General features: G+C 37.5%; 5 protein-coding genes and 1 long non-coding RNA gene across 7 annotated transcripts; 3 read left to right on the top strand and 3 right to left on the bottom strand.

Annotated features, from left to right (window-relative positions):
• The first annotated feature begins 6,808 nt into the window (after positions 1-6,808).
• LOC111191351 (uncharacterized) lies at positions 6,809-8,848 on the top strand. Its single transcript, XR_002649448.2, has 3 exons — positions 6,809-7,068; positions 7,549-7,636; positions 8,324-8,848. It is a non-coding gene; the product is annotated as an uncharacterized LOC111191351 (long non-coding RNA).
• Positions 8,849-25,428: 16,580 nt separating this feature from the next.
• Positions 25,429-35,351, bottom strand: rgrb (retinal G protein coupled receptor b). The gene is made up of 7 exons (XM_022666080.2): positions 34,882-35,351; positions 33,443-33,599; positions 31,285-31,406; positions 29,879-30,038; positions 28,757-28,874; positions 26,602-26,715; positions 25,429-25,594 (listed from the first exon to the last, which is right to left on the bottom strand). Exons 1-7 carry the CDS (start codon positions 34,955-34,957, stop codon positions 25,466-25,468), a joined length of 876 nt encoding a protein of 291 aa, XP_022521801.2. The 5' UTR covers positions 34,958-35,351; the 3' UTR covers positions 25,429-25,465.
• Positions 35,352-49,943: 14,592 nt separating this feature from the next.
• Positions 49,944-57,814, top strand: lrit1b (leucine-rich repeat, immunoglobulin-like and transmembrane domains 1b). The gene is made up of 4 exons (XM_015608745.3): positions 49,944-50,262; positions 53,330-53,790; positions 54,492-54,797; positions 55,516-57,814. The coding sequence occupies exons 1-4, from the start codon at positions 50,120-50,122 to the stop codon at positions 56,592-56,594; spliced, it is 1,989 nt and encodes a 662-aa protein (XP_015464231.3). The 5' UTR covers positions 49,944-50,119; the 3' UTR covers positions 56,595-57,814.
• Positions 57,815-63,301: 5,487 nt separating this feature from the next.
• LOC103030533 (leucine-rich repeat, immunoglobulin-like domain and transmembrane domain-containing protein 2) lies at positions 63,302-68,196 on the top strand. The gene is made up of 3 exons (XM_022666082.2): positions 63,302-63,839; positions 65,012-65,790; positions 66,836-68,196. The coding sequence occupies exons 1-3, from the start codon at positions 63,730-63,732 to the stop codon at positions 67,612-67,614; spliced, it is 1,668 nt and encodes a 555-aa protein (XP_022521803.2). The 5' UTR covers positions 63,302-63,729; the 3' UTR covers positions 67,615-68,196.
• A 2,042-nt stretch (positions 68,197-70,238) lies between these two features.
• Positions 70,239-117,729, bottom strand: LOC103030844 (cadherin-related family member 1). 2 transcript variants are annotated; one of them, XM_007260924.4, is made up of 17 exons: positions 117,501-117,729; positions 114,151-114,246; positions 103,022-103,167; positions 102,859-102,909; positions 101,007-101,096; positions 100,678-100,764; positions 99,357-99,473; positions 97,101-97,244; positions 96,550-96,628; positions 95,421-95,521; positions 94,098-94,301; positions 92,915-93,067; positions 92,574-92,738; positions 90,937-91,004; positions 85,739-85,967; positions 82,804-83,058; positions 70,239-75,865 (listed from the first exon to the last, which is right to left on the bottom strand). In XM_007260924.4, the coding sequence occupies exons 1-17, from the start codon at positions 117,574-117,576 to the stop codon at positions 75,269-75,271; spliced, it is 2,658 nt and encodes an 885-aa protein (XP_007260986.3). In that variant the 5' UTR covers positions 117,577-117,729; the 3' UTR covers positions 70,239-75,268. The 2 variants fall into 2 exon arrangements, with proteins under 2 accessions (XP_007260986.3, XP_049320823.1); XM_049464866.1 differs by lacking the exon at positions 70,239-75,865 and adding an exon at positions 78,725-79,141.
• An 8,813-nt stretch (positions 117,730-126,542) lies between these two features.
• On the bottom strand, positions 126,543-135,244 carry ghitm (growth hormone inducible transmembrane protein). The gene is made up of 9 exons (XM_007260925.4): positions 135,150-135,244; positions 133,708-133,868; positions 133,444-133,546; positions 132,868-132,979; positions 131,855-131,996; positions 130,317-130,425; positions 128,672-128,860; positions 128,158-128,329; positions 126,543-127,165 (listed from the first exon to the last, which is right to left on the bottom strand). Exons 2-9 carry the CDS (start codon positions 133,837-133,839, stop codon positions 127,078-127,080), a joined length of 1,047 nt encoding a protein of 348 aa, XP_007260987.3. The 5' UTR covers positions 133,840-133,868; positions 135,150-135,244; the 3' UTR covers positions 126,543-127,077.
• Between the last annotated feature and the right edge of the window lie 5,443 nt (positions 135,245-140,687).

Raw genomic sequence — 140,687 nt, 5'->3', positions numbered from 1 at the left:
AAGTATCAATGACGCACAGTGCCCCAAGTCCACAACCGGACAAACACTGACCCGTGAACCGGGATGAAGGGAGGGGAGGATGTGATGTGAAAAATAGAAAAAAAAAAACATCTAAAACGTGTAAACATCATTAATCACTCCAGTCCTGCATCTGATCTAACAGTAGACTATATTACATTATCACAGTTGTATTACAATGGATTAGACTATATCATACTTTATCCCACATTATTAGGCTCAATTACACTGTATCAAACAGTATTATACTTTATCACACAGTATCACATGGCATCAGGCAGTATTATATTACTATATTATATCTCACAAAAGACAAAATGAAGCACACCCCTTACATTTCTGCACATATTTTATTAGATAGATGGATGTCACAGCACATGTATAAAGTCAGCTACCCAGTGCTGAAAGCGCTATTACAGCCCTACGCCATGATGCTACCACCACCATGCTTGACTGTACGCTGTAAAAAAAAAAAATATTAAATTGAACCATAAACTATGGCAAACCAGTTGCTTCAACTAACATTATTAAGTTTCTTATTAAATATTGACCTGACTAAATAATTTGTGTTGATAAAATTTACAAACTGTAGTTGAACCCTAGTTGAGGCCATGCCAACTACTCTGCACTACTGCACATGCTCAGTTTGACTCTTTAGTTAAAAGGGGTCCACTGAGCAATTAGGCAGGGGTTTTAACCTGATGTTGATCATGCTATTTGCATATTGGGCGTGTCCTCCCATCTCTTACTTACCATCAGTGTGTAGTCATTCTCCACAAAAATATTGTGCTGTGCTCATTATGTGAGTTTGATTTATGTAAAACCTTAACGGAGTCAACAGACTTTACAAAACACATTTCATAGAACATACTGTAAATGACGCCAACTAACAACACAAAGTGATTTTTTAAGTTGGTAAGACTTAATAATTAAAGTTTTATGCATATGTTTTTATCTGAACTAAAGATTTCTAGTTGGCACAACTGTCTGTCTTTTTTTCAAAACTTAAAAGTTTGAGTTGGCCTAAAAACTCAAAAACCTATTGCAGTAATCTGCCTTGAAATTTTGAGTTTCTCAACTTTTTCATTTTTACAGTGTAGGCAAGGGACAGGTTCCTTGGTACTTTTCACAAGGGCACTGCAACACATGCTGAACACCATCTGAGCCAAACGAGTTTATCTTGATCTCATCGGACCACAGGATATTCTTCCAGTAATCCACGCTCTTGGACTGCTTGTCTTCAGCAAAATATTTACAGGCTTTCTTGTGCATCAGCTTCAGACGAGGATTTATTCTGGGACAGTGCCATGCAGACAGAGTTGATGTAGTTTGTGGTGTATGGTCTGAGCACTGCAGGTTGGCTTCCAACTTCTGTATCATACTGTAACATCACACTGTAACATGTAACATGTTATATTGTATCACACTGTAACATACTGTATCATACTGTTTTACACCTTATCAGGTTGCATCTCAATGTATCAGGCTGTGTGTACTTACACATCTGTGTCACCAATGGGTGCAAACTAAAATGCCATCCTCTTGTGGCTTGTATTAAAATTCCTAGTTATTTTAAAAATATCCAGTCTGTCTGATTCCATCTGATTTAAGTCAATATTAGTATTATTGTACTGCTATATGTAACATTTGAATAAATCAAACCATTTTATACTAGTAAACCCAGAGGTGGAAAAAGTACTGAAAAAGTGTAATTGAGTAAAAGTACCTTTACTTTGCTAAAAATCTACTCGAGTAAAAGTAAAAAAGTACTCAATTTAAAATGTATTTTGAGTAAAAGTTACATAGTTACTTTTTTAAAATCTACTCAATTACAGTAACTTGAGTAAATGTAATTCATTATTTTCCTCCTCTGGTGAAACCTTAAGATCCATAACAACTATACAATATGTGCTGTGATTTATATGTACATATGTTATGGTCGCTGTCCACTTCAGCAGTGCTGAAACACAGGTCTATAAGTATGCATGTTTAAAAGTCAGTTAAAATAATTAAAAATCATTTTAGAGAGCAGGTAAATACATGTTTTTTATTGTATTCTGTACTTTATATGCAGGTGATTGAATCTTATGATCAGGTCTCTGGACTCATGCTTAGAAGAATATTGTGAATAGGTTCTCAGCAGACTTTTGCCCAGTCTTATCTTGTACCACACTGCCCCCTAGCGCGAGCCAGCAGTGAACAAGCTAACCAGCCCACCAATGATCAGAACTGTGACTGCTGACTGAAGACACTTTTTACGGTAAGCAATTAATAATATTTATTATTATCCAAAATGCGTCTTTTAAACATTTTGACAATAGGCATCGTAGGCATTGTAAACATTATGTTTTGTTTTAAGGTTCTGAATCATTCTTTTTTTTAGTTTTAAATGGTTAAATATGCCCACCTCACAAATAAAAATAATTATTAATATTACTATTATTATTTGAATGTCTCTTTATACACTGCAGAAACAAACAAACAACAAACACAGAACAAACTATAAGATAAAATTCGAACACAATGTAAGTAAGGTTTAATAAAAAGAATACATATAAAACCATAATGTTGAAACAATATTGAAACAATGTGAAAACAATTTAATCAGTTCTACAGGACACTAGAGGACACCACAGGACAGAAATCAGGACAAAAATATTTATTTCACTAAAGTGTGGCTTTTAGCTGATGCTACCAATTAAAATGAAATTAAAAATTAAATCAAACTGCGTCTTTTAAACAGAACAAGGCCACTATGAGCAATTTAACAAATTCTACAACTGTAGATTTTCATCAAATGCCACTTTTTAATAATTATAACAATGTGGATGCTTGCATGGCAGGAAGTAAAATGTGATTACGATTGTCATCTTAAGTCATCTTAAGCCAAAGCTACAATATTCTGATAATGACCTATAGGTGACCTACATCTGTTTATGAGTTTAGTACAGATTTGGGCATTGTACGGCATAACTGCAATCTATAGAACAGTGTTAAGTTTTATTCAGTGTTCTCAAGTCTCATGGTTTGAGCGTGTGACACACGCACCTCAGCGAGTTCACACGCGCACACGCCACACATGGTATTTCTGACGCTTTCCAATCCATCGGCTGTATATTATAATGTACTCTCGTTGAACCAATCAGAATATAGATCGCTCTGTTGTTAGGCAGACCCAGAGACTGTAAAAAAAAAAGATGGACACTGTGTCGCCGTTCCCATTCATTCAATGAAAATGAAGCCAAAATCTTCCACCATGTTGGCGATCCTGATACCCGAGTCTGCACAGTCAAGACCAGAGGAGGGAGAAAGACTGTGGAGAGCTCCTACTCATTTAAATAACCCCGCCCCTGAGGGCTGCCTCGAGGTCACAGGCTGTAGAGCGAGCTGACGGTCTGTTATTGGTCCCGCCCATAACCAGCCCTTTTACAATAACCACACCTTTTTGAATTGAGCTGAATAACGTTTTAAAAAGCGAATTCTGTGGGGATATAAAAATTTGACAATATAAGCAGAGGTTACACTAGCTGTTGCATTTAAATAAAGGAGGTAGAATTACAGTTTATTAGAAAAAAACGTGATTGAAAGTTGTCTGTTTTACCATTGAAACCTATGGTGATGGGTGGGGTTACACAGCTTTCTGCAGCCGAACAGCAGGGGGCGCCTGACCTGTGGTGGCTTCACTTTTGAGAGACGATGCTCTGTCCAGTTATACACAGTCTATGGGCAGACCTACTCAAATAGGATAGTGTTTCAGCCAGAGTGTCAGGCGCGAAGAACTGTCCGACTCAAAAGTTCTGAAACGCACGTCGGTTAACAGCTGAAGAAGAACTGCGCACCAACCACCCCAACTCCCCCCAATCTCTAACTCCCACCAAACCTCAAAACTTGAGAGCCCTGCGATATATATATATAACCTGTATAATAAGTAGATCAAATGATAATCAAATGATACCACAGAAGTCTTGAAGAACATTTTTAATTGTATTTATCATGTATGTATAACACTGAAAAATCAGACAAAAGTTTGAAGTTCTATAAAACATGAAAATCCAAGGGTTATTATATCACACCACTCAATTCTTTAAGGATCACTTTCTAATGTCTTCCAAAAATATTTTTCAAGTGATATTACTCTGATATCGTAATAGAATAATTTTATACCAAACTTAGGAAAGATCTATGTTCAGTTGTTCATAAAACAGATTTGATCCTTTGTGTGCTGTCCTTCTTATTTCCACATAATATTCATATTCAGCCTGACTTTAATGCACTTGTTCAAGCCCAAAACAGGCTACATTTCTCTCACTGAACACAAAAAACTGAGGCAAAACAAACATATAAATGCATTTATTGCATTTTTTTTATATAAAACTAAACGGATTTTTGAAAAACGTGTTTTTTTGCTAGTTTGTAAGTACTGTTAATGTTGCACATTTTAAAAACATTAATTCATGAATTGGTTGCGGTGCTCGTCAAAGCAATGCAAGATTTTTACAGTTTTCTAAATTGAAGCATCACATGATTATTAAATAATTATATAATCCACCACAGTTTATTTTTTATTGCATTATTGTAATGTTTCATTTACTGTTTGTTTTATTATGTACATATATAAAGGGCTATTATAAATGTGGTACAGGCCTATACAGGGATATATATATATATATATATATATATATATATATATATATATATATATATATATATATATATATATATGGCCCCTTGGGAAAGTGAATGATGTACAGGATGATGATGATGATGATGATGCGAATACATATAACACCATAATGTTGTTGAAACAATATTGAATTAACATTAAAATCAATGTGAAAACAGTTCTACAGGACACTAGAGGGCACCACAGGACAGAAATCTACACCTGCTCCTGACTATACTACACCACCCAGTCTCAGTTTCCTTCCACTGGACCCCCACTCAGCTAAGTGTGAACAGATACAGCGGGACACTGTAACACTATATTCCTATTGATTTATATAATATTGTATAGCAATAACTTACTGCATTGTAAATATTTAAAAAATAATGATGCTAAATGTTTAAATTTCTTGCTCTCAGTTCTGTTGTGAAGAGGTATATACACAGTTGATATACACTGAATGATGAGTAAAATTTACTTTAATTTACTTTCTGAACTAGCTTTTTTAGATCAATTTAAGTAACTTCAACTTGGTTTTAATATGTAAATGTTACATAGAGTAAATAAGTGAACTGAACTTCAGTCAATCCTTTCTTTTAGTAAACTTTACTTCATTTATTTTTTCTGAATCAATCCTTTCTTTTAGTAACCTTTACTCAATGTGTTTTTGCCGAATCAATCCTTTCTTTTAGTAAACTTTACTTCATTTCTGCGTACAATATTTCCTAATTACAATTGCTTAATTTATACAATATTACTCAAATAATTTATGATGCATAATATATTATAATTCCTGAAATGTAAATATTTTTAGTTAAAACACACATATTACACTGGATGGCACATGGATGGCACGTAACACATTATGTTTAGTATACCAAATGCCATCTATGTGTTGAGACAGTGAGACTTGGACTGTTTAAAAAAGAAATCTTTGAGATTATGTAAATATTTGAATGTATGTTTTAAATAAAATATTTTAATTTCAGGAAAAAAAATTATATATTATGTATCACAAATTATTTGAGTAATATTAAGTAAGCAGGAGTAAAGGCATAAAGTTATCCAAAAGCAGTGTGTAAGACTGGTGGAGGAGAACATCCCAAGATGCATGTTGAAACTGTGATTAAACGCCAGGGTTATTCTACTGAACTTGTAAAACTTTATGAATATGAACTTTCTTTGCATTATTTGAAGTCTAAAAGCTCTGCAGTCATTTCAAATTTTCTTCAAATAAAAGCTCTAATTTTCCATTTCTTTATGACCACAGTGTGCCATCTTCTGATGGCTACGTCCAGCAGGATCAGTGGGGTGCACAGACATTTTGAGGGGCAAGTGCTCAGCGGGGGAAAGGGCACTTTTTAGCGCACGTGGAACACTTCATTATAAAAAAAATGACACGCACATGTTGAATGAAATTTGACTTTTATTTGTAACATTCTCTAAACGTGAGTTTTCAATGGAAAAATGTCACACCACCAACTGATAAAATACATGTACAATATTAATTATATACAGTCATTGTTAAGTCCTTCAGTTAACTTCTGTTTACCTTCCACTGTCTTTAAAGCAGCATCCTCCTTGGTGCAACATGAATATCAACATGCCCACTTAATTTTACTGCCCCCCCAAGCAAATCAGTCCAGAACCGGGGCTGTATGTGGTCGTCCTCACGTTATCGATCATTGATTTGGGCTAGAGGGGCTAGTTTATCTGGTGACCAGTCGGCTAAATATGCTTAGTAGTTTGGTGCTGTATGAGACATTGTCCTGCACAACAAAATGATTTCACGTTGGGTTTAGAGGGCGAACGGTAGGATTTTACTTGATGTGTATGTTACCTGGCTGGTGGGACACGGGGGAGAAGAAGTCTATCTTTTGGCGTGAGGCTGTGCTTGAAGAACTGAGAGAGAGGTCGGGTGTGTGCGAGCTGATTTCAGGGCATTCTGTTTTCACTCGTTTTTAATCGCTCAGGTTTTCAAAAGATCATTTCAAACCGGCCTCAGTAAAATCTTAATAATAATAATAATATATATATATATATATATATATATATATATATATATATATATATATATATATATAAAAGTTTCAAAAGGGCACTTTGGTTGATAAAGGGCAGAGTTGGTGGTGCTTTAGTACTCGAATGCTCTCCACAGTTACCAGATCTCAATCCAATAGCGCACCTTTGGGATGTGGTGGAACGGGAGATTTACATCATGGATGTGCAGCCGACAAATCTGCAGCAACTGCGTGATGCTATCATGTCAATATGAACCAGACTCTCTGAGGAATGATTTTCCAGTACCTTGTTAAAGCTATGCTATGAAGGATTAATGCAGTTCTGGAGTCAAAAGGTGGTCCAACCCGGTACTGGGAAGATGGCCGGTGAGTGTGAATTAGCATCTATTAGAAGGGGCGTCCACAAACATTTGGCCGCACAGTGCGTGCCCATGCCTGGCTCTGCAGTGTGTGGTCAGGTCGATGGACGGTTGCTGTAATAAATTAGAGCAGTCTCTGGACAGCGCTGTGACGTTTAATCCAGATTATTCTGCTCTAATCTAATCCTCTAAAAATGAATTCTTTACTGGAGCATTGTGGAAGTGTGGGCTTTATAACACACTTCAACACAGAGCGTGTAGCAACACACACTCCAGCACTGACGACACACACTCCTTTCATTGTTCCTCTAGCATGTGTGAGTGTGTATGATGGTGAAAAAGATTAATATGTCTATAAAAAGTGATAATCTTCTGAAACCGTGTTTAATTTCTTATTATTTTATTAACAGTGTGTCTTTAGATCACATATTTACTTGCGGTTATAAACACTGTTTGGTGAAAATTGCTCAACATTTTTTTTAAACAGGCAATTGTTTAGAGACCTTCAGGGAGTGGGGGTCCTCCTTCTTTCAGGAGGAAGAACAACATCTCAGAAGGACACTGACAGTTACCGGGTAAATTATCGCTCTTTATGTTTTCAGAAAAATCAAGTATATTTAGCACTCCTGCTTCAGTCCCATTTTGCACTGTCATATGGTGTGACACATTTTACACAAAAAATGCCCAAATAAAAATACTGTTCAGTCAAAATTACCTTTAAAACTATATTGTTTTATTGTAGTTAGCATGGATTAATGATGCTAGCATAAAGCCACATTGCTTAAAGTCATGCTAAGAACATGAAACGTCATATGGTGTGACCAAATGACAATTTTGTCACACTATATGATATGAACTGCATTTTAATACATCAATATTTCCCCTTAGATACATATAGTACAGCTAATTTCAGTTAAGTTCATGAATTTTTTCATCCTTTTAACATATTTTGATAGTTGATTATTCAGAAATGTAGGATCAATACAGCAACTCAATTTACTTTCCTTCTATCCCATTTTCAAGCTAAATCCATGTTGAACTAAATGTTTAGTTTGAGGCAGATGTAGGTAAATAACAAGAGATGGTGAGAACAGAAAGAACAAGGAAATACAGGGAAAGATTAAATGCAGATTCTGTAAGGAGAGAGGAGGTCCTGAGGAAAAGACGTAACATTATACTTTTTAACAGTGTGGATGATGCAACAGGACAACGACCCAAAACAATAAATGTAAAGTAAATCAACAACCGAATGTCTTCAACAGAAGAAAATACGCCTTCTGAAGAGTCCTGACCTCAACCCAATTGAGATGCTGTGGCCTCAAGACCTCAAAAGAGCAATTCACGCCAGATATCCCAAAATTATTGCTGAACTGAAACAGTTTTATGAAGAGGAATGATCCAAAATTCCTCCTGACTGTTGTTCAGGTCAGATCTGCAACTACAGGAAATGTTTGGTTGAGGTTTTTGCTGCCAAAGGAGAATCAACCAGTTATTAAATCCAAAGATTCACATACTTTTTCCACCCCTCACTGTGGAGTTTAACATGTCGTGTTCAATTAAACCATGCAAATATATAATTGTTTGTGTCGTATTAGTTTAAGACAAAATGTGTTTGTCTATTATTGTGACTTAGATGAAGATCAGAACACATTTAATGACCCATTTATGCAGAAATCAAAGTAATCCCAAAGAGTTCACATACTTTTTTTCTTGATTTATTCTTGGTTTATTACCAATAAAGCATCTTTTCAGCTAACTTGTTTCAGTGTGTGTGTGTGTGTGTGCATGTGGTGTGTGTTTGTGTTATTGTTAGTGTGTGTATGCCCTCAGTTCACCTTGCACCGACTATGAAAATCTCCAGGTTGAGTGAATAAATGATTGACAGCAGATTGTGATCTTTGTCCTGATTTGACTGATCTGCACCTACTTTAGCAGCACACTCAGGGTTATAACTATAAGTGCACTGCCGCTCTGCTATACATGCTATATAATAGTTGCAGGTGTGTTTTAGTGTGTGTGTTTTTGTTTTTGTGGTGTGTGTTGCACTAAAGTGTGTTGGTGTGCGTTGGTGCACTCACGTACATTAGAAGCTGCTGATTTGACCAGATCCATTAGGATTACATAAGAGCGGATTTATGTAATCTACAGCGGTGTGTAGAGTGTTTACAGTCCAGTGCTTCATTACTGCAATCACAATCACAAACTCCACCCACCTACCGGACCAATAAATAGCACTGTGCTCCCATACTCACTCACCCTGTCTATCACTGACAGCCAGCCATGGGCTAGAAGTTGAATCTCAGAGCTAGCTAGCTAATGATGTCAAATCCACTTAGATGGTGTTCGACATAAACATTCAGATAATTTTACAATATTTCAAAACGATTTTTTTTTCAAACAACAGTCAGCTAAAAATTTTGTGGTTAACCACAACTGGTTTAAAATCCATTTACTGGTGTTTTATGGCAAATGCATCCAAATATTTGTAAGAAAGCGGCATGTACCACCAACTCCCAGCAGAGGACACTGCAGTGGAAGAGCTGGTGGATCTTGACCAAAAAAAACTCCAAGTCCCAGAATCCCCAGCGATAATCAGCACTGACCAGGCTCAGCCATGAGACAGAGCATAAAAAACCCAGTCAAACCTTAGTTCTCTGTTGCACCTTTGTAGAGACAAGACCGGTAACAGTGGCTAACATAGAAAAGAAAGAAAAAAAAGAAAAATGGACAGCTCCAAAGAAAGCAAAGTGTTCTTAAAAGAAAGCAACAGAAAAGATCAGAAAAGAAAAACAAGATCTCAAAAGAAAGACAATAAAGTGATTTTAAAGAAAGAGTTCCTAAAAGAAAGCCACACAAAAGAAAATATCTCAAAGGAAAGAAGAAATACTGCTTACAGAAACTTTTTAAAAAGTTCATTCGTTAAGTTTGTTTGAGAGAGAGCAAGAAAGAGAGACAGAAAGAGAGTGAGAGAGTGTGAGAAAGAGACAGAGAGGGAGAGACAGAAAGAGAGTGAGAGAGAGAGTGTGAGAAAGAGAGCGAGACAGAAAGAAAGAGCAAGACAGAAAATAGATAGCGAGAGAGAGACAAAAAGAGAAAGTAAGAGAGAGACAGAAATAGATAGCGAGAGAGAGAGACAGGAAAGGAGAGCAAAAGAGAGAGAGAGAACAAGATAGAGACAGAAATAGATAGCGAGAGACAGATAGAGAGAGAGCGAGAGAGACAGAAAAAAAGTGAAAAAAAGAATGACCGAGACAGAAGGAGAGCAAGAACAAAAGAGACAGTGAGAGAGACAGAAGGAGAGAGCAAGACAGAAGAAGACCGAAAGAGAGCGAGAAACAAACAAAAAGAGAGAGCGAGACAGAAAGAGAGAGCGAAAGAGAGACAAAAAGAGAAAGCGAGACAAAAAAAGAGAGCAAAAGCGAGAGAGACAAAAAAGAAAGCGAGACAAAAAAAGAGAGCAAAAGTGAGAGAAACTAAAAAAAGAGAGCGAGACAGAAAGAGAAAGACAGCAAGAGAGAGAGCGAGAGACTGCAAGAGAGAGAGAGCGAGAGACTGCAAGAGAGAGAGAGCGAGAGACTGCAAGAAAGAAAGAGACAGAGAGAGAAAGAGATAGAAAGGGAGTGAAAGAGAGATAGAAAGAGAGTAAGAGAGTGAGTAAAAAAGAGAGAGTGAGAGACAGCGAGGAAGAGCAAGAGAGAGACAGAGAGAGAGGCTGCAGTCCCATGCTGATTTGTAATCGCCTTTAATAAAAATCCATATGATTTACAAACTATAATACAGAGATTTCCTGCTTTTTATTTATTATTTTTAAGCATAAACGGTTTATATCAGGGGTTCCCAACCTTTTCCAGCTCACGACTCGTGACTTAACCCACCACGTCCTGCAGCGGTTCACATATAGTAACAGAGACAGTGCAGAAAAATAAGGTGTGTCCATGTGCGGTTTACATTTAATCAAATTCATGTACTGGGTGCAACACTATACTTTTTGTCAGTTTAAATTTAATTTAACTTGGAACTGGAAACTTATGACTGCTATATATCTGTCTTATTGTCAGTCATATAAGCTTGTGATAATGCAAATGTGACCAGCTGAACTCAGCTAGCCTGTAAACTCACACTCAGCAAAACTGAACACAGCAACTTGCTCCTATAGCCTTCAACACTGAGGCAGGCACTTAACTATTATTTAACAGAACACGTCCAAATAGCGTGACCAACAACAGGTAAAACCCCCTGCAGGACTGCTCAGTAGACCCCGTTCATTTTCTCCCCAATTTACACGACCAATTATTAACCAACACATGCATTAGGACTCCCCCTATCTCTAGTAATGCCCCAACACACCAGGAGGGTGAAGACTAACACATGCTTCCTCCGATACATGTGAAGTCAGCCACCGCTTCTTTTCGAGCTGCTGCTGATGCAGAATTGCAGAGCAGCATCACAGTGCGCTTGGAGGAAAGCGCAGCGGCTCGGTTCCGATACATCAGCTCACAGACGCCCTGTGCTACGGACATCACCCTAGGAGTGATGTGGGGAGAGAGCACCATCTACCCACCCGAAGGGGGAGCAGGGCCAGTTTTTCTCCTTCTGAGTGCCAACAGCTTGATGGCAAAGCTGCATGAGCTGGAATTCGAACCTGCGACCTCCCGCTCATAGTAGCATTGCTTTAGGTCGCTTGACCACTCAGTGCCCCGGCAGTTCGTTTTATATTTATACAGCAATATTGTTTGTTGAAGGGAAAAATTAAGGGGAATTTTTCTTTTTTTTTTTTATACAGTGTGTAAACCTGGGCTTATTTTTAACACAAAAAACACAATGAAAATGAAACTGTATAAGTTAAAGCACTTGCACTTGTATTATTTGTAAAAATAAGCAATGCAATAATTGAATATTCAATCTGCCCACACGTTCCAAAATAGTCCCAATGTTATATCATTTTGTAAACCCTATGAGTGGATCAGGATAAAGAAGTGTCCAACTGAAATTTGCTTCATGTGTGTTTGTGTGTGTGTGATCTGATGTTCCACATATGTACTGAGGTCCAGGCTTTAGGGAATATTGGTGGTGTGTGAGGCCACGTGGTGTTTCTGTTTGGATGCAGATTTGACAGATGGGTCTTTTGATCTGTGTGTGTGTGTGTGTGTGTCCTGTCTGGCTGGTATTTGGTGAGTGTGTTTGTGTTCTCATAAGCACACCTCTGAACCTGGGCCAGGGTCAACCAGGTTCAAAGTAAGTGATTAATAAATGTTTGGAATATAAAGCAGAATGATTGGCTTCTTTGGTAAAGACATTATAAAAGCCTACAGAATTTTTTGTTACATGGTGTTTTACCATTACATCTGTCGATTCAATAGTTATGACATTTTCCGCTTAATATTTTGAGATAAAAGCATTCAAACCTTCTACCGGATTGACTTTACTTCACAAGTAGTCAGATGTTTGTACATCATGCCTTGGTTCCCTTCCATACCAGAGTGCAGAGAGATAAATGAAGAACCCAAACCCAGTAGAAGTTACTCCAGGTACAGATCCCTCAGTCAGACGAAGTCTGCTGGCTAATCTGACAGTGCTGTGCACTGTCTGCAGTTCTCCATCTAAATGAACGGAATGCCGTTGCGTCAACTGATCTAGTAGTGGTTAGGAGTTGATGGATGAGGGGTGGAGTCAGGGTGCTTCTACAGTATACAGGTTTCCTTCCCATTGTGACATCCCAATAAGAGATCTATCCAAATGACTTACAGAAGCTTATGATTTCTGGTACCTTCACAACTCTTTCAAATGATTCATAGATAACATCGGATGTACATCAAGTAAAGTGGTCTATAACAATCTCATTTTTTCAACGTCAAAATTTTAAATTTTAGATTTTTTAAGAGCAGGTCTGGGCAACAGGGAATGGAATCCAAAAATTCAGACTTTGTGATTCCATGCTTGTAATGGCTTCTGTTCCTGCAACATACTTCAGTATTAATACATAATTAATACATATTAAACTAATTTATAGGCTTATATTGTTTTTATTCAAAATGCTTTGTAGTCTAAAACTAGGCTCAGCCCTAATCTGAGAAACTTTCTAATTGACTATGTTTGACATTACCCGTAAAATATTGCATCATGCTTTACACAACCACCTTTAACATCCACATCTTCCATATTCAGAGAACAGTCCTGCACTTCCTTCATTACAGGAAGTGTGTAGTGTTTAGAGTAAGGAGAGCAGAGTTCAGGGAACAGTTCCTGATCACCGTTAATCCAGAAGGTCAGCAGGGCGAGTGGCCGCCGTGTGTAAACTGTTGCTCTGTGCTGGTTGCTATTTAAAGGCGGGTTTCGGAGAAGAGAGAGAAAGATAACGCTGACGATCGGCTAGAGGCTCTTCAGCAGCTCCTGAGATAGAAGTGAGATAACCTGAAAACTGAACGAGCTACAACTAACGCTCATCAGAACTAAAGGAGATTAAAAACCAAGAGTGTTCAGTGAGGCAAGACCAAGAAGTAAAAAAAAAACTTATTATAGTCCAGAGTATGGATTTGAAACTCTTTCACAGTAGGGGTTTTAGATAAACTTATTCAGAGTGGGAGTTTGAGCATGGGGGTTTGAGATGAACTCCAATCATCAGCAGCTATGTGTATGTATCAGTTGTGGTCCAATGAGGGCGAAACCAGAATTTAGAATCGCCAGAACTGGTAACCAAGATACAAAATTAATACTTACAGAATGAATATACAAAGAAATTATTAGCCACATATTAATTTCTCAAATTAATTAATAATCCATACAGGAAGTGAGACCATTAGTGCACTTTAATATAGGAGCAGTGCTATTCTATAAAAGGTGGAGATATTTACTGTGTGAGTGATGCTCAGTTTCTCTCCATATAAACCAGTAGTAACCCCTTAACTGGGCGGCTGCACTGTCCACTCTAATTGAGTGATTTGGGAGCATGTGGCTGACAGAAATATATTTGAGATTAATTAAAGCTGTCCTCAGATTAAGATGGATTATAATTAATCTTCTGTGGCATGAACTCATCCCCACACATCCCTCATCCTGATTCAGTTCTGATTTCTGATTTAACATACGGAAAAACACTGCAGCCAAAGAATATTTATATACAATAATATCTATCTATCTATCTATCTATAATATTTAAATAAATTCTACTTACAACTCTATACATTAAAGTTTACAGTAGATTCTTTGCCTCGAGCCCTGTTGGGTTAAAACCAAAAAAATTCTATGTGCCAACATTCTATTTTATTTTTATTTGATATAAAGCTACGGCAAGAAAAATCGCTAGATAGAAATCTAATAGAAAACTAATCACACTGTGATCATAAAAAAGGGCACAAGTTAGAATGTTATAATCACGCACTACGTGATTGGCCTGTACAGTGCACACGCGAGCTTCTCCATTGGATTGCATTGCACTCTGGAGTTCCATTCTTAATAAACAGGTTTCTTAAATAAAAGGCCTATTTTTCTTCAGTGTTGCACTGTTCATTAACATCATTCTGAACAAATGTAGCTGATTCAAATAACTCAAAATTGTAGTTATACAGGTCATACAGGTAAAAAAAAATTGAGTTCGGGCTCATAATGCAAGTTTATGGGGTGGGTTGGGTCGGGCTTGATTATTTGGGAGCAATCAACTGTTCTACTGCAGATTCTAATTCTGATATATATTTTTTATGCTTCAGTGTTGACTATGGAAACGTGGAAAAGTCCTCTCTCATTGATCGTATTTGTATGCTCTGCATCAGACAGACTTGGGACCCTATTTTAACAGTCTATAGGTTAGCCGTCAACCACGCACTGCACAGTTCAATTTAGGGCTTTAGTGTCTGTGTGTCTTTGGCATCTTGAGGATGCAAAAAATATGCCTAGCTCAAAAGGTGCAAAAAGCATTTAATAATTATCTTAATTAATAATGGTTGTACTTTTAGCGTAACATTAAATAAACCAATCAGAATTTGCTTTAAGAGACAGGTGCGCTTTTGTGTTTCTCAGTAGAGGAAACATACCTGTGCGTAGCCAAGATTGGGAATAAACGTCTGACAGTTGACTGTCAGGGTTTTAATCAGTCAGTGGCGCATCTGTGTTTTCCGCTGCCAAGATAGCAATACACCAGAAATGTATCTCAACACACCTTATTTCCAACAGCCTCTACTTAAATGAAAAGACCTTATTCTAGAAGTTGAGACATTGTTGTTAAGGAGGGTTTGATTGCCCTCTACCCCTTTAGAGTGAAAGCATCAGTGAGGTCAGCGTCTGATGATGTTATAACCTGATATGAATAGATATTACACTTCAGTACTTCCCAAAGTTCACAGCCGAATGCTGAAGCCCCCAGGATCAGGCACAGTGAGTTTAGGGTCATGTGATCACAGCTTTTCAGAGTTACGGTTCTTTCGATCAGTGCTTATCTACAGATACAATGTTATTTTATTTCATTTTCTGTTTATTGTTGTAAAAGATGTAAACGTTGGGTTTGTGCTGTGGCATGTCCTTGTGTATGTTTAAACTGTGTAGCTAAGATAGGGAATGAATGTCTGACAGTTGACTGTTGTCAGGGTTTTAATCAGTCAGTGACGCATCTGTGTTTTCCGCTGTCAAGATAGCAATACACCAAAAATGTATCTGAACACTCCTCACTTTCAACAGCCTCTACTTAAATGAAAAGACCTTATTCTAGATGTTTCAACATTGCTGTTAAAGAGAGTTTGATTACCCTCAACCCCTTTAGAGTGAAAGCATCAGTGAGTTCAGTTTCTGATGTTGTTATAACCTGATATGAATAGATCTTACGTTCCAACACTTTCCAAAGTTAACAACCCAATGCTGGGGCCCTCAGGATCAGTCACAGTGACTTTCCAGAGTTACAGTTATTTAAGTAAATGCTTTTCTGCAGAATTTAGAGCTTGTGTCAGCAGTATACATGCCTCAAAGTAGTCAAGTTGAGTCAATGGGTGAATTTATAATGAGTGTCTTGATATTTTAAACCAAATAAGCTTTGCATAATCATTTCAGTGAAGCTGTAAATCAGAGCTTGACAGTAAAGAAGTTCTAGCACTGTTTTAGCACTGGCGGCTCATCCAGACATACGTATAGCAAGCTGACGCTGACGTTGTTAAACCAAGTGCTAAAAGCAGGTGGTATCTGGCCTCCTCTCGGCAGTTTGGGAGCAGAGTTCAGCTGGTCAGGGATAGCTGCTCTTTCGTGCGAGGGTAGAACACCTTTCTAAGGAGATTAATTCCGTTCTGTTTGTCTACCGCTTGTCAGGTTTCACTTATGTAAGGTCATTACTAAATATAGCTGCATCTAAACAAGGCCTCTCTGTATCGGGCTTTATTTCGCCTTAGCCCAGAATCAGCTGAAACCACAGACTGGCACCAAGAACACGACTGAAAAATGCTTTTTTTTTAGCAATTTTTTTGTAAATGTGGGACAAATGAATATCTCAGCAAGTTTCAAGTTAACGATTTGCGTTGAATTATTAGGAGGTGCATTAATCCAATCAAAATGATTATATGTAGTCATTTGAGCTGTCTTTTTTATTTTTCAATTATTAGTTTTAGTTAATGCTTAATAATACTTTTTTATGTTTAATTTTATGTTTCCACTGATTTATATATTTACTATTTGTGTTTTTGCCAGTTAGCATAACAAGCTATAACTTTAGAGTAATGACTTGTCTCACTGTGTCCTGCCTGGAGAGAAATGAGAACAGCACTTTATCTGAGGAGCTCCTGTTGCTGTTCCTTTGCAATATGACTGTGTCATTTAAGTAAAATAGAAAAACAACAGCAAACAGCAATTATTCACTAAGAAAGAATCAAGTCCAGAATCAGTCCTGGGTATGGGATTTATTCAGCGAAAGTGATCAGTTTCCCTAAAACACTGGATACAAGGTGCAAAAAAGCTTCAAGAGCAGTAACTGTAGCCCTTTTTAATATGTTAATACTGTAGTATAAAATATAATTTTAAAATACAGCTACTTACTAAGTACTTTAATGCCTCTAATGGCTTCAAGAACATATTTTAAATTGATAATAAACTTGTGTCTAACTTGTGCAATAGAAATTTGGAGAAATATCTATTTGATTAGTATTTTAGGCCAGTAATTAGTGTTTATGGAACTATTTAAAAAGGAAGCCATGTTAAAATTGTTGGCGTATATGTTTTAAGTTCTATTGTTTATATTCTTCAGCTTTTTTTCTGCTAACGCAGTCTGATTCCTTTATATATTGTGTAATTTTGTGGAACAAAGTAAACCCAATACTAATCAAAAGCCTTAATGTTTTATATTATATGTATGCCTAACAGTATAGTACATCACAAACCTATATTAAAAAAATATATAAAACCACTGTGATATACCATGAAACCATTAGAATCATGAAAAATACTGTGACATACTTTTTTGGTCATACCACCCAGCACTAATCCAACCCATACAGCATAACATATTATAAATCCCAAACACAGCAGACATGAATGTAGTAGTAATTGGGTTAGGAAATACAATCAAATAAATTGAAATACATTTTATAAAAAATATATATTGGCCATTACACTAAATAGGTGCTATTTCTGTCACCAGGAAATATGTAAAATAGTATTTGTAACCTGTCCTCGCTCTCTAACTATAAACATTACCATGAAATATAATTATTAAAATCCTTCAGAGATGTATTTCTTTTTTGCATTGCTGTTTCTCCATAATAAATCCATAATATTTAAGTTAAAATACACATTTTAGTTGTGTCCCTGGGTTTCACTCATTCCTGATACCGTAACCCCGTTACCCCATCTGAAACATCTGGAACATTATACAACAAGTCACATCTACAACAGGAAGTGACATCAGCTGGTTCTTCTGAAGAGTTTTTCTGTATATTTGTTCTTATTGTAACTATGGCTGAGGAGGTCAATCTCAACACTCTGTCCTGTTACCTAAATTAATTCTTAGATCTTATTTGTTTATGTTGAAAATAATTTTTTTGGGAAAATCACTAGAATGTGCTCAGTGTCCTCATGCTATTAGCATAGCCGCCATTTAGCTATTTTTTATGTTTTTGCTAATTCTATGCTAAAACCTCATTCCTGTTTCTTTGTTAATTAGTGTTACTCAAAACATAAAAAAGTAACAAGAGTAAGTGCCAGTAACAGGAAGAGTGATTTTTTTTTGTCATAAATATCAATTATTTGAACATGCAGTCAAACTTTCTTTAAAATAAAGACTTTCTTGAGAAAAAAAATCAAAGGAATTAGTGAAGTTGCTTTTAAACATGCTTTTTAAATGCCACATGAGTTTTGTAATCATTTTTAGTTTAGAAACCTTGCGAAAAAATAAGTAAAGCTGCCTGAGTTTGACCAGTACATGTTTTGAATAGTAAAATATATGTGTTATTAGATTCAGATTTAAAAATATATATATTTTAAAATGAGTTTAAATTGGAAGAGTTACAACAAGCAAATGGCACCCATTCAGTGCAATGGCTCATACAGAGTATGTAATTACTGCAGTAAATTGTATTGATCAGTGTAAAGTGAAACTGTGAGTGGACCTCAGACTGGGCAGCAGCGTGGTTGGGTTGGACTACGTTTTGCGTAACACTGTCTGAGTTGCGTGTGACACTCAGAACCTCAGAACGTTGGAGGAGCAGGAAGACTGAGCCTAAACAAAGCCTCTCTGTATTTGGCATTACTTAAGATTACACAAGCTGACCCAGCTCAGCCTGTATCACTGACTGACACTGACTGATTTACTGATCTCAGACCATCCCACACACTGATCTGCCAAACAACCATCTGATCCAACTACACTCTTAATACTAATGCAGCCAGTAGTTCATTGATGTGGAGAAACACTGAAGAAAATCTCTCAATAGGAGGTCCAATACACTATGTATAAGCACATCAGGGAAAAGCGGCTGCCTTAAAAATCTGATTATCACAGCAAATCTGATATTTCTAATATTTATTACTCATTTTACTACATTTTTAGTATGATCTATATCTAACATTAGTCTGAACAGTTTACACTTCAATACTGATGCCTAACAACAGAGGTCATGATAAAAAGGCATGCTATTGTGCCAAAGACAACCAGTACTTTCTATAAACATTTTTGTTATTATTATATTTTTTTTTCTTTGATGCTGCAGCTTTGTCCTGTCGCCAAGTTTGGCCATTTTATTAGAAACACTAATAAAATTGTCTCGATTGCGACATGAGCCTTCTAATGTCATTGGAACATGGAACAAAAAATGTCAGTCCAAATATTTAGAGTACCAGTCAAAAAACATTTGGAACATATAGAATTACAGCATTTAGTAAACAAAAAGTGTTCCATCAATCAATCAATCAATCAATCAATCAATTAACCTTTATTTTCCCTCAGTAATACTGTAAATACTCGGCTGTATTGTAAATGAGGGTCACCCTCAATGTCTAAAAGGGATTGAAAACATTAGATAAGTAATTATAAATAAAGTATAATATAAAATATTTAATCAATAAAAGAAATACAAATTTTAAACAATTTCATGTAGTATAGATAAATAAAAAAATATATGTATAAAAATAGGAAAATCTAAATAAAATGATTAAAATATAAAATAAAGACAAATAACAATTGTAAAAATAAATGATAAGAATGATAAGCAATGATAAAATGAATAATAATGAACTAAGATCATAAAAATCTAATAAAATAAATAAATAAACAAAGCAGAATATTTATTTCAGCAATAAAATACTTAAGGTTTGTGCTATAACGTGTAATATTGGCACTGCAGGCCATAGATCAGCACAGCAGTGCCAATATTACACGTTATAGCATGAACCTCAAGTGTATTATTGCAATTATTATACCACAGTTCCATTATCGCTGTTTATTGTAATATATTGAAAATATGATCTCAGCCAATCACATCGCAGGGTCGGAACTAACTGTGGTATAATTATGTATATTTTAGATTCTTCGAAGTAGCACCTGGAATACCTTTCAGTTAACGGCTGTGCTGAACTTGTCAAAAGTTCAATACTTGACATTTTTCCCCTTTTAACATGTTTGAGAGCATCAGCTGTAAAGTTGTGAAGTGGTAGAGTTGGTATACAGTGAATAAAGTAATTATTAGAGTAATGTTCTAATGCATATTATGGTAAGAACTACTCAACCAAGCAAACAAAACAAATCATGAAACATTATAATAAAACTGGCTCTCATCAGGACTGCCCGAAGAAGGAAAGATCAAGAGTCACCTCTGTTGCACAGGATAAGTTCATCAGAGTTACCAGCTTCAGAATCCGCAAGTTAACAGCACTGCAGATATGAACCCACCTGAATGCTTCACATTATTATAAATATTTTGACTGGTACCCTATGAGTTCCGCTTCCTCCTTTACGCAAATGAAACACTTATTTACAGCTATTAGGATAAAATTGGATAAATTACTTTGTTCTTTCTTTCCTACATGGTTTCTGATCATAATTAGCCCTCTGACCTCAGAGCCAGGGCGAGACGTGGGTGATTAGCACTTAGCAGTGTTAATGCAGAGCAGACCCAGTAACCCTGAACTGATACCCAGCCGGAACACAGTTAAAAAGAAAAACCTGCCTAGAGACAGCTAGAGACAGATGTGTAAAAGATGTGGCCCGCAAGCAAGAAACTTCTGGCCTGTGAGGTTGTTCGAAATATGATGGAAAAAATAAATAAAATGCTTCTGTGGCCAAATTTTGTGTACATCCCTCCCCTGTCTCTCTGTCGCACTCGGCGTGACTTTCCGCTCGTTCTCGGGCTCCCTCTCTCTTTATAACAGTGTTTTTTTATGGTTATGTCCCAATTCACTAAGGCAGCGGTAGTGTTTATTATTTTTATTTTATTTTCCTTCCCCAATCACCCCGTCCCCCATGTGGCCCACCACGTGATGACTTGGAAAATATTTGGCCCACAGCCAAACTTAATTGCTGACCCCTGTTTTACACTGATCAGTCATGTGGACAGCTGTTAAAATGTCATTTTCTCCTAAACGCAGTGTTTTCTAAGATGGAATTGCATATCAGTCATGTTCTCTACTGCCCCCCTTCTTTGAAGTTCATTCAGTGGTTAATTGTTGTAACTACAAGTGAACATCATTGGAATCCAAGATGGGTGACAAACAGACACACTTGTTGACCACTCCTGGAATATCCTGTCAATCCTTCTATTCCAGAAGAATAGGGGGTATAAATACAGAGGGGAACAGGTGAGGCTAATTACATTGATTACGTCCTAGTAGGGCCAGAGTCATGTGATCGGATGAGTCATTGTAGTCCAAGTGTGGTGCGTTCTGGGAATTGTAGTTTGGTGACTGAAGAGTGCAAGAAGAGCTGAGTGCGAGGGAGACAAGAGCGCTATCAGCACAAAATGTAAGACAACGACTTTGATGGAGACTTGCCACCTTTTCTAACATACAATGGAATATGTGCTCATGGATTTATAATAAAGCTCAGATTGATTAATTCTGCCATTAAGTTTATACTGTTTTAAGTCATTTTTGATATTCATATTTGTTCATGACATGCCCTAAGAAGAGTAAAGACACATTGAAAAAAAAATCTTGACTCAGGATTTCATAATTCATGCATCACAGGGTTGAAACTACCAACTAATATTGCATAGATCCTGTTTGTGATGCCAAAAGAGCTCTGACCAATTGAGGCATGTTATGTGTTCTGTATGTTACAGCGGGCATCACAAGACATGCCTAATGTTCTAGAGATATTCTGACCATTTCATCAGTGCTATTTACTGTATTTCAGCTGGCAGTGATTTTAATGTTCTGGCTGAAGTTATCTTACAGAATGCTTGGTGGGCTGGAAAGAGTTTAACTGAGCTATTTCAGAATTAACAGGCTGCACGCTGTATTTTAGCGGGTAGTTAAGATAAGCTGCTCTATACTGTTGGTGTCATAATCCGTAACTTCCTGCTCTGAGCTCCGCCTGATCCCGACCGTTTTCCCCAGCAGTGATTATGAAGAGGCCCAGTCCATTAATATTATATTTGATGTTGACTTCATTAAGCATACAGAGGTTGGACAATGAAACTGAAACACCTGGTTTTAGACCACAATAATTTATTGTCCCGACGGACAGTTCTGGTGGAAACAGGAGAGTTGAGGTGCACATTGAATTCTGCCGTAATTTGGATACAATCCAGGTTAGCACCTGAACATCCCTTTCATACAGCTTCCTCTTGCATCCACAGTTAATCCTGTTGGATGTGGTTCGTCCTTCTTGGTGGTATGCTGACATTACCCTGGATACCGTGGCTCTTGATACTGTTTTTTTTTTCATAATTCATATAAAAGATTCTCTCAACTGAGGAACAAACTATAGAAACCTGACATGGTTGCAAATCCAGTGGGAAAAAATGCACTTAAACTTTAGTTCTCTGACCTCAGTATTCTTCAGATTTATATTTTATTTTTATTTTATACATATATATATATATATATACTGCTAAAACTTTTTTGTACTTATAATACTTTAATTGCATAAAAATAGTACAAAAGGCTTACTTATTTTAATTGTGCTAAGTGTACTTAACTGTACTAAAATGGAACTATTTTACATATAATTAAGCTTAAGTAACATTTAAACATACTACTTCATGTGTGTAACCCCTTATTTTAAATATGACTTTAAATATATGTGATTTATTTACATTAACGTACAAATATGCTTCTTGTTCCTGTCTTTTGTAAGTAGCACACTTCTAGTAGTAGTAATTTAATTTATTTTCCAAAACGTTACATGATACATTGTACTTTATGTGAACTATGGTAACAGCTTTTTTTAATACACTTAAAATACGCTAAAAATGTACAAAAGTATATTTGGAAATAAGTATTTTATAAGTATATTGAATTACATAAAACTAAAAGTATACTTCATAGTAGTCTATTTTAAAAAAATACACTTTATTGTACTTTTTAAACAGTATGATCAAAATTTACTTTCAATCATTTGATGAAAGCATAATATTAATGTAATACTAATATATTTTAAGTACTTGAATCTGTTAGTATATTTACAGCATACTTAGACTGTTCTCAATATGTTTTAAGTACAATTAAGTATATATTTTTTTCACCAGGGTCAGTCTGATAATCCTAAAAAATTGGTAACTTAATAAAACATTCTTAATAAAACAGAAAATTATTAATTATTAATTTATTCAGAGTCAATAAATCAGATACCATATTAATCAGTACATATTTATTGCCTTTTTGCACAGAATTGTACAAAACACATTTTAAGGGTTTTGCTCTATTGTCATTATTATACTTTATGCACTACATGTCCATATATTTGTGGACACCCCTTATATCCTCCTAAGACCCGAACTCTTACATGGCATGCATCTTTTTTTATTTCTCTTTGCTATTTGGGCTAATTGGCACAGTAATTTTTGATAAAAATGATGTCCACATATGAGGACAGCAGGCCTTCATAGAGCAAAATTTATTGTTGTGGTCGAGAAGGCCCAAAATGTAATGTCCACACATGTGGACGCCAGGAGGATATAATGAATGCATTCAGCTACTTTAAAGTTGCGCATGTTGCTGACATAAGTGTGCAAATACACACACACAGCTTGTCTGGTCCCTGTAGAGAAGAACTGCCAATCAAATAGAATAACTTCCTGGAGTTGATAAACTAACCTGAACCTGTTGGAATCATGTTTAATACCCTGTGTGGGCTAAAGGAGTATAAAGCCCCCCAGTACTGAGCTGTGGGGCAGTGGAAGAACTGTGTTCTGTCCAATAGTTTTGTAATTTAATGCAATCAGATCCTCAGAGCAATGCTCCGAAATCTGGTACAAAGTCTTCTTTGGACAGTGAAGGCAGTTACTACAACAAAAGCAGGGTAAACTCTTTATTAATAACCTTAATTTCAAAAGAAACAATAAATGAGCAGATGTCTCAATACTTGAACAAACTCAACAAAAAAAACTGGCCAACAGAAATGGTCCAGAATGATTTAGACTCTGTAAATTGATTAACGTACAGTAAACAGTAATAAACACTATAGTTTGAGGTATGAGAAGGAGCTTAAAAAAAGTTTTACAACTTTCTGCATTCGCTTTTTTTAAGTAAATTTAATTTCAGATACATTTAAGTAACTTCAACTCGGTTTCAAGACTTAAATGTTACTGAACTTCAATCAATTCTTTCTTTTAGTAAACTTTACTTAATTTATTTTTGCTGAATCAATCCTTTCTTTTAGTAAACTTTACTTAATTTCTGCATATATATTACCTAATTACAATTACTTAATTTATACAATATTACTCAAATAATGTTTGATACATAATTTATTATAATTCCTGAAATTTAAATATTTTTAATATACTAACAAGAATGTACTACATGCCATCCATGTGTTGAGACTGGGTCTGTTTACAAAATAAATCTTTGAGATTATGTAAATATTTGAATGTGTGTTTTAACTAAAAATATTAAAGTTTAGGAATTATATTTTGTATATTATGTATCATAAATTATTTGAATAATATTGAATAAGTTGAGTAATTGTAATTAGGTAATATTGTATGCAGACATGGGCGTGGTAGTGGGGGGAAAATGGACCTGACTACCCAGCGCCCATGAAAATCCAGATTTAAAGCTCCACTAGGTAGGATTGAGATTTTATGCTCGTGGGCTCCCCCTACAGTTGCAGAGTTTGATAAATGTTTTAGGCTGATTCGTTTCTCTTTCTCATTTTCTGCCTTTCACAGACGTATTCGGTCTCTTTTCCAGCTTTGGAAAGAGAGTGTCTGTATGTTAGTTTGTAAAGAACGAACCAGTAGTCCTTGTAGAACTGTTAGAACTAAAGGTCGGAAAGCAGGTCGCAGTTCTCGTTAGCGTTGGTCGCGGCCGCCTCTGAAAACTTACAGAGTCTGGTTTGAGCTCAGAGGAGCTCCGGCACAGACACGAGAGCACCGCTGTTCCTCCTATTACACCTCAATGCAGCGCTGCAGTGAGTTTCAAGCTGTAATTTTACTTTTTAAAAAGATCAAAAATCAAGAAAATCCTACCTAGTGCTGCTTTAAGTCTTGAAACCGAGTTGAAGTAACTTAAATTTACCTAAAATTAAATTAACTTAAATTACTTTTTAAATTAATTAATTAAAAAGCAAATGCAGAAAGTTGCGAAACTTTTTTAAAGTAAATTTTACTCATCATTTTTCTTTTTTCAGTGCATGCCAACTGTGCTTCTAAACACAGGAATCAATAACAAATCTGATTGGATCTTTTCTGCCATCTAAACATCTAACCTCCCAGACCTTTCCAATGTAAAACTCTCAGACTGATTCAGATTAAAATGATTTATTCACTTTGATAGATCATTTATTTCCTCTTGTCTGTCTGGCTCTGGCCGGTGAGGAACTGCCAGATGCCCCCGTGGTAGAACTCGTTACCATATGAGTAAAGTAAAGCGTTAGCCAGTGGAGACAGTTTTGCAAGAACTGGAAGAACCTAGAAAACAATACAAAGACAGAGAGTTAGAATCTTCATTTAGAGCCTGTGTCTGACTACAGTAACCAGACACACAAAATCAGCTCTTTAGACTTGTTTATCTTAATGAAAAATTAATACAATATCTGCTAACATTTTACTACAACATGAGTGTAGATCACCAACCAACTGACCTACAATATTATGCAAAAGTTTTCTAGACAGTAAGCCTACATTCACACAGCAGATAAAAGTGGCTTAAAGGTGTCCTTCAGCTAAAATCCATTTTTTTAAACTCTTCCTCAAACTCCATTGTCGGCATTAGTTAGTAAAAGAAAATATTCAGAAAAACAAGTCGATCAATAAAAGCCCAGTGTCTATGTCAACTCGTGAATTAGTATTTATGGCCTCTCCCACAGGCAGAGCCGAAGCCACACAGTGACACCGTCTCATCAGATAGGTGAAAACAGCGCCAGTTCATTGCTGTGTTATTTGTGCAAATATCACATCAGTATTATATGCTTTGCCCAGTAATTCGGAGCTAAGAAACACATGGTTAGAATTTGTCTTTGGAACACCACCAGCGAAGTACAATTGATCTAGGTAGGTTTGATGTTTAAAACTAGTTCTGTTTACACTAGTTACTTAGCTAGCTATATTGTGTAAGTTACTTACACACAGAGGTGGGAAGTCCCGGTCCAGAATTACAAATCCAACTGCCTGGGCTCAGCCAACTCCAGGGTGGATTTTTACTTTCTGGACTTGGACTTCCCACATTTGGGAAGTAACTGTAGGTTTACATAGGATCTCCAGTGGATTTCACGTTTTACAGAGACTCTAATACTATGTCAGTGGCTGAACTGCAGTTAGCAGGGCATTACACATGTTGTAAAGTAATATATGACATAGCAAAGACTGTTATTAGTGTAAAAAAAATCTTTATTTTAAAGTGTTTCTAACTGTTGTCCATCTCGCTGCCTCCTGGTGCTGTTAGAGTGGAATGGCTAAAGTGTAAATGTTTCCCTTACCATTCGGATCTTTGGTGATACAAGCTTGGTGTTCTCGAAGCAAGCATAAATGCACATCACCACGTATGGACCCCATAACAACAGCAGGGTCTTCACAGGTAGACCGGTGTTAAACTGAAAAACACCAATGTAAAAAAAAGTTATTATTACAATATAGTGATTAGTTATGAATAGCAGTCTTTCTAACATGATTATGGCAAAGCACCAACAAAAACAGGCATAAACCCCACGTGTTACTCCACATTAAGATTCCAGCACTGTTGCAATCGCTCACAGAGAGTGTGCAGTCCTAAACCTGTGTATGAGCCAATACTCTAGTGTCCTGTGAAATCTGTAGAAGAAACAGTCCATTCAGCAGCAGCAGAGTCACAAGAGCAGCTTTCAGAGATTAGCAGAAATTCCTAAACAGAGAATTACAGTTCTACAGCGTTTCCTCAGACTGTTCAATTCAATCAAATTGGCTTTTATATCATTATATGAGTATATGATACTACTGTAAAATCAAACAGTAGTCTAAATAGATAAAGTACAAGATGAGGTGCATAGTAAAGCAGTACAACGAGTAGGAAATACAACACAATAACAAAAGTATACAGTTTAGTTCAACTTTGCATATCATGCTATATTAAGTAATACAGGGATTATCAACATTTAACATTTCAACAGTCAATATGCCACAATATTCTTCACTGCTCAACAAAAATAAAGGGAACACATAAACAACACACTCTAACTCCAAGTCAACCACGCTTCTGGGAAATCAACCTGTCCAATTAGAAAGCAACACTGATTGTGAATCTATTTCACCTGCTGTTGTGCAAATAGAACAGACAACAGGTAGAAATGAGAGGCAATTAGCAAGACCTTTTCTCTGTCCTCATCCTTTCTGGCTGATGTTTTAATCACTTTTGCTTTTTTTCAGTTCTCTCACCATAGAGGAAGCATGAGCCTGAGTCTACAACCCACAGAAGTAGCTCAGATAGTGCAGCTAATCCAGGATGGTACATCAGTGTGAGCTGTGGCAAGAAGGTCTGCTGTGTCTGTCAGCACAGTGTCCAGAGCATGGAGCAGATACCAGGAGACAGGCCAGTACACCAGGAGACATGGAGGAGGGCAACAACCCAGCAGCAGAGCTGCTACCTCCTCCTTTGTACAAGGAGGAACAGGGGGAGCACTGCCAGAGCCCTGAAAAATGACCTCCAGCAGAGGCCACCAATATTCATGTTTCTGCTCAAACTGTCAGAAACAGACTCTATGAGGGTGGTATGAGGGCCCGACGTCCACAAGTGGGGCTTGTGCTCACCGATTGTGCAGGCCGATTGGCATTTGCCAGAGAACACCAGGATTGGCAGATTCACCATTGGCGCCCTGTGCTCTTCACGGATGAGAGCAGGTTTACACTGAGTCTGGAGACACCGTGGAGAACATTCTGCTGCTGCAACATCTTCCAGCAAGTAATGGTGTGGGGAGGCATTTCATTGGAGGGCCACACAGACCTCCATGTGCACCATGAGGTAGCCTGACTGCCGTTAGGTACCGAGATGAGATCCTCAGACCCCTTGTGAGACCATATGCTAGTGCAGTGGGTCCTGGGTTTCTTCTGATGCAGGACACTGCTAGACCTCATGTGGCTGGAGTGTGTCAGCAGTTCCTGCATGATAAAATGATTGATGCTATGGACTGGCCCGCCTGTTCCCAAGTCCTGAATCCAATCCAGCACATCTGGAACATCATCTCTTGCTCCATCTACCAACACCACACTGCACCACAGACTGTCCAGAAGTTGACTGATGCTTTAATCCAGGTCTGGCAGGAGATTCCTCAGAAGAACATCCGCCGCCTCATCAGGAGCATGCCCAGGTGTTTTAGGGAGCATCATTTTAAATTGTCTTGAAGAATTCCATTGAAGTTGGATCAGCCTTTCATTTGATTTTACACTTTGATTTTGAGTTTGATTCCAAATCCAGACCTTCGTTGGATGATAATTTTGATTTACATTGATTATTTTTGTTATTTTGTTGTCAAAGTGTATTTTGTACACTTTGCGTATCCAGATTATTAGTTAATGGTGAACAAAATCATCTATACAACAAATCTAAACTCTAAACTATAAACTTATTTTTCTTTTGATCAACAAAGGAATAGATGGGTTTACCTTGAAGTTGTGAGTCTTCTTGAAGTAGGCGTAGATGGAGTTGTAGGAGGAGTACATGATGACCAGGGGGAAGATCAGGTACAGCAGAGTAATGGACAACATGTATGTGATGTAATCTCTGTGGATGACAGGAAATAGATCACTGATTCATCTGCACTTACCTCATTAATGCAATAATGCATTAGATCTCACATTTACCCCAATTGTGTGGTTCATTTGATACATTTACCTAATACACTGCACAAAAACTAAATCTTAGCAAGTAAAATTATCTCATTTTATAGCAGTAAATCTTTTTTCTTTCTCTGATAAAAATAGTTGCCTTATAAGCATTGTGTAAGTGTAAGATTGTTTCACTTATTGTATGAATAATGATCTTATTCGTTCTTACTTAGAATTTTCACCTTATTTAAAGTGTTTTGAATTAAAATAAGCACAAGAAGTCACCAGTGAAGTTTATCTGATTCTTGTGTACAAATTTAAGCCAGGAAATAAGGATTTTTTTTGTCTTAATTCACTCATTTTATCACATTGCGATTGCTTATTACAAGAAATCTTACTAAGCAAATAATTACGCAAATTACCAATTGGCATTTATTTGCTTAATTTAAGCATTTATGTTTCAATTTACATATATTTTGTCTAATTTTTGCCAAGGATTTTTTGCAATGTAGGTACCCATAACCTCATATGTGAGGGGGGAGGAAAGTACACAGAGAAAAGCGGGCAGAAAAAAAACTAATCCTAGGGCTGAGTTAGCTCAGCTAACATTACTATCCTTGCCCTGTACAGCTCGCATCTTTCAGCTGAAAACAGCCACTTAGTGGAGAGATAAAAAACACTAAATAAAATGATACTGAGTGAGATAATGTAATTTAATTTATATGATTAGAGGGTAAAAATGAACTTAAACCTGCAGTTTGCAGGCCTTTTCCCTGCTCCGATATGCAGTGTTCAGATAAATGAGTCAATGTTCAGTATAAATTATCTGTTTTTTTTACTTAGTTGGCAAAGCAACCAAAGGCTTTTTTGTCTAATGTTGAAGCATCTACTCATCTATGGTGGATGTGCATGAGCTGTAGTGCAGAGTATCTGATGTTCAGCAGTATTGGGAATGGTTACCTGTCTCCTCTGGTGTAGTCCAGAGTACAGCCCACCTTCATCGGCTCAAAGTCAAACACGCCCCAGCCAAACGAGGGTAAAGGCAACACGGACCAGAAGATAGCCAGACCCCACATGATGACACTGATGGTTAGAGACGTGCTCCAGAACATCTTCTGCTCTGAAAATACAGCACATCATCAGGGGGGTGGTTATTTGTATTGGTATATTCAATAACTCTACTTTCACAGAAATGGTCCAATGAGAATGTACCTACAATGAAAAACTGATTTGTCCTTTGAACAAAAAAATGTTTGTTTACCTAAAAATATAGTTGGAAGACTTGTCTTGGACTACACAGTATTTTGAATGGAGATTTCTACAGAAAGTAAAATATAGTTGTGAATAAGCTTAATTGCTCTCCAGGAAAACCACCCCCTATATGAACCATTATTTAATTGAATGTATTAAATTGCATTGTAGCTAATATATATATTTTTTAAGTAAAAATGCAAATTATGTTTTCCAGTGTATGACTAAGTATGTAAGTAGAAATGAAGTCAAAAAATGTGCTGCTCTTTCATTTATTTAATTTCCTAAAAATATATACATTTTCCATTTGAGATTTTTTTTTATTGAATTCCATGTGCTGTTTTCTTTTGTATTGTTGTATTGTTTTTGTTCATTTTATTGATTTGTTATATGCAAAAACTTCAATTGCGATGTTAGCTTTACAGCTAATTAAAATTATACAGTTGTAAATAATAAAACAAATAATTCAAGTCTTTAATTCTATAATAAAAATATATATATTTATTTAACCGAAAATAAAAACAAACAATAAACAACAAAAAAAATTTAAATGAAAACACACACAACCAGAACTTATGATAAAATGTACAAGAACCGACAAGGGCCACTGAAACAAAAATACTATATATACACGGAACAAACCGGAAACTGCAAACACCTGGGTGCAGGTAACAAGGGGCCGGAGCTACAAATGAAACAAATGGAAGCACAGAAGACAAAGGCAGAGTGAGAAGAACACAGAGAGAGTCACATGGCTGGGAAAACTCGGGAAAAGATAGAAACATAGAGAAAAAGACCAGGAAAGACACAGAACAGGATGAAAACATGACAACTGATTATTAGTTAATATTTGTTTTGCATTATTGTACACAAAGAAAAAACTATTTCAAGGTCCTTCCTGTTCCAGTTTAGTATAATTATTATTCACACATAAGCCCTTAATCTCAGTTCTTCTCTCTCAAAACTACAGAACATTAGCTTGTGGTACTAGATATTGAATTCTAACATGAATAACTAAAAAGCTACTAAAAATGAATGAGTTGTTAATTTGTTTATTGTATATTTAAAACAAAGCACTGTAATAAGCTGTATTAAGTCAGAGATTCATTACTTACTGGTGCAGTACATGTGATATCTGTCCCAAGCAACAGCGCCAAGAAAGCTGATTCCAGCCAGGATGGATGTCATTCCTTGAACGCCGTGGATCTGGCAGCCCTCCGGTCCAAAAGGCCAGTATCTACAAAACAGGAGAATAAAAGAGAAAAACATTTAGTGGCAGAAAAATAAATAACTGTTAAAATCTTTAATATAGAAGCATTAAGTTGGAATGTAATGATGATACTATATATGTAAGTGATAACAATATTAGAATAAAAAGATATAATTATAAGGGAACACTGTACAATTAAAAGGAGGGTCTAGTACCTTGTTGGGCCCCTGGATACAAGATGAGATACGGTGGGCATTTACCTACAGATGTTGCAGCTGGGTCTGCAGATCCTGCACACTGCACAATACTGTACGTTGCTGAATCTGGCAACCTATCGGGTCCCATAAAGGCATGATATTCTTTCTAGAAGTCAAGGATCTCCCACTAAGAGGAACACTACCCAAAAGTAGCCGCAAAAAATATTTTATAGGGCAGTGGGGGAAGAATTTTAAAGCCTTTTTGTGGTAAGACTTGTTAAATCAGTTTAATCAGACCTGTAATTATTTACGTATCTATTATACCTGAGGCATAACTGCAAGCAGTTTTACGCAGCAATCCGTCATTTCCATCTGTGTATGTTTTTATGTTTTTGCAGACAAAAATGTCAGGTCAGGTCAAGTTTTTTTAAGCGTTTTTAGGGACTGTAGAGAATTATTTCTGTGGTTTATCTGCAGTATTACTGTGCTTTGTTTTAAAGTATTAGTAATGTTTCGGGCTGATCTGGCCGGTCTTTGTTTTCAGTGTGGATGCTAAAGGTCAGTGTCCTCAGAAAAAAAGAAAAATAAACACATGAATTTAATGTGGAACACAGTCTTGGCGTCGGCCCAGTTTTGCAGATCAGCTGAATGTCTCGGTGAAAGTGTGTCGGGATGAGAGACGATGTCATGACCCATATTTTCTCTGTCTGACAATCAAAAAACCTGCCTTTTCATTCCACACTAATACTCCTCATGTCAGCGCTACAGTCAGCGCTGGATTCACTAGATAGTAGCTCAACAACAAGTGACGATGTTTTTCCTTGATTTTACCCAATTCAAAATCTCTGGAATATAATCAAGAGGAAGATTGATGATCAAAAGCCATCAAACCAAGCTGAACTTCTTGATTTTTTGCACCAGGATTGGCGTAAAGTTGTCCAAAAGCAGTGTGTAAGACTGGTGGAGGAGAACATGCCAAGATGCATGAAAACTGTGATTAAAAACCAGGGTTACTCCACCAAATACTGATTTCTTAACTCTTAAAACTTCATGAATATGAACTTGTTTTCTGTTGTTATTTTTGCCATTTCCTATTTTCTGCAAATAAATGCTCTAAATGACAATATTTTTATTTGTAATTTGGGAGAAATGTTGTCCGTTGCACCAGGAGTGGCGTAAAGTTATCCAAAAGCAGTGTGTAAGACTGGTGGAGGAGAACATGCCAAGATGCATGAAAACTGTAACTTAAAATCAGGGTTATTCCACCAAATATTGATTTCTGAACTCTTAAAACTTTGTGAATATGAACTTGTTTTCTGTTGTTATTTCGGCCATTTCTTATTTTCTGCAAATAAATGCTCTAAATGACAATTTTTTTTTTATTTGGAAGAATTGTTGTCTGTAGTTTATAAAATAAAACAACAATGTTAATTTTACTTAAACATATACCTATAAATAGCAAAATCAGAGAAACTTAATTCAGAAACTGAAGTGTTCTCTTCATTTTTCCAGAGCTGCATATCAGTACATAACTGGCATTTATTTTTAAATTCCAAATCCAATGTCTATACATTCTTATTAAGGCAAATTTTATTGATCTTTAAACATAATAGAGCCTCTTTTACACCCTGCACAAGGCATCTCACGATGCCCTTTGCTATCTTACACCCCACCAACAGTCTATTTTCAGGTTATATCACCACTCCATTAAAATACCCGTCATCCACACCAGTTTTAATGTTTTGGCTTATTATTCACCTTAAACTTCATATGTACTCCCACAGTCAGGCCCTGATAATTCTGCATGTCCAGATAATGTATTGAGAGTTAGTGGTCAGCAGCTTTTTTGGCGTGGGCAGCTCCTACCTGAGGTAGCTGGCGTAGGCTGATGCCAGGCCGTTGCAGTTGAGGCTGAGGTCGGCGAGGGCCAGGTTAAAGACGAAGAAGTTACTTGGGGTCCTCAGCTCCTTCACCCTTAGGTACGCCATTATCGAGATGAAGTTCAGGAAGAAGCCAAGGACCGCTAAACGAAGATATAGAGGGGTTTACAATAAGTTATATAAGTGCTATACTATAATATACTATTGATTTCTCCAAAACATCTGCTTCAAAAAAACACTGAGACCAGCTTGTGTTGACACAATATATGGACAAAAGTATTGGGACACCTGCTCTTTAATAGCTTGTTCTGGAATCAAGGGTATTAAAGAGCTTATCCTCCATCTTTTGTTGGAGGTCCAGGGAAAGGGAAAGCTTGACAAGCTATGTGTGTAATTTGTATTTGGACATCCTTTGGGTTTAGAGTTTGGTTCAACTTAAAGTGGCTGAATGCAGCATTCATTGGAAGAGGTGTCCACAAACCTCTGAACATATAGTGTACTTGGTTTCTGGTGGTCTAAACTGATGATCGACAAGTCAAGCCTGTACTGATGATGATGGTCAACCACCTTGGTTATGCCAGTAATTCTGGAAAATCTTGGATATGCTCATCAATTGAGTTTAATCTATAGTGAAACTGGTTTACCAAATAAACCAACAGATTCAAACACATCTCATGCAGGTCTAAGCTGGTCATACAGCTAAACTAACCCTACATCTAAGAAAAATAAAACTATGCTGGTGGTCAAAGAGTTTGTTTAAGTCCACGTCCAACTAAACAACCAAGTGAAACATGCTATTTGAAACCCTTTGCTGCCCAATCTGCTTGACCAGACTGGTCAACTGGCAATACTTGTAAGCTTGTTGGAAAACCAAATATGCCTGACTAAAAAAATCCAGCTCAAGGCCAGTTTCTGCTGGTGTAAACTGGTCTTTAATGGTCAAGGTGGTTAAAAATCTGGTCAACAAGGCAAGAACATACTCTATATTGTCTAAACCTGCTGGTTAATCATCTTTTGACCACCACAGTGTGAATTGCTTTGGATTTTTTTGGTCGTACTTTGGTCAAGCTGGTTCTGCTAAACAACTGGCTTGGTTGTGTTGGTTATACTGGTCATGTTGGTCGACCAGCTTGAATGTTAAACACATAAGTCCAGTTTGGTTATACTGGTTCTGAAGGATGGTTCTCCAAGCTGTTTATGCTTGTGGACCAGCTAAACCAACAAACACAGCTACTGGTCAAGAACTAAACTAGTGAACCTTTTTTATTTTTTTTTTTTTTTTACCAGCATTCTGGTTGGCAAAAAGTGTGTGTTTACTGCTCATACTGGTATTTTAGACTAGCTGAACCTTTAAACAGAACATACCCTACACTGGTCTACCAGTACAAGCTGACCAAACATCTGTGCTTCACCTCCTCTACTCACCCCCAACCAGAAGAACAGAACCGAAAGCAAACATGTCAAAGTCGTCGAACCCCTCTGGTAACGTATACGTGGCCATGTTTACTCTCCACACCAGTAGAACCAGTAAAAGCAGCAGTAATAATCCAGACCCCTCTGTCCTGCTGTACTCAGTCTGAAGCAGCAGCGGCGTTTAAAACAACACCCTCTTTTATAGGGTTTTTCACGTGAAAGGGTCAGGCAGGGTCTTAACTACAGCTTAATCCCTGCAGGAATGTCTTAATACGCTCTTCCACCCAGCCTCGAGACCCCAGTGTTCCTGCAGCAACCCCCACACTTCCCACAGAACCCGCAAGAACCCCCATAGAACCCACAGAACCCGCAAGAGGTTCTGTTCTAGCTGGAGTAGCAGAATAGAGGGTTCAGTTCTGAGCCCCTTGTTTCCGTTAGCTTCCACTATGTGCAAAGTCTGCGCAGCTTCTTTAAAAGGGGCCTGGCAGGAATTCAGTGTGTGTGTGTGTGTGTGTGTGTGTGTGTGAGCTGTAACCTAGAACTTTGGGTTCATCTCAGTTGAACTGATAAGGTAAACAATATAAACCTAATCAATCATTTACCAGCCCAGTCCAATCCAGCCCAAAGACTTTAGTTTGTTTATTTAACTAATGTATTTATTTGCTCTGTAATATATATTTGCTCTTCAATTATGGTCAGGAACTAGACTGGTCAACCCATTTAAGCTGGTTATCTGTTCCAGTTAGTTACTATGTTGTTACTAAGTGTTTTTTATATGGTTCTTATGGTGTTTCTAACAGGTTGCTATGCTATTTTGGGAGCCTGCTTTATTGTTTCTACGCTGTCGGTTGAAGAATATGAAAATATATAAGAAGAAATACATAAAGTTGCACATACACATACATAGAGTACCAGTCATAAGTTTGGACACACCTTAAATCCAGAGGTTTTTCATTATTTGAAAAAATAAATCTGCATTGTGGATCAATTCCAAACTATGAACTATGAAACATATTGAATTGTATTTTAGAATTTATTTTATTTTTAATGATTGATTTAATGACAGCTTTGCACTGTGTCTTGGCTGAATTTTCTCAGTCAGTTTTATAAGGTTGTCACCTGAAATGTTTTTCAGTTAACAGCTGTGCTAAACTTCAGGAGTCAGTGAATAGCCCTATACTACTCAACTAAGTAAAAAAAAAAATACTTTAACAAACGAAGGTCAGTCAACCTGAAAAAATTCAAAAACTTTGAAAATATCCTCAAATTTTTAGTTGGAAAAACCATCAAAAACGTTATGATGAAACTGGCTCTCATCAGGACTGCTCAGGAAAGGAAGACCAAGTGTTACCACTGTTGAACAGGATAAGTTAATCAGAGTTACCAGCCACAGAAAACACAAGTTAACAGCCCCCTAGATAGGAGCCACTTAAATGCTTCACAGAGTATTTTGGTTTGTCTAACACAGTGTTTTAATTTATACTGTAGTAAAAAATGCAAATGAAAAAACAATGAGAGAGAATGCGTGGCCAAACTTTTAACTGGTACTGTATATTAGGCCCAAAGAAACAAGGCAAATGTACGAGTATATTTCATTTCATTTGTGGTATAAAAAAGCCAGTTCAAATCCCAATCGTGCTGCATAGCATCAGCAGCTGGAGTCTGAGAGAGCACAGTTGGCCTTGTTTTTCTGGTTGGATAGGTGCTTCTTTCTCTGTGCATCATTGCCATTGTAATGTCGGTCGGCACAGGCTTCTGATGGCTGAGGTTTCAAAGCTGGGGAACAGGCGCTTTCCTCTAAGAATGGTGGCAGTTGAAAAAGAGGCGGAGTCTGACTTCACATGTATTAGAAGAGGCATTTGCTAGTCTTCTACCTCTTAGTGAGGCAAAATGCAATATTGTTGCTGTTGCGCAAAAACAAAAAAATATATAATTTTTCAATTAAAGTAAAGGTAAAAAGATTATACTGATATACTTTGCACCATTCTGTTGGTAATGGAATTCTGACATGATGTAGGCTACGGGTAAATAGTTTTTCAACTTATGCCAAAATGTAAATATGGGTGCAGGAATAATACTCTTTCAACGTTAGAGAGCTGTGTTCCAGCGTCACGTGCAGAGCTCCAGAAACCAACGCTGCAGTGAATCTGGCAATCAGATTTTCCTGAAATGAACTGGAGATCCTTTCAAACATGAACCTTTCTAAGCTCACGCTGTTCAAGTTTCTCAACCTGCCAATCCTTTAATCTCGCCAGCTACTCCTGAAAATCCCAGCACCATGAACCAGGACGTTTTACAGTAGATTTCATACGATAAATCAGTCCCAGTTAATACTGAGTTAATACATGCTGTATTATTGCTGTGTTGCAATTAAAATAAAGGAGATGCAAAAGGGTTATTTGAGCGAGTATTAGAGAAAAAAAACAAACAAAAAACTGCTAGTTATGTAAAGAACAGTCTTTATAATCGAGATGTTTGCATTTTAGAGGTTTTAAGTAGCTAAATCTGAAATTTGAAACATTAATATTCAGTAAGAAGATGCTTACCAAACTATTATGCAAATTTTATTTTTCCATGATTTTCCTAAATGGTTGATGCAAATGGCAGTCAGTATAATAAAAGTCATCACCCAGCAGAGTGTAAATCGAATTTTATTGAACAAAGCTCACGATGATAACAGTATATTCCTCAAAAAAAAAAAAATAATAAAAATGCACTGTTCCAAATTGTTAAGAACAGAAACAGAGTTTCAACACATTTTATAGGTTGTAAAGAACTGGTCATTCGTTGGTCAGTCAGAAACTGAGGTCATTTTCACACCTTCAGGGACCCTAAAGGGCCCACCAGCTCTCTCCCCATGATTCCCCAGCTTCTGATTGCTCACACCTGGTCTGTTTTTTATAAATACCCCTCAGTTTCATTAGACCATCGCTGAGTATTGAATCTGGTTAGCTAGCTCTTCTACGAATTGTTTTGTATTTTTGGCTACTCATTTGTCTCGCACTCTGTATCTTTTGTTTACCATCGTTGACCTATTTTTTCGTAATTTGTCTACTCTTTTTGCCTTGCTCTTTTTTTTTCAGCTGGATTTCCCATGTATATTTTGCCTGACCTCTTTCCTGGTATGTTGTTATTCTTGCTGCCTTCTTTATGTTAACCACGCCCATGTAAATCATGTAAGATTTAACCACATGGTTAATAAACTTTATGTTAAGTATCTGCATGTGTCTACATTTTGTCTGGCCCACATGACAACTACTGTATGTTTGGTTAACAGAACTGTTTCCACAAGATTTTGTCTAAAAAGGTGGAGTGCCAAACCTTTTAGTTGAGGACACAAATCAGTTCAGTTGTATTTTTGGAAACTTACTGTGCAAATTCTAACTTATCCACAAGCACACGATTACAGATAAGCTGGAATGGAGTTAATATCTTGAAAACTGTAGGAAAACAAGTGTTATAACAATAATTAAGAAGATAAAAATACCACCTGGAATACAACAGTACATAAGCCTACTGCTTTCACATCACACTAAAACTCTGCAGTAATTCATGTGAAATAAAAAAAGCCTTATAGTGAGAAATGCATAGCTTAGCATGGTGTGTCTTGAGCCACAGTTTAGCATGTTGGCAAACAGTTAATCGTAGTGTTTAGCCAGCCAAGACAACTAAACCTTTGTTCCAAGAATCTACTCTAATGAGATTGGGAAATGTGCCGACTATAACATACAGCACATACAGGATAGCACCTGCAGACTGAAGACTCATTCAGGAGAAGGAATTGCATAATGTGCACAATTAGGAGTATTAAACAATATTTAGAACAAATATGAAGTTTTTTTTTAATCTACTGATCATTAACGAATTTAAGTAAAATTGCTGTCTTATAAAAAGGAATCTTTAAGAGTCTCTTACAAGATCACTGTTCTATATAGAATTATCACAACCCAAAGAACTAAATGTTGAGTGATGTCTAAAGTCCACTTCATGGACAAAAGTATTAGAGCACCTTTTCATTCATTAAAATGATCAGTTTCCTATTAAAAGCAAAGGTATTCAAATGAGTTTATCCTGCTTTTGTTGGAGTAACTGTCTCTACTGTCCAGATAGAGACTTTCTACTGGATTATAGCGTTGCATAGCATTGCTGTAAGGATTTGATTGCATTCAGTAACAAGAATCACTGTTAGTGAGGTCAAGATCTTGGATGCTTACCACCCCAACCCCTACCTCATCCCCAACTCCCAACTCATTCCATCATAAAATATTATTGGACAGAGCTCCATCATTCCAAAGAACACAGTTCACACAGCAAAAAGGCAAGTGTTAAATTAACCCCCACAGAGTTGATTTTTACTCTTTTTTTATATATATTTCCACACTCTTTGGAGTTAAATCAACACTTTCAAAATAGTTCAACATTTAACACCTTGCTAAAGTTCATTTTTAACTCACATTTGTATTTCTTTAACTTCCTAAATTGTTACACTAACACTGAAAAGAGTTTAAAAATTATAAATGAGAAGAAGATTAGTCAATTAATATGACTTGTTATTTTTTTATTATTATTCAGAACAGGTTAGCTTGTAATTTTCCATTGTATTTCTTAGTGCATTACCAACACTTGATCACAATGTACTGTACAAAGGATGGTACCTTGCTCTTATAGCCTACAATATACTAGCTAGACAAACAACCATAAAACAAAATATAACACAATACCCAATGAAAGGTAGACCTGGTGGGCAAGATTTCACACTAATGGTAAGTTAGGATCTGGGGGGCACACCCTTTATGCAAAAAAAAAACTTGTTTAACTGGGCGGAGTTTAATTAAATCTCTGTGGAGTTGGCCAGTGTTTATTGGGTTTTGTGGGACTAACACTGAAATATTCAACTCTGTCAAATAACCAACACGGAACACCATTTAAATCTGAAAGACTTAAAATTACACTTTGAGAGTGAAAATCAACTCTCAGCTGTTCTAGTCTCCTGTTTTTGCTGTGCATGAAGGCTTCGTACATCTCTAGCCTATGCCTCTTCTGAGAGAAACTGGATGAGTTATGAAGCCCCACTGTAGTTATTACACTGAAAGCCAGGATAAGTTGAATTTACTTTTAAAAAAATTATGAAACCGGTTGTCTTAAAAAAGTTAAGTAATGGGTAATAAAAATTTAAGTTAACATAACTTAGAACATCAAGTTATTACAAATAAGGGGGAACTTGATTTACTTCTAAGGTAGCCCAGGGGGAATCACTACACACTGATGGTGAGTGTTAGACAAAAACTGTTGGACACACCCAGTATGCAAATAGATTGTGACAGAAGCCAATGGAAAAGAATGTTTATATGGACCCACAAATGTTCAACTAACTCAAAATAGTTGAGTAATGTTTAGAAATATCCAATTTTATGTAAAACAGACTTAAATCATTCAACGTTCAAACAACGTATGGGTTCACAGTGTAGGAGTTTAGCAGGAGTTTGAGTCAGTAGTGTAATTGAGCTCCAAATAAAGAAAACTAATGTAGTGTATGGCATTGCCCAGAAGTACCCTTGGTTTAAGAGTGTAATCAATTAAATGAAAGCAGTTCTTAATCCAGGCCAGATTCTGCTTCATTAAACCCAGTGTGTGAACCTGCGGATGGGTTTCTTAGTTTCCCTGAAGGACACAGTAAGACTGTTTTGAACAGGGTGAAGGTGGCACCGTGTAACTGTAAGATTACAGGCTAATCTCGTCTGTCTGGAAGCAGGACAGTAGTCCTCTCTCCTGGTGCTTCGACCTGGCAGTGCCTCTACCAGCTCCACCCACACTGGCTGTTTTAGTGAGACAGCAATAATCACATTATGGATCTCTTGATTAATCTCGCCTCAGTATAAACTCAGCTTCCACAAACAACAAACATCAAAATTACTTTTTAATGCCACTGTAAATATATTTATCTGAAAAAGTAATTCCCCCCTACAAATTTCTTTTGTTTCTGCTTTTTTTTTGTCATACTGGTATTTTTCAGATTTTCAAACACATTTTAGTATCAGACAAAGATAACCTAAATAAATATACAAATCACGTTTTAAATGATCATTTATTTATTATGTTTCTTTCACATCTCTGTGGAGGAATTTCTTAGACTCAGAATTTGACTAGGCCACCCCAAAACCTTCATTTAGTTTTTTTTTTTTTTTTTTAAGCTATACAGAGGTGGACTTGTTTGTGTGCTTTGGGTCATTGTCCTGCTGCAGAACCCAAGTACGCCTGAGCTTGAGGTTACAAACAGATGGCCGGACATTCTCCTTCAGGTTTGTCTGGTAAACAGCAGAATTCCTGCTTCCATCTATTACAGCAAGTTATTTAGTTCCTGTGGCAGCAAAACAGCCCTAGAGCTCCAAACCACCGAATCTGAATGGTAAACACAGGGTTCCAGTGCAATGGACATAAAAAGTAAAATATTATATAATAACATTTAGAATTGTACTGTACTAAATGTTATATTAGAATACTTCACTGATTCAAAAACAACATTCTTACCAGCACTTGGAAATAATTCAGGTCTGAAAGGGTTAGTTTATTAAATGACCAGAGGTGGCAGCTTTGATCTGAAACTGATAGATCATGATGAATACTGTGATTTCTATGTAAAACTGAAATTGCTCTTTCAGTGGCAAGCTGTGGGGTGCATGCACCAAATACAGCATTTGAATAATGCCATCAGTGTGTTTTCTTGTATGAATATTATTATGATGTTTTTACACTGTTAATTATTGGGATATATGTTATTCTTTCAGATATGATGTAGTTAAGTTAAGATAAGTGAGTAATTGTTCAAATTTAGCTAATTTAAATTCTACTTAAACTCATATTCCAGTCCCTGTGGTTATGGTGGCAGGGTGAGGTAGCAGGCAGGTAGAAGGGAGTGTTTGTGACTCAGGGCCGGTGGCAGATTGCTGTCAGGCTTCCAGCTCCTATAAGCAGATTGAATCTGGTTTGATCCCGCAGGCCAAAAGCCACCGTCCACCTGCCAGCTTTCACCAGCTCACACTGATGCACACACAACAAAGCCAGCACTCCACAAACTGATTGATCATCGATAAGTAAGAGCTGATAAGATTACATCATAGATCCTTTCATCATCAGAAAATATGAAATATGATTTTACTCTCTGCTGCATCCAGTGGTGGACTGGGTCCAGTTCTGTGTTATTATTAACAGGAGAGGGCCGGAAGAGTCTGCTCAAATTTTACTCCATAAAAAATGCCATATAACCACATTTATGACCCAAAGAATATTTACATTTAAATGCTACACAAGAACTTGAAATGGTAATTAAGTTATTTTAGTTAAATATATATGATTTTGACAATGCCACTTAAAACCATAAATACTCAATATATGAAGAGTTTTTTTTCCCCAATATCATGCAACTAAAAAAACTAAGAGACCACTTCAGTTTCTGAATCAGTTTCTCTGATTTTGCTATTTATAGGTTTATGTTTGAATAAAATGAACATTGTTGTTTTATTCTATAAACTACAAACACCATTTCTCTCAAATTCCAAATAAAAATATTGTCATTTAGAGCATTTATTTGCAGAAAATGAGAAATGGCTGAAATAACAAAAAAGATGCAGAGCTTTCAGACCTCAAATAATGCAAAGAGAACAAGTTCATATTCGTAAAGTTTTAAGAGTTCAGAAATCAATATTAGGTGGAATAACCCTGTTTTATAATCACCGTTTTTATGCATCTTGGCATGTTCTCCTCCACCAGTCTTACACACTGCTTTTGGATAACGTTATGCCACTCCTGGTGCAAAAATTCAAACAGTTCAGTTTGGTTTGATGGCTTTGTGGTTATCCATTTTAAGAGTTGTATATATATATATAAACACCCCACATCATCACCTCACACTATCACGCCAAACTATTAATCCACATGATCACCCCACACTATCACTCAGGTTTTTCTGCCCGTTCTTCCCGTTTATTTATTTATTTATTTTTTTTTTTTTTCTGCGTTTACCTGCTTTGAATTCAGCTGTTCTGCAATTGGGTTCAACAACCCTCTGGGCTGGAGAGCTACTAGTCTGTAGCACTCCATCCCATTACACTTCATTTTCCAAAATAGATATATTTTTTTGTGGCCTGCCAGGTAATGGCTTGGAAAATATCTGGCAGGCCAAACTTAATTGCCGATCCCTGCCCTACATCATCACTCCAAAACATTACCCCACACCATCAGCCAACATCCCTACACACCATCAGCCCACACCATCACTCCAAAACTGTGTAAAAACTGCAGTATAACCCAGGTAGTGGGAGGTTTCAGTGGATGTAAGATGAAAGAACGAGCAGGTGCCATCCACCAGTCAGATCTCGAGGAATACAACATTCCTGTCCAATCCGAAACGCTATAAATAATCCACCAATCAAAGATCAGGGAGCTTCTGTCCCAGTATAAACAAAAGGCAAGCATATAGCCTATGAGCTTCCAGGAAGGAAATAATCGCATAAATGAAAATAACCCAAGTCCTCTCTCTCTCTCTAATCCTCCTCTATCCTTTTTATCTGGTGTTGAAAAAGCTTTCTGTTAGCTTTTCTGTTGAATGTTCGTTGATCCAGGGATTTCAGACGACACGGAGATTGAGAATGAACAAGTATGATTTTATTTCAGAATTCTGGAGAAGAACAATTACAGGCATGCATTCTAAGACGTTACCCCAGTTCTTCTGACCCTCGGTGTTCCTGACTCCATCTTTATACCCTTGTGTGACGTATATCCTTTTGTGACGTACCTAGTAGCTAGGTAACTTCTAATTTTTATGCTATTCTTCCAAATATGGTATTATCATATTGTTTACTTCATTTTTCCAGACTTCTGAGGAACTTGAAAGTTGTCTTAACCTTTACTTCTGAGAAAACGTAGGTGTCCGTTACTTCCCTTGCCAAGGTGACAAGGCATATCTTAAGGTCAGCAAGGCACAGTTCCTCTTTAGTTCATACTCTGTTTTATTGATAATAATTTTGCTACATTCTACAGTCAGATTAATTAGTTCTACTAGACCTACAGTAAGATTAATTAGTTAGTATATTTTAACATAGCTTGAAGCTGCATGTATAATTTTGTTAGACGCAATCTTTAAGTGCAAGGCTAGAAAATGTATGTTTTTTACTGGTGTGTTAATCGTCTCTCCTGTTGCTGACCTTTCCTAGAACGTAGGCGGAAAAGAGGAACTCCTCTAGAGCCCAGAACTAAAGAGGAACTCTTTTAGTCTGCTAGCCTCTGTAACCTCAAGGTGTTTACCAGTAAAACGAGGAAGCGTGCTTTTTCGGTTGGGCCACTCAGATGTCAGAGACACACACACAAGTCATTGCTGGTTTAATATGAGAGGCATTTAGTGATTCAATTAATCAAATATAAAAATATAAAATGTATACGTGTAAATTAGTGGCTAATTCTTGATTCAGTAATTTAATGATTAGTAGAGTATAGATTTGTAGTTTTCATAGATCTATTTGTTTTAATCATAGTTAAGGCTTATATGTGTTTTAATCATTAGGTAAGCATTAGGTTAAGGTTTTAGCAAGCATGATTATCTTAAGCTAAGCTTGTTATATTATAATCTTCCACAATTCCCCCTTTTGGCCTGTCCTAAGACAGGTCAACACTAAGCATGAAATCTCCGGAGCCCCCGTTGTCCTCTAGGCTAGCCTCCAACAATGACATCATATATTCAGGTGGCCGTTGTTTGTCGTCAAACATTTTCACAATGGTACGCTCTATGAGGGTTCGTAAGCAAGGAATACAGCAGCATCCGCATGTCACTAAGATGGCCACAAATATTGCAAGAGCAGAGGCCAGTGATAGAAACACTGCCTTCCATTGGCCAAAAGTTCTATCCAACCAATTGGTAAATGTGATTGGGTTTTGGACTCCGGATTTGTCTCGTTGTAGCCTGATACGCTTCAAATTAAAATACATGGTGTTGGATACTATGTCATAAATGCCATTAGACGAGCGACCAGCGGTGCTAAGGAAAACATTCGCAGAGTTTGGACATAGTTCGATAGTTTTGATCCATTGTGCCTGTCCTGTCGCGCATTGTGCATTAGCGTATTTCGAGTAGCACAGATATATGGGATAGCCCCGCCATGTTGAATTCTTACCCTTACAGTTAATCACCTCACATAGGTCGAAATTGTATGCCGTTTTAGTATTTATCACATATTCTATATTAAGCCCTTTAAACTTCTTCACACATGCGTTTTGGTTATCTGTTGAGCGTTTAGTCCTGTGAAAGTGATTATTACCTGAACGGGCCTTATTTGTGGTGTCGTTAGTTGTAGAGTTTGTAGCTGTCGTGCCATTGTTGTAACTAGTTGGTTCAGCCTTTCTCCGGATCGCTATTTCTACACAGATCATGCCAACCACCACTATGGATACCACTATTACCAGTAGTGCTTTCAACCATGTTGGAATCAATCCCATCTGTAGATTTAACCAGCTTAGTCTATGTTCAGTTCTTCCCCCACCCCGTCGGCCATACCAGGCCATAGCAAAAAACAAGTGTATTCCCCCTAATGAGTAAATAGTTGATTATAGACCTATATGTATATGTGTAAAGGTGTAAAAGTTCAGTTCTTCAACTCCCCAGGGAGTCGCAAGGTGGTAGTTAAGATGGCGCAGGTGCAGGTTGGTGCCCTGGGTAGCACTGGTTGATCTGCGCTGGAGGCGAGGGGTAGACTGCCCTCGACGTGCCCCTGGCCTCAGGGGATTATTCTGCCCCTATGTAGGTTGAGGCCTCCTTTTCTGCCTCTTCTGAGCGGGTTATCTTGGCTTGTGGTTGATCAGCAGGCCGACACTGGGAGAGATGATACCAGGAGGTGCCTTTGCCGTCCAGCCGGACTGCGTGGCTTGTCCTCTCCGCCACCCGGAATGGGCCTGTCCACCTGGGTTCCGACCACTTCCGCTTTATGACTCTCAGGTATACCCAAGGAGTTATGGCCAACTCGGGGGGGTTGTCCTCCTCTGGGGTCTGCTCCCGTGTGTTCTGTACCTGCACAGAAAAAGCTTCACATACAGCTTTTAACTTATTGAACACTTGATCGTAACCTTGGTTGGCAGTGCCATGAGGTAGTTCTGATGGGGCTTTTAGTGCAGTCTGCGGCCCCGGGAATGCTACGCCTCTGACCAGCTCAAATGGGGAGAAGCCTGTACTTCTGTTCACTGAACTCCTAATGCTGATCAGGGCAATTGGTAAGGCATCAAGCCAATTCATGCCTGTGGTCAGTTTAATTTTTGCTAGTTTGGCCTTCAAATTTTGATTCATCCGCTCCACCTGACCCTGTGAGGCGGGGTGATATACAGAACCATAGCTATGGCGCAAGCCCAACGCTTGCTCCACTCTCCCATTCATCTCCACACTGATTGATAGAATTTCAGGGCCCAAAGTTTTAAACTCTGCACAAACTACACATAATGTGGCTTCTGTGTCAGGAATGGTTCCATATTGATGTACTGGGCTTTCTTGGGTTACTTTTGCTTGGACTTTAGCATCGCCGCTTGTGGCTATATTATTTTACCTGCCACTTTAATTTTTCTGCGGTGTGCTATTTATTAAGAAATTATGATTCTGACTTTATTCAGTTCCCAAGATTTTATAAAGCCTTGATTTCTAGATTTAGTTGATTTTATTTAGTGCTTTAAGAATTGGGATAAGTGGAACGTGATTATTTTTCTCTGTATCAATCGTTCCATTACAAACAATAATATTATCAATATTAATAAACACAGATGTTATGCTTTGCTTTGTCCACGTTATTATAGCAAATAAATCCGAACAATGCTTTACATTTACTTTTCAATATGTTAAATATGTATTTATGCATATACAATGCCAAGCAGATTGCTTTTCACAATGATCAACAATACATCTATTTCCTTAAACAATTTATCAAATCTCACTTACTGTTTCCCTTGCTCAAAAAGTGGCTCACATGTTGAATAGTGAAAGTTCAATTTTGTGATTTTTAAGTTTCTTATTTCTTCCTTTTAAATTAGGACTGAGTGTGTCTTAAAGTTAAGACTGTTACAATATTGCTGAAAGTAATTGCTCATCTGCATAGAGGTTGTTTTAAAACCAAAACTTTAAAAAGATAAACAAGCTAAAAGTTTAAAAAATGCTCTATATCTATAAAATAAATATTGGGCAAATAATGGTGGCAATAATGATCATCTATTTACCTCTCCCCCTTTTTCTGAAACAGAATTTCTGTTTCAGAGAACTTAACACAAAATTGCTTCACCCTCTTACTGTCCATTTTGGCCGGTCTGCCCTGCCCAGGCCTCCACTGACACACACCCCATCACTTCATTCATCCACTCACTCTCCCCCTGGGCTGCGCTTCCCTTCCACGATGTTTTCTCCGTTTTCTGTTAAAATGCATGTGGTGGTCAGATCGAGACTGTGCCTGTCTTAGGTTGTCCCTGTGTAATATGTTGGGATCTTACCCGTCTTTGGCTACCCAGCCTAGCCCACTGAACCACACACAGCGTAGCAGCACTGTTTTATCAACATTCAGTGCCGTAGTGTTCCTGCAGGGCACAGTTAGGGAGCACAAACCCAGGTATGTCATACTGTCATAAACTCACACTCTGGTGTTCACAGTGAAAGCCTGTGCAAGGCACCGAGTATCCATAGTTTATTATTTGTTATTATTGTATACAGATTTTCCTTATTACCATCAGTATCACCCTTTTTCTCCCACTGAATTTAGCTTAAATTATTTGCTTTGATGCCACTGCTCTGGAATAGACCCAAAAGAGTGCATGTCAATGAATAATTATTCAGATTTTGCATCTGTATCTCACAGATGTACCACAATGTTAAATTTTGGTCCAGTTTAATTTAATATATACATAAATTATATTGCTGGCTCTGCTTCTCAGATTGCAAACTTTACCATTATGCAGATGAAACAATTTTATATTGCTTAGCTGATTTTGTTCATGCTACAGCCAGAAAATTATGCATTTGTTTTATAGGTGGCATTGTATAAGCATGAAAACTAAATTTATGCTGTTTTCCAGATCTTTACCTTGTATAGTTAGGTTTTTTTATATCCTTATTATTTTCTTATATATATATATATATATATATATATATTGTATTATTATGTTATTTAACCCCCCGCGCGCACAAATCACATACAACAATTAAATCAACAATTAGCAATTGCTTTACCTTAGTTGTACAATACCAATAGCATGTATTTTTATTTTGTTTTTCTTCTTTTTATTTAAACTACATACTCTTTCCTTCTTTCCTGCTCCTGAGCAGAAAACACTACTTCAGAGTATTTCAGTGCCCGTTCTTTAAACTAAAAACTTAAAATAAAGAAAATAAAAAAGTTTTAAAAATTTCCCAGCAGTTTGTATAACCGTCTGGGTTTAAGGTGGACCACGCCTAGGGAATGACCCTCTCTCTTTCCCGGCAATTATCCCACCTTGATCAGAAGTGGGTGTGGTACGCCAGCTCCCGGTCCTTTTTATTTTATTTAGAATTGACCAAATTCAAGGAACCCTCTCTTCCTAGCCCTTACACTTAACCCAATATGGGCAGTTTGAGGTACGCCACCACCTCGGTCTCAGTAAGCACTGTTATCCTTTTATAACCTTTTTTATCCTTTAATATCCTTTAATATCCTTTAATACCAGTTTCCTTAAACATAAAATAGAAGAAAGAGAAGAAAAAGAAAAATAAAATAAAAAAAAATAAAAAATAAAAAATTTAGTTGTTCAATCCAATTTACCAGGATGTTAGCCTACTGGACCCCATCACTCAGTCTGTCTGTTTTACATAGCCAATATGCAGATTTTGAATAAAAAGGCAATCTGCTCACCTGTTTTAGGATGGGCCCAGACGAGTGATGAAGCCTGTCAGCCTGGTCCTCGCCGGCCGAAGCCCTGAATCACGTCGGAAGGTCACCAAATTGTTGAAAAAGCTTTCTGTTAGCTTTTCTGTTGAATGTTCGTTGATCCAGGGATTTCAGACGACACGGAGATTGAGAATGAACAAGTATGATTTTATTTCAGAATTCTGGAGAAGAACAATTACAGGCATGCATTCTAAGACGTTACCCCAGTTCTTCTGACCCTCGGTGTTCCTGACTCCATCTTTATACCCTTGTGTGACGTATATCCTTTTGTGACGTACCTAGTAGCTAGGTAACTTCTAATTTTTATGCTATTCTTCCAAATATGGTATTATCATATTGTTTACTTCATTTTTCCAGACTTCTGAGGAACTTGAAAGTTGTCTTAACCTTTACTTCTGAGAAAACGTAGGTGTCCGTTACTTCCCTTGCCAAGGTGACAAGGCATATCTTAAGGTCAGCAAGGCACAGTTCCTCTTTAGTTCATACTCTGTTTTATTGATAATAATTTTGCTACATTCTACAGTCAGATTAATTAGTTCTACTAGACCTACAGTAAGATTAATTAGTTAGTATATTTTAACATAGCTTGAAGCTGCATGTATAATTTTGTTAGACGCAATCTTTAAGTGCAAGGCTAGAAAATGTATGTTTTTTACTGGTGTGTTAATCGTCTCTCCTGTTGCTGACCTTTCCTAGAACGTAGGCGGAAAAGAGGAACTCCTCTAGAGCCCAGAACTAAAGAGGAACTCTTTTAGTCTGCTAGCCTCTGTAACCTCAAGGTGTTTACCAGTAAAACGAGGAAGCGTGCTTTTTCGGTTGGGCCACTCAGATGTCAGAGACACACACACAAGTCATTGCTGGTTTAATATGAGAGGCATTTAGTGATTCAATTAATCAAATATAAAAATATAAAATGTATACGTGTAAATTAGTGGCTAATTCTTGATTCAGTAATTTAATGATTAGTAGAGTATAGATTTGTAGTTTTCATAGATCTATTTGTTTTAATCATAGTTAAGGCTTATATGTGTTTTAATCATTAGGTAAGCATTAGGTTAAGGTTTTAGCAAGCATGATTATCTTAAGCTAAGCTTGTTATATTATAATCTTCCACACTGGGGATTCAGCACAGCCGGTGCAGTATGGACTACTGAGGCCGGACGAGCAAGAGTGAGAGAGTGGGAAAGAGAGAGAGAGAGAAAGAGAGAGAGAGACAGAAAGATCAGCGTGATGGAGCTACAGGAGCTCCACTGATACTTTAGACACTGGTCAGACCTCCTATTCTACACTACAGCAGCAGCAGCAGCAGCAGTAGGATGGGGTGCAGGGGTGCGGAGATGTTGGGTCGGGTGTGTTTGGGATTCTGCTTGGTTCTGGGCTTTGTTCCCCTGCTGGGTCAGGCCTGTCCCGCACAGTGCAGCTGCTTCTACCACAAACTCAGCGACGGATCCAAAGACAGGTGAGAACTTCACAACCTCACACTGTTCACTGCAGAACCGTGGCTCTAAAGTTCAGGACTTATGTAGCCTGTATATAAAGAATATACATAAATATGTGTGTGTAGGAGTGTGTGTGTGTGTGTGTGTGTGTACAGTATTTATCTGCTGTGCAGATTTGCGTTCCTCTCTGTTCAGTATGGGATTAAGTTGGGATGCTTGTTAATCTGCTTTGCTCGTTAGCTGCAGCGCTGCCAGCCTGTTCTCTCTGCAAGAGGAAATAAAAATAAATAAATTAATAATAAATGCTGTAATTGTTTTTTTCCCCTCAATCCACAACGGATGATTTTAATTAATTTATAAAATAAAAAAAATAAATAATGAAAACAAAGTGTGTGCAAACTATTTAGTGTGTATTAGTAATGAACAGAATATTAGACAACCTTTCTTTGAAAATGAAAAAAAACAACAAAAAAATTGTCAGTTTTTTTTGGTGCATCAATTATATTTGTTATGTATGCAATAGTAAAAAAAAGTAGTAAAATTTCTGTATAATATGAAGGCACAGTGATTAACTGAATATTAGGCAACCTTTCTTTGCAATGAAGACAAAAATACACTTAGGTAATTTATTCAATGTTGGAAACAAGTGGCAAAATAAATTATGCTATTTGTCAATTTGTTGAGTTTCAGATAAAATATATATCTTTTTTATTTTAGTGCATCAATAATATTTAGTATGTATGCAAGGATAAAAAAAGTGGTAAAATTTCTGTATATTATGAAGGCACAGTGATGAACTGAATATTAGGCGACCTTTCTTAGCAAAGAAGACACAAACACATTTAGGTAATTTATTCAATGTTGAAAAAAAAGTGGCAAAATAAATTATGCAAAATGCAAAAAGAAAAAAAATCTATATTTTTATATGTAATTGTTAAGTTGTATAATTGTTGAGTTTTACACCACATATTTCATTTTGGTGCATCCCTACTATTTTAAATCTATGCAATGGTGAAAAAAGTGGTAAAAGTTCTATATATTATGAAGGCACAGAATAACTAAAATGATTTGTATACACAATTTATTGTGTATTAGTGATGAACTGAATATTAGGCAACCTTTCTTTGAAAACAGAAAAAAACAAGATACAAAAATACACTTAGGTAATTTATTCAATGTTGGAAAAAAGTGGCAAAATAAATGATGCAAAATGCCAAAAATATATATATTTGTCAATTTGTTGAGTTTCAGACTAAATTTATATTTTTTATTTTGGTACATCAATACATTTTTTTATGTTTGAAATGGTAAAAAAAAAGGTAAAATTTCTGTGTATTATAAAACCACCATGATGAACTGAATATTAGGCAACCTTTCTTTGCAAGCGAAAAAAAAAAAAAAAAATAACAAGACACAAATACACTTAGGTAATTTATTTAATGTTTAATGTCAAATATTTAATTTTGGTGCATCCCTAATATTTTTAATCTATTTAATGGTGACAAAAGTGGTGAAAGGGCTGTATTTTATGAAGGCACAGAATAACTGAAATGATTTGTATACACTATTTAGAGTGTATTAGTGATAAACTGAATATTAGGCAACCTTTCTTTGAAAACGGAAAAAAGACAAAAATAAAAAACATGCCAAGATGCATGAAAACTGTTATTAAAAACCAGGGTTATTCCACTAAATATTGATTTCTGAACTCTTAATACTTTATGAATATGAACTTGTTTCCTTTGCTTTATCTGAGGTCTGTGATAGTGTGGAATAATGTGTGGGCAGATGGTGTAAGGTTATGGGGTGGAGTGATGGTATGCAGTGCTGGAAGGAATTTAGTAACTTTGCATCACACTTAGGATACCAATTCTTACAATTACAATTATATAAAAATATATATAAAACAATAAAAAAATAGAAACTAAGTTAGAAAATCAATATGATTTTAGAAAGATAAAACATCCACAGACTGTAATATTATGGTGTTGCAGACTAAGAGGCATAGGTGATCTCTGGAAAAAAAAAGACCACATAAAAATTATGAGTTTCTTTAATTTTACCAAATTGAAAACCTCTGGAATATAATTAAGAGGAAGATGGATGATCACAAGCCATCAAACCAAGCTGAACTCCTGAATTTTTGCACCAGGAGTAAAGGCAAAAAGTTATCCAAAAGCAGTGTGTAAGACTGGTGGAGGAGAACATGCCAAGATGCATGAAAACTGTTCTAAAATACTGATTTCAATGTGACAGTGGGAATTGTGTTAATTGGTTATTTTTAAATGTTGTGTCATTATTATTATTATTCACAACTATTTATTTTGTTTTGTTTTTATAGAAAAAACAATTATGAGACCTTTAGAACCTACCTATAAAAGACATTTAATAATAGCATCTTTTTTCTTTTCTGCTGGGGGCAAGACACATTATCTTGATCTAAATTTCTTGATCTAGAGGGTAGTCAAGTCAAGTCATTATCAACCGCTTTATCCATTAAGGGTCGCGGGGGGGTGCTGGAGCCTATCCCAGCAGGCATCGGGCAGAAGGCAGGATACACCCTGGACAGGCCGCCAATCCATCGCAGGGCAGACAGACACAGACAGACAAACAGACACATGCACTCACACACTCACACCTAGGGGGCAATTTGTATCTGACATCCAATCAGCCTAACGTGCCGTCTTTGGACTGTGGGAGGAAACCGGAGCACCCGGAGGAAACCCACGCAGACACGGGGAGAACGTGCAAACTCCACACAGAAAGACACAGGTCGCCCCAGCCGGGAATCGAACCCAGGCCGTCTTGCTGTGAGGCGGAAGTGCGATCTAGAGGGTACATCATTATAATTTATTGCAAGAAAGGGGAGATTTTGGGGGCACCACATAATTTTGTTCCCCACAAAAAGGGTAGTTGGTAGGGCATATTTTCTGTACTGTGTGGCACTCTAGAGGGCACTGTAGCAATACCTTTTTAACCATCTGGCACTAGAGTCCCCTCTTGAGTTTGCCTGTGTCCAGCACAGTGATTTTATTTGTGTTAAGCTGCTTTGTGATCAGGTTGTAAAAACTGCTGCTGTTTTTTTAGGAGTGTTTTGTGCAACGACCCTGAGATCACCATCGTCCCCACCAACTTCCCTGCGGACACGTCCAAGCTCCGCATCGAGAAGACTGCCATCAGCAGGATCTCCAGCGAGACCTTCCACTACCTCAGCAGCCTGGAGTTCCTCTGGATGTCCTTTAACTCGCTCTCCACGCTGCACTCAGACAGTTTCCGCGGCCTCTTCGTTCTGGACGAGCTACGGCTGGATGGCAACTTCCTTACTTCCTTCCCCTGGGAGTGCCTGACAGACATGCCCAACCTGAAGCTCCTGGATTTACACAACAACAAAATCACCAGCATCCCGGCTGAGGCCACCATCTACACCAAAAATCTGACCTACCTGGACCTGTCCAGCAACAGCCTGACTACGGTACCTGCAGAGGTGCTGACAATGTGGTTCTCTCCGCAACTGGTGCAGGACACAGAAAAATCCAAGATGATTCTGGGTGAGTTGTGTTATTTTATCAAGTTTCTGAGTTTCTGAGTTGTTTATAGGTTATATACCAGTGGAGAAAAAGTTTTAGAGCTTTTTGATAGCTCCTTTTACTCAAACACAGGAACTTTTCCAGGTAATATTTGCAGTATCTAGGATTTGTGTGAATGCAAATGATCAGGGAACAGTTTCCCAATAGCATCTTTGCATTTAGAATATCTTAACATAAAGAAAGAATGCTTAGTATGAAGCTCGCTCGACCCTCTAAGAATCATCTTAGTGCTAAGAACCTTTTAGAAAACCCACCCCAGATCAGTTGTTAGGGATAGGATATTACCTGGACTTTCCGCCAGTAACCTTAAGTCTGTCCAAGTGAACCCATGTTGGAGTCTAGCAGGAAATTCCTGAAGAACTCAGGTGTTAGGCGTGTTGTTGGCAATCTTATGCCATTTTAAAGTACTTCTTGCATCATTCTGTGGTTCCTGAATGTGCTATACTAGTGCAAACACTTGCCTACAATGTGCAGAACATTTCCAGGCGAGATAGTCCACATGCTCTATCCATTTCAGATACTGCTTCTTGATCTCTCAGCTTCTCAAAAAATGCACATGTACCTGTACCTGTGCATCAAAAAGGGGTCGATTTACAGCAGTAAATCAAAGGCTGACAAATAAAAGCATGTGACTAATCATAAACCTTCATTTGTTCCTTCAGGCCTCCATGACAACCCGTGGCAATGCGACTGCCGTCTGTTTGACCTGGTGCAGTTCCAGAAGTCTCCGTCCTCGTCTGTGGCTTTCATCGACACACGGCTGCGTTGCTCTGAACCCGAGAGTCTGTCCGGTGTCCTCTTCTCCGACACGGAGCTAAGGAAATGCCAGGCACCCCGTGTCCACACGGCCGTGGCCAGGGTCCGCAGCTCTGTGGGAAATAACGTCCTGCTTCGCTGTGGAACGATTGGAGTTCCCATCCCAGAGTTGTCCTGGTCTCGAGCTGATGGCAAGGCCATGAACGGAACAGGTAAGTTTGGCTTTACTATTTCATCCTTATTTTAAGCAAGGTTAACACTACATGACTTTAGCCAAGCTTCTGACTGTTTTTGCCAGATCGCCAATAAAAGCCTCAGGTCAATCAACAGAATCAAAGCAGCATTATTCAGCACTAAAATAATCTGAGAGCATACCTTGCAAGTCTTCAACAAATACAGTATATCTTGCAGGCCATCTCTGAAATAGATTGTTCAAACGTCTTAGACTTCATAATTTCCTCAGAAATCAAGGGTATTAAAAAATACTTTTCTGCTTTTGTTGGAGTAAGTAGCTTTCTACTAGATTTCAGAGCACTGCTTTAATAGGTTTGATTGAATGCATTTAGGGAGTTCAGGATATTGGATAATCTCCAGCCTACCTCTTCCCTAACTCCCTAACTCTTCCCAAAGTATTGGATAGAGTTGGGGATCATTCTAGAGAACACATTTCCTCTGCTCCACAGCTCAACGTTAGGAACTTTATGCCCTTTTAGTCCACACCTGGCTTGGGCATGGTCCCAAGAAGGTTCTATGGTTTATCAGTTCCTGAGAATCATATTCTATATTCTATGAGAAGCTAGTCCCTCAGCAATACAGGCAACCTAAATTAGCTAAATGCATTCATTAGTAGGGATGTGCACAAACATCTATACTATCTATGTAGTGCATCTAAACAACAAGGGACTAACTCTCAACACTTTTACTCCACAGTTCAACAAGAGGTTTCAAAAGAAGGCATCATCTGGTCTGTCCTAAGCGTGCCTGCTGTGTCCTACCGTGATTCGGGCAAATACGCCTGCAAAGCAACAAACTTTGTCGGCAGCGCAGATGCTATCATCTCCCTTGTCATCTCTGACACATGGCGGATTGACGATAATGTGGCAAAGAAGAACCGTGGCAAGAAGAATGGAGGATATGGGAGGGCAGCATACCAAGAGAAGCTAATTGCTCGCTATGTTCCCCCCACTACCAGCTCAGCAGCCATCCCAATCATCGAGCCACTTAATGGCCCGAAATCCACAGCATCCTTCGAGATAGAGAGTTACAGTATCTCAGATGGCATCTCTGATGTTAAAAACACAGCCCCTCCTGAGACGGACACAGGGACGGACAGCCGTGTGACAGACGTGGAGAAAGATGTGCTGAGCAACCTAGCAGCTAACGCTTCCTCCTTGCAGCAAGGTCCAGAGAAAAGAGTGGTACGTTCTGTTAAAGTCATTGGTGACACCGATCATACAGTGTCTCTAAACTGGCGAGCGCCTGCTGCCAGCAACACAACATCCTTCAGCGTCCTTTATGCCGTTTTTGGAGAGAGGGACATGAGGCGCATCAATGTCGGGCCCGGCAAGAACCGGGTCACCATTGAAGGACTTGTGCCCAAGACCAAGTACATTGCTTGCGTTTGTGTCAAGGGTCTGATTCCGAAGAAAGAGCAGTGCGTCATCTTCTCTACAGATGAAGCAGCCAGCGCCAGCGGCACCCAGAAGCTCATCAACGTGGTGGTCATCACCGTCGCTTGCGTCATTGCTGTGCCTCTCACCCTCATTGTCTGTTGTGGGGCACTAAAGAGGCGGATCCAGAAGCTGATGGGGCGCAAATCCAAGGACATCCAGGACTCCTATGTTACCTTTGAGACTCTCTCACCAGGCACTAAGGCCAAAGGCTTAGAAGGGGAGTACCTCAGCCGCCTAAATCAGGACGAGTCCAACCGCTTGCTCTCTGCACGCTCCAGTGTGGATTCGGAGGCAACGGCCAGGACTGAAGGACAGCCAAATGAGTATTTCTGCTAATGCAGGATAGCTAATCAATTAATCTAAATCAGTGGCTCTTCACTCCAATTCTGGGGACTTGCTTCCCTTCCAGTTTCCTGCCTAAATACCCCAACTGTAACTGGCTTCTGAGGTTGATCAGATTTGTTGGGGAAGGGAATGTATGAACCTATGCAAGACAGTGAGTTCCCAGGCATCCCAGGAACTATTGATTAACTAAAGCATTATGTCTCAACCTGAATACCAACAACTGCATAATTTAGTGTCTTCCCTGCTTTATCACATCCTGTCTAAACAGGCAAACCACAACATTTTACATGCCAGGAATACTCTAGAGAGTTGGGAATCACTTTTGTTTTATCCCAGGGCATATTATTCCAAACTTCTCCAACAAGAAATGAATGGACAAACAATAAACAATGGTCTCTTCAGTGGTACCACTCTTGTCACTAGGTTGGTAGCCTCAAGAGTATGCTTTCAGTACCTTTAGTTAAGCTTACGGAGAATGCTGACTTGATGTACTCAAGGTTTGAATGCAATTGACTGAAAACAGACATTTTTTGCAATTGAACTGCACTGTTAACCAGAGGGCCTAAGCCGAAACGAGAGATTCCTGAAAGACCAGGCATTTCTGTGTGCATAAACCTGGGATAGGGACATTTCTGCCTTGATGGAGACCGATCTCTGCTTTAGGGCAGTGTGGAGGTGCCTAAGAATGGGCTGGGGCATTACCATGTTTTGCGTGTGCAAATGAAATATTTCCATGATCCTTCACAGCCTTCCATGTGTAAACCATAGTCATAAGTTATGGTGCGCTGTTTAAAAAAAGGGAAAATTTTATCTGTAATCTGATCAATGTTTTGAAGATTGCTAATTTAAGCTACATCCACATTTTTTACTTATGATGATGCACTTTTTGAAGATTAAAAGATTTTCCCTGTTTACGCAACCATTTCCAAGGATGAAAGGAATCTTGAAGGACTAGAATCTTGTCTAGACATCTTTGCACAGCAGTGATGTACTGAAACTACAGTACATTGTGTCTGTGGACTTTCTGGACTTTCTGGACCTTTGGACTGTGGACTTTGGACTTTTTTGGACCTTTGGAAGTTCAGCAGCATCAGCACTAGTTCTGTGGTTGCCGATTGGGTTTTGAGGGAATAGGAAAAGAAAGGAATAACATTGAAAAATACTTTTTATTTTCTATCCTCTGTCCTAGTACAGTATGTACCAATTTTTTTTATTTGATAATGTTTGGTCCAAAAAATAAAAACAAAATAATAGAAGAGTTATAGTTATAGATATGATTTTTTGATGTATTTTTTATATCACATATCATAATATTTATTATGTCAGTATATGTGCTGGGTTTACTGTGTTCTGATTCAAACCTGCAATTGTTGAAATGTACACTATATGTTCAAGTTGTTCAATGTAATTACTTCTGAAATGTGTTTCAAATGTATACACAAATAAATATTTTTATATAAATGGGTATAAAAACGGTTTCTGTGACCAGCTCTGTTCCCAATTTAGCTGAGCCAATTATCCACCCACTCGTTAAGCCTTCCTCTATCTAGTACACCTAGATTTCTTTCTCAGTACACCTGACATTAAGAGGGTGAGGACCAGCGCACACCTCCTCTGATACATTTAGCATGACTAGGTGGCCAACGCACTCAAAGGAATGTACGGGGACCCCAGCTCTGACACATCAGCCAACAGAAGCCTGTGCTGGCCAGCATCATATTGGGACTCATGAGAAAATATATAGCGCCATCTACCCACTCAGAAAGAGCAAGTCCAATTGTACTCTCTCAGACTCCAGCTGCTGATGTCGAGTGTACAATACTCTGGCCATATCGATGGCATCTTATTTTGCTGAAATATTTAAAACTCTGATTAAACATGTATAAATATGGGGTTTTGGGGAAAACTTGAGAGATTAGGTTCGGAAGTAGGATCACCATATTGTCGCTGTCCTATGAAAAACACTTATTTCCAGTTTTGTCGATTTTTAGTTTACTACATATTTTGAACAGACAAACTGTCCCTTATACTGTGCCATAATTTCTTGATGAACGGACCCATAGAAACTCTTCAAAATGACCCAGAATAAACTCTTTTTACATTGACTTCCATTAAAAGTTTACAAGGTTTTTTCTCTCTCCTGTAAAGTTGCTGTTTTGCAGATAAGTGTTTTTCGTTGGACATCGATAATGTCCACTCTATATTGACCCACTCTATTAAAATGCTGAAAAAATAAAAAATATAATTGAAAAAAATCAGCTGAATTCACTCAGAGCTCCTAACCAAGTTTCTCAAAGTTCCCTTTTTTAAAGAATGTACATACATATAAATGGTAAAATTTTAGGTGTATGATATAAATATTCTTGGAGGATATGTAATTCAATAACTAGCGGATGTTGTGGTAGATGTTTAGGAAGTTGTGTCACAGCCTAAACCTCTCAGATCTCAGTGATCTCTTGGAAGAAGTTCAGTGGTGTTTACTTGTTTGCAATTAGTCGGGATATTAAAAGCTTGTACAGATCTAAATTTGCGAGTGTCCAGGGAGGACTTGTGGCCTGTGTATGTGGAGATTAAGGTAACAAGCTTTACTTCACTGAACCAGTGAACTGCATGTTCTCACACTGAAAAACAACTAACTGAAAGAAAGCAATTAGTAACTGGATTTTTTTTTGCTTAGTATTGCTTAGCAGGTACATCTCTATTTACGTGTATTTTGTCTAGTTTGTGCCAATGGATTCTTGTAGTGTAGTAGAACCTGGCTCAGGATTCTATACATAAAAAGTTAGGATGTAGCACGCAGCCAGGCAGCTACAGTATGTCATGTTGTCATGCCTGCTACTGACATTGTAGTCCATTCCTGTCTATGGACAAACTCTGATCCTGAACTACAATCCCCAGCATGCATCTGCCAGTGTCATGCGTCTGGCCTCAACCAATTCCATTTCACTCTCACGTTCATCATCCCAGTTGCTACTTATTATCTCGTATTTAAACCAGTTTTTTTGTTATGTCTGTCGATATGACATTATTTATGACATCCTTTAGATCCTCCATAGGTTGCAGCATTGGGGTCTGCTCATGTAGGAGTGGAAGGAAATGAATGTGCTTACAAGTTAGCAAAGCTTGCCCTTACGTTAGATCGGACTGACATCATGGTATCATTGAGTAAGCAGAAAGCTAATGACTGCAACTAGTATGTGGCAGGATTTATGGGATTCAGAACCAAAAAGAAGGCATCTATATAACATTATGAGGGTTTGAAGCAGACGGGAAGAGTTAGAATTGTTGATAATAGGGGTACAGTATATCATCGCTGTCTAATGAAAAACTCTTATCTCCAAAACAGCAACTTTACAGGAGAGAGAAAAAAACTTGTCAACTTTCAATGGAAGTCAATGTAAAAAGAGTTTATTTTACGTCATTTTGAAGAGTTTCTATTGGTCTGTCATCAAGAAATTTTGGTATAGTGTAAGGAACAGTTTGTCTGTTTAAAATATGTAGTAAACTAAAAATCACCAAAATGGAGATAAGTGTTTTTCATTGGACAGCGACGATATGCAAAAATGATGCTAAAATGCAAACATTTAACTAAAAAAACTAATCTAATTAATTGTGTCGTCATTTATTCATTGTCAATACCCGCTTTATCCGTCAAGGGTAGCGAGGGGGCTGGATCCCAGCCGGCATCGGGTAAAAGGGAGTATCCACCCTGGACAGGCCGCCAATGCATCGCAGGGCAGTTAATTGTGTAATGACAGTAATTGTTAATGAAATGCATGAAAATGTATTTTTCTTTGAAAAAAAAAAGGAAAAGTGATCCCAAACTTTTGAAACCATCTAAACTAATACTGTAGATATGTACTGTAAATATAGCCTTTAAACATTTGTTTAGTAAGAATGCAAATGGTTATGATACCTTGTTAGCGCTGTGGCTAATAGCAGACCTATTTAAAATAGACTGGGCTAATTCAAGAAAAACAAAAAACAGAGAAGAAAGAGGCAATGTTTTTTTTTTTTTTATCTTTATCTTACGCTCTAAGCTGTCTGCCATGAGGGTTTGGGCTAATATTGACTGACATATTAGTGGTAATTGAATGGGAGGCTAAGCCGGTCCCCTGTGGAGGGTGGTGATGTCAGAGTCGGCGCTAATCTCAAGCTGAAATAGATCCGTCTGTCTGTCGCTGCTTAGCCCTGATTTCCATGTGGACGAATCACCTGGGCAGAAAGTGATGCTGCAGGAGTCCGTCACAGCTAACACACTTTTACTAACACCTACGAGCTTTATATATACATTTAATTACATTTATTTACATTTACAGCATTTAGCAGACACTCTTATCCAGAGTGATGTTCAAAAAGTGCTTTGTAATTTTTTATTCATTAAATTTTTATTAAAACTCAAAGTACTGAGTATTGAGGGCGACTCTCATTTACAATGGAGGCAAACATAGAAAATACATAGAATATAGATTGAAAATTAAACTGTACCTGTACCTGTACATAAAGAACGAACCAATCACTTGAACAAGTCTGGTGTGTTTGCTTAGAACATCCATGTCTATTATTAAAAAAAGCTCAGATTCTAGATACTTTGGATCTGTTTGGATTAAATCTAGTCATACCCTATAATTTCCTCAAAATCCCTGACACTTTTAGATACATTACCAGAGAATTCTACCAGATTCATGCAATACTCTTGCTGCTAGAATAAAAAAAGGAACACTAGAGCCTGTTGTAGAAAAACCCGAGCAGAAATAAAAAATCAAATTAAATATTGTTTTACTGCACTTACAACTTATGATCATTTTATGAACATCTTTACAGAAATCTTATGCTTATAAATTAATGATAAAAAAAAGCTATACAGCCAAACTTCAATATAGTCTGTAGTGGAGGATGGCAAACAAATTAAGCATTAACTGGACAGTTAATAGTAAGTAAGGTATTCGTTATGAAATTAGTTATGACTGATCTATGTGGTAGTATTTAGAACATGTGAAAATATTATGTGTGTGCCTACATCAAACCAAGCTAAACTGCTTGAATTTTTGCACCAGGAGTAAAGGCATAAAGTTATCCAAAAGCAGTGTGTAAGACTGGTGGAGGAGAACATGAAAATTGTGATTAAAAACCAGGGTTATTCCTCCAAATATTGATTTCTGAACTCTTAAAACTTTCTCATTTACTGCAAATAAATGCTCTGAATGACAATATTTTTATTTGAAATTTGGGAGCAATGTTGTATGTAGTTTATAAAATAAAACAATAATGTTCATTTTACTCAAACATATATTTATAAATAGCAAAATCAGATAAACTGATTCAGAAATTGAAGTGATTTTTAGGGTTTTTTTTCCAGAGCTGTATATATAAATACACACATAAATAATTGTATAGATAAATAAATAAATATATATATATATTATTTCCCCATTTCTTCATGTATTTGTTTATTTGCATATTTCTTCATTTTTTTCTGTATTTTTGCATTTGTATGTTAATAAGGTATGTGCTCTAAAGCAGGATTGGCCAACTGGTGAATCAGACAGAAGCGACTAACTAGTTTCTAACTACTTTAACATTAGGCACCAGCCCTGGATGGCTCCCCCAACGCCCGTGACCCCCGGACCACCAGGTGCCGGAGGGACGAACGGGAGATCCTGGCGCAGCACCATAACTAACGAAATGTGCAAGAGTGGCCCAAAGCACGCCCAGAGTCACAGCCGCTGCTCTGTCTACCTCCATCTGCCCCTACCCTGGTAGCCACTCTGACCCAACCCTACCAGCCCTGGCACTTAGAGCCGTGCCGCCCCCAAACAACCCCCAACTTCGCTCCCTGACCCAACCTACCCAGCCCTTCAGGCCAACTAGGCTAGACCAACGTCAATGTCCCTATCACCGCTGAGCTGAACTAAACCATCCACTGGGTCGAGGAGCAAAAATGACATGATTTACAACAATTGAAGAGAGAGAGTCAAAAACACACATCAGCGTAAGATAGAAGATAGAAAGGTTTTTATGTATTTATTTAGTTATGGACTTTGAAACAACTATTAGGCTACAATGTTTTTTTTTTTTTTATTGTATTTATCGTAGTAAATTCAATAATGGAGTAAATGTAGTGCATTATTATTACCGCCTCATCTGCACATACTGCATTATGAATTATGAAACACGCTGTCTCCTCTTATGATATGAAGATCAGCCATTTGAATCTAGATTCATGCTGCTTCTACATCAGCAGCCGGAGTCTGAAAGACCACAGCTGGCTATGCTCTTTCAGGGATAGTGATGCATTGTTGCATTGGCAGCATTTGAAAAAGAGGTGGAGTCTGACTTTAAATGTATCAAAGGCATGTGCTCATCCTCATTGTCTAGTAAGGGGGTGGGGAAATGGTCTTTCATTGATCATTGAAATCGGAAATAAATGATTAAATACTTATTAAAGGCCATTTATATTTACATTTATTGCTACTAAGAAAGAGTGCTAAATAGGAGTTTAGCTTTTTAAAATAATGACATTATTATTACATTAGCGTCATGTGAGAGGTTTTCTTTTCTACTTTTCCTCCTCCAGCGTTTGCTTCTCCAGGAGTTGCGTCAGGCTGGATTAAGTTCAATAAGATTAACTCCACCGAGCCCAGTGTCCCACACAGAGGCTCCTCAAGTAGGGTTTGGATTGCTTATTTACCTTAATAGATAAAATCATAATTTAAAAACTGTTTTTATATTTACTTATGTTATATTTGGCTGATGTGAAAGTTTGTTTGATAATCTGAAAAATGTAAGTATGACAAGAAAGCAAAAAAGAAACAAAAGAAATCTGTAGGGGGCAATTGTTTTTTTCACGCCACTGAATCAACATTCAGAATTTAATACAAATTGAATACATTTTTGAGTGGTTTTCGGAGAGTTTTGTGGTAGGTTAAGTGATCTATGTTGGAATTATGTTACATTTTGGGTGAATGGAAAAGGCGAAAATCATTTCAAACATTCATTCTACTTTTCCTCCTCCAGCGTTTGCTTCTCCAGGAGTTGCGTCAGGCTGGATTAAGTTCAATAAGATTAACTCCACCGAGCCCAGTGTCCCACACAGAGGCTCCTCACGCCTTCCTCCAAAACCACAATGGCCACGTTCTGCTTAGCGCTAGCTGCCCTGCTAATTTCCAGTGTTTTTCATTCTGCCTTCAGTTTCTGCGTGACGGGATGCTCCTGTATGGAGGACAGTTTCGGCAGGTGAGTTTACTGACAGTTGGTTTAATCTAGAGATGTTAGCGAGTCAGCGGGTTAAGGTGGTTAATGTGTGTGAGTACTGAAGGGGAATCTGTGGGTCATCGGAACACTGATCTGAATTTGTTAGCAAAAATAACTCTGTTTAAAATGTGGTCTAAAAATATAACAAGAATATGTAAGAATATTTCTAGATATTTAGCTATTTTAAATGTTTAATGAAGCAAATATACCTATACCTAAGCATATATTGATAATGTCCTATATAAGCCAGTGTAATTATTTTACTTACAGCATATATGTAGGTCTATATGTTATGTAAAATCTAGTATGTTTTTTTGTCGCTATTTTTCATGTATTTCTCATTGAGGTTTTTACATCTACACATACATCTATGCACAGTTTTCTGATTGTCTGAATGAACAGGTCAGCTTAGCATCAACACAGATAAACTGCAAAAACATACTGTATATACATACCTAACATACTGTATATATATATTTTGAACTATAAAATAAAGTGTTAATATTAATTATGTTTACTTATATTGACTGTCTAGAACAGTGTTTTCTTTTTTATCATTTGAGCCACGCCCCCTAGTTGGCTGCAGTGATATAGGGCTGTTGGCTATTGGCCAAAGATTTTGTTTGTATTGGTTTTGTTTTTTAAAAAAGTAAAAAAAAATTACGATTACGATATTTCGATTACATTTTCAAGTAGGGTTTGGATTGCTTATTTACCTTAATAGATAAAATCATAATTTAAAAACTGTTTTTATATTTACTTATGTTATATTTGGCTGATGTGAAAGTTTGTTTGATAATCTGAAAAATGTAAGTATGACAAGAAAGCAAAAAAGAAACAAAAGAAATCTGTAGGGGGCAATTGTTTTTTTCACGCCACTGAATCAACATTCAGAATTTAATACAAATTGAATACATTTTTGAGTGGTTTTCGGAGAGTTTTGTGGTAGGTTAAGTGATCTATGTTGGAATTATGTTACATTTTGGGTGAATGGAAAAGGCGAAAATCATTTCAAACATTCAACCATTTTCAATCATTTTCAACCAAAAATTTGTTTGTTTCAATAAAAAGCTCAGATATCTTTTCAATGTCTTTTTAACGATACATTGCAGGAGGGTCAGTTTCTGATTTTTTCTCTCTGATTTTCTGTTTAGATCTTTATCATGTATGGAAACAGCCTTGGCATCCATACCCCAGAACATACCTGGAGATTTCATAAAGATACGAATCGAGAACTCCCACCTGACTGAAATTCCCCAGAGAGCGTTCTTTACCGTCAGTGCCTTGGACTCACTGTGGCTGAACTTTAACGACATTGCCCTGATGAACGCCAAGAGTCTGGAGGGTCTTAACAACCTGACCGAACTCAGACTGCAGGGCAACAAGCTGAGGTCCGTACCGTGGACGGCCTTCCAGGACGCGCCCAACCTCAAAATCCTGGACCTGAAGCACAACCGGCTAGACGTGCTGCCGGAACACGCCCTGCGCCACCTGCCCGCGCTGACCTATTTAGACTTATCCTTCAATCAGCTTAAGGTCATATCCCGGGACGTTTTCCTAAACTGGCCGCGCTACCGCCCACAGACGCATGGCAGGAGGGAGGAGGATGCAGCCAATGTTGTGTTAGCATTGCACGACAACCAGTGGCTCTGCGACTGCCGCCTCAAGGGCTTTGTCGAGTTCATCAAATCCGTCAGTCCTCCCATCATCCTGATGAACTCCTATCTGACATGTTCTGGTCCGGATTCCAGAGCAGGGAAGTTCTTCCACGAGCTGGAGCTAAAGACCTGCCTGAAGCCACAGACGTCCACTCCAGAAGTGAACATCACGCTGCCGCTGGGAGCAAATGTTACGCTGCGCTGCTTCGTAAAGGCCAGGCCTGATCCGGTGGTGCAGTGGAGCTACAGCCTAAAGACCATCAGAGGATTTACAGGTAAGGTCAGGGACCTCCACCGCAAACGGACGTACTGACCCAGTCTCTGCAGAAAACCCTGTGGGCTTAAAGAGACGTAAGCTTGTGTGTGTCTCACCTTTACACTGGGATTACTGGTGAACATCAGAGTTAAACTGGGCACGCAAGATCTTTCCATTTAGAATCTGGCAGTTGTTCTTTGTGTTGTATGAGGTTGCCATGATGAATAGACCAATAGAAATGCTCCAAAATAACTCCAAAATGGAATAAAATCTTTTTACACTGACTTACATGGAAAGATAAAATGATGTCTACCTTCTACTGCAACTGAAAAGTTACTGCTTTGGAGATACAAATGATGCAGTCATAATACTGTATGTAAGCTGAGACACCAAAAGTCATAGTCATTGTGCTCTTTTTGGACCTCCTGGATGAGTTGTCTATGCCCTTTTGGAGTAATTTCAGGGCATAATGTGTTTTATAGAACTTTTTTGGTGTTTTTTTGTGTTGTATCAGGATGCCATGATGAATAGACCAAAAGAAATGCTCCAAATCTTTTGGAATAAAACCTTTTAACACTGTTTCACATTGAAAGATAAAAAGATGTTTATCTTCTACTGTAAAGTTACTGCTTTGGAGATACAATGAGATACAGTCATAATATATACCCTGAGACACCAAAAGTCATAGAACTTAACCTAAAAACTTTGTATTGCCACCGTGAGACCTGTAGTTCTTTTGATGTTGTTCTGCTTTTTTTTGACCTCCTGGATTAGTTGTCTATGCCCTTTTGGAGTAATTTCAGGGCATAATGTGTTGCTTTTTATAGAACATTTTTTGTGTGTTTTTTTTTTTACTTTTCCTGAATCTGGCCATTGTTCTTTGTGTTGTATCAGGATGCCATGATGAACGGACCAATAGAACTGCTCCAAAATTACCTTCTCCTGTATTTCTACCATATTTGCACCATATTTTAACTGTGTGAGCTCAGCTTGCTTTGTGTTTTATTTGTGTAATTTTCCATCACTTCATTCCATGAGTCTCTTTCTTTTCTTCTTGCCTGCAGTCTCGCAGTCTCAGGTGGGCGAGGACACCATCGGTTCTGCCCTGATAATCCCCTCAGTTCATGTGGCTGACCGTGGCCTCTACACATGCACTGCCAACAACTTCATTGGCAACTCCTCTGTGAGCATTCAGCTCAACGTTCTCTCTACCAACGCCTCCTTCCCCTTGTCCCCCAGCTTTCCTCTGGCCTCCGCTGACCAGAACGTCTACATCGACATCCGAATCGCCAAGCAGACCGTGTACGGTATCACTGTGGAATGGTATGCTGCGACAGAGAACCCCACAGAGACCTGGTTCACCATCCACTTCGGCCGCTATGACTCCCCGAAGAAAGAGATGCTTTACGTCGGGCCGGGAATCAACAGCTACTCCGTGAACGACCTGCTGCCGGTCACCAAGTATGAGGTGTGCGTTTCCCTAAAAAACCAGCCTCCTCGATCGGAGCAGTGCATTGTGTTCGTGACAGGAAGTGGAACCAATGAACTGGAGCAGCGTGAGAGACTCATTCACATCATCGTGATCGTTTGTGCCATGGTGCTAGCAGTCCCTGCGGGCATGTATGCCTGCACCACCAACACCAGGCTCAGCTGCTTTGACCGCTGCACGGGACTCTGCAAGAGGAAGAAGAAGGGCGGGAATCTGGGGGACCGGCAGGGAACTTTCGACAGTTTGCAGGCCGCCAGCGACGAAGGATTGTGCAGAGACTCTGGAGAGGAGAGGAAAATGAGGCGGCGGTCCGAAGACAAACCCCACAAGGGCAACAGTGCCCAACTGTACTGACTGACCACCTGTACTAACTGCTGTTCTAACTGACCATGTGTACACAGTCTCAAGTAAAAGTTGAAGTCAGCTATAGAACCTCCAAATGAGGTGCTGTACATTGGGTGGTACAGTGTGTTGTCCAGTGTGTGGTGAAGCTTTAGATATTATCTTGACCCTTTACATTCTATTAAGTGTCTTAAATATTTAATATTTTATATACAATTAAATTGAGACCAGTATTTAATATTTATAATGAGCTGAATAAAATAATGAAACAAATAACAATTGCTTTTAAAAAGTACAAAATTCAATCAGACACTTTGGCCAGAAAGTTTTGGCCAGAAAGTTTTGAAAAAACAAATTCTGGTAATGTTTTTGATGGTTTAGGCTTTAAAGAGGAATTTATTTTCTGTATATTATTTTATTTACATATTTTACACTTGCAAAATGTTTAAATGTTTGAAATAAATGCAATTAAATGTGTTATGTCTTTAGAAAAGACGAATCTGGTGTTTTATGATTTCTACTCTCATCTATCAGACATTTTTCTTATGTTTTTCTTGTGTTGTAAGATTAAAATATTTCAGTTTCTTAAACTCAGTTAAGCCTCTGGCTTTTTGAAAGACATTAATTCACTCCAAATAATTTTAATTATTTATTACTTCAGTTAGATTTGTTTGTCAGAAAATATAGACAGAATGCTTAACAGATATCAAGACACCAAAAAACAAGGTCCTAATTTTGAGATAGGTTGTCTGTGGATAGCTGATTACTGAGGTGGTAGGTGAGGTTCAGAGGTGAGGGAGTAAGGTATTAATTACAGGTATCTGTGAGAAAATGGGGTTATGTAGTAATAAACACGGAAAAGTAAAAAAAAAACACTGTAAGAAAGCAGCATGTACCACCAACCTCCAGGAGAGGGCCTGGACACTGTAGTGGAAGAGCTGGTGGATATGGGCCAAAAGCTTCAAGTCCCAGAATCCCCAGCGATAATCAGAGTGCAGATCAGGCTCAGCTGTGAAACACAGCATAAAAACCCCAGTCCAACCTTAGTTCTCTGTCGCACCTTTGTAGAGGGGTGACAGGTAACAGTGGGTAACAGAGACAAAAAGGGAGATCTTAAAACTCAAAAAGCTCAAAAAAGCTTAAAAGAAAGCCACACAAAAGAAAAAAATACTACTTACAGAAACTCTTATCTCCTAAGGTTATTTTTAAAGTTTTAGTTGTCCTTTTTTTGAGCCATGCCATGTGGCATGTCCTTTGTTTGCCTTTCCCACCATTTTTCCACTTTCTAGGCCTTATTTCACAGCTATTACACACATTCCCAGTAGTGCAGTGGTAGCATACTGGTCTCCAGTCTTCAAGGTTGGGGTTCATATCCCACCTTCAGTAAAGTTCACAATTATCCATTTAATTCTATATGAAATAAACTCTATCAGTAACTACATACATAAAGATATAAATAATAACATTATAAATATATCCAAATAATATAAAAAAGCAAGCATTTGAGTCCATCTCCCCCACAACACCATAACAAAAACAAACTTTACAGACTGGCTGATTCTACTGATTTTTTTATTTATTTAAATATCAGAATATTCACACATCCATCAATCCATATCAGCCACAGTCCTTTACTTTAGAACTACCAAAAACAATGTGCAGAAGGAGCAGAACATTTATGGGCACTGGCGGAATCAAGGGGAGCCAGGGGGGGCAACCATCCCCTTCAGTGCCCCATCGGTTAAAATCATCACTATGGTGAACTCTAGTGTGGAAAAAAGAGAGAAAGTGCCCCACTGGCTGCTTTTCTTGTAGGAAAGAGTGGTCAAGTACTTTTTTCACTAAATGCAAAAGTGAAATTGATGTGACTTTTAGACCAATAAATTGTGATGTCTAATTATATTACCATTCTTTTTATTTTAAGAAAAAAGTTGCCATAATGAACATTTATACATTTTTGTCCCTTTCCATAAAAAGCCAGTTTACCACTGAGTTTTTTTTTAATTGGAAACATTTTACTTTTTAATTTGTGAAATTTAACAGTGTTTAAATACAATAAACTACAGAGAAAAATATCAGAAAGGCAGAGAAGAAGAATGGTGAGAACAGTCAAGGCACAGTCAAAAGCATACCTCAGGCGACTCTGTTTGTGGCGTGCTTGCAGAAATGGCTTCTTTCGCATCACTCTCCCATACAGTTTCTCCTTGTGCAAAGTGCGCTGTATTGTTGACCGATGCACAGTGACACCATCTGCAGCAAGATGATGCTGCAGCTCTTTGGAGGTGGTCTGTGGATTGTCCCCATACTTTTGCACCGGTCAAATTTTGGTTTAATGCATATTGCACATTTTCTGTTAGTACAATAAACCTCATTAGAACTAAAAATAATTAAGATTAATAGGGGTGCCCAAACTTTTTCATATGACTGTATAACCAATATATCATCCATTTCTATCTGAACCACAAGATTGTCAGTTTGTTTCTGCAGTACAACAGTTTGTTGGTCCATTCGACGTGTCACTTTGACACAGTTCAGGTCAGCTGGCATTTTAAAAAAATAGGAAAATAATATGCTCAGTAACTATCTGCATAAACCAAAAGAAAAAAAAATACTTTAATAAATAATCACTCCGCCAGTGGTTTGTACATATTTAATCAAAATAATACAAAGACAATAAAAAGACATGAAATATAGAGTACAGTCAATTTCTGAGGAACATCACATCAAACCTGGACAACATGAACTGTTTCAGAAAAGTGCTACATTAGGCAGTGTTAAATAACTGTACCATGCATTACAACTTTATTACAACAAACTGTGTTCACCATAAACAGGAATTTATCATCCCAACTGAAATTATTAATTCTGCATTTAATCCTTTAAATCTTTAACATTCCGCTAATGTTAACCATCTCTACCAATCAGCAGAGGAACATTAGCCTTAAAAAGTTCATTATGTCTTTCAGTAGTACAACTTTTCCCTTTTTCTTTCTCTGTAAATCGCTCAAGAAAAGTAATCGGATAATTTCCAGCATTTTATTTATTTGTATATTTATTTACTTATTATTATTTTTGTGGTTTGTGTGATGGTCTGATCTAAACATATCATCTCAAACATTTTAATGAAGACTGGAGATTTTAGAAGGAAGCAAAAGAAAAGTTTTTTTTTCAAAATTCCTACACTATTGTAGACATTTCTGAACTGGATGCAAAGAGCTGCAGAATCCTATTCCCTATCTGTGAAATTCCCAGTTTGGAATTCTGGAGCTTGCTAAAAAAACTACACAGTGTGAGCAAAACAGCTCAATCTCAAGGAGCTCAAACCGAAAGCTCATCCACACTTATCATCATTACGTCCAATTTCATGCCAATCATGCAAACCTTCTGCCATACAATCAATGTACACAATATAAATGATCACAAAAGTCCTGTTTAAAACGTCACATGGTTCTGGTCATCTGAAGAATATCTGAAGAACCTTGCAGGATCTGGTGGAGATGACTAGAAGCTTTTAGATCAGAAAGCTGGAGAAGATATTGTCCAACTATGATTCATCCACTGAGCAGCACCTGTCAGTCAGTCAATAGCCATTTATTAATCATATCAGTCATATCAGAATAAGACCCCTGACCTCAGATCAGACCTCACCATTTAATGTACAACCAGCCATCAGCCATAACAATAAAAACACCTGCCTAAAAAAGACACATCCTGTTCGTGACACCACAAAATCTCTGACACACTTTGAGACCTGGACTCCAGAAGACCTCTACAGCTGTTCTGGGATTTCTGCACTAAGATTTATGTTACAAAGAATGCTTTAAGTCCTGTAAGTTGTAAAGTGGGCGGAGCCTCTATGAGCATCTGTGAGCCTTGAACACCATGATCCAAAATTTTAAGAACTGACTGTTCCTTCACTGCCTATTATACAACCACGTTAGAGGATCTGCTGAAACCATATCATCAGTGTTATTTACTTCACCTCAGTCGCAGTGGTTTTAATGTATTGGCTAATTGGTGTAGCTCGTTTCATTCTGAGATGTTTGATAAATACGAAAAAGTGTTTTCAGTACTGTTAGATATATTTGATTGGATTTATGATAAATGTGTAATGACTTTTATGTGTTATTTTTCAAATAATCAGTAAGATGCTACTGTCTAAGAAAGCTGTAGAATAGAATCAGAAGAATCTGAAGTTCTAATCAAACTAATATGCAGAATTCATCAGGTTTAAAAAGTGGTGACCAAATCATATTCTTGCATAAGTAGATATAACTTGGTGGTGGCAGATGGGTGTATGCATTAATAACATATTATAGATTTTATTGCATATAATTACTTGAAAATTTTAGGTATATATAGTACACAGTTATTATGTAAATTATATAATATCCTCCTGAGACCTGACAATATTTTTTTGTATATGGAGATACTGGGTCTGGGATCAAAGCACAGAGGGACTTTTATTATAAAAAAAAATCAGCCATTGCAGATTTCACATTGTACAGCAACAAGAGGGCGATTGATTCATTTTTCTTCTGTTATTTTGTTTCTTTGCTATTAATGAATTTGTTTCTTCAAAATTAGATTCTTTAACTTTCATTTTGTAAGATTTCAGAAATGTACAGTCATTTTTACCCCTTTTATATCACAGTTTTTATTCAGTGTTCTCTGTAGTAGACAGCAGTTTATTCAGTTTATTTACATACTGAATGAGGAAGCAGAGGGCTGATTGAGGCCCAAAGTTTTATTCAGAATTGAGAAGCAGAATTTAGAATTTTGATTTAAGAGTAAACCAGCATCTTTGGAGAACCAACTCTCTTTTGGTTCTCAGATTTGTTTTCTTCATAAAATAGAAATCAGTGTTAGCAAAAATCCAAATGATAATGAAAACAGTACCATGTACAAAACAAAGATATTACTAGTTGTATTATTTACAGGGCCATGTTCACTACTCAGTTTAACATGTCAATGTCAATTGTCAGTGTTAAGTTTGTTCAGTGGTGTGCAGTGAGGCCCTTATAACCCTTCAGAGAAGGGGTGACAAAAAGTGTAAATAATGTAAATAATTGTTTTTTTTTTATCAGGAAGTATATAATATAATTATTGTAAATTAACAAAAATAAAAAAAACAGCAACTAATTCAAAGCATTAGTCTGTGTTTTTCAGTTGCTACAGGACTCTTATCTGACCGACAGCTGTTTTAACCAATCAAAGCTTTTGAAAATGGCTTCTGCTCACGTGCCTGCATGGACCCTTCTCCTGATTTTGAGAAGGGTGTAGTAATGAGTCTGTTAGCAAAGTCATAGGACAATCTAACCAATCAGATTCATGATTTTCACAGCGGGGGCGGGGCCATGGCTGTCTAATGCCTTCTCTGCACTCGGATGAAGGGGTTACGCTACGTGCATTGATTAGTGGTAAAACGGAGAGCGCATGCTGCATTAATGCAATATTTAGCTAACTATCATGGAAATGAGACAGATATTGTGTCATATTATATTAAAAATCCTTTTTAAAGGCTACCCTTCAACGTGAAAGCAAGTAATAGGCTGCTTGGCTGGTAAGTTTTATGTGTACTTAAAGTTTTGGCTGCTCTGGCGTCCTGTAGGCATACAAATGAGTGATATTAGTTGAACGGTTGTACTTGTAGGAAAATTAAGCTTTTATTGTTGTGTCTATTATATACTTTTGTGGTTTGTAGCTGTATTTGTGGGCTCTTAATGTGTATTAAGTTCATATAACTCAGTCAAGACAGAGAATATATAGTATATATATATATAACTCTTATACTTTTGATTTTCTTTAATTTCTTTGATTTCTTTTATTTTACTTTTGATATTTTTGTGTTTTGATTTTTATTCTGAACCTGGGTATTTTTGGTATATTTTGAACGCTTAGTTTCATAAATCTAACACTTGTACTAATAAATACTGTGTGAATCATTTAAATACTTATTGTAGTTATTGTAAAGGTGGTGATTTTCAAAGGTTTTACTGGTTATGTTCATATGCTGCCTTCAATTCCACCACAAAAGCCTAAACCTACTTCTATTAAGCTTGTTAATATATATACAATGTGACTTCTCATCAAGTGGTTTTGGTAGCAAACAACACAAATACACTGGAAAAGTGTTTCATTTTCATTTACTTCTGATTTTTTTTTTCTTCAGAGTTTAAATAAATTTCAGTAAATACAAATATGTGGTGGCTTTCCTGTGCATTTGTATGGTAATTCCTTTTTCTTATATATTTATTAAATTAATTATTTAATTATACATGTTTATAATATTTTACATTTTTTAGTAATTGGTAATATGGGATCTTTGCAATAAAATGTAATTTGCATAGTTATGCTGCGATAAAAAGGTGGTTGCTCCAAGCTCTTCTTTACGTTTTCTTTAGTTGCCATTTTGTTTATTTATTGTATAACCACTCTTAAAATTCAAAAACAAATTTCTAATAATTTTGTATGTAAGCAAAATTAAAATAATTAGATTAAAAAAGTTTTTAAGATGAGGAAAAATGCACACTAACATTTTTATATACCATAATAATTTGTGCATTTTTAATACATTGTAAATATCCTAAAATTGTAATATAATGTTGTTGTTTTTATAATCAATTTCTACCTTAAGATTTGATCACCGCTATTGAAACATGCATATCATTCTGGATATTCCTTTTTTTAATCGAATTTTACAAAATAGTCAGAGCTTCTAACCCACCTCCCAGCGTTATAATATCCAGCTCAATAAATATCACAGTATTTTAAGCTGCAGGAACATTTTATACAGTTTTTTGTTTTTAAACATTTTTACAAAAATCATACAAAAAAAAATCAGCTTAACCTCGACATTCACATTTAAATCAAATAACAAATTCAAATAACAAACATTCTGCTTTGTGTACACGATTGTGATGAAGGTTCCTAATTTCCTGCTCTGTCTCTGTTCAGTGTAAAGTAAATGTAACGAGTAAATGTAAAGGCCCACCTTGGCCTGCAGAGGGCAGTACAGCGCTGAGCTCCCTTAAGAACCTGAGGGCTCGTCTTAAAGCTGCCTAAATGATTTGAAGTGGTGCATTGGAAGCTGATTAGCATTAAAACACACATTTACATACTGTACGAGAAGACGAGCGCACATTATTTTAACTTCTTTAACATCTACATCTAGAACCTCCCTGTTCTTGGTTCTTTTCTATCTGCCTATCTACCTGTTCTACCTGTTTAGCTGCAGTTCTGCTGAGATTTACAGCTGATGACGAAGATTCATCAGGTTCAGTTTTTACGCTACGCTAAAGTTGCTCATTCCATTTCCTAAGCGTTAAGAGTTACAGAAGTGTATATAAGTTTGCCTGTGCTTCATACAGAACAAGCAGAAGCGTTATCTCAGCTTTAACCAGTTGGACACTTCTCCATCCCAACTGGCTAACTGGATGTCACAACATTTGTATCCCGCCAAGTAAACCCCTGTAATCAGTTCTGCAGTGCTGCACCTCCATCCCAACAGAGGACATTCAGCATGAGCTTACAGAGTCAAAACTCCACCACCCCACAAGTCCGACAGGTCCAATAGCATCTATCTATGCTAACCCAGCAACTTCAGTAGTCCACATCCATGCTAACCCACTGGTTTCAATAGTTAGCATTCATGCTAACCCACTCTTCAGTAGTAATAGCCTTGGTTTGCTTCAATGATCTTCTGCTCCATCCTCTTTTTCAGCTCGGACACCAGCGCTGAACTGATGGTTCCCTCTTTGCTCTGGCTGGGCCGACCTTCCGTATCCTTGCTGGCGATGGATTTCTGGCTGGGGGTACGACTGTAGCTCCTAGAGCTCAGGGACCCTGAGACCGTGGGCACCGCTGACTTCTGCCGCTCGACGACCAGCCTGGGGTTGGCCACCGGCGGCGGAGGCAGGACCGGAGCACTAGGTGGGGGTGGCTTGGGCCAAGAACCACTGTTGTTCTTGTTGCGGTTGGGGACGTTGCTCTCCACGTCGTCGGCCACAAGCCTATCCGGTCCTTCGGACGATCCGAAGGGTGCTTTGAAGTTCCAGTGCTGCTGTTCCTTGCGCCTGCGCCGGATGATGCGCCGGGCCGGCACGATCCTGTTGGACTTTGAGTTGCGCATGTATATCGCCGTGGAGATCAACACTGTGATCATTACCATTACGCTAATGACCCCGGCCACCATGCCTAGGGCTTTCATCGGATTGTCCCTACTTTGCATTAAAAAGGCCGCCATGGGGCCCGAGAGAGGATTCTGTAAAAGAGCACAAAAAGTAACACTGTAAACCCCGCCTACAGCAACCACAGCAGAGCAGAGTTAAATACAGAGGAAATACAGTTTAGAATCCAGTTCAGTTCAAGATGTGAACACAGATATGGGTCTTACAGGATATGGATCTCACAGTGCACCACTGAACTTCACCATCAAAGAGTTTGGGTACACCTTGCATTCATATGTGTTTTAAACTCAGCTCATAATTAAACTGCTTTGACCAGATTGTGTTTACACATACATAATGCGCCCCTCATCTTAACTGATTTACTGGTCCCACTTTACTTGAATGTAATGCAATAACTGTCAAAAATAGATCTGAACCACTTTCGCAATGATCGAACTGCTAGTCTAAATTTGATTTTTGACCAATTTGAATTTTTTGGATTTTTTGCAAATCAGATCCAAACCACATATTCTCCATCGTCCTTGTCCAGTGAAAAAATCTCCAAAAAATGAAAAAAAAAAAAAAAAAAAAAAAAATTCTATTGGTCCACTAAATAAGATATTCTGACAAATTTAAAAGAATATGGAGGAGTTTTGCTTTATAATGTATAAGGTGTTATTTCTGATTAAATTAACAATTAGCATTTTACTGTAATCAATATTTAGCATGATCAATATAATATGCAATTTTTCTTTATGATCTCTGGTTAATTCTTTTTTAATTATTTATATAAACTTGGGTACAATTCATATGCAATCCATATGAGTTTCACATTGGCCAAGATGGGCCTCAGAGTCTCTTCTTGGACCTTTTGGATGGATGGATGGATGGATGGATGGATGGATGGATGGATGGATGGATGGATGGATGGATGGGTGGATGGAGATACTTTATTGATCCCCAAAGGGGAAATTTTAGAATGAAAAACGTTTCATTTTGTTGACTATTTGAGATATGTATTGAGCTGTATGAGGGCTGACTAACAACTGACAGAAACCTATACCACTGGTTTAAGATTAGAAAAGGGTTTTAGACCAGACATTATGTTTTAAGTCAGGTTGACCGTGAGGATGTACACCATTTACTTCTTGACTGGTTGAGCTGGTGGGCGGAGCTTAGCAGAATAGGGAAGCTGTATCACACAAGATACAATATAAAATCAGATTCTGTTATATGTTATAATCAGATGTGTACAGACAGATGTGACAGTTTGTATGCTCCAATTGCTCAATCAATGACCTTATTAAATTTAGAACGATGAAAGTGTGTAGCTCCAAGAACCTTAAAATCACAGTAACCCATGCAGACGCGTTTGTGATGTCCAGACACAAAAATCAGATCTGACCTGATTACTTTTAAATAACAGTGTAGACGGTTATTTAAACAGATCTGATTTGCCTGCAGTCTGAACATAGCTTTTCATATATCATACAGAAAACAGTACTGATTTGGTTGATTTTAGTAAAAAGGCTCAGAACAGAATTGAATAATTAAAACTGTTAGCAGAGAACAAAGAAAAAAAAAATCATCTGACCTTCCTCTTGTTTCAATAATCATTTCGGGTTTGTGCCACATGTCAGTCAGTTCAGGGTTCAGGGTTGATTTGAGTAACACATCTGAAGTGATCAAGGCTAGTAATGTAAACCCAGCCTTAGGATTTCTATTTGCCCAATCACCATCTAGACCCACATTCATTGTATCCAGGCTTAGCACTGGTTTCATACCAGCATTATTTGGTCCCTTTAAAACAGACTCTGGTTTATTTGTATCCATAGTGGGGTTCGTTTGAGCAGGTGTGAAAACTGACCAGCTAGAGGAGATGGTATCTGTCTGGTCCCAAATGAACTTTGGAGTGGTTTGGTTGTGGTGAGAATGTGATCTGACCCAACTTTCAAATATACATATTCATTTCATTTGAGCTAAACTGCTGTTCAGGTGCAGTTTGACCTGATATATTACCCTGATAATTACCATAGCTATGAACAAGTGCAGTATCTGCTGCTGCTCCATGCTAAATTGTTTCATACTGAACATTGTATGTGCAGCATTCACTGCTCACGGCTGTACAAATCTGTTTATTTAATATGCCACACCTACCATTGAAAAACAGCGTTTAAAAGTGCAGCAGCAACAAATTGTTTGTGTTCAGTGTTAAAGCAGCTTTACACTGCAGAAATGTACATGTTGGTCTTGTGCTTGCATGGTTAGTTGGGGCAGATTTTGGTGCGTTTAGGTTTGTGCCTGTGTGAAAACAAACCAAACCAATGCAGAAAACGCTCCTGGTAAACAAACTTATGAACTGATTCACACAAGAGAAAACAAACTACAGGTGTGAAAACACGCTTATAATTCTTAAACGGTCGAATGAGCATTACAGTCTCTCTCTCTTTCTTTCTCTCTCTCTCTTTCCCTCCCTCACTCTTCCAGTTAAGAGGATCTGAACATTAAGATGCTTTAGGGAAATTGGATTTTGATTACCAGAATTGACCAGAGAACAATATATCTAGTAATTTATACTAGATATTTTTTTAAATAAATGTAGAATGTGTAAAAATGCAAATGAGGAAACAAAATGTTACGAGGCGTCAACCTGAACAGGATTAATAAACATATAATTGCAACACTATAAATGCTAAAATGTGTGTTAACATGCTTATAAACACTGTATATCCTGTCTTATAGACTGTCTTTTATAAACATTTAAAAACTGGAGGTATTCAATATTATAATGATATACTAATATAAAAATATGAATATGCTGGATTGAGATACTTAAAATGCCAAAGACTGTCAAATATAACATCATAAACCAAGGCAAATAAAAACATATGGGTTATAATAAACAATACAATAAATACACAAATAAAGAAAACAATTATTGAAAAAAATACACATTTAAGTAAAACAAAAAAACACATTAGGTTTATTATATGAATATGAAATATATAAATGTTAATATATAATGTGTGTGTATATGATTTCCTGATGAATAAATATGTATTGTGCTCCAGCAGCCTCAGGAATACATTAAAACATTAAAATCTCAAGTATTTCAGAAACTGATTTCCCCCAGGTCGTGAAATGACCCTTCAGACGAGGTGAGTTAAGAGTTACGCTTTGGGCCTTCGGATAATTTTTCGGAAGCTAGCCCCGGGATTGATCCGGGCCCGTCTCACTGCAGTCCAGTAAAGGATTGATGAAATGAAGACTGTTACTGAAATGGCGAAGGAGACAACGCTCAAACAAATTCCAAAAACGGTCAACGGACGTTTCCTCAGGCCCAAGAAGTATGAAATTACTCTCTCTTTGATCTGAAAGCAAAAACCAACACACAGAACACTTCAGACAGCACGACCTCCTGCTAGAGCAACGCTGACCACGCTGAGTCAGCTCGTTATCTTATTATTTCAATGATTTCACTTCAATACAGCACGTTTTATGTTCTATTCAGGGACGTCTCTCTACGACTCGTCTCACCGGGACGTTCTACAGGTCAGGGTTCGAGTCATTTCTGATCACGTTCGGTTTCAGAACGGTCCAGATGTTCTTGTGGAATTGAAATTTGATCAACCCCAACCCTGAACAGGAGCACATGTGACACAAACAACAACAACAAAACAAACAACAAATGAAGAAACTAATGGTTGAAGAGAACACACCAGCAGGTCTGAGTTCAAAGAACCAAAGTCTCTATTGAAACCCTTCAGAACCAAGAATGTCCTCCAATAACACAACTTACACACAACCCATTCCACCTCCAGCAGACTTTGGTTTTTTGAAGTGAGGCATGGCTTTAAGTGAGCATGCTCAGTGGTGGTCATATATGGTACAGAACTTACTTATCTTTTATCTCTACATTCACTTCAAAAAGTATTTGAACTGCGTATTAACTTATGTAACTTTTGTGTACCACCTCAGTGGATTTGAAATAAAGCTTTGGATGATAGAAGCTTAGATTGTTAGGTTATTTCACTCCTATAGAATCAGGTAACAATGCACTATAAGGCTTTAATTTTCCCAAAAATTGTCAGTGCGCCTTATAAACCCTTTCGCCTTATGTATGAATTTTACCAATCAGGTTGTAAGGAGCAGTAAAGCCTCTCAGCTGAAGTATAGTGTTATACAGGAGTTTCAGTTTAGTTCTCCATAACTCCAGGCTGGAGTAGCATTAGCATTGGTCGCTAACCGCTATTTCGTTGTTCAGAGGTGAGTTTTATCAGCCTGTAGCAGCCTGTAGCCTGCTCCTAATCCCGGCAAGTATTGCTGGAGCAGCATTAGCATTCCCTGCTAACCACGTTAGCTCTTTTGCCATTCAGAGGAGTCAGAGAGAGTATTATCAGCCTGTAGCCTACTCCCCGACTAGCACTGCTGGAGCAGCATTAGCATTACCCACTTTAACAGTTAGCTGCTAATGCTAATGGTACAGCCTTAGTAGTGGAGAAATTTAAAAATTTAAGCTTACTGTCAATAAATGTAAGCGCTTTACTCAGGAGAGAAATTTGTGTACATTAACATCCAGTGCTTGTTTGACTTTAAAATAAAGTTTTAACAGTAATTACAGTTTTGATTTCTTAGATTAGCTTCATTTAACTTAGTTAGCTAACCCCCCCTGCTGAATTAGAAGTTCCTTATACTAACTCTTAAAATGTGCCTTATAATACAGTGCACCTTATGTATGAAAATAGACCAGAAACCAGACATTCACTGATACCTAATGACCTAATAATACTTATAGTGTGAAAAATATTAGTCAAAATGGAGCGTTTCCACTTTTGGTTTGTTTTGATACAAGAAGAAGGTCATGTGTTCTGTTCTAAGATATATCTCTGTACTGTTTAATCATCTATGGTCCCAAAAAGTGCTCTCAGATATTTTTAAATCATGTTCTTCCTCTACAGGGGCTGTGAGCCACCTCAGCATTCTGGGAGCATTGAGGTGTTAGGTCTGTTCACAGCTAATTTTGAGTAGAATCAACACTCTTAGGCTGCGTTCACACAGCAGGTAAAAGTGGCCCAAAACCCATCTTTTTGGTCATACGTGATACAGATGTGTTATATATGAGGCAGTGTGAACGACAACAACAAACTGAATAAAATATTTTGCAATTCCGATTTGATTCACTTGAATTCCATAAATTTTAGCGTGGATATTAATCTGACATAAATTTGTGGTAATGTGAGGTGAATGTAAACGGTCAGATTGGATATGAAAAACAACAGTGAAGAAAGTTTTCATTGGCATGATATAGTGAGGTAACAGATCTCATAATTATTGGGAAAAAAATTCTTCTTAACCTCAATTAGAAGGCCCATATCCTAACATTAAGTTTTTTTTTTTTTTTTAATGAAATGTCTGAACATTTCCAAAGGAGTGCTTCTATAACCTGAAACGAAAATGAAATGCTTAAAAATTAAGTTTAGACGACAAACTACAGAACTAGGCGAGGCTGTGAGAGGAGAAAACTGGAACTTGGACCCTTGATAGTTTCTGTGATGCTCGAGAAGATGAAACCGAAACTTCAAGTGAAGCATTGCTCTTTAGAACTGGAGTGTCAGTTTAATAGTGTGAACTTTTCTTAGAGCTTAGAGTTTCTTAGAGCTTCCAATACAGCTTAGCTCAACCCATCATCACTCAAAACCCATAGAAACATCCCTACTCTTCTCTGTACTAGGACCAGGGTAATGGAGAGAACTACCACTATGTGTCAGGACAGCAGAGTCACTCACGGCCTTTCAAACACCAACAAAAGACATATATTTTTTTAAAGAGTTCCTAAACTAATCCAATTTGCCTGATATATCTCTTGATCCTAGTCCCTACAAACTAGCTTTAAATATTTTTGACATAAACAATAAAGCACTTTTGTAAGTCCCCTGAAAAAGGGCATCTGCTAAGTACCCTAAATATTTCAGCATCTCAAAGAATTAGAATGTCATTGAAAAGTTACTTTATTTCAGTAATGCAGTTTACTGACTTTGAAACCTTCACACTAAACCTTAAGCAGCTTGGACTGTGTCTCTCTCCACTTTTCCTCCAGACTCTGCTCCCTTCATTTCCAAATAAAATGTATGAAATGCAAAATTTACTGATGGTCAGTGATGGTTTGGAGAGACATGACATCTGCTGGTGTTGTTTTCCCAGAAAATCTTACAGCACTTCACGCTTCCCTCTACTGACAACTTTTATGGAGATGCAGATTTCATTTTCTAGCAGGACTTGGCACACTGCCAAAAGTATCAATTGGTCTTATATAATATTTAAATTTTCTAATACACTGACTTTTTGGTTTTCACTGGCTGTAAGCCATAATCAACAACAATAAAAGCAATAAACGCCTAAAATAGATCACTCTGTGTGTAAGACATTTATTTAATACATGATTTTTACATTTTGAACTGAATTACTGAAATAAAGTAACTTTTTAATGATATTCTTATTTTTTAAGAAGCACTATGTGAATGTAAACGTTGGACCGGTTTGGGCCATGTTACCTTCTGTGTGAATGTAGTTTTTTGTAGTTTTTTTATTTCAGCATAGTCATATCCAGATTGGAAATTATGCGACTTTTACATCAATCCAACTTATTATTCCTATATAAATGTGTGATGAAACATAAGTTATTGCTTTATAGTGCATGGGCATCAGTTTAGGAGCGAAAACTGTTAAAAACACAGTGTGAATAGCCTAAAAACGTCAGACTTGAAATCAGATTTGAGCCACTTAACCTACTGTGTGAACATAGCCAAAGTGTAACACTCACTGTGTTGACTTTACACTGGCAGATTTGAGTGTCTTGTTTGTTGCCTTGTTGCCAAATCCTATAAAATTCTCCTAACCTTTTAGTCCATGACTGTCCAATTCTTTTTTTACTGGAACTGTACCATCTTTGCAGTTTCTGACAGATCACCACCACTGAGCTTGTTAGACAACACTTATCCAACACCTATAGACACACCAATCTACAGCTTCTTACCGCCTCAGTGATGTCAATCTTCACCACAGCGGTGGTGGTGAAGGATGGAGAGCCGCGGTCGCGTGCCTGCACTACCACCGACCACTTGCAGTCTTTCTGTCTGGTGATGTTCTGCACGATCTCCATGGACTTGATGAACGGTTTGAGCTTGATCTCGCCGGTGCTGGTGTTAATATCAAAAACGTTTTCCGGGTCAGCCTTCATGATGGAGTACTCTATGACGTTATTGGGTTCTTCAGCATCATCATCCACTGCCTGCAGAGAAAAATAGGTTAGCTGTTAGCTGTTAGGAAGAAGACTTAAAGGAGACCTCCGTTGTAAAATGCACTTTTAATGAATAGAACACCGCCGTTCTCCCACAGCATTCCAAGATCCAGTAATTGGACAGTTTGTCCAATCACCCTTTAGACTGGGTGACACAGAGCATAATTTGAAGGGTGTTTAAAATTTCTGGATCTTGGAACGCTGTGGGAGAACAGAGGTGTGCTATTCATTAAAGCTAAGTACTTTTTATCATGTTTTACTACACCAAAAGTCCATTTTACGCCGGAGTTCCCCTTTAATAAATACAATGTTTAAATAGCTAACAGAGAATTAAGCAATAGAACATGAGAGGGAGTGTGTAATCACAAATGACATCACGGCTGATGGTTATTGCTTTTATACAACAGTTTTTTTTTTACAAAATGAATGAAGAAAATAAATAAAAGAACCTCAAGAAATTGATAATAAATAGGCTTTAATACGGACTGTGCCTTCCACCAAAAAGTAGCTACACAACATGTGAACTGTAGCTACAAAACGATGTATGGTTTATACAGGCTAACACCACAAACGTTAGCTTGAAATCAAAATTGGGAATAAGCAAAGAATAGTGAAAAGTAAGGGGGATGGTAAACAGTAGGACTGCAGAGTCATCTTCATGTGAAAACTGTGCGATTGTGAGCATTTCTACCTGTTTGCTGGGTGTTGTAGCTTAGCTAGCTGACAGGCTAGCTGCTCCTGCAGGACTGTGGTTAGGTTAGCATAGCTTGATTTAGTTTAGCATTAGCTTAGTTTAGCCTAGCTTAGCCTGGCTGGCTGTTTCATCTATCAGACTGCTGAGGTGACTGATGGATTGAGGAGCTAGCACAGCAGACTGCGGGCAAGCGTGCCTTGGCTGGGCGCTAGCCTGTGCTAAGCTAATGCTGCTGCTGCTGGTGGTGCTGCTGCTCTGCAATGCGTCCACAGCGTGATACAGATTTAGCATGAGAATTCATTCACAGTAAGAACACTTCTCAACCAATCAGATTGTGAGATTGGAACTAACTGCTGTTAATATTAGCATTGTATATATATATATATATATATATATATATATATATATATATATATATATATATATATATATATGTATGTATATATAGAAGCATAACCAGATAAAAATAAACTGGAATTGGGATTGTGTTTTTCTTTAATGTTTTCAGTCAGGAGGGATAAGGGTTAGGCCAACAGGGATCACTCTAATCTACTTCCCCAACTGGTCAGATGGCCGTCCACAAAACAGAAAGGCATAATATTGTCATATATTTTGCTACATTGTTAATGTAACCCATTTTAGCACTATTACACTGGATAAGAAATCCTATGAAAACATATGCATATGTTATATGTGTATGAATCTTATCTAAAAAACAGCATTGCTTATCTGTGTCAAAATGAAAAGTAGCATCAGTAGAGTCGGGCTTAATTAGAAATTATAATTCATTCTAATAATAAATTAATTCCTTTCCTTCAGTAGGGGTCTGTAATGTGGGTAATGTAATGTTCTTGATGAGGCTGTCGGATTAAAAAGTTCATGCTTATATACATATATACAGCTCTGGAAAAAATTTAGGGACCACTTCAGTTTCTGAATCAGTTTCTCTGATTTTGCTATTTATAGGTATATGTTTGAGAAAAATGAACATTGTAGTTTTATTCTATAAACTACAGACAACATTTCTCCCAAATTCCAAATAAAAATATCAATGTCATTTAGAGCATCTATTTGCAGGAAATGAGAAATGGCTGAAATAACAAAAAAATATGCTTTCAGACCTCAAGTAATGTAATAAAACAAGTTCATATTCATAAAGTTTTAAGTTACATTCAGAAATCAATATTTGTTGGAATAACCGTAATTTTTAATCACAGTTTTCATGCGTCTTGGCGTGTTCTTCTCCACCAGTCTTCATACTGCTTTTGGGTGAAATAATGCCACTCTCCTGCAAAAATTCAAGCAGTTCAGCTTTGTTTGATGGCTTGTGATCATCCGTCTTCCCCTTGATTATATTCCAGATGTTTTTAATTTGGTAAAATCAAAGAAACTCATCATTTTTAAGTGGTCTCTTATTTTTTTTCCAGAGCTGTATAAATATACAGCTGCGGACAAAAAAACAAAAGACCACTTTAAACTGATCAGTTTCTCTAATCACTGTTACTATTTATAGGTATATGTTTGTGTAAAATGAACATTGTTGAACACTGACAACATTTCTTCCAAACCCCATTTAAAAATTTTGTCATTCAGAGTGCTTTGCAGTGCTTTCAGACCTTAAATAATGCAAAAAAAGTTAATATTTATTTATAAAACACCAATGCTAACGATTTAAAAGTTCAGAAGCCAATATTTGGTGGAAAAATCCATATTTTTAATCATAGCTTTTATGCGTCTTTGCATGCTCTCCACCAGTCTTACACACTGCTTTTGGGTGATATTATGCCACTCTAATGCACAAATTCAAGCAGTTCAGCTTCTGTTTGATGACTTGTGACCTGCATGCTATCTAGCCAAGCCAGTACAAGAGGTCTCGAACATGCCCACAAGAGAGAAACTGGAACTTTTCCAAAAATAAAAGACCAATTTCTACACTCACTCACAGCTTTTACAGCTTAGCTCTGAAAAAGCACATACCTCTACTTTTACAGGAGCACCGATGATCATAGTCTTCTCCAGGAAGTTTTCATTGAACTCTGGTGGATGGTCGTTTTGGTCCAGCACGGTGACGAACACTTCCGCCAGGCTGTATTTACCCTCTGTATCCTCGGCCTTCACATAGAAATTATACTTTGACTTCACTTCAGCATCCAGAGTGGCCCACGGCTGCGTGTAGACGATTCCTGACGTCGGGTGGATGAGAAACCTGGGGGACATGATAAACATTAAAGCTCCAAACATCAGGTTTCAGAAAACATCTGTTACTTTAGAGTTACTTTTTTAATTTATTATTAAATTAAGGTGTCCAGTAGCTTACACCCAACATATATACGGTAAGGCACACAGACACATGCTATACACATAAATGTGCATAAATATATGCTACAAAAAAGACTAAAAAAAAAGGAAGTTTTATGGCTATGGTTGTTTTGAACCATTCTGTATCATCTGTAGTTAGATTTTAATAGAGGAAATTGACAATCACACATTGAATTCTGCCATGATTTGGGCAGCCGTGGTTTTATGTTTTTTTGGATACAATCCAGGTTAGCACCCGAACATCCCTTTCAGACATCTTCCTCTTACAGCGTCCACAGTTAATCCTTTTGGATGTGGTTCGTCCTTCTTGGTGGTATGCTGACATTACCCTGGATACCGTGGCTCTTGATGCATCACAAAGACTTGCTGTCTTGGTCACAGATGCCCCAGCAAGACGTGCACCAACAACTTGTCCTTTTTTGAACTCTGGTAAGTCACCCATAATGTTGTGTGCATTGCAATATTTTGAGCAAAACTCTGCTCTTACCCTGCTAATTGAACCTTCACACTCGCTCTTACTGGTGCAATGTGCAATTAATGAAGACTGGCCACAAAGCTGCTCCAATTTAGGTGTTTCAGTTTCATTGTCTAACCCCTGTAAGTTTATCGTTAACATTCTGTTAACAAGAGGGTTTTCTAATTTTAGTGAGCTTTGAACGTAGGTTGAACATATGACGTTGAAACAACGTTGATTTAATGTTTATTCAACGTTGAAATGCCAGCTGGGTAGCCTATTTATGTTTGATTGAGCTTCATAACATTATGTAGTGAGCAGCATATAGGCTAACAAAAGAAAACCTTTCTAATTAAATTATATGATATTATTATTTTCAAAACTCATCTAAAATCATCTGAACAATCTCTGCAACTTTTCCTCACACTGTACTGCAGTGATCTAAATCCCTGGATCATAAAGAAGTGGAAACCAGAAACAGCAGTAATTTTTGCTTCCTGCTTTGCTTTATCATTATCTGGATAGATCAGTCTCTGATTGGATAGATCAGAGACTGTAAAAAAATGGACACCATTCATTCAATGAAAATGAAACCAAAATCTTCCGCCATGTTGGCGATCCTGAAACCCGAGTCTGCGCAGTAGAGTCCAGAGGAGGGAGAAATACTGTAGAGAGACAGCCTACTCATTTAAATAACCCCGCCCCTGAGGGCTGCCCCCACAGAGCTCACACAGTTTATGGTCCCGCCCATACAGTCATTGGTCCCATCCCGGCTAGGTGTAACCCAGCCCATTTCCAGTAACCACACCTTTTCAATAGAGCTGAATAACGTTTTAAAAAACAAATTCTGTGGGGATATAAAAATTTGACAATATAAGCAGAGGCTACACTAGCTGTTGCATTTAAATAAAGGAGGTAGAATTACAGTATATTGAACAAAAACATGATTGAAAGTTGTCTGTTTTGCCATTGAAATCTATGGGGATGGGTGGGGTTACACAGCTTTCTGCAACTGAACAGCAGGGCGTGCCCGACCTGTGGTGGGCTCACTTTTGAGAGACGATGCTCTGTCCAGCTATACACAGTCTATGGGATAGATGCATCGAGTTGGACGTATTCATTTGCATAAAGCATGCCTTGGCTTAACTTTTCACTGCACGGCATCCACCGGACTCAACATGCTGGACCCATGATGCACCATGCGGCTGCATCTGATGGAACCAATGCTTCCTATTGAAAATGAATGGGATTCATTTATTGTGGTGCATTGACTCAACAGATCATTTTTTCTGGAAATGTATAGCTTAGATTAGTGTGGATGGTCCCCATCCGTGTGATATTGACAATAAGATTTTTGATCTGAAATCGGGTCGGCCTGTTCCTCAATCATCTGCTGTAGGGCTGCTGCACCAACGGCGCTCAGCTGGTGTGAATTAACGAGCTGCTTTAAACTTGAGAGCTTTCACACGTTTCCACTCGACTTCCGTGCCAGGCTGAGAGCGTGGCATACATTAACAGTTTTTTTTTTTTCACTTTTACTGTGCACTTCTCGTCAGCGCGCCTGTCTTCCTCTCGCCAGCTGTCGCGCTGCATGCTAATTGGGCTCTGACTCACTAAAGGAGCCTGGAGAGGCTATTTTTACCCCCCCAATCCAATTAGCTGATTAGCCAGTGTCTTTGCTCCAGTCTCTGAGTAAACCCGTCATGCAGGAGATAAACCAGCCCTGCATCCAGTCAGTCATCTCCATTTAAAGTGGCCAGTGTAGCCCCGCCCTCAGGACACACCCCCATCTTAACCAGGTGGCTCTCAACTCTACACATCAACATGGCGGCGTGGCACTGTAATGGCAGGCCATGCCAGTCTTTGTGTTTTGCTCTGAGATCATTTCCTCCAGGTGTAAACAACAGACAGGTAGATAACAAAAATTGACTCCCATCAGCCATAACATTAAAACCACCTGGACCACCACTATATACTATAACATTGTAGTGAAAAAAAAAATTGATTAAAGTATACTAAGCATTATTATGCTATAGTGCACTAAAGTGAACTTGTAGGCACATTTTTAATCAGTCTATTTAAAGAGTGCTAAAATGGAGCAAGTATTTTTGTATTTATTAAACTTTAATTGTATAAAACTAGTACAAAAGTCGTACTTAAATTGTGCTAAGTATACTTAACTGTGCTAAAATTGAACTATTTTAAATATACTTAAGTAACATTTAAGCATACTACTTCATATATGTATGTAACCCCATATTTTAAATATGCTTACAGTAAAATTATAATGCATTTAATAAGTATTACAACTGTATTACTATTATACACCAGGTATATTAGAAATGTACTAAGAATTGATGTTAAATATATGTGATCTATTTACATTAGAGTACAAATATGCTTATTGTTCCTGTTTTCTGTTGGTAGCACACTTCTAGTACAATTTGTTGGGTATAAAAATATATTTTAATATATTGTACTACAATTTTAGCATGTTACAAATTTACTTTAATCTTTTTTTTAAATAGTAGTAGTAATTTAATTTACTTTCTAAAAGGTTGCATGATACATTGTACTTTAATTGAATTTCTGTAACAGTTTTTAACACACTTACAAATAAAAATAAAATAATCTATTTTTTTAATACACTATATTGTACTTTAAAAAATTATGATTAAAGTTTAATTTCAAACATTTGATGAACGCATAATATTAATGTACTTTTAATATATTTTAAGGAAGTACATAAATCTGTTTAGTATCTGTGAAGTATATTTACAGCATACTTTCAAAATATTTTAGGTAAAATTAAATATATTTTTTTCAGCAGGGGGATCCTTTTTTTGTTTTTGATGACACAACAGCTCTGACCCATCAAGACCTCTGAAGGGGTTCTGTGGTATCTGTACCAAAAGTAATGTTACAGCAGATCTACTTTAATTATTTTAATTTGTGAGGTGGGCAGAGCCTCTGTGAGCAGCAGTGAGTCTTTGATGCCCATAACCATGTGAACAGGAAATAAATACCCCATCGAATAAGGAATTGCAGATCCAGTTTGTTACTATATGAAGCAAGAAGACCATAACCATCCATTTAAATGCCTTAACAATTCATTGTACTTACAGTGGCTTGAAAGTATTTGCCCCCTTACAGATTTCTGTTGTTTTTACATGGAAGAGTTCCAAGGCAAAAAACACGGCTTACCAAAAAGAATACAATGGCTCATCTCACATTTGCCAAAAAAAACATCTTGATGATCTCTAGGACTTTGGATAAATATTCTTTGGACCGATGTGACAAAATGTAACTTTTTGGAAGGTGTGTATCCCGTTACATCTGTCATAAATCTAACACATAATTTCAGAAAAAGAACATAATACTAAACTTAAAACATGGTGATGGTAGTGTGATGGTCTGGGGCTGTTTTGCTGCTTCAGTCCCTTATTGCTACTTGCTGTTATAGAGGGAACCAGGAATTCAGCTGTTTACCAGTTGATCTTAAAGAAAAATGTCCGAGCATCTGTTTGTGACCTCAAGCTCAGGTGTACTTGGGTTCTGCAGCAGGACAATGATCCAAAACACACAAACAAGTTCACCTCTGAATGGCTTTAAAAGAACTAAATTAAGGTTTTGGAGTGGCCTAGTTAAAGTCGGATTGAGATGCTGTGGCATGATCTTAAACAGGAGGTTTATGCTGGAAAATCCTCCAATGTGTCTGAATTAAAACAAATCTGTAAAGAAGAGTGGACCATCAATCCTCCACAGACATGTGAAAGACTCATTGCCAATTATCTGTAAAGCCAAGGGTGACACAACCAAGTTATTAGGTTTAGGGGGGTAACACTTTTTCACACAGTGCTAGTTTGATTTGAATAGATTTTTTTTTCCTTTAATAAATGAAATTATCATTTAAAAATGGCTTTTTATATTTACTCAGGTTATCTTTAATAATCGAAAAATATCAGAATGACAAAAAAAGCAAAAAAAAAAAAAAACAAAAGAAATCTGTAGGGGGCAAATACTTTTCATGCCACTGTCTAATCAACCTGGGTTGCCAGAACTTTTGACTGTAGAACCATTACATAATGCAAAGGCTGTGAATGAATGTTCTCCACATTACAATTTCCAGCCAAACCCTCCTTCAGACAGACGCTAATCTGCTGTTTATTGATCACTCTGATCAGCATGTGGGCCGTTACATAAAGATCAGATGCCCTCAGATCTGTTTTCCCACCAAACACACGAATCACAGCTTTACAGATAATATTTTAGAATAATGATAATGATATTGCGTAAGCCCATATTGGTTCAAAGCAGGTTACTGTGGGTCACTGGCTGGGAAACTGTCGCAGGATGGTCCATCACGTAATGATATAAAGCTGTAATTATCAATATTACTCACAGATCAGCTCCCGAGCCGTAGATGGAGTACTTCACTTCCCCCCAGAGCCCGGAGTCCGGATCTGTAGCCTGAAAAACACAACAGTGCTCTAAACCCAGTCCAGTGCTGTAATATCTGAGCATATGTTTATATGCCTATTTATCTGTTAACAGACTCAGACTTCAGGCTGATTCACTAATCATGTATACAGATACAGCTCTATTCTCTACAGAAACAAAATAAAAGACCACTTAAGTTTCTGACTCAGTTTCTCTGATTTTGCTATTTATAGGTACATGTTTGAGTAAAATGAACACTGTGGTTTTATTCTATAAACTACAGACAATATTTTTCCCAAATTCCAAATAAACATATATTATCATTTAGCATTTATTTGCAGAAAATAAAAATGACTGAAATAACAAAACAGTTGCAGAGCTTTCAGACCTCAAATAATGCAAAGAAAAAAGTTCTTATTTAGTCCAAAAATCAATAGTTTTCATGCATCTTGGCATGTTCTCCTCCACCAGCCTTACACACTGCTTTTTGATAACTTTATGCCTTTACTCCTGGTGCAAAAATTCAAGCAGTTCAGTTTGGTTTGATGGCTTGTGATCATCCATCTTACTCTTTATTATATTCCAGAGGTTTTCATAAAAAAAATGTTGGTAACATCAAGAAAACTCATTCTTTTTAGTGGTCTCTTTTTTTTCAGAGTTTTATATTATTAAATATTATTAGACTTACGCATACAGATACAGTATGTATATAATAATCATTATATGTGAGTATTATTCATTATTAAATAATTTGTTATTAATTAACTTGTGCAATTTAACAAATCTGATAACACTTTTGGAAAAATATTTAAAAAAGTGTATCTTTAAATAAATAGTATAGAATATTATATATTAGTATATTTAAAGGAGGACACTCCTGACTTCCAATAAAAGTAATTTTGGAGCATTTATATTGGATTCTGTTGTATCCCAAAATATGTAAAAATTAAACTTACAAAACCTTTGTCTGTAGTAAAGCAATATTGAAACAGACTGTGTTACTGCACTCTTTGTTTTAGAGAAAGTCTATTCTTAAGAGAAATTACAGATAAAGCCAGAGAGTGGTGAGAACTTTTTCCTACACCTGGATAAAACTGGTACAAGAAGAGACAAGCATCTTATCTGGGCCATATAGCATTTTTACTGGACAATTAAAAAAAGGGGTGTTTTAAAATGTTTTTCTATTGCTTTCTGTTGGATCATAAAATATTTAAACATTAAACAGAAAGATATGGAAACAGGATTTATGACTATTAATACAGATAAATTATCTGTTCATCATCATATTTGTAATGATATGCATAGAAAATGACTTATAACCTTAAAGCTATGACCCAACATCATACATCATACATAACATTGTAATCTATTATTTTCTTATAGAGCAAAAATATGTATATAAACCAATGTAATTAAAAGTGCTAGCTGCAGTGGCAGTAATTAGCAGCTGTAACAAGTGTGCTGTGAAAATGTAGGGAGTGAAAATGACGTACATACTCAAGTAAAGCACAAATACTATATAAACATCTACTGAAGACAGTAAGCAAGTTTAAACAATCTACTTTTTATATTAAATAATGCAATATATATAAAACTTACAGTGATGGATACGACGTTGGAGCCTCCGGGTGAGTTCTCTGGAATCCTGGCGATGTAATAGTCAGTGGAGAACTTGGGGGTGTTATCATTAGTGTCCAGCAGATGGATGATAATGTCTGCTGTGGCGCTGAAACGCTCCGGTGTGTCAATTTCAATTGCTAGCAGCTAAAACAAAGCAGGAAATAGAGAAAAAACATTTGATTTGTTTTGTTGAACAGCACATGGTAGTTTTATAGCACAAATATATGTTTTATTTATGTAAAATTGAAATAAAAAGGTACATTAATCACATTTACTCTCATTTAATCCCAGATTCATCCAGATTAAATCCAAATCCATACCTTGAAAGATAAAAACGTATATCTTTCGTAGTCGATGGCAGTAGAGTTCTCTACAATAATGGTGACCTGGGCTTCATTCAGCACTGTCTGAGGGACCACTCTGAGAACTCGACCAGGTCCCACCAGCCGCAGTCTGAATTTAGCATTCGCCCCCTAAAGAAAAGAATAAAACAACAGTAAATCAAAGGAATCAAATATTTTAAAAAATATACATCTCAATAGCTCATCTGTTGCTGCACAGTTTCTCTTGGTCATTCTTTAATCCTTTATCATTGCCCACAGGACTCTGCTCCCAGGATGCTGCCCACAGGACTCTGTCCCCAATACACTGCCCCCAAGATGCTGCCCCCTGGATGCTGCCCGCAAGACTCTGCCCCCAGGATGCTGCCCAAAGGACACTGGCCTTCAGATGCTGCCCCCCTGACTCGGCCAACAGGACTCTGGCCCAAGACGCTGCCCACAGGACTTTGCCCTCAGGATGCTGCCCCAGGATGCTGCCCCCAGAACACTGCTCCCTGGATATTGCCCACAGGACTCTTTCCCTAGGAAGCTGCCCATAGGTTACTGCCCACAGGACTCTGCCCCCGGGACATGGCCCACAGGACTCTATCCTCAGGATGCTGCCCTCAGGATGCTGCCCACAAGACTCTGCCCCCAGGATGCTGCCCCCAGGATGCTACCCCTTGGATGTTGCCCCAGGACACTGTCACAGGACACTGTCCACAGGACTCTTCCCCTAAGAGATTGCCCACAGGACTCTGCCCCCAGGATGCTGCCCCAGAACACTGCTCCCTGGATGTTGCCCACAGGACTCTTTCCCTAGGACGCTGCCCGTAGGATACTGCCCTCAGGACACTGCCCCCAGGACGCTGCCCCAGAACACTGGCCCTAGAACTCTGCTCCCAGGATGCTGCCCACAAGACTGCCCATAGGACTCTGCCCTCCGGACACTGCCCACACGACTCTGCCCCTAGGGCGCTGCCAACAGAAACTGCCCACAGGATGGTACTGGTGGATTCTTCTCAGTCCTGACATAAATCCGATGTGTTTAAAAACTCCAGCAGCACTGCTGTACAGGATCTACTCATTCCAACACAACACACACTACTAACACCTCATACTCCACCACAATGCCAGAGTCACTGTAGTGCTGAGAATGACCCAAGTGTGTGTGATGAATCACCTGGTCGGAGTCGTTGACAGTGATCTTCAGGCCTCGTAGGATCTCCCCCTCAGGTGGGTGCTCGTACATGGTCAGCTCGAACCGGTTCTGTGGGCCGTTCTCACCGTAAAACGTGGGTGGGTGGTTGTTGAGGTCCACCACTCGGATGGTCACCAGGGTGGTGGAGAAGTCCAGCAGTTCGTTTTCTGGACCGAACTCTGACGCCTTTATTAAAAAAAATATTATAATTTGATCAGTTTTGTTCTTTCGGAAAGAATTGTAGATCACAGAACTTATGCATGTCTGCATTGTCCGTATGTAAGTCTTCCAAACGATGAAGAAAAACATATGGAATTATTTAGTAAATAAAAAAAGTGTTAAACAAACCAGAATTTATTTTTAATATATTTTAAATTCATCATAGTAGCACCTCTTGCTTAGATGGCAGCTTTGCACTGTATGTTGGCTGGATTTTCTCAGTCAGTTTTATGAGGTTTTTTTATGAAGTCACTTGGAATGTTCAGCTTTCAGTTAACAGCTGTGCTGACTGGTCAAGAGTTAATTGCTTGAATTTCTTGCCTCTTAATGTGTTTGAGAGCATCAGGTGTAAAATTGTGAAGAGGTAGAGTTACAGTGAATGGCTCTATTTAAGTTATGTTCTAATCCATATTATGACAAGAACTACTCAACTAAGTAAAGAAAAAATACTTTTTTGGTAAATTTATTTTTTTTATTTGATATTGATATACCTTTTTCTTTCAAAAAGCATTCCCAATCATGATTAAAAATAATGTTCTAAATCACATAAAATTAGTAAAATAAACTCTTTTTTGCCTTGTTGACCCTAGTGCTGCCATGCCTTAATGTCTAAGTTGAGTGTAGTTTTTTTTTTTTCTCCAGTGCAGTGGGTGGGTGTAAGCTACTGTTTAAATGTCTTGTGCACTTTTTTTTCTATAGGCTGATTCACGGTTTATTCAATTAGTATTTTGTGCAACAAAATATTAGTAAAAAAAAAAATGTGTCCATTGTAATGGTCACAAGGTCTGAAAGGGTTAAGAAATAAAGCTCAGTCAATTTGAAATTCTGAAAAATTAAGAACTTTAAAAGAGTCCTCAAGTGCAGTCGCAAAGTCCATCAAAAATGTTTCTGATGAAACTGGCTCTCATCAGGACTGCCAAAAGAAAAGGAAGACCAAGAGTTACTGCTGTTGCACAGGATAAGTTCCTCAGCCACCCCAGATAAGAGCCACCTATGTTTTTTTGGTTTGTTTAACACTTTTAAATTACTACTTAATGTTCCAATGTGTTTATTTTTTTATTTATGCAGTAGAACCATATGAGGTACCTGGACTTTGAGTTCGTACAGCTCGTTCCTCAGTTGGACGGGATACGTGGTCAGAGTGATGCAGCCGCTCGAGCTGTTCATGCTGAAGGAGCCGTCGCTGCCTGATGAGTTCAAGAGGAAAAAAAAATCTTCATACTGCTTCATACTACTAACACTATACTACAGTATGCTTATACAATTCATGGATAAAACTATTGGGACACCTGCTTATAACTGATTTGTATTAACCCTCCTGTTATTTTACGGGTCAAATTGACCAGTTTAAAAGTTTGAAGATCTGGGAAAAATAGTTAAAAATATATTTTTTTGTATAAAACCTCTTCTGCTTGCCTTAATTAGTGTAATCAACATATAACCCCCTGAAATAAACATAATTCTATGTTATGTTTAATGTTATGTAAAGATGTTATGTCTAATATGTTGGTCTTTCAAAAGTAGTATTATCCTGTTTGAACCATTACCTGTTAGAGGTAAGGAACACCATTGCACTAAATAGTGATAGAATAATTAGCAATGTAGTTAGTAATAAAATATTCACACTGCTTGTTAGGATTTATTTTTATAATTATTATTTTGCATAATTATTATTTTGGATATTAATTGGATTATTAAACATGCACCGGATCAAATTGACCCGGAAACACCATTGCTGTTCCTAACAAATGAACATAACAGGAGGGTTAAAAAAAGTTTATCCTGCTTTTGTTGGAGTAACTGTCTCTACTGTCCAAAGAGGACCTTCTACTAGATTCTGGAGAACTGCTGTTGAGGATTTGCAATTGAGGATTGCATTCAGCAACAAAAGCAGCATTAGTGAGATTAGCATGTTGGATGATCACCACCCCACCTTATCCCCAATTCTCCAACTCATCCCATCCGAAAGTACTGGATGGAGCTCCATCATTCCAGAGAACACAGTTCCACTGCTCTACAGCTCAAGTGCTGGGGGGCTTCATATCTCTCATGCCACCAGTATGTTTATGTTTGCCCCAAAGAGTCTATCTATTCTAGTATGGCAGTACTTCTCAAAAGGTTCTAAATAAGCTGTATCTGTGCATTTTTACATCTGTGACATCACCAATAGGTACAAATTGAAATCATTTATTACAAGGAGATCCATAAATCTCACCGTTTACTATAGAGTACTGGATAGGGTTGGGGTTGCCCTGGTCTCCATCTTTGGCAAAAACAGTGAATATCTCTGATCCCTGAAAATACCCAAGAAAATAATAGTTAGAATATTATTAATCACTAAATTACATTAAATATCTTGATTCCTACTTGTCTTGAAAAGTGATTGATCAGAACATTAAAAGTAAATATAAAAAAACTATTTGAAATTGGTTGAGATAATACAATAAAACACTACAGTCTACAGTCTGCTGTATTTGTGGGAATTTATATGAATCATTAAAATCATTAATTACACTTCCTGTAATGAAGTGTGCATTTAATTGGCGTTCTTTAAATACTGACAAAATCAAAATACCATGAAATATTTTCATATTTGCCTAAGTAGTATGAGTATGTCCAATATCATGATAACAATAATTTATCAATATGTTTTTAACATTATTATTATAAAGGTTTCTCCTTCAGTTGTAAATCTGCTGTTAATACAAGTTTTTTGCACAACAACAACATTAATTTGTGACTGTCACTTTGTGCTTTGATACGTACAGGAACTGAAACTTCGTAGACATATCCGAAATACGGTGTTCCCACAAAGGTAGGAGGAGAATCCTGGGCGTCGAGGACGTTGATGGTGACGGTGGCTGAAGAGGACATCACCTGATGCTGTCCATTATACTTCCCTCCACCGTCCTGAACACAAGTTACAGGATAAGAGATATTATAATGTTATACTATAATACTATACTGACAGTCCTGATCTACTGACAGCCTCCTTCTTCTCATACTCTCGTTCTACTGACTGCCTCAATCTGCCAACAGTCCTGTTCTACTGACAGTCCCGCTTTCCTGTCAGCCCTGATCTGCTGACAGCCATGTTCTAACAATGGTCCTGTTCTCTTGACTTCCAGATGTACTGACACCCCTTACCTACTGACAATTTCAATCTACTGACAGGGCTGTTCTTCTGACAGTTCCCTTCTTCTCTTAGTTCTGCTACACTGACAGTCCTGATCTACTGACAGCCTCGCTCTACTGACAGCTATGTTCTACCAATAGTCCTGTTCTTTTGACTGTTCCGATTTACTGACAGGCTGACCTTCTGACGGTTCCCTTTTTCTCTTAATCCAGTTACACTGACAGTTCTGATCTACTGACAGCCTCGCTCTACTGACAGTCCTGTTCTCTTGAAATTCCCAATCTACTGACAGGGCTTAACTTCTGATATTTCTCTTCTTTTCTGAGTCTCATTCCACTTACAGTTGTGATCTATTTACCAACAGTCCTGTTCTCTTAAATGTTCTGATTTACTGACAGCCTACTGACAGTCATGTTCTACCAATAGTCCTGTTCTTTTGACTGTTCTGATGTACTGCCAGCCTCGTTCTACTGACAGTCATGTTCTACCAATAGTCCTGTTCTTATGACAGTCCCAATCTACTGCCTGGGCTGACCTTCAGACAGTTCCATTCTTCTCTTAGTCCTGTTCCACTGACAGTCCTGATCTACTGACAGCCTCTCTCTACTAACAGCCATGTCCTACCAATAGTCCTGTTCTCTTGACTGTTCCGATTTACTGACAGTCCTGATCTACTTACAGTTCCCTTCTTCTCTTAGTCCTGTTACACTGACAGTCCCGATCTACTGACAGTCATGTTCTACCAATAGTCTTCTTTGTTTGTAAGTTCTGATTGGCTGACAGTTGCCTTCTTCAATTAGTCCCAATCTCCTGACCTTCTGACAGTTCTGCTCTACTGACAGATGCACTCTCTTGACAGCCCCAGTACCTGCTGTTTGCTATTAGTCCCTATCTACAACCAATCCTATTCCACTCACAGTCCTGAGCTTCTGACAGTCCCATTCTACAGACAGTAACATTATATTGACAGTCCCTTTCTTCTGACAATCTTGTTCTACCAACTGTCCTATCCCACCAACAATCCTGGTTTCCTAAAAGTTTAATTCTAGAGACAGTCCCAATCTATTGATGGTTCTTTTCTGCAGAGATTTCAGAAACTGTATTTCTTTTACAGTAGGGGCATATTTAAACTCCGATGTGAAATGGACTTTGGGTGTATTAAAACGTGATAAAGAGTACTAACCTTTGTTGAATAGCCCATCTCTGCTTTCCCACAGCTTTCTGAGATGCAATATTTTGTGCACTTTGCCCAAACAGATTTTTAGAATGACTGGGCAAATTTTCCTCTGCAGATAAATTGCTTTTTCCATCATTATCCAGGCTCAAAGGAGCTCCATCTTAAATTTAGGTAGAATGGTTGGGCAGATGCAAAATGAATTCCTTGGAAATGCATGAATTTCAGCTGCTGCTGAAAATAGGCCCAGAGATTTACCTATGCTATGGAATGTAAACAGTGGCTTTTAATTATTTTCTTGTGCAGTTTTAAAGTTCTAAATACCTTGTTTTAAATGACAGGGCTCCCTGGATTCTACCAACAAGGTGCAAAGCTACTTTGAGTCTGGATAACAGTGGAAAAAGCGATTTATCTGCAGGGGCTAAATATGCCCCATCTAACTCATTCTATAAGCCTGTTTGGGTAAGGTACAGAAAATAATGGATCTCAGAACGCTGTAGGAGAACGGAGGTGTGCTTTTCAGCAAAGGTAACTACTTTTTACCATGTTTTAATACACCCAAAGTCTATATCACACCGGAGTTCTCCTTTAAAGCAGAATTTCCACCTCTTACCGATGCTGTATATGTCAGAGGACTGTGTGCCCTTGCATCATTACCTTTGAGCATTATTAAAGTATTATATTACTTAGTGTTTTGGTTTATGCTACTCACCTTAGCAACCACAGTGACAAAATGAGTTTTGGATGTTTCGTAGTCCAGAAATTCACCAGGTTTGATGCGGAGGACCCCACTGTGACCATCTATGGTAAATTTGGTATTGGGAAAGGTCTGGAGGAAAAACATCAAGTTAAGAAACTCAGTGATCAGTATAAAGTTTTCATGAGGGCTGTGTAATTGGCAATAATATGATATGTAGAAAACTGTCATATGCCCTATCCGAATGGAATTAGTTTCTCAGGGGGACGTCTGTGAAAAAAAAAATAAATTCTACTGTTGAATCAAGACTGCAATTGAAAAACAAGAGGACTGGAGTGTTTTGGCTTTCTCAGTCACATGACATCACGTTATCATGTGATATCAGGTTTTTTTCTACACAGAGCACGATGGCAGCATCAAAGCACTCTAAAAGACACTGGAGCAGAGAAGAGACATTGACTCTTATTTATTTTGGTGAATTTGTATTTCCTACACTGAGGAAATGGTTTAGTAGCTCCTCCATTTCCACTCGCCGTTGTGTAATCATGTAATCATGTTGTGTAGCAGTGGACAAATAGCTATTTTATTAAATGCGAGGTGACGGAACTCAGAGATGTGAGTCTGGATGAGAATAAAATTACTGGAGGACCACGGAGTTCAGCGAAAAACAGTAGTTAATTCAGCCTGTAATTTTCTCTGAGAAACGTCTAAGAAAAACACATACATGGTCAATCCAGACGGGAATAAAATCACAGAGGACACCAGTAAAAAAGAAAATTACCATAGGACCCACTGAGAAACTAATCTCATCCAGATAAGGCTATAGTGTAAAAACACAAAAATCACATACAAAATATCTGAATAAAAAAAAACTTTGTTTTTTTATTAAATCAGAACAATAGGATCAGATACAGAGTATAACAATGTTATCTACTGGGTGGGGTTTAAACACAACAATAAATAAATCACTGTCTGACACCAAATTTTACATCTAAACTAAATTCATTTGTAATTCTTTACTGTGATTAAAAACTTCAATGCATCAATCACATATTCTGATGCTTTTTATTGCCGTGTGAAAGTCTGTAATACATGTGTGGTGGGTGGTGCTCTTCAGTAAGTCTGGCTAAGCTGTGGAAACCTCGCTGAAATGTAATTGGAGTTTAATCCAGTAGATAAAAGTGCTTTTTCAGATGAATCTTTCAGATGACATTAGGCTCAGTGTGTGACGAGGTGTGATGGGTGGTCTGGGGGGAATCCCATTTTAAAAGAGTGTACAGCACTGAAGACCTCAAAGGGCTAAAGGGTGTATTGTTGTACCGGATCAGAACCTCACCTGTAGGAAGTAGGTGACGCTGCCGCCCGAGCCCAGGTCTTTATCCACAGCCTGGACCGTGAAAATACTGCTTCCTGCTTTAGTGTCCTTCAACACAACACAAAGAACAGCGCTCTGAGCAACATCACCACACTCCCATAATTACTGTACACCACACCTTTACACCCGGGACAGAACTGCTGCATAATCAGCACTGTCATCTGTTCCATTAGCACAGCGCTAATTCAGCGCTAACATTCCCAAACACCACAAAACAGTACTACATTCAATACATATAGATCATAAAAGCAGATACAGAAGCAGCAGCCAATCAGAGCTCTTCAGCTGACCTCGGGAACGTTGACGATGAAGGGCAGGTTCAGGAACTCTGGCTTTTCATCGTTAGCATCCGTTACAAACACCCGCCCGTTCTCCACCACCTGAAGAAACCACAACAAACTACAGATCAACATTTAATTCAGCCCTGCAGAGACCTGCCTTAAATTACTATTAAAGTTCAGGGGATATTTTTGTGCATTTTTTTAAAGTCTGTTTAAATATATTTGAATGTATAGATTTGTTTAACATTTTCAGTTTAGATAATAAAAAAGAGACCACTTAAAAATGATGAGTTTCTTTAATTTTACTAAATTTAAAAACCTCTGGAATATAATCAAGAGAAAGATGGATGATCACAAGCCATCAAAGTTATCCAAAAGCAGTGTGAAAGACTGGTGGAGGAGAACATGGCAAGATGCATGAAAACTGTGATTAAAAACCAGGATTATTCCACCAAATATTGATTTCTGAACTATAAAACTTTTCTTTGCATTATTTGAAGTCTGAAAACTAAAAAAACTAAAAAAACAAAAAAAAAAAAAACACTTTTTTGTTATTTTAGCCAGTTCTCATTTTCTGCTCTAAATGACAATATTTTTATTTGGAATTCTTTATATAATGTTTATAGAATGAAACAACAATGTATATTTTACTCAAACATATACCTATAAATAGCAATAAAATAAAGTCTATAAAAAATACAATCTATAAAATACAGTCATGCTGGGGATTGTAGTTCCGGACTAGAGTTTGTCCACAGACGATTAGGCTGTGCATCTCAAATTGCAAATTCTAGCAATTATGTGTAGATTAAGTTCATTAACATATCATTGCTTTACAGGATAAGAAAAAATAAAACTTCTTGACTTTCAATGGAAATCAGTGCAAAAAGTCATTTAGAAGCATTTCTATTGGTTCATTTATCGATACTATACTATAATAAAGAACAACTGCCAACTGGGTTTTGCACACAGTAAAATTGCCTGATGCAGTTCTTAGAAATCTGACATAATATATTTGATCTATGTGGTATGAATATTTGAGTAGAAGTGATACAATATATTTAACTTCAGGTAAATAGCAAAATCAGAGAAAATTATTATTATTATTATTATTATTATTATTATTATTACTGTGATTAGGTTGATGCAATATGTGTGCAATAAAGTGATTTTACCTCTGAGATTAATATGGTTACCTATTCATCTAATTATCTGTCCATCCATCCATCCATCCATCCATCCATCATCTTCCAACTACCACCTACAAGCCATTTCACAGGAACACATGTACCACACACACACTTATTTATACACAATAAGCTAGATGCGTAATCCACATAAACATATACGTATCATATTTTTCACCAATTGTTCTTCACCTTGTTGTGTGACGCTTGCCTGCTTTTGAAGTCTAGCAGTGGTGCTTTTAAGTAGTGTTAGTGGTAGATTTTTTTTTATTTATTCATTTAATTGATTCTAAAATATGTATAATATTTGTGGACATTCTCAAATTACATTGATTCTGTTCTTTATAGAAGTTTACAATTAGATTTTAAATAAAGTTTAATAAAGTGTTGTTTTTTTTACATTGTGTACTTTTGTACAAAGCAGTTTATTGTAAAATACAAAAATGATGAAAGTATTTATAGATTAAATGTCTTAAATAAAACACACATTTTGTTAAAGAAATAGTTTTCATATTTAACTGATTCTGCAGTTACATAATATCGTTGTATGTTTTCCAGTTTGATTGATAATATATTTATTGGCAATTTGGTCCTTTTTGGTACTACAATGCTGCAATATATGATAAAATGTTTAAAAGCTATGTAAAGTAAAGTAAAATGTTGAGAAGATTTACCTTATTCCTGCCATCAGTGATGCTGACGAGCAGAGAAATTTCATTTTCTACCTACAATAAAAAAGAAAGGACCATCAGTGTCTGCCATATCGAGAACATTGTAGGAGAACCCGGTTCCATCAGTACAGTACATTATTACTGCGCTCCTCAGGAGAACGCTCACCTCTCTGTCCAGCGCTGAGATCAGAGTGACCCTGCCGGACTTGGGGTCGACTCTGAAGTACTCCTTAGACCCTTTTTCGAAGGTCAGGCCGTACCGGACCCCGTCTCCCTCAGGGTCAGTTCCGTTCAGGGTGTACACCTGAGTTCCTGAAGAGAAAAATGTAGAACATCATCAAATAACACACTCTCTGAGATTACACCATCAGCATTACACCATGGACACTTTATTAGAAACCCTTCTCCTGTTATCCTCTGATAGATCTTCATCATCATCAAATATGTGATCATCGTGTACACAGAGGGAGTAGTGGTGAATTTGAGGAATGGTAGAGTCTGTAACAGGAAAGCGACTCTAATTTTGGAGTAATAAGGTGGTGGAGTGGAAAAAATTACAAAACTTCAAAATGACTTTTACTTTCACCTCATATAAACATAACTAAACATAAAAAACTATTGCTATTGCTGTTTTGTAATATAAGTGAAATAATATATATATATATAATTCTAGATTTTGTTCATTTTGGCATGGGAATAATATATATATATATATATACCTGCTCCCTGCTCTGCTCCCTGCTCTGCTCCCTGCTCTGCTCCCTGCTCTGCTCCCTGCTCTGCTCCCTGCTCTGCTCCCTGCTCTGCTCCCTGCTCTGCTCCCTGCTCTGCTCTCTACTACTCTGGTCTGCTGCTGTGCTGGTCTGCTGCTGTGCTGCTCTGCTGCTGAAAGCTTGCTCTAATCTTCAGCTTCTACACTTTTCTCTGTTTTCTTCTCTTTTACTCTCTTCACACTTACTAATCCACTTTTAGTCTGCTTCCTCTTTGCTCTACACACCTATTAATCCACTCTCAGTCTACTTTTATAGACTTTTTCCTCAGGTTTGCTGGATTAGCTGTTTGCTGCTGCAGTTTGTTTGTGTAAGTTTCTAATTTCAACTGAAACAAGGTGAGTGCTTTTTTTCTCCATGGCTTCTGCTCAGGTTTACACCTGTTTAGAGTGTGGCATGTATAGCTTAGATCCCTTATCCACCGATACTGGTAACAATAGTGGTATTTGTACTAAGTGTGAGATAGTTAGCTCCTTGGTGGATAAGGTGAATAAGTTAGAGCTGCACGTCCGGGGTTTAATAAGGGATAGACAGCAGGATTCACTGTTAGCAGCCCCGGGTGTCTCAGGGAGAGTTAGTACCCCCTCGACTCCGGCCTTAGAGCCCTCACAGCGGGGCGAATGGGTAACGTCTCGGCGGCATAGTCGAAAGGCTAAGGCTAATGCTACCGCAAAGGCCACAGCCAGCCCACCTAAACACCACGCTCCCCCAGTTCACGTGTCAAACAGGTTTGCCCCGCTCAGTGAAGCACCAACTGAGGAGCCTGTTAAAGGTACTCTGGTGATAGGAGACTCTATCGTCCGACACGTGAAATTAGCTACTCCTTTAGGGGCACCAGCGGCAACAGTTACTTGTTTACCGGGAGCCAGAGCACCGGACATTAGTGGCAACCTTAGGTTAGGGAATAGGAGATATTCGAGGGTAGTAATTCATGTAGGGGCCAATGATATTCGTCTGCGGCAGTCTGAAATAACTAAGGCTAATATTAAAGAGGTGATTAAACAGGCCCAGACGCTGTCCGAGGAGGTAATCTGCTCTGGCCCCATCCCAATGAGGCGTGGTGATGAAGCTTACAGCAGGCTTTCTTCGCTGAACCGCTGGATGTCCAAGTGGTGTGCAGAAAATCATGTGGGCTTTATAGATAACTGGCTACACTTTGAGGGCAAGCCTGGTCTTTTAGGTAGGGATGGTGTCCACCCCACGCGGGAGGGTGCTGCCTTACTTTCATGCAGCATAGCTCATAGTCTTTTAGTTAGTCGGCAGAGTAGTATTAGAAGCTGCTGACAATCCAGAGCCGGGACCAGGCCGCAGACAGAGAGGCTTAACCGACCGTCTGCGAGCTGCAAAGAGACGTTACCTAGATACCAATGTATTCAGACTGTGTCTGTCCCCCGAGTCAAACAAAAACATCAAAAAACTAAAACAGTAAATCTAAATAACTTAACTTATATTAAACAATCATATCCAGACTGTAGTACTAACATTTCAAGCCTAAAGATTGGTTTACTTAATATTAGATCTCTAAATTCAAAAGCAGTTCTGGTGAATGAAATGATAACTGATCAGAAATTCGATGTTCTGTGTCTGACAGAAACCTGGATTAGGCCAAACGAATATGTAGCATTAAATGAAGCCGCCCCTGCAGGCTATAATTATATACACAATCCGAGATTGTCCGGTAGAGGAGGTGGGGTCTGCATATTTTTCCAAAGTACCTTAGTTAGCAATCAGAAACACTATGAAAATTTTACTTCTTTTGAGCTTCTTTACACCAGTATAATTAATCCAGTTACAAAAAAGAATGCATTTTCTTTAATTAACATCTACAGACCACCAGGGCCCTATTTAGAATTTTTAAAAGAATTTAGTGATTTTGTCACAGACTTAGCAGTAAGTAATGATAAAGTGATTATAGTTGGAGACTTCAACATTCATTTCGAAAAATTGGATGATCCATTAAAAAAGGCATTCACATCGATTTTAGACTCAGTTGGTATTATTCAAAATATAACAGGACCTACTCATTACTGTAATCATACTCTGGATTTAGTTTTGACCCTGGGTGTGAGCATAGATAACCCGAATATTCGTTCTCAAACCTCCGCAATTTCAGATCATTACCTTATTTCATTTAAATTACATCTTAGTCATAATATACGTACATCCCCTAGCTACTCTGTAAAACGTTCAATTACGCCTTTTACAGCCCAACAATTTACAGATAAGCTTCCAGACTTATCAACTCTAATGTACTCTCCTATAGACCCAGTAGAACTAGACAAACTAACCGAAGGTTTAGAAAATACCTTTCGCTCTACCTTAGATGTTGTAGCACCCCTTAAACACAAAATAGAGAGACAGAAAAAGCTCGCACCGTGGTACAATGATCAAAATCGTACCTTAAAGCAGTTAGTACGAAATTTAGAGCGTAAATATCGATCAACTAAACTGGAAGTGTTTCACTCTGCGTGGAAAGACAGTCTTGTTAAATATAGAAAAGAACTTAATAAAGCCCGCTCAGCATATCTGGCCTCACAGATCGAGATAAATAAAAATAATCCTAGAGTTCTCTTTAGTGTTATTTCCAAATTAACTAAAAACCAGGCAGGTACTGAACCTCAGATTCCAGCCATTTACACCAGCAACGATTTTATGGACTTCTTCAATAGTAAAATTGAAAACATTCGGGATAAAATTAAACAGATAAATATTACATCCTCTCTGTCATCTGGTCTGGCTGATCTAGAACAAAACCCTGTTACTGAAGTTAGGTTGGAAGTCTTTAACCCACTTCCACAGCTAGAACTAGAGAAAATTATCTCCTCTTCAAACAGCACAACCTGCACACTTGATGCTGTTCCCACAAAATTACTAAAACAGGTACTGCCAGATATAATTAAACCTCTGTTAATGATAGTAAACTCATCGCTCGCCCTGGGCCATGTACCCAAAGCCTTTAAAACAGCTGTAATTAAACCTCTGATCAAGAAACCAAATCTTGATCCTAGTGTACTGTCTAACTATAGACCTATTTCAAACTTACCGTTTATTTCTAAGATTTTAGAAAAAGCTGTAGCCCAACAACTTTGCTCTTACCTGCAAAGAAACCAGATCTATGAAAAATTTCAATCTGGATTTAGGCCTTATCATAGCACTGAGACAGCTTTAGTTAGAATAACAAACGATCTACTTATAGCCGCCGACCAAGGCTGTGTTTCCTTACTCGTACTTCTCGATCTGAGCGCAGCCTTCGATACAATAGATCATACTATCCTTTTAGAAAGACTAGAGAACATGGTCGGTGTAACCGGAACTGCCTTAGCATGGTTTAAATCGTACTTAACCGATCGCTATCAGTTTGTGAGGATAAATGATATGTCTTCCAGTTATACCAAGGTAAGATATGGAATTCCACAAGGCTCTATATTAGGACCGTTATTATTTACATTATATATGCTCCCACTGGGCAAAGTTATTAGAAAACACAATGTGAATTTTCATTGTTATGCAGATGACACGCAGCTCTTCATATCAGCCAAACCTGACGACAGAGTGAGATTAAAGAAAATCGAGGATTGTGTAGAAGATGTAAAATCATGGATGTCGCACAACTTCCTCCTATTAAATAGTGATAAAACAGAAGTTCTCCTATTAGGCCCCAAAGCTGCTAGAAATAAATTATCAGACTTAATGCTAAATCTGGCTGACTTCTCAGCCACCCCTGGTTCAGCAGCTAAAAACCTTGGAGTTATCATAGATTCAGATCTAGCATTCGATAAACACATATCTAATGTTACTAGAACAGCTTTTCTACACCTCCGTAACATCGCCAAGCTAAGAAATGCCCTATCACTGCATGACGCAGAAAAATTAGTACATGCCTTTATTACCTCAAGGCTAGATTATTGTAATGCGCTACTGTCTGGATGTTCCGGCAGTAACTTAAATAAACTTCAGCTAGTTCAAAATGCTGCAGCCAGGGTCCTTACTAAAACTAGAAAATTTGACCATATTAGTCCAGTACTATCAGCACTGCACTGGCTTCCAGTCAAATTCCGCATAGACTATAAAATTCTCCTGTTAACGTATAAAGCCCTACACGGACTCGCTCCTGAGTATTTACAAGACCTCATCTCCTGTTATGAACCACCGCGATTACTCAGATCTCAGGGTGCTGGTTTATTAGTAGTGCCTAAAATTCAGAGGAGCTCTGCAGGAGGAAGAGCTTTCTCTTATAAAGCGCCTCAACTCTGGAATAATCTCCCCGAATATGTTCGGGACTCAGACACAGTCTCAATCTTTAAGTCTAGACTGAAAACTTACTTGTTTAGTTTAGCTTTTGGTAATTAATGTTTTTCCCTTTAGATAAGGCTGCAGATTCAGGGGTTCATGGACAGAGGAAATTGTGGTAAACTGAGATGCTGGTGCTGTTGTTCTCCCACTGCACACGGTCACTCAGGTTTGTGGACGGTGGAGTGGGTGGATGCTGGTGTTTCAGGGTGCCTCCATGTCTATGTTACCTTCTGGCTCTCTGCCTTTAGTTAGGCTGTTTTATTCAGTTCTGCCGGAGTCATTTGCCACACTCTGATAATGTTTTATATTCTCTGTTTTACATAAATCCAGTCAAAACTAATTCCATCTCTCTGCCTTCCTCCGAGTTACTGACTGCCCACCTGTCTGACCCGATACCGATGTTGGACCCTCAGGCTCTCGCGTCTCCTGTCCGGCCAGACTGATGGAAGTTTCTGAAGTCAGCTCTTCTCCACCACCACCACAGATCAGCTGCTCATCGTCCATCTTACTCTCCACTACAGATTACATCCAAGCCATTAGTGGCGCTATTACACTCCTGAGTACATAAAACCTATATAGATGTATAAAAGACTTTTTAAATTTCTATTTAAAAGCCGTTTGACCAGTGGTAGGATGGTCCCCCCTTAAATGTGAGTCTTGGTCCTCCCAAGGTTTCTTCCTCCTCCTGCAGCTCTGAGGGAGTTTTTCCTTGCCTCCGCGCTCACTGGGGGTTCTGTATTCTGTATTTTCTATGTGTAATGTTTTGCCTGATTCTTTGTCCTGTAATCATGTTTCTGTAAAGCTGCTTTGTGCCAACACCTGTTGTAAAAAGCGCTATACAAATAAATTTGATTTGATTTGATTTGATATATATATATATATATTTTTTTTTTTTTCCATGCCAAAATGAACAAAATCTAGAATTTCCGGCGACGAACGTGGAAGTGAGACAGGATTGGTTGAGTCCAAACATGTGACACTGGAGGATGCATTCTGGGGATTGTAGCTCCAGACTGGGGTTTGTCCATAAATGAATAGGCTGTGCATCTTTAATTGCAAATTCTTGCAATTATGTTTAGATAAAGTTAAATAACATATCATTGCTTTACAGGATGAAAAAAAACTTCTTGACTTTCAATGGAAATCAGTGCAAAAAGTCATTTAGGAGCATTTCTATTGGTCCATTTATCGTAAAGTTCTGATACTATACTATATAAAGAACAACTGCCAACTGTGAAATTGCCTGATGCAGTTTTTAGAAATCTAACATAATATATTATGTCTATTTAGTATGTGTATTTAAGTAGAAGTGATTTATATTTTAATCCAGGTTCACTGAACTCAGTAGATCTTTCTGCACCTGACTTAAGACTCTTTAAACCTTGGGTGTACCTGCAGTCTTTAACACCAGCAGCTAACCTTTAGCCTGGCCAGCAGGAGAGCGCTCTCCACACTCTCTTCACACTGGGAGGTGTAATGGAGAGTGCAGTCTCAGGTACACAGAGTGAGAGAGAGAGAGAGAGAGAGAGAGTGTCTCTCTGGATGAGTGATACTGCACGGCTAAAGCCCACAGATTAGCATCGGATCAGCTTCATTACAGCCTGCGTATTTCACTGACACGCGGCATTAGCATGCAGCTAATCTCAGAACAATAGTGTCCAGGTAGAGCTTGTTTCCATATGCAGGCAGGCAATTATGAGTTTCTTTGATTTTACCAAATTGAATATAATCAAGAGGAAGATGGATGATCACAAGCCATCAAACCAAATTGAACTGCTTGAATTTTTGCACCAGGAGTAAAGGCATAAAGTTATTCAAAAGCAGTTTGTAAGACTGGTGGAGGAGAACATGCCAAGATGCATGAAAACCGTGATTAAAAACAAGGGGTATTGCACTAAATTTTGATTTCTGTACTCTTAAATCTCTATGACTATGAACTTGTTTTCTTGAATTATTTGAGGTCTAAATGCTGTGCATCTTTTTGTTATTTCATCCATTTCTCATTTTCTGCAAATAAATGCTCTAAATGACAATATGTATATTTGGAATTTGTGAGACATGTTGTAGGTAGTTTGTAGAATAATCAATAATGTTCATTGTACTCAAACATATAGCTGTAAATAGCAAAATTAGAGAAACTGATTAAGAAACTTAAGCGGTCTGTTATCTTTTCCCAGAGCTGTGTAGCTTGTCTAGTTCCTGTAGAGTAGTAATACCCATTGGCACTGTGCCTAATACTAGGCATTGGTTAGTGGGGTATAAAGCCACCAGCATTGAGCTGTGGCGTGATGGAAGAATGGAGCTCCATCCAATACTTTTGGATCATATGAGTTGGGGAGATGTGGATGAGGTGAGGTGAGGTGGGGTGGAGTTGCGATCATCCAACATCCTGACCTTACTATCACTCATGTAACTGAATGTAATCAAATCCTCAGAGACATTAGTATTTAACGTTACATATTTCTACACTACACTATGATATGATATGATGCGACTGTATTGATACAATCAATACAATGCAATATATCACAGATTACACCCCTAATTGTTATATTAATGATCATCAATGAATGAGCTAGTTTTACAGTGAAAATAATAAATGAAGCTACTGGCACCATGCCTAATGCTACACAGGGACCAGAGAGGTATAAAGCCACCAGCAATGAGAACTGAGTTCTCCAGAATGATGGAGGTGGGGTGGTGATCAGCCAGCATCTTGCCCTCAATAGCACTCATGCAACAGAATGTAATCAAATCCTCACAGCTATGTAAGTTCAAAAACTTCTATGCAGAGTAGAAAGAGAGCAGCTTCAACAAAAGCAGGATAAATTAGTTTTTTAATACCTTTGATTTCAGAGGAAACAATGATTAGGAAGGTGTTCCAATACTTTTGGGCATAAAATGCAGATCTGACCCTTCCTCTAAATTGTAGAGGAATATAACAGAAACTTATCAGGTCATCAAGAAATAATGTCCTAAGATCTGAGAGCTGTAATAGTAATTTAATGTCTTTTTTTCCATTTTGTTTGGATGGTTGGTGTGGTAAACATGTTGGATTGGGATGATCTAAGACTCTTAATGTGCTTTCAGATTTCACACAGTAGCCACACTGCTGTATGCTGAAGCCCAATTGGTTCAATTGTTTCCCAAGCGCCAAAGAAGTTTGACTATACTGTAGAGCAATGGGCATGATGTGAACTCATGACTGACCAAGAAAAAGTTGTAGTCCAAACAACAAAATAAGGAATCAAAGCTTTTTTATGATGTTGCGAGAGTTACAGTGGTGTAAAAGGGTTTGCCCCCTTCATGATTTCCAATTTTTTTGCATGTTTGTCACACTTAAATGTTTCAGATCATTAAACTGGTCAAAATATGCAGATTTTAAATGAATGTTTTTTTATTATTAAGGTAGAAAAAAATCCAAACCTACATTGCCCTGTGTGAAAAAGTGTTTGACCCCTAAACCTAATAACTGGTTGTTCCACCGTTAGTTGCAACAACTGCAATCAAGCTTTTGCAATAACTTGCATTGAGTCTTTTACATCTCTGAGGAGGAAATTTGGTTCACTCTTCTTTACAGGAATTCCACCACAGTAAAGGGTTTTCAAGCATGAACAGCCTTTTTAAGGTCGTGCCACAGCATCTCAATCAGATTCAGGTCAGGACTTAGACTAAGCCACTCCAAAGTGTTCATTTTGTTTTTCTTCAGTCATTCAGAGGTGGACTTGCTGGTGTGTTTTGGATCATTGTCCTGCTGCAGAACCTAAGTTCATATCAGCTTGAGGTCACGAACAGATGATCAGATATTCTCCTTTAGGATCTTTGATAAACAGCAGAATTCATAGTTTCATTTATCACAGCAAGTCTTCCAGGTCCTGAAGCAGCAAAGCAGCCCCAGACCATCACACTATCACCACCATGTTTTACTGTAGGTATGATGTTATTTTTCTGAAATGCTGTGATACTTTTACGCCAGATGCAATGGGTCCTATTTATATGTTTTTTAGTTGAGAACAGGTGTAGCAGTAATTAGGGCTGGGTGGGGCCAAACACTTTTTTTACAAAGGGCCATGTAGGTTTGGATTTTTTCTCCCTTAATAATAAAAACCTTCATTTAAAAACTGTTTTTTTTTATTATTTGTGTTGTCTTACACTAATATTTCAGTTTGTTTGATGATCTGAAACTTTTTAGAGTGGAAAAACATGCAAAAAAATAAGAAATCATAAAGGGGCAAACACTATTTCACACCACTGTACACGTCTACAGATTTTTCAAAAACTCTCTTATAAGTCTGTTATCAGTGAGCAACCCTTAACTTCAGCAGGTAAATCGAAACCACAATCGGCCAACCTTGAGCAGAGCAGTAAGAAAAGTGGCATACCGTTGGTGATGTGGAAGGTCATTAAAAGGATCATCTCAACGTAAATAGTGCTAAAACACAAGCGAAGAATCTTGGTGTCCAAATTCTGATTTAGAGTTCAGCCATATTAACATCCTGAGAGCAAAAGATCTAGAAAAACTCCTTCTCGCCTTTATTTCCCGTAGTACATCTATCAAACAACTGCAGATGATTGAGAACGTTGCTGCTGAACGAGTGCTAACCAAGACTAAGAGAGGTAGGAACACATAATTTCAGTGCTAAGATCATTACATTGGTTTCCATTCAGCTGGAGAACAGTTTATAACACTGCTCCTCATCTATAAAGCACTGCTTATATTTCTGATATGCTGAAGAAATAATACAGGCCTAGAGGTAGATCTCTTTAACTGTACCAGATCTCTTAACACCTCGTCATGCAGTAACTTAAAGCGATGTGCCTTAATAAGTGCCCATCTATGGGTGTCCTTTTTCTCCTTAAATTGAAAATGTTGCCTCCATCTTAAACATCTTTAGACATGGTCCCAAAGAGAAAATGGGATGCAGTGCTGTATAAGGTTTAGATGCCTCTCCAGTGAAGTTATAGTGATGTGGTGCCCTTTAGATTAACTTACAATTGGAGAAACTGTATGATGTTGATGTTACAAGACAAGATAAGATCTTGTCAGAGATGGCACAAAATTGACCAAACTAGTTTTCATTCTTAAGCTTGTATCTACTCCATCCATCCTTTTTGTCTCCCCTCTTTTCGTCTAATCAATCCATAAACATTTCCTAAACGTCTGTGGCTCATCTTTGAACATTCCAGTTTGGCCTGTACGGTTTTCATGCTAATGAATGGTTTGAATTCTATGAACTCTCCTTTAACATTCTCTCTCTGACTCTGACTGCTGATAGAGAAGCAGGATGACCCAAGGCTCAAATCAGCAATCCATGGATTTTTTAATCAGAACTGCTCTATTGTTTTCTTTAGTTGCTGTTCAGATTTACTAAAAAATGGCTGATTTATACAAAAAGCTTATATGGTAGAAAGCACGCTGACTTATGTGTTAGATTATACTACACCTCAACAACTTTTCTTTAAAAAAGCCAGTACTGCTTCAAAGCAAAATCCAGCACTGTCTCACACTTAGTATTAGTTAGCATTATTTGTTAGTTCATATTTTAGAATATTTTAAATATACTGCCCTGAGAACAGCGTATATCTGTGGGCTTGACTCTATACTTTCTGCATCCTGCCGACTACGCCAACCTCACAAAACCCACAGTACTATCTTCTAAAATCGTACAAATTTTGACTTTCATTCATCTAGTCTAAATATCTGATGTTTCTTACTTTTGCAATGCTGTAAATCTAATATTAAGATGATTTGTTACTTATTACAGTGTCTTAAGAAGAAAATGGGATGCAGTGCTGTATAGGTTTTTCTCCAACAAGTGAAAAAAGATGATAAAGTGCCCGGGTAGATGTCTATCCAGTGGAGTAATAGTGATATGGTGCTCTGTAGGTGCCCTCACAATGGGATAAACTGTATTTGATGTTACAAGGCAAGAGTAACTTGTCGTCAGTGATGGCAAAAAAAGGAACAGAACTAATTTCCATTCTTAAACTTGCATCTATTCCATGTTTTCATTTCCAGCCACATCTCTCTGTACAATATACATGCCACACATTGTGAAATGTCTTTTGTACACCCCTATAATTCTGTGCCTTTATTGCTACCTTATTTTTTAATTTAAGGAACAGATTCTGCATTTTAAACTCGACTCCCCTGCAGCTGTGAAGCAGTAATAAACTGCAACCAAATCACCACACCCCTCTCCATCTCTACTGTTTAAATATAAATACTCACCCACTGGAGTGTCTTCAGAAATGCTGAACAGCGCCATGTTCCCATTGGTGCTGCTCGGTCCATTATCATAAAAGTATGGAGCAAAGTCTGATTGTCCTGCCAAATCGATAACAGCAATAATATTAGTTTAAAAGAAAACAGTAATATTAGTGTAATAGAGCGCTGTCAAAACAACTGCATAAGAGCAGATGGGGTTGCAACTGAGAAAGCATTGCGAGAGCAGTGTTAAATTAAATAAAATATAAAGAAATAAAAATCAGGTCTTAAAAACTGCAAACAAAGCTTAAACATCTTAAACATTTTTATATATAATATAAAAATTACAGCAAGTGCAATCCTCTTAAATATAATTTAAGTATCTAGTATTTCTTCTTTTTTATTTTAACTCTTTCTGAACGTAATTATCTTTAGTAATGGAAAAAAAACAAGAATGCTGTTTTCTGTCAGTATTAGAGTCTAATATTCTACTATAAAATCTATATAGGAAATAAACCCAATTAATTAAAATATTTAATAGGTTTTTTTTTACTGCATTTCCATTTCATTGGAAGCCTGTGTGCAGTATTTAATATTTAATATTGACCCTTTTCTTTAATGAAACATCACTAAACAGGAAAAAAATGAGTAAAAATTAAATGAGTTACTTTGTCTTAATGGTCTAGTACAGGGGTCTCAAACTCATTTTTGCCGAGGGCCACATTGGCATATTGGCTGTCCTCTGAGGGCCAGATGTAACTTATAAATATAAGAAAATGTAACCAGATGTAATACAAAATGAATGTAATTACTCCTTAATGTTAAATAACTCTCAATATACTATTTATTCAATCAAATATTACAGTTGCATGGAAAAATGGTTGCTTGTTGCTCTATTAACATAAATCCTTTTAATTTATAAGTTATATTAACTTTGATCAAAACGTTTGATACTGAAATAAGGCTTAATAAATATAAAATCAAAAATTGTGAGCTGTGACAGATTTAGCAGTTCCTCAGATTTAGCAGTTCCTCATCCAACCACTAGTCGGAGCTGCAGCTGCAGCACCACAAGCCCGCAGTCTTTGCTTAGTCAGAGCTGCAGCCCAGCCACGGGCTACAGGGCTCAGCTGAGCCAGTCTGGAGCGTTTTTAAAAATGTGTAAGTTCTTCTGTGTATGAAATAAAATAACCCCACTAACCGGATAATACAGCTCTCTACAGTTCATCTTTCAGCCCAAGCAGCTAACAGCAGCAGTTTAGAGCAGCGTCACGGAGGCACTGCTCGGATTACATTATAAACAGGTCAGTTAGCGCGCTGCTAACCTCAGGATGTTTATAACTACGGAGTTTAGTGGACACACCACGGCTGCAAGGTTAGACTGTTGAAGGCTACTGAAGACTACTAAAGCAGGCAACGCAGCGTAAGCAAAAAAAAAAAAAAAAAAAAAACACACACACACACACACCAAAATACAAGTTAAGATAAAATATGAAAACGAACATAATAAAGCATAAATAATTAAATTGAATTGCGGGCCAGATGTATGTTTATTTTGTTAACCCGTGAGGGGCCGTATGAAACCGCGTCGCGGGCCGCATGTGGCCCGCGGGCCGCTACTTTGAGACCCCTGGTCTAGTACTACTGTTTTTCCAGTGTTTTGCAGCGGGTGTGGCCAAATTACTGTTTCATTGGTTTATAAACTTGTTCATTGGCTGATTTATGGTCTATTCTGATAGACAACAGCTCTCAAATAGTGTTCTGTGCAACAAAACGTTTTTTAATAAAGAAAATACATGATGTATTTGTAATGGATGCAGGGTCTGAAAGGGTTAAAGCTAAAAGCGCTGTCAGCTAAACATCTATATTGACTAAGCCAGATTGTAAGGATCGGTTTATATATATGAATGACTTATGAAAATATGTAAATTTACATTTACATTTAGGGTATTTAGCAGATTCCTTTATCTGGAACAACTTACAAAAGTGCTAAATTGATTATTCTAAAATATCCATTGCTAGTTTGTAGAGACTAGGATGAAGCTTCGATAATGTTTAGACTCCTATAAGATTTTTTTTTTTTTTTTTTTTTTTAGTTATGGAACTTTTTGAACACACTTAATTTGTCTACACATGCAGGCTGTTAGCCACACCCCTATAATTCCCACCTTAACTAACCCTAAACCACACCTGAATTAGCTTAGCTTAGCTTAATCAATAATGCCAAATAAGCGCAAGTTTACCAAAACAGACCAAAGTTCCAACAGAATTAAGCTAAGAGTGTCTTTTTTTTTACGCCAGACTACCTCACAAGCAGAGGACAGTCAAGCATAAATGATAAGTAATGAAGTAATCAATAATCAAGATAATCAAGTAAAACTGCAGGAATACGCTTCATAAATTGTAGCAAGGTAATAATTAATTTAGTTTATTTCAAGAAATAATAGATAATTCTATAATAAATAAAACATTTCACAAGAAATATTGCCTAAAACAGGGAAAACAGCCTATTAAATTAAACACTTTCAGTATTATCAATAGAATTACTAGAATAAAATTGAGCCAGTAATAAAAAAAATTGAAACAATCCTATAATATTTTTCAACAATGAGAAAATGAATGAAATGAAATATCAGATGTTTGGATTAGATTTAAAATGATGTCACTTGCTGGGATCATTATTTTTTTCCTGTGCTCAGTACAACAAAGGAAGGAGGGTCACAACCAGTGAAACCATTTCTTTTGTGAGATAAAAAATAATTTAAAAAAAGATTAAAAAGTTAAATAAATGTGAAAAATGGCTTTTAAAACTTATACAGCAGGCATTTTATTAATTATTGATTAATCAGTCTAAATGAAAAATACACTAGTTTGTACTGAGCAGCATACTCATGACTCATAGAGTAATAGAAATAGAACAAAAATTAAATTTCACTTTTTTTTTGTTTTTACAAAGTATTTATGTTCTGAGCAAACAAGCGAATAAATTCAACAATATCACGAACGAAACTACAAAGCCTACAAATGTGCAAACAAGCAAATGGTTGATATTTCAGTGAGACTCACTTGCTATAGGAGCAGGTAAGCAGAACAAAGACAGACATGGTTATACAAGATGACATCGTATGAAAATGACAGAAAAACAAAGAGTTTATCAATGTAAACAAACAAGCACACCCAACCCAATCTGATCACAGAACTACAGAGTCCGGTTGGACTCAGGTGAACGCTGGAGGAGCCGAGGAGTGAGTGCCGGGGATTTTAGCCAGTGATTAAAGGATTAGCAGGGCAATAACAGCCCAGAAACCTCTCGGATACTCTCTTCCCCCTCTTCTACAGGTTCTACAGGTCCCACAGAACCAGGCAGGACTTACCGAGCTGGACCCGGAGCAGCAGCAGGACCAGAGCGAGCCGAAGCGTGTGCGGACCCTTCATCCTGCAGGTGGGCATTGCGGGTGGAGGAGGCTCATGCGGAGAGCGAGACGAAGTCTGCGTCCTTCTGGAGACGTTTTCCCGCCGGGCTGAGTTTAGCTGAGCTGGAGAAGGGCGTCGCAGCTTCACTCGTTCTAATCCAGTGACGTACCCACACTCCTCCACCCTGAAGCTCCTCACACTGTCTGACTGTGACTCAACACCAGACCCAACACTCCCTCACACTTAACCCTGAGTGGTACAGGTCGTTACGCACCCCTGACGCACTGCTGTGCAGTTCTGATCGTTAACATTTCATTAACAACATGTTTTTAGTTTCTATTTTATCACCTTTTCAAAACTCTTCCCCCAGGGCAGCATATCAATGTGTTCTGATTCCATACAGTACCCTGCCGACTACGCCAAACTCCCACCACCCACAGCACTGTATAAATTGATTTTATAAAATATTATTAATATTTTACTACTGTTTTATATATGACTAAATTATTTCATAGTTACAATTAGAAGAATTCCATGTGTTTAGAATACATTTAATTACCTTGTAAAAACCTTTCCCTAAAGGCAGCATATCAATGTCTTCTGTACCCCGCCGACTACGCCAACTTCCCACCTCCCACAGCACTGTATAAATAAATATTATCAAATATTGTTTATATTTTACTTTTTGATTTACTTATGACTAACTTATTTCATAGTTACAATCATTAGAATTTCATGTGTTTAGAATACATTTAATTACCTTGTAAAAACCTTTCCCTAAGGGCAGAATGTTAATGTCTTCTGATTTTACACAGTACCCACCACCCACAGCACTGTATAAATACATTTTATAAAATATTATTAATATTTTACTACTGTTTTACCTATTACTAAATTATTTAATAGTTACAATAATTAGAATTCCATGTGTTTAGAATACATTTAATTACCTTGTAAAAACCGACAAATCATCGTCCACGTCCTTGCGTGAGTTCGTGAGTTCATTGCGGTCCTTTGTCGCTCACAACACTGAATTGCTGATTCATATTTATTTATAGAATAAATAAAATAATATTGAAAAACAACTATCAATTAAACTTTATGTATTTTTATGTAATCTAATGAAGGATTTACAGTGAAGACATTATTTTGAAATGTAGTATGTCAAAATAACAACAATATTCTCACAATATTCTGAAAAAATCTCAAAACATCAGTTATTTTTGACTAAGGACTACACTCCAGAAAATGCAAACAAATAATTTATGGTAGTTACTTATAAATTGAAGTAAATTTTATTATTGTTATTCATTGATATTCATTGAAATCACTATTACAGTTACTAAGTCTCTACTAAATTGTTATTCATCATTAATTAAATTTCATAACTATTATTTTATTATTATCTAACTATTATTAACTCATTTTGTTTATTTATTTTATGTGATATAGTCTATTTAATATGTTATTCCAGTGACAGATGTTTTTTTTTTTTCTTGCTTTATAATAACAGTTCACGGTCAGAGCAGTTACTGAATCATTAATAGCAGTTTTTGAATCATTGATAGTTTTGAAATTAACTATGATATTTATTGAATTATTAGTAGCAGTTACTGAATAGTTTGAATCATTAATAACAGTTAATTTAACATAGATAGCAGTAACTGAATATCTGATAGCAGGTACTGAATCATTAAAAGCAGTTCCTGAATCAATGATAATAATTTCTGAATTATTAATAGCATGTACTGAATCATTTTGGTGATATAATAAAAGTAAATTATTATTAACAAATTACACACAGTATACTTAAAAGTTTTCAGTTGTGGGTTTGCAGTGAAGGCATGATTTTGGACTGCAATTTTATTATTATTATTATAAACTTTATTAATGTTAAATGCAGAAGATTCAGAACCCCTTTTGTGCTCAGTATGAATCATCTGCTGAACTTTAGTCATGAAGATCAACATAAGTACAGCTCTGAGGGCAGATAGCAGCTCTGTGTGTGTGTGTGTGTGTGTGTGTGTGTGTGTTGTCTTCTGGAGTGGAGCTGTCACGCTTTTCACAGGTGTAAAAATAACATGTGACGCAGAGTGATGATGCGCATGCACGTAGACCAGAAACGACCAATCACGTTGTTTCGTCACTTTCTGAAATACTCAGCGTTACTGGGTGAGGAGAGGCTGCTGGTGAATGAACACTGATCCTTATTATAACATCACTACCTGTAATAACATCACACCATCACTACATCAGAGCCTGTGTTCATATCAGCAGGTCAGAGGCTGGAGGTGTTATTAATGTGTAATAAAGTGTTTATTACTCTACAGCTGTACCTGCAATGGTAATAATACATAATCTGCTCTGCACTGGGTTTATTAAATGAAGAAAATCTAAGACACAGAAAGCTCGCGCACACACACACACACAAATACACCTCAGCATGTACACTCTCACTTCACACAGTTCATCAACAGCTCAGTGAACTCAGATCTGCACCTGCTGTTATTTAACTGTGATCTATGAAGAAGAACTACACACACATGCACACACACACACATTGAGATCTATCAGTCTGGAAAAAGATATAAATCCATTTCTAAAGTTTATTTTTTTGAGACCACAGCGAATCACTATAAGATCCATTATCCACAAATGATAAAAAAGTGGAACAGTGGTGAACCTTCCCAGGAGTGGCCGACCGAACAAACTTACCCCAAGAGCGCAGCGACAACTCATCCAAGAGGTCACAAAAGACACACAACAACATCCAAAAAACTACAGGCCTCACTTGCCTCAGTTAAGGTCAGTGTTCATGCCTCCACCATCAGAATAAAAAACTGGGCAAAAATGCCAAGATGAAAACCACTGCTGAGCAAGAAGAACATTAAAGCTCATCTCAAATTTGCCAGAAAATATCTTGATGATCCTCAATACTTTTAGGAAAATATTCTGTGGACCGATGAGACAAAAGTTTAACATTTGGAGGGTTTGTCCCCCAGTACATCTGACATAAAAGTAACACCACATTTCAGAAAAAGAACATCACACCTATAGTAAAACATGGTGGGGGTAGTATGATGATCTGGAGCTATTTTTCTGCTTCATGTTTCATGCTGTGTTCAATAGAACCATGAATTTCGCTGTCTACCAAAAAACCCTAAAGGTTATATGCAGGAAATATATACCATATTTTTGTCCAACTTAATAAAAATACATAGTTCATCTTATAGTTCATCGTCTATCGGATGAACTAGGTGTCGATATCAGAATCTCACCCTCTTTGTTTGTCCTTAATGACGATTCTTCACTCTGGCCCTCTCATCCACAGCACAGACTCTTTCTTGCTACTCTCCCAGCTGCAAAGAAAACTGTTCTCCAGTTTTGGTTTAACTCTTTCCTTCTGTACTTGGGTTTTCAATACTCTGTCAATTACAATTCACGAACGATCGTGCAGGTAAATCTATTAATATACAGAGGCTTGAAAACGTATTTGCCCCCTTATAGATTTATTTAGTTTTTACATTTTGTCATACTTACATTTTCAGATTATCAAACAAACATACACATATAAACCAATCTAGCCCTTTGTAAAAAAAAAAAAAAAAACTGTGATTAATCACAGTCTTTGGAAAGATGAGTTCAATTTCACTTCTAACCACAACCAGGTCTGATTACTGCCAGACCTGTAGAATCAAGAAGTTACTTAAATAGAACCTGTCTGACAACATGAAGCAGATAAAAGATCTCCAAAACAAGAGATTATGCTGCGATCTGGAAAAAATTCAAAAACAAGAAGAGAAAACATTAAAGAAAAGATTACAAAGTCACTTCTAAGGCTTTAGGACTCTAGTGGAAAACAGTGAGGGCTATTATTTATAAATGGAGAAAACATGGAACACTGGTGAACCTTCCCAGGAGTGGCTGGCCGACTGAAATATTCCAAAAGGGCATGGACAACTCATCCAGGAGGTCACAAAATAACCCAGAATAACATTTAAAGAACTGCAGTTCTTACTTGCCTTTGTTGAGGTCGGTGTTAACGATGTAATAATAAGATAATAAGTTCTCACTAATAAAAATTGAAAGACAAGGGCCTTTTCTGTACTTAGGAAAAGTCTTAGATCTTTGAGTTCAGCTCATAAAAAAGGGAGCAAAACTAAAAGTGGTGCATTTATATTTTTGTTCAGCATAATTACAAGAAAAGGTGCCCACAAATATTTATATTTATACATAACTGTAAGCCATGATAGATGTTCTTATAATGTCAGATGGAGATGGAGGGTGCAACAGCGCCCTCTATCACAGGACAGTACTAAGCAGGGCACCCATCTCAAATCCCAAAACCCCTCCGCCGAGTGTCAGTTTTAGTAACAGCTGCCGTCTCTGATCTCCGACTCTCTCAGCATTGTTTTACCGATTTGCCCAAACCTGCTGATTTTCAAAATGGCTTAACAGAAATGGAGCTTAAGTGGTTTAATGTCAGCGGTTCCCTCGTTTTAATGGATGGTACTCCGGCGGAGGGCACTTTTCTCCTGTGTTCATTGTGTTTTGGGTTTTTTAGAAGATGAGGGCACCTGTGGATGTGCAGATGTTAGCATCTGCTGGCTCTGGCCTGCTTTTTGGGCTTAAACTCAGAGCAGCACGCAGATGGTGTTCAAAGAGGATTGTGGGTATAATCTCTCTGTCATCTGCCACTGCACAGGGCACAGTCTGAGCCAGAGAGAACCAAGGTGGGACAGAGTGTGTCCCCAAATCTCCCCCAGAGAACTTTGATTGTCTGTGGTGGGTGTGGTCAGCTGTTTGGGTTGTAATGTGGGGGCGTGTACATTCCCAGACAGCATTTATTATTGTTCAGCCTTTATTCATAGCTGAATCAGCATCATATCAAGCTTTGAACCTGTGAGACAAAATGAAGCAACTAAAAGATTGCAAAAAGCAACACATTATGCCTCAATTTAAAGAAATTCAAAAACAGAGTCATTAATTATCTATCCATCTGGAAAAGGTTAAAGTCATTTCTAAGGCTTTAGGACTCCAGTGAACCACAGTGAGAGCTATTATTCACAAATGGAGAAAACATGGAACACTGGTGAACCTTCCTAAGAGTGACCAGCCCACCAAAATTATTTCAAAAGGGTATGGACAACTCATCCAGGAGGTCACACAAGAACTCAAAACAACGTTTAACATCTTCATCTGCCACTGCACAGGGTAAAGTGTGAGCTAGAGTGTACCAGTGTGGGAGAGAGTGTGTACCCAAATTCTCCCCACAGAACTTTGATTGTCTGTGGTGGGCGTGGTCAGCCGTTTGGGTTGCAATGCGGGGGCGTGTACATTTTCAGCCAGCGTATATTATTGTTCAACATTTATTTAATGATTAATCAGCATCATATAAACTGTGAATAAATGTTGGATTATGTTTGGATTTTAAAAAATGAATCAAGAGATTTACACTTCTACAACTTTTTAACATTTAATAAACAATATTATAAGCTACATGCTTATAATGTACTGTACTGCCAGGGTAAACACAATTAGTAAACACAATGTTTTTAAAGTAACAGTCAAAGGTTTAGACATACCTTCCCATTCTATATGTTTTTTTCCTTTATTTCTCATATAATTAATTTTCTACATTGTAGATTAATATTAAACACATGAAAACAATTAATGGACACAATTGGAAATATGTAGTAAACATAAAAAAAAGTGTTTGGCCTCCACAACACACCACTTTAGGTCTTAATTAGAACTGTGTCTGTGGTCTTCCATTTCCTCACTATGTTCCTCACAGTGTAAACTGACAGCCGACATCTCTTCAGAGAAGATGCAAAGAGGAGAAAAACTTGCAATTAGTCACCTGAACCCTTTCTTACCGTAAAAGTTCTGTGTTACAATAATTAGTGCTAAAGATAAAACGACATTGGTGCCCAAATGTATGCAGCTGCCTAAGTGTGTTTAAAGAACTATTGCACACTTTCTTTATATCCTATAAATTTTATTTCACTTCTCAAGTATCACTGTGTTCATCTGCTATATAATATATTTCACTGAAATTGCTGATCTGATCAACCAATGATTTATAAAGAAAAACCATGAAAATGATCAGGGGTGCCCAAACTTTTTAATACTTAGGATTGGTACTCTGGACAGCTCCAGGGCTCAAAAGCAGCTTTCACATTTGACTAAGTGTGCAGAACCCGCTGAGAAAGCACACCTGGCTCAGGAAAAATAGGCTAAATGCCCTAAGACTCAAATGTGGTTTTAAAAAAATCTGATTGAATATCCACACAGACCTGAAATATTTTGATCTGACATTAACTGAAACAAGAGAACATACTGGTAGATTTTAAGGATGTTTTTACACTTGTGCCGAATAAATGAAACTGCTCCCAGGGGCGATTCTGAACTCATTTGGGGGAAGAGCTCATTATCACTGATTGTTTTCTCATTGGAGAACTTTTTTCAAACCTTGGATAGAAAGCAAAGTGGCAAAATGGATCTTATTTATTTTAGCCTGCTAATGAAAATGTAGCCTACTTCAGCTCTGGTAAAAAAATAAGAGACCACTTAAAAATGATGAGTTTCTTTGATTTTATCAAAATAAAAAACTCTGGAATATAATCAAAAGGAAGATGGATGATCACAAGCCATCAAACCAAGCTGAACTGCTTGAATGTTTGCACCAGGAGTAGCATAAAGTTGTCCAAAAGCAGTGTGTAAGACTGGTGGAGAAGAACATGCCAAGATGCATGAAAAGTGTGATTAAAAACCAGGGTTATTCCATAAAATATTGATTTCTAAACTCTTAAACTTTATGAATATGAACTTGTTTATAGGTTGCATTATTTGAGGTCTTTTTGTTATTTCAGCCATTTCTCATTTTCTGCTAATAAATGCTCTAAATGACAATATTTTTATTTGGAATTTGGGAGAAATGTTGTCCGCAGTTTATCAAATAAAATAACAGTGTTAATCTTACTCAAACATACACCTATAAATAGCAAAATCAGAGAAACTGATTCAGAAACTGAAGGGGTCTCTTCATTTTTTCCAGAGCTGTAGATTCCACCTCATTACAGGCGACACTGGAACTAGATCATCAATGCTATTCACTTCACCTGGCAGTGATTTTAATGTTATACAGTGGCTGATCCAAGTGTATTTGTCAACCAGTGCTATAATAAACCCCATTTTCTGTCCAAGAGCTGCAGGTTTGGACGTCATGCCAAAAAAAACAAACAAGCAAAACAGAGCACACACAGGAAATGACTCTCAGTATTCCCCAACCTCCCTTAAGTACAGTATTTACTGCGCTGGGATCAGCGACAAATCTGAGATTGCTTTCTTTATCATATTACTGGATTATGCTTTAATGTCTTTTTATATATTGGTTAAACTGCTTTCTTTATCCAACTAGATTTCGTATAGATTACGTGTCATCTAAATACAAATTTATAGGATTAAAGTCAAACGTGACTTTCTGATCTGAGAAGTAAATTTTATGATCTAAAATGTGATTTTTAATATCAGTCATATGGAGGAACTGCACTGAAACGTGAATTTATTGTACACAGTAGACAAATGCCCAATTGGTCAAGACCCTCCCATAACGACTGCTGAAATAAAAATCTTACTGCTCAGCAGACTCTGGACTCTGATACTACATGATGTCAACTTAACAGTGATAAAATCCCCATACAGTACTTTACAAACTATTACAATCTGTACAGCGGGCAAGACTTTCATTATTTTTCACTTTTACCAGACATGGATATACTTTAGAGTAGTCAGAGGAGAAATGAGTTTAGATGGGAGCCATGATGCTCCTGAAAGCATCCCGTCCCGCAAGCAAAAATAACAGTCAAGTTCATTTCTGAGGACACAAACCAACCAACACACCAAATGGCATATGCAGGATACGCGAGGTAGCCATTGTGCGTAGATAGGCTGCAGTTGAGGCATAGGCGGCTCCTTAGTATGTCTTATGAAGACTCCTCAGTAGTCTGTTGGTCACAGATATACTCACTTGAATATGTATGAATTCCATTTTGCATGAATTCCATATGCAGGAATTCTGATTTGACCGTTCACATTCATGTCACATGTCCATGGATCGGATATGCATCCGATTCAGAATATTAAATATTAAAGTGACTGAAATCTGATTAAAAAAAAAAAAATCAGATTTGGCACATTCACATAGCCATGAAAAAATAAGATCTGAGCAAAAAATCAGATTTGAGTCACTTTAGCCGGGTAATGTGAATGTAGCCCAAAAGCAATGAAGGATACACCAGTTTCATCCACAAAATCACTCCAAACATCAGATCCATTTCTAATTTATATGATGGACTGTGCAAGACTAGAGGTGGGATGTGGCTGTTAACAGCAAGTACTCCTCTAGTGTTTTGTGTTACTGTGGTACAGTGACTTTTTGTCATATATTCTGTAACTGACCAGGGGAGGATGGGTCCTCTTGTGAGTCTTGGGCTACGTTCAAAATGCAAAATTATTTCAAAACAGACCTTTTGAGATTACCATCCATACAGTTATCTGTGAGCAATCAGATTAGATTTGCATGTTTTGACATCACAAATGTATCTGCAGTGGTTGTTGTGGTATCAAGGCTGGCATCAGTACCTAGACTCATCTATACACATCAAATTATCATCAAAATTTAAACCCCTTCCAAACTACATTTGTATCTGATTTGAAAAATCTGATTTCATTTGGTTTCTGGCTGTTTATACTATCAAACTTCAATCTGGATACAATCAGGATATACTGAAAATTGAATGTGGGTTTATGTTTTGTTTGATACTTTGATTTATACTGTTTGATCGATCCTGTGTTTGATCCTCTGTTTAATTTCTGTAACACTGCTTTGTGACATCAATTGTAAAAAGCACAATGAAAATAAATCTGATTATACCTGATTGGGTACAGTTCAATAAGTGTTGTGCACTGCAGAAATAAACAAATCAATGAAGCTGATGGTAGATGCAGTTGTAGTTTATTGAACAATAGAAGTAATAGAAGAACAGAAACCAGCAGACATTCTCCATTGCCCTCAAACACACTGCACCTGTAACTCCGCCTCCTGGACACACTTCACGATCACTCCTGTGCGTTCAATAGAGTCGACTGCAGATAAAAGTGAATTATTATTTATAGAAGCTTCTTTTTACAAGCATGCCTGTCAATCACTTAAGTCACATTTTAAATAGAAAATACAAAATAAAATTTGTTTAATGAACCTAAACTGAGCTCAATTCAGACACGCTGTCCTGAGGATCACACCTAAGCACCGCCCCAGCTGTGATGTTTATATTTACTCTGATGGACAGTCTAGCAAAGCTGCAACACTGAGAGTAGTGAGATAAGAGCCGTGATGCTGCAGCGCGTCCTCCAGCTGAAACTTCTCAATCCGATCAACCAAGTTTAAACAGTAAAGAACCTAAACTCAAGAACGGATCAGATTCAGTTCAATTCTTCCCATCATTCCCCTCTTCCTCTTGCCACTCCTGATGACTACTTCCTTCTTCCTCCACCACCATTGGCCAAAATCATCACCAGCCTCATGAAGATGTTGAGTGTGTCCATGTAAATGCCCATACATCTGCAGGAGAAGATTCACCAGCAAAGGTTAAATTAAACGTGTACATTGTGATTAAAACAAGTAAACAAGGGATGCATGATGGAAAAATACATTAACATATTTGGTGAAATATACATTGCAATATTAAAAGCAAACCACTTATTTTCACCAGAATCAAATCAGCAATCCAACAGGCCATGAAATTAATAATGTACTAATACAATAATACTTTGAATTTTCAAACTTCTCTTAAATCCCCAATCTGGACAAACTTGTCTCAAACACCCCTCTGAACAAATAAATCTCAACCCTACAAATAATCTCAACCCCCCTGAATGAGCTCGTCTCGACCCCCCGCTCTGAACAAACTTGTCACAAATCCCCACATTGAACAAACACAAACAAACATTTCAAACCCCAACTCTGAATACATTAATCTAAACTCAACACTCTGAACAAAATCATCTCAACCCCCCTGAACAAACTCTTTTTAAACCCCCCAATCTGAATAAATCCACAATTCTGGATAAATTAATCTTAACCCTACACTCTGAATAAAATTATTTCAAACCACCAATCTTAACAAATCTACCTCAAACTCTCACTCCCACTTTTTTTTCCAAACCCCAACTCTGAATAAACAAATCTCAACCCTACACTCTGAATAAAATAATCTTAACCCCGCCTCTGAACAAACTCATCTCAAAGCCCCACACTAAACAAACATGCCAGAAACCACCGATCTGAATGAACTCGTCTCAAACCCCCACTCTGAATTAACTCGTCTTAAATCCGCACTCTAAATAAATTAATCTCGACTCCCCCCTCTGAACAAACTTGTTTTAAACCCCCTATCTGAAGTCATCACAAACCCCCACTCTGAATGATCTCTTCTCAAACTCTCACTCAGTAAAAACTTGTCTCAATCCCAAACTCTGTTCATCTCAAACTCCCACTCTAAATCAACATGTCTCAAACCCCCACTCTGAACATGTGTTAAAGTGTACACTCACGCATTGATTGGGTCGTATTTCTGCACTCCATAAAGGGGGTGTGTCTCGGCGCGTTTGATGACCTTCTGGGTGTCATAAAGCAGGAACATGCTGAAGAGGATGAGACCACCGTAAACTGCTATGGAGTACAGCCCAGCGCCGAAGGGAGTGGTGGGCGGCAGGAACATGGTGCCTGAGCAACAAAAGTGGGTAACATTGTTATCATTAATAACCTCATTCATATCGATATTTAACATAAAAAATCTTCAAGATTCATCCTGAAACTTTAGGAACACATCTAGAAGAAAAAGAAACCACAACCAGCAACAATTAATGTGCCAAAAGTCATGGGGCAGGAGTGAATAAATCATGAATAAATAATAACAATCATGAGGTGTAAAGTGTGTGAAGATTGCAAAAGACAAATTTAATGGAAATTTGGTTGGAAAAGTGTTCTAATGAGGTGATGTAACAGACCAGACACAAGGTCACTCCGTGCTGTACATATCTGTTAATACAGAGAATCAATACGTACCCAGTGAGGAGGCGAAGACTACCCCGAAGCCGATAGCAAGGGGACCCCCCATGTTCAGGAACTTCTCACTGGGGGCACACATTGCAACGGTGGAGAGCCCTCCCACAATGCCCGCTGTGTACCAGGCTGCTCGCACCATTAGTGGACCTCCCAGCAGGGTCAGCGGGGCGATCACGGCTCCCATCACACCTAAACAAACACAAATTAATAAAAAGATACAGCTCTGGAAAAAAAATAAGAGACCACTTAAAAATTATTTTAATTTTATTTTACCAAACTGAAAACCTCTAGAATATAATCAAGAGGAAAATGGATGATCACAGCCATCAAACCAAGCTTGAACTGCTTGAATTTTTGCACCAGCAGATAATAATCCAAAAGCAGTGTGTAAGACTAATGGAGGAGAACATGCCAAGAGAAAAAAAAAACAGGTGAATAAAGAAAAGCATAAACCAGGGGTCAGCAATTAGTTTTGGCTGCGGGCCAGATATTTTCCAAGCCATTACGTGGCGGGCCACAAAAAAAAAAAACTGTTTTTGGAAAATAAAGCAGGTAAACCCAGAAAGAAAGGAAAAAATATATACAAACTAAAATTCGCCAGAGAAGCATTTTATTTTATGTTTTTTTTATTATTATTGTTCATTATAGTTCAAACAACCTTACGGGCCAGACGTTTCACACTTGGCCTGCGGGCCACCTATTGCCGACCTATGGCATAAACAGTGAGGGATGGCTTCATTAAATGATACATTAATGCCACCTAGTGGATCAATAAAAGTTCTGCAGGTTTCCAGCAGCCTGAATGCTGACCTCGGCTTTACTGCAAGGGTGATTGTTTCAGCAGATAACAAGCTATTTAAGCTTAACTGATGCAGTGATTAGCTTCTCATTTGTTTAACAACCATGTGGTTGAGGAAAAAATGCTAATCTGATTCAGAAGAGTCACATTATTGGCATGCTTGAAGCAGAGTAAACAACTAAGCTTCAGTTGGATAAAATACACTAAAATCGGGTTAAGAACTGTCCAGTGTCCAGTATTAAAAAGTGGAAGGACAGAGGAAGTATCTTCGAGAAAGAAATTTGGTCAGAAAAAGAATTATCTTGATTGATTGGTGATCACTTATACATTCGGTGAAATCAATTTGTAGAAAAACATCACTAGAACTCAGGGACATGTTTAATAGTAAAAGTAAGAGCAAAGGAAACTCATGAGATTGGAACTTAACAGCTGTGTAGCCTTAAGAAAACCTCTGGATTTAGGAGCAAAGGAAGAAGGTCATGTGGTCTGATGAGTCCAGATTTTTTTTACCCTCTTCCACTGATGGAGCATCAGTGTTAGAAGAGAGGCAGTGATTCACCCATCATGCCTTGTGTCTACTGTACAAGACTGTCGGGGCGGTGCTAAGATTTGGGGATACTGCAGTTGGTCAGGTCTGGGTTCAGCAACAGTATGTGCTGAAAGAATGAAATCAGCTGAACATAGACCAGGTTATTCCATCAACGGAATTTGTTCTTCCCTGATGGCACGGTCATATTCCAAGATCATTATCCCACATGGATTGGCCACCACAGAGTCCAGACCTTAAACCCATTCAGAATCTTTGGGATGTGCTCCCATCAGCAATACAATATTTTGGAAAAGTACCTGCATGCAGCATCCAGGCGAGGTGTTTTGGAAGCGGACTGTGCTCATAGGAGATTGACCTCACCAACATTCCTGCACCGATCATAGCCGCAAACGTTGCTCCAATAGCCTGCAAAAATAGCATCTCTCATTAAACACATTTCATTAAAGATCAAAATAATGCAGAAGGCTGTTTATTTTTATTATTTTTAAGAAGGTAGAGAATATGTCTAGCCATGTTGGTGCTGGAGGTGTAAGAAAATATTGATAAAATCGATATCAAATAACAATAAGTTGTTTGGCAATACTATGTTGAATTTCAAAACACACTGTATTGGTTTTTATTTATTAGTTTTCTTATAGAGACTCATATCAGACAATGTTTTTTCCAGTGTTGTGTTTAAACTGTTGTACTGTGTTGTTAGATCCTGCTGTTCCAACTGCATAAACTTATATAAAATAAAATAAAGATTTTAATTTTTTTAATTGAAATAACTACAAAAAGTATTCAAATTTTTTTATCATAATTCCTGTATTGTGATGTGTATAATTTCATTTATTTTTTGCCAATACTGAGGTCATGTGACGGGGAGGTGAAATCATCAGACAGAGCTAAACATTTCTGCGATGATTTCTTTAGCAAACCACATCAAAGGAATTTCTTATGTGTTAAAAAACAGGGGTTCTGTCCTAGTGTGTTAACAGCAGCTTAACAGCAGTGCAAGATATTCATACTCATTGCTCCATGTTTAAGGGGGGCACTAATCCCCCTGATTTTTGCGGACAAGAAGTTCGGGAGGGGCACTCTGTGATTAAAGGCAGGGCAGTAGCAGTGTGCCTCTGACAGCAGTGAGAAGCAAATGGTTGGATGTCAGCAGGGGGACAATATTATTGATTGTCTGATCTGCATATTGTGATCTGTTTGCATAGTAAAATACACGGACACATCATCCTCGCCTATAGAACAGCTGCAGAGGCAGAAAAAGACTGCAATAAAAACATTTCTTCAAGGCTAGGAAATGTTTATAGAAATTTAAGCAGTATGATTCACTAATTCATATGAACTCATTTCAGCTATTAATTTTTTAGAGTTTAGTAGCTCTTTAAAAGTCATTTCTGCAGTGCTGCTGTTACGTTAGCATAATAGTGCTGCAGAGGTATCTAACATTTTGTTGTCTATTCTGTATTTCTCTGTTCACTGTAATGGGCGAGTATGAGTGACAGAATAACGGCAACTACCTGTTGCTACAGCCTGTACATCATTTATTAATCTCCTTCCACTACACCAATGTACAATGTACAAATTCATAACCCTAACTACACATTACCTCAGTTTGATGACATCATTCACACTTATGACAAGTTTAAGATTTAAGTTAAGCTTTTAATATTATAATAATACTAGTGTTTAATAGTAATGCATCAGGTAAAGAGTTGCTGTGGTACAAAATAGGGGTAACATGTTAACACTGAGGGACTGAACTGATAGAAATAGAATTAAATAGAATTAATCGGGTAACCTAAAAACATTAAAATCAGCATTAGTAGCGTTTAATTACCAGCCAGGATCCTCTCATCATTAGCCCAAGCAGAGCTGGGGTCCGACTGACCGCCACAGCAGACAGAGCAGTCACGCCCACACTGCCCGCAAAATACATGTAGGTGGAGTGGATCCGGTCCTTCACATACTGTGGCCATATCCTACACACACAGGCACACACACACAGAGAAATAGACAGAAACAGACACAGAGTTCAGCCTTAATCAACCCTAATGATAAATCAAATGCCCTTACTTTGGGAAGTGTAAAAATTGTGGCTAGTTAATAGATGCAACATTTTTTTTAAAACTGGCCGAATTTAGTCAATTAGTATTATGAAGAAAATCATACAATACGGAAGCATCTCAAAATTTTAAATATATATAACACACTGTCATCAGAGGGAAGCTTGAAGTGCTGTAAGATTTTCTGGGAAAACACTGCACTGACTTTGGACTTGATATAACACGGTGAATCAACACCAGCAGATGACATGTCTCTCCAAACCATCACTGATCATCAGTAAATTTTACATTTCATTTGGAAATCAAGGGATCAGAGTCTGGAGGAAGAGTGGAGAACACAGTACATGCTGCTGGAGGTCTAGTGTGAAGCTTCTACAATCAGTGATGGTTTGGAGAGACATCTGCTGGTGTTGGTCCACTGTGTTTTATTATCAAGTCTAAAATCAGTGCAGTGTTTTCCCGGAAAAATGTGTTTTCATCAGCTGTAAGCCATTATCATCAACAATAATGATCACTCTGTGTGTAATACGTCTATATAATATATGGGTTTCACATTTTAACTGAATTACAGAAATAAAGTACCTTTTCAATGCTATTCTAATTTTTTTAAATGAACCTGTATCTGTACAAATTTTATTAACATATATTATTTATTTCACTGATTTGGGACAGGTCCAGATTTGCAGAAAGACAACAGTTTTAAATAACATAATGAACATAAACATAAAATGGCAAATGGTAACATGTCTTAATCCAGATGATTGGCACACTTTATACATTTTCTTACACTGATTTCTCCAGAGCTCCGATCTCACTGGACATGCCCAGCCCATAATAACACAGCGCTCCCATTCCGACTGCTGCTCCGCCAGCCAGGATCATCCTGCCCATGGTATCAACTGAGAGTGAAAGAGAGTAAGAGAAAGCGAGTGAGAGAGCTTGTGTTCTTGAGTAAACATTATGACCAAAAAGTGACAAAAATATACATGAAAATATACACAAATCTTTGCACCTAGTGTGTGAATTGCAATGCTTTTAAGAAGAAAGCTGCAGTTTACCAAGAACCTGTAGACTATGGGCAAGATTAGGAAATATCCAACGATGCAAAACCACAGCCTTTAGTACAACTATTTATATAATATAAGTATAAAATTAGTGTTTTACTAATACACTTACTGCCTATATATGGTTATTTTAGTAACTGTATAATTCAAATGTGTTATTTTTGCTCTGTACCAGTACTGTAGAGTCAAATGCAGTCTCCAATAAGTCTAAATATCCAGGAAAATAAACAATTAGGTTTCTCCAGGAGAATATAACGGTATATTATGTATATTATAGAGTGCATATTGTGTAAATTCACTTTTAATAGCAGTGTCTGTCGCTGGCTCGAACGCTGCCTCCTGTAGCTGATCTTTAGCAGTCTTACTCCTCCGAATTCCAAACCGGGCTCTGGAAGAAAAACCCTGAGGCACAGAAACAAAAACAATATAATCAGATTACTGTCACTGTACGTATTTAGAGTTTCTGAACTATCTTATTTAAACCAAAACCTGACTAAAATATTAAACAGCTACAAGATTAGCAGAGGGGTTTGTATACATTTATGTAAAAACTCTCTACTCACCTGCTGGGGTTTCAGCAGAGGGGGGCAGGTTTTGAGGGCGGAGCTCCGCAGGGCAGGGGTGCCCTGGGTCAAGGCTGAGCGCAGCCCGACCACAGGGAGAGTCCGCAGGCATGCCAGCCTCGCCACCAACATCTTCAGATCAGTGTAGTGAACAACAACCTCTGGAGATAAAGACAGATAAAGATATGTAAATAAACAGTGGTGTCTTTTTAACAGACACTACAGCCAATAGCCATGAACAAGCACCTGTGTGGGGAGGGGGCGGGGCTATGCTATACATAACTCCCTGTTCAAAATGACTCAGCATTTTCTGGAGCGTTTATACAGCTACAGCTGTGGTGATATGAGGTTCAACCTGTTTTATTTGAGAACCTAAACTCCACAAACTACAGCTTACCTGCTGAAATAAAACGTGTATTATATTACAGCATAAACCTCTATATGAATATGTACTATAAAATCTTGACAGAACATTTTTTTTGTTTTAATATTAGGATAGGTTGAACAGAAAAACAGAAAAAAGTAGAAAAATGGATTTATATAACACAGGATATCTTCCCTGATTTAGCTATTTATATGTATATGTAAAAATAAAATGAACATTGTTGTTTTTTTCAATAAACTACAGACAACATTTCTTACAAATAAAAATAATGTAGTTTAGAAAATTTATTTGCAGAAATAGCTGAAATAACAAAAAAAGATGCAGAGCTTTAAGACCTTAAATAATGCAAAGAAAACAAGTTTCCAGAAGAGTCCAGAAATCACTATTAGGAGGAATAACCCTGGTTTTTAATCCCAGTTTTCGTGCATCTTGGCATGTTCTCCTCCACCAGTCTTACACACTGCTTTTGGATAACGTTAAGCCACTTTCTGGTGCAAAACTTCAAGCTATAAGCTGTACATTATACTCTTATTTTTTATGGTACAGGCATAGGCTTTTCTGCACAGTAACAGCAACGACTCTTACATACAGAAACACAGCACAGTTAAACAGCTACAGTTCTATTAGGATAGCATACACTATAATTAGAATTTACCTAATACATATCTAACCATGTAACTTATTGGCCACAGGTAACATGTGTGGCATGTAGCCAGTAATTACTTAACATTAGAATAAGCATTTTGATGCGTGATGTAACAATGTATAATGATTTTGAAGAGGGGAGACTACAGTTCTAAAAGATAATTCAATTTAAACCATTAAAAACGCACAGTTCCACTGATTAGAGTACAGTATATTCAGAATAATCTGATCTGATCTGTTTCCTCTTAGTCAGGCTCTCAGAACACGGCTAAGCTAACAGTTAAAGCTGTGTAAACAGAGCTGTGTGAATTAAACAGCGCTCAGACAGGATCGGACTGTATATCAGGGACTAATTATATACTATATTAATACTATAAATACACTAAAAATGCGTTTAAAATCCCAAACTCACCCGAACCGAGCCTGAACTTCTGGGTTCACCTCTGAGAAATGCGCAAACTCAAGCGTCACGACCTTCCGGAAGTTTCTCTCCTGTTACATCATGAACCACGCTCGCAGTGCATTGTGGAAGATGTAGTTCATTGACAAGTAAGTTATTTAATAGATTTTTTTCTACACTGGCTACATAATAATAATAATAATAATAATAATAATAATAATAATAATAATAATAATAATAAAACATTTTTTAAATAAACTGATAACGATTATATTATATTTAAAAATATATTATAATTAAAATAAATATATATTAATTTATGTCTGCATTTCCCCCTTTTAAAAATGAAAGCAGCAACAATAATAATAATAATAATAATAATAACAAACAAGAAAGCTTGTTATATCACCGTTACTGCCATTATTATTATTATTATTATTAGTAGTAGTAGTAGTAGTAGTAGTAGTAGTAGTGGTAGTAATATTGTTGTTGTTTTTGTTGTTGTTGTTGTTGTTGTTATAAAAGTGGAAATGCTTTTTAAGCATGTCCAGCTATTTCCTGTATACCCTGTCATCTTGAGATAACCCGCCCTGTCAGTGACAGATCACAACCTTCACCATGTTTATTTTTTAGGGGATTTAAGACACTTGCTGCATGTTCACCAATTAATTATATTAATTTAACTCAATATTCCTCATTTTATCTCCATGCTTATGTGAGATAAAACTTAAGTTGTCCACCCTGGCGTGGTGAAAAAAAAAATGTATTTTTGAAACAGAGCAAGGTCATCATGAACAATTTAACATGTTTGCAACTCTACCTCAACCATGTTTTATCAAATTGCAATTAAATTTTTTTCATTAAAATTGTCCACCCTGTCATGCAGCTTGCTATAACATGGTGGTGCATGCGTGTCAGGAAATGAAAAATAGAAATATGAAGTGGTAAAGCTGGAAAATATGATTTCTGTGTAGTCTGAACATTTAGAAATAAAATAAAATAAAATAATAGTAAAAAAAAAAGTCAAAATGATTATCTTTCATTTTTTCAGATTTCTACTGTATTCACTAAGAGTGAAAACACCGAGAGGTTTTCTGCAGTTGCCAACAGTGGCCAGCAGGTGGAGTCAGTGTTGTAGCTTTTCTCTAACCTCCTAAATCTCCTGATTCAGCTGGTAACTGTGTTCAATTCCAGTTAGTGTGGGTGATGACATCAACTGTGCTGGGATATAATTGATTACACTGCTGAACAGTGTCATTTTAAAATGAAAACCACAACAACAACAACAACAATAATAATAATAATAATAATAATAATAATAATAATAATAATAATAATAATAACAGATATAACTATAAAACAAGCTTATTTGTGTGTGCAGTATTTTAAAACAAAGCAACAGTTATAAATTAAAAGATATAAAATTAAACAAATGTGTGGTTTACATTAATTAAATTACAAATGACACAAATATCAGTATAATGTGCATTATTTTGTTAAAGAGAGATTTATGTTTATTTATGTATATATTTTTAAAACATTTACAATGAACAGAAACAGCATCACAGGTGTGTGAGGGGAATTTCGATCCACTGGCACCGTTAAAACCTCGCGGCTGCACGCGGCTGGAGGCTTCACACGCACTTGCTGCAGTTGCTCTCCTGTAAATGTGCGAGCCGAGAGACTCCCTGATGAGATCTATCTATCTATCTATCTATCTATCTATCTATCTATCTATCTATCTATCTATCTATCTATCTATCTATCTATCTATCTATCTATCTATCTATCTATCTATCTATCTATCTATCTAAGACTAAGATAGATTTGCTGCAGTTTCCGACAGTGGCCAGCAGGTGGAGTCAGTGTGGTAGCTTTTATTTCACCTCCTAAGTCTCCTGATTCAGCTGATTACTATGTTTAATTCCAGCTAATGTGGGTGATGACATCAAGTCCCAATACTTACTGTTATTTAGGAGACACAGCAAACACTTGGAAGGGGTGATCTGGTCAGATGAGACCAAGGATGAATTTTGTGGCATAAATGTGAAACTCTATATCTCTGTCTCAGAAAACTAACATCACACATCACTCTAAACACACCATCCCCACTGTGAAACATGGTGGTGGTGGCATCATGCTGTGAGGGTGATTTTCTTTAGCATTGACTGGAAAGCTGGTCAGAGTTGAACGGAAGGTAATAATAAGGAACAGCAAAAAAAAGTCTCGGTCTCTAGCTGTCATCTCAAATACTGGTTACCCTGATATCAAAGAACACCGAATAAACTGTTAATTATAGCTCCTTTTATTTACTTCTACTATCTTTTAATACTGATAGTGAAAAAAATAACCTTCAACCTTAACCGCTGCTTATTACGCAATGTTGAATAAATAATGTTGCAAACAGGCATCAGTTAGTGTTGAAATTCTGACTTTGAATCAATGGTCATTTCAAGGATTTGAATGACTGGGGCTAGTTCTACACCCACTTAGAATAGAACACAAACATATTAAGGATACACATACATATTAAATGTAAGAAAATTTATAACAAACAACATATTAAATGCATAAGATTAAATTAATTCTAAATTTAAAATTGATGTGCACAAATAAATTGTTTCTGATTTCAGAGATCAACATTGTTTTAATGCATAACAGATGGAAAAAATCATGTTTATGAATCATATACGTTTGCTTTCTGGATAATCAACTTCACTGTAAAAGATGTTAGTTTAAAAGTCAAAAACGTAAGTTTAAAAGTAAAGTCATAAAGTTTTAAGTTACATTTATTTGAATGACTTTATGTCTGATTTGACTGTTGGCTCCTCTCTGTGAGTTCTGTGATTTAACTACATAATACACATTGTTTCAACTTAGCAATTCAGGTTTAAAATACAAATATTTCCGTAATATGAGTTTTATTTACTTGTTCCAGAAAACCAGTAGTTTAACTTTGTTACTTAGATTCCTGAAGGTGGAAGTGAAAAATGGAAGAGAATATGACAATGAGTTATTTAAGCAATAATACATGAGAGGGAGAGCTATAGCACGTAGCAGTAGCACTGCTATTATAGTGCATTATAGCAGGAAACTCAAGTGTCCATTATCGCTGGTTATTGAACGATTTTTAGTTAAATACAATGTGTTTGTAATACAATGTGGTTATAAACTCCGTGCAAGTTAAAATAGTTCCATTGCTGCTCTGTGTGTAGCTGCGCTGTTTGGCTTGTAAACGCTGCATCAATGCTAGGTTACCTGTATGTGGCAGAGTAATACATGGAGTGCTTCAGTTACAGTGCATTACCGGCTGATAATGTCACTCATAAAACGCCTCTCAGCCAATTACATTGCAGGGTCGGAACTAAGTGTGGTATAATACACAGTGATCCATGCAACAAATGGCATTTTGCTTTCATAGCCATCAACATAGAGGGTATCCAGTCCACCCTTGCATAAAGCATAATAGAATACACAAGAGAAGTTGTGCCTGGCGGCACAACTACACACTGATGGTGTCACTGAGAAAGGGAGACCCACCCACTGTGTACATTAGTGGTATCAGGAATGAATTTCCACTTTATTAAATTAACATAAAGTCCACAAGCTCTAGTTGAGCTTAGAAAACAATTTAATCAATCAATCAATTTAATTAGTTAAAATAATTACAATTAAATTGCTCAAATGTTTGTTACAGTGTGGTTAAAATGTTTTAGGCGCAATGGAATATTTATATGTTTTGTGAATTAATTACATTATTTTTTTTTATATATGATATAATATAAAGCACATGACAAGAATATTTCACATGTATTTGTATGTGTTGTGTGAAAAAGTGGTTCATTTCAGACTGGTTTAGTGTTAAGGATATTGGGTCTAGGTGTGAACTGGTCGGTAAGAGTAAATTTAGATATCTTATGCAGTTCAGTACCTCCAGCCTATACCTATAGGAACCTACAGGTGTGTGAAGATGTAAGTGGATGGATGGCAGTGTTTGTTGGGTTCTGCAAAAATCTAGAACCTGAAACTGATTCAGTTTAAAATAACTCCAGTCTGGAAAGTCAGCAGAACCAACAATTTAGCCCAGATCTGGAAGGTTTTTTATTCACACTCTTGTAACAAAAAATGTTTCTACAATGGTTCTGTAGACGGGGATGCCCACGTGGTTCTTTAGATCGGTGGAAAACCTTTGTAGATTGAAGGAGAACCCGTGCTGGTTAGAGTGTTGGTCTAGTGGTCGAAGCTATAGTCTGACTGCTGGTTCTAGATATATCTACTGGGCTATTATTGGTGCTGCAGGAAGAAAAAGCGGTTGTGTTAGTAATCTAAATGGAAGCTCGCGCTCGCGGCAACATTCGAAATCCCCCGCCCCCCTTCACCACACAAACATTCACACACCCGCGCGCGGACCTTCTGACCTCCTGATTGGTCCGTATACATCAGCCGGCGTGGCGCGTGAACTTACATGTGGGTTATGCACTGTAGTAACCTGAGGGTGTGACGTAGTGTGTATGTGTGTGTGTGTGTGTCTGTGTCTGTGCGCGCACGCGAGCCGCGTGCTTTCCCTCTGACTGCAGACTGTGTTGAAAGAAGTCCACTTAGAGCAGCAATACTCTAACATACGGGTTCTGCAAGAGTGCACACTCTACAAAATGATGTGCACGTGTCACTTAAAAATATAGGGCAACATTTTTGCAATCTTATTTCTAAGAATAGTTCACAAAAGTTTTTGGTCATTGTTGCTAAAAAAGCTGACATTACTTAAATAATAAACTTTTTTTTTTGGTAATTTAAAATAAAAATCTTAAAATGACCTAAATCTGAGTTTCACTAAATGCCTTTACTTAGCAAAATATATTTCTCCAGTAAGTAAAATTAAGCTGTTTTAATTGTAAGATAAACAAGAGTAAAAATTAATATTACTGCTACAACTGACGCCTACTAACATAAAGCAATTTTTTAAATATTTTTAAATATTTATAAACACACAAATAAGCCTTAAATTATATCAATCAACTTTTATTTTAACATTTTAACATTCATTAATTTTTTAACTCAAGTTTTTAACTGTTTTTTAAGGAAAACCAGTGCAGTGCTAAGACCCACCACCCAATACTATATGAAACTTTTTTCAGTATTTTATATGTATATATTATTCAGAACGTCTATATAAAAGCTTTGTAGTTTTTATAAGCTTCTTTCAGTACTATATGATGGTTTCAGTACTATATAAAACACATTTTAGCACTGTATGAAATATTCTGTTCTGTATAGAACCCCTGTCAGTACAGTATTATTCTATACTAAATTTTTTCAGTATTATATAGAACTTCTATCTAAAAGCTCTGTAAACTATTGTTTCAGTACTAATTGACAGTTTCAGTGCTATAACTAGAACCCTTTTTCAGTACTGTATAAACCACATTTAGCACTCTATAAACCCATTTCAGTATTCTGTACAACAAAGTTTAGCAATTTTCAGTAGCAATTGTCAGCACAATATAAAACCTCATTTAGTCTAGTGTAAAATCCTTTTTAGTACAATTTAAA

The sequence above is a fragment of the Astyanax mexicanus genome, chromosome 15, assembly GCF_023375975.1.
Source record: "Astyanax mexicanus isolate ESR-SI-001 chromosome 15, AstMex3_surface, whole genome shotgun sequence".
Classification (NCBI taxonomy): domain Eukaryota; kingdom Metazoa; phylum Chordata; class Actinopteri; order Characiformes; family Acestrorhamphidae; genus Astyanax; species Astyanax mexicanus.
The sequence above is the reverse complement of the archived record's forward strand: the minus strand, read 5'-3'. Positions and strand labels throughout refer to the sequence as shown.

Coding starts and splice junctions, on each gene's coding strand:
- rgrb (XM_022666080.2), bottom strand. CDS start 34,957: ATGGCCACGTATACGTTACCAGAGGGGTTCGACGACTTTGACATGTTT. Junction 26,716..28,756: donor AGAAGACTCACAACTTCAAG/GTAAACCCATCT, acceptor GGTGTTTTTCAG/TTTAACACCGGTCTACCTGT. Junction 25,595..26,601: donor TATCACCAAAGATCCGAATG/GTAAGGGAAACA, acceptor ATTGTTTTCTAG/GTTCTTCCAGTTCTTGCAAA.
- lrit1b (XM_015608745.3), top strand. CDS start 50,120: ATGGGGTGCAGGGGTGCGGAGATGTTGGGTCGGGTGTGTTTGGGATTC. Junction 50,263..53,329: donor AGCGACGGATCCAAAGACAG/GTGAGAACTTCA, acceptor CTGTTTTTTTAG/GAGTGTTTTGTGCAACGACC. Junction 54,798..55,515: donor CAAGGCCATGAACGGAACAG/GTAAGTTTGGCT, acceptor TTTACTCCACAG/TTCAACAAGAGGTTTCAAAA.
- LOC103030533 (XM_022666082.2), top strand. CDS start 63,730: ATGGCCACGTTCTGCTTAGCGCTAGCTGCCCTGCTAATTTCCAGTGTT. Junction 63,840..65,011: donor ATGGAGGACAGTTTCGGCAG/GTGAGTTTACTG, acceptor TTTTCTGTTTAG/ATCTTTATCATGTATGGAAA. Junction 65,791..66,835: donor GACCATCAGAGGATTTACAG/GTAAGGTCAGGG, acceptor TCTTGCCTGCAG/TCTCGCAGTCTCAGGTGGGC.
- LOC103030844 (XM_007260924.4), bottom strand. CDS start 117,576: ATGCCCACCTGCAGGATGAAGGGTCCGCACACGCTTCGGCTCGCTCTG. Junction 114,247..117,500: donor GCTGCTCCGGGTCCAGCTCG/GTAAGTCCTGCC, acceptor TCGATTTGGCAG/GACAATCAGACTTTGCTCCA. Junction 96,629..97,100: donor TCTACGAAGTTTCAGTTCCT/GTACGTATCAAA, acceptor GGGTATTTTCAG/GGATCAGAGATATTCACTGT.
- ghitm (XM_007260925.4), bottom strand. CDS start 133,839: ATGTTGGTGGCGAGGCTGGCATGCCTGCGGACTCTCCCTGTGGTCGGG. Junction 128,861..130,316: donor CGCCTGGATGCTGCATGCAG/GTACTTTTCCAA, acceptor GTGTTTGTTTAG/GTGTGATGGGAGCCGTGATC. Junction 127,166..128,157: donor AAATACGACCCAATCAATGC/GTGAGTGTACAC, acceptor CTTCTCCTGCAG/ATGTATGGGCATTTACATGG.